Raw genomic sequence first — 144,179 nt, forward strand, 5'->3', positions numbered from 1 at the left:
AACAAACAGCCTGGCCCCATGAATACTGCAGTCACACACATTACACCAAAGCGTAATGACGCCACAAAACACAGCTTGAACCCGACAAATGCCACAGAATCCTTACACACCCACCCTGCCATCACCCCACTCTCAGCTGCACAAATGAAGTCTGCCCCTTTCACTCCGACTTGTATTCACCAGTCCAAAAACTCTATAAACTCCCGAAACTCAACCTCTCTCCTCAACCCCACTGTCACCTCCCACACAGCTGCTTGCCGCCACATTGTCTCCCCATCACTGTCAATGTCACTGTCACCGCCATGCGCGACATATGCCCACCCCACCGCCTAACCTTTCCTCTCACCAAGCCGGGCTCCTGGGGTTCAACTGTTGATTGTTCGGCTCTCCCGCAGCAGGATTCCCCCTTGACTCTGGCTCGCTCTAGCTTGATCGAGAGGCAGCCAACAGCAACCAAGAGTTCATTCCCCAAATCTCTGCCTTCAGGACCCCCGCCTCCTCCCTCCCTCCACCACCCACCCACCCCAATCCCTGGCCAGGAGCAGCCCAGAGAGACAGGCAGGTCTATGAATAGGCGCCGAGACTGAATGGGCATTTCTTCAGAGGAGGCTGATGGGTGGTCCCTGTACCTCGGGATTGGACTGCATGGAAGTAGCCCAGCCAAAAGAGCTCTCATGCAATGTCACTTCGAACAATAATCGGCAAAAACGTTCCAGAGTTTGGACTTCCTGGAAAGACATTTACTTTGCCCCGTTTCTTTTTGTCGAAGGGATTTTCAGAGGCAGCTCTCGCTGAGCAGGGAAGCTGTCGTGAACTCAACCCTCCCTTTTCTCTCTTTCTCACTCTCTTTTCTCTTCCTTTCTCTCTCTCTTTCTCTGTTTGCTCAAGAGGTGTCAAGGATAATGGTGTCTTCAACTCACAAAGCTTTTACCTGAGAATTCGAATGTCACTCGCATGCCACCTTTCCAGTTACTGCAGTTGAAGCCATGTAATTCGCACATTCACTGCTCTATTGGTTTGTTTGCAATGTTTCTTTCAAACGTCAGCATTTGCTCTGCCTCTCTGCACTTATTTAAGCTCTTATGGTGGTCTCAGTCCACTGGACAGAGTCCATGTGAGGTGCTGTGCGAGGCTGGGTGCAGGTGAGCACTCTTTCCCCGGCCTGTGTTGTGCAAACAGAGGCTGTGGAAACGCAACAGGGCCCCTGGAAGAACCACACCAGACAGATCTATGTCTGTCAACTCATTGTGGGACACACACACACACAAATACACACACAGCGCTGACACCGGCTGCATGTAAAGGTGCCTTTGATCAGAGTCTTTCTCAGATCTTCAACAGCTTCCCTGCCATTTAGAGCTGTTTACACAACTTCAAACTCTAACAAGCAGAGGGACAAAACCTGAAACACCCATCTGAGGGGCTGGGGAGGATGTGGAGTGGTGGGGGACTTTTGAAGGAGTTTGTTCAGTTTTTATGTATTCAGTTTCCGGTTCATTGTTATCACCACTCTTGTTCTCGCTGACTTCATGGTTGCTGTGATTTTCTTCTTCTCTTACATCTACTTCTCCTTTTTCTCTCTGCCTTCTTCTGCCTTCTTTTTAATATTGTTATTGTCCTATTTCCTTTTCCTCTTTCCCATATTCTTTAGTTAGTTAGTACTTCACTACTACAGTTTTAACTCTCATTCTTGTTCCCTAGGATGCTTAGGCTATCTGAATACATTAAGATGCAGCAAAGCTTTACAGCACAAGCCTGTTAATTCACATGGCATGCCATCATACAATCTCCACCTCTGTTTTGCCTCCTCTATGTCAATCTCTCTGATTTTGCAACAATTTTCATGTTACTGCCGCTGCACAAAAGAGGCAACATGATGAGAGCCGCAATCCATCACAGGCCATATCATCCTTAATAGAGATTCAACAAGGTTTTATGAGCTGCAATCATCAGGTGGATAGCGCTGTAGTACATATAGGGAAGTGGAGCCACGGTGGACGGAGAGGAGATCAGAACCGTGTGGGAGTTGTGACGACCGCTTGCTGGGCTCTTACGGCAGCTCGCAGCCCCCTGATGGGGGTTGGGCGCCAAATGAAGACCACCTGGACTGGGGCTAATCCCCCCAAACACCATCCTCCTCCTCGAGACTGCTTCATGGACTCATGCCACAGGATTTACACAGTTGAGGATTTGAAACAGGCCTGGGAGTTGTTTTGGTTGGGGTGGATGGAGGAGGGAGGCAGGGAGTCTCCAGTCTCTGATGTCATGAACCTGGCGTAGGTCACAGCTCATGAGTTCTACTATACAGAACAGTGTGTTCCATGGAGGCTGTTATTGTGAGTGATGAATTTATCATCATCTAATGTTTTCATATTCAATCTTTCAAATCCCAGGGTCTGCTTTGGATTTGTTCGTGTTGATGGCTTTGTGATTTTGAATTTTTGCTCAATAAAAGGGAAAATGGTTCTCATTATGAAATTGTGCATCTGCTTTCTGTCGCACATTTGCACTAGTTTTATTTTCATATCAATTTGGTTTGTGCCAAATCCTGTCTGCTGTCAAATCACGGGACTACTACGTGGTTGATAGCATTGCAACGCCAAACGCATGCTTGGAGACTTGAGGTCTTCGCCGTAATTGTATTTAATGAAGATAAGATTTGTGGATACAGGATCTTTTGAAGTTGTGTTTGTGAGATAGTGGCCTGGAACAATAATGATAATGTCAGATTTGACTTTGTTACACCACACGTAAATCACATACATCTGTATCGCACACAGACAGGACACACACACACACACACTCACGATAACGTGATTAAATAGGCCGTGGAGACTGGTTGTCTACACATGTCTCAAGATAGGGTAAAAAATGGGCAGCCGAGCCGTGTGGCACCCATTTCCTCCTGGCCACAGGCTGTCCAGGGACTGGAGAGAGGAAACAAAAAGCACAAAAGACCCCAACGTCCTGTGAGCGATCTTGATTCAAAAGCTGTAGAGAATCGATTGGCTTTGCTGTGGTGCAGGTAGTGGCAAAAGAGAAGCCTGGATTTTGTCCAATAATGTAGCACAGGTAAAGCCATCTATCAAACTTCTGTTGAAAACCCCCTGCTTCTACACACACACACACACACACACACACACGCACACATACTCATAGGCACAGACATATAGTGAATATGCGCACATATACACGTGCGCAGACTTATACACACAAATATGCAGGCATACTCTCTCTGTTTTTTTGTCTCTGTATTTCTGTTCTGTCTTTCTCTCTCTATCTCTCTCGCTCTCTCATGCACTCACAGAGTGGTGGGATTTGAACAAAGTGACTACCAGTGTGCAGTGTGAAATCTCAAGCAGTCTTATCGCAGAGCATTCTGACAACACTAATTTTAGACATGCTAGTATCTATGAAGCCAGGTTATCTGGCTGAAAGTTCCCCGGACCCTCTGGGAACTGCCAGGCTTCATGGGGGGAGACCCAGGTCTTCATCAAGGGACACCCTGGCACACTGAAACCCTCCTTTGACAGGGTCAGCTGAGGCAGAGATGGACCACAATGTGTGTGTGTGTGTGTGTGTGTGTGTGTGTGTGTGTGTGGATGCAACACCTCTGTGCTACAAGGCCCTAATCCTGCCATAAGGGAATGAAATGAGGCGAAAAGCTGAGGGCTCCTTTGTGAAAGCTTAGAATAGCAGTCTGCTCTGTGGGTGTGTAAAGGGATGAGCTCTGCTTTAGACAGACTGACACTGTTAAAGCCTATAACTGGTCTGCCATGCCTCATGTACAGCCACTGGTGGTCTCGAACGGTCCTGGGTCAAGCAAAAATCTATATCCATTTTGAGAAAAAAAAATGTATATTGTAGCCAAAAGTGTTGAAATAGCTAAAAAGATAAATATGGTTGCACACTTCATGCGAGCAATTATTTTGTCATAGTCGGTGCCACTTTTTCAAATGATGCATTTCTTGATTTGGAACAAAGTTCATTTAGATGTTTATTAAAACAGAATATATTGAAATTAGGACGGCAATGTTTCATTCAATCAGGGGTTATGATGAAGTAAGTCAGTAAAGGTTTATTTATATAGCACTTTTTAAAACACAGTTACAAAGTGCTGCACACATGGTGTGATTAGGTAAGAGAGGATAGAAGTGCCAATATTTGAGGTGTAAAGTGAAAAGTATTATAATCAGTAGTGTATTCCAAATTACTGCCCCCAGGGAGCAATAAGTAAAATAATATTAGTTTTGAAAATTATAATGAGTAATGTGTAATGAATAATGCATTAAATCTTTTGAGGAGCGAGCAACACTGCTGTTTTCTAGTGGATCTACCTTAAAGAAAGCTGTTGTGTTAATTTTATCCAGATACTTTCTGCACCCCACGGGATTCTTTTCTCTGGAGCTGAATGTTAATACCCACCTGGTGACTTGACTGTCTGCCCGATATCTGGTCAATGCCAAATTAACATAGAGGTATGCCTTTATGTGGTTTGCATTAGATGCTTGACTGTCTCCAACAACATGAGTCAGAGTGAGGCTGAGGTGCGGGGCGGTGTTGTAGAGTGCTGTGTGTCACTATAATCCAATATGGCAATGCATTTTCACTGAGAGCTTTGAGCCCAAATATCACATTCTCACCTGAGTCCATTTCGTCACGCCGAGGATTTTTGTTGACATGCTCACTTCAGCAACAAGCATCTTGTTTTATCTTACACTTTTCTCACTCATCATAATGTCATGTTCAGTATCAAGTACTGAAACAACTCATAAATGAACAAAAGTACATGATATCTTTAATCTTTTATTGTCCAGTTTGATGTACAGAAGAGTCCAAAATGCTGAACTGCCAACTGAAAATTGCCTTTTAATTGTATCTGAAAGAGCAATGCGAGTATAACACTTACTTTTAACATTTTAAAAAAAAAATGTGTGGAAAATAGTAATATATAAAACGTTTTTAAAAGAATAAAATCAGCATCTGGATTAATAACGGGTCTATAAAAGCTTAGTAGGCAAAACTGCACACTTTATATGCATACGCGAGAGTCTTGATGTTCTTTAAAGAAGCATCCCAAAATAAAACAGAAAAAATAAGTGACTAAAAACACCTTAAGAACTCACCACACGCACGAACGCCCACATACACACATCTAAAAATGTAACTGTCAGCAAAACAAAAAGCTACAAAGAGGAACCACATTATGACATGCATTCATCTGGGCTGTGGAGAAATAGCACTGTACTCTTGCTCAACATCTGCCTTGTCCAAAGAAACATAGGTGTTCTCTTCTTCACAAGGTTTCTTCTGTCTGCTTTTCCCCCTACAAATTTATGAAAGAAAAAATATTGGTGAAGAACATAGTGGGAACCTGATTTAAGCTTTAATATGTTATGAATTTTGAGATACAACACAATTTTGAGATATTGATATCCCTTTGCCTACTTCAGGTTACCAACTTATTTTACTAAAATTTTAAGTGTGATTTTGGTTGTTTATTTGTTTGTATTCAGAGTTTTGCTCTCTTACCTTTTGCAAATGATGATCAGGCTGGACAGGAGGGCCAAGTTAAGGCTTAAGGACAGGCCAGCTGTTATCCAGGGTAGGGCTGCTTCAAGCTTCTTTCTCCAATCTGACCAGTCTATAGAAATTCAGTAGAGTTTGGACTCCATAAAAAAACCCCTTTCAATCAGAATTCTAATCTGTGTTTACATGATCAGCAACTGGTCAACATCCTTTTACATCAAAATCCTCTGTCCACCATTCTTACTTTACAGTACAGTCTGTCCTGGTATACAGGATTATAATACAAAAGTCTGACTCTGTGTATCCACATATATATTTGAATAGAGCATCACAGGGAGTGTTGAGTGCAAAATGACTGAAAATTTTTATTTAAAAAGGAACAAAGGAACAAATCCAGTGTTATGATAGTAAAAACGTTTTGATTGATGTTCTACCTCATTTGACATTTTAGGTTGTTTTTATTTTGCATTCTATTGAAGCAGTAAGCCCCAAGAGGCCATGGTTTACAGTGATTTTAGAACAGCTAAGGGGCGTTGTTAGGCACGACGCGGAACAGAGTGCCTAAAACCTGCTGTTAACCTGTTAAAATGCTCCATTTTGGTGATTGATTTAAATTTAATAGCCAGATCTTTCTCGGCACACCAGGTCTGAAAATAGCGAACGGACCACATAGTCTGTTTAATGGTCCTGGCTTCGTTTCTTGACTTTTCCAGCTCTTCAATGTCTCTCTCATTAATTTCAGCAAGTCTCCTTTCTTTTTTATCTTCCTCCTCCATCCTGTCCATCTCTTTCAACCACTCATTCAGGCTTAGTCCACCCATACCATACCATACCAGTAAATCAAAATTAACAACAAAATCTGACATTTTGAAACAATTTGTTTGGCGCAGTAATACTGATGTGATGCGGTCACAGGTGTGTGTTTATAGAGTATTTTAAAACGGCTTCGAACGCGGCTCAGCCAATCATAATCAAGGACTGGAACTATCCGTTGTATAAATGGGATTTTGAGACCAAATTTAGAGTATAGAATTTTGCATTAAGAATTAGAATTGTGAAAATTGTCTCAAAGCAGTCGAAAAAACAAATATAATGCTGGACAACTTCCTGTATAAGAGATGATTTTGCACTATGCACTGCACAGTTATTATACTTATGTCAAACTACTTACACGCTGTGTTGTTTTGCAGAGGAAGGTCAATCTCCGCATGGCCCAACTCATTGCTGCTGATGCATTTGACACTGGTGTTGTGGTACTCAGTAGTCGACATGGTGATGGTGCTGCTCACTGTTCGGACGCCTCTAGAGCTGCTGACTGAGTAGTCTGTGAGGGAGGCCACCGGCCAGATGATCGGCGGCAAGGGAAACCCCTGACTGATGCACACACAGGTCAGGAGCTCTCCTTCAACTATACACTGGGAGCCGTGTAGGAATTTAGGTTGAGCTATAGGAAAGACAGAAAGTAAAGGAAAAAGAAAGAAAAAGGGAAATAAGTAAGAAATAACAGAAAAAAAAAAAGATCATCTAATGTTAAGGAAACAGCTTGCTAGCCCGTATAGTAGGGATGGGACGATGTATCGAAATTCAATATATTGCAATATAGAAATATGACAATAGGGCAGAAAAACTAATCTCAGTATTAGCTACATTTTATTCTGCTGTAGTAATCACAAATGAGATGGCTTGACCATCACGATTTCACAAGCCCTCCATCGAAATCATATTATTTGCACTTTGTAATGAGATTTTGAAATTGCTGTTTACATTCTCGTATCAAATCCGTACTGTATAGATATGGGTTGCTCAAACTGGGGCTATGCCATGCTGACATAATATTGTCGATACTCAGTGAAACTAATAGTATACTTACATTTTACTGTTAGAGTAAAAGTTGTCTCCACAACGCTGTAATTGTAAACCGCCACACATGTGACGATGGCACTGTGGTCATGTGCTTTGGGAATAAAGTGTAAAATATTTCCTGTAAGCCACTGAAAATCACCGGGAAGCGACTCAGAGCGCCCGTCAGCATTTGTCCATTTCCAGTGGATCCTTGCTGTACCAGTGCATAAAATACTGGTAGAGCAACTCAGTGTGGCATTTTTTCCTTCCGTCAGGGGAGGAACCACAACAACTGGCCTTTGGGTTAATGCTGAAAATAAACAAAACAAGATTATCACCTGCTGTGATCAAGAAACACTCAATTTGCTCATGCTTGTTGCAACACATGTGGTGACAAACCGGGCTTAACCAAACTTTAAGGCATATTCAACATTCATATAATGTTCTGGGTGTAAAATATTGCATGTTTTTTTCAGCATAAGATGTTATATTCTTATTTCCATGCAATAAAATGGATCCCCATCAAATAATTATCAAATGTTTACTCACCAGATACTGAGATCCGAACCCTCTCTGGAAAAATGTATGACTGATTACATCTCCATTCTAATTTGAAGCCATACTCATACTCTCCTTGTGGAAGGCCATGTAGTTTAAAAGTACCTTTCCTCTCAGATTCCAGATCCTGGACAACTTTTTTATTTACATGGTTGTGTGGATCTCCTTTAAACCAAATCTTTGTATAGGGGATGGGGATTTTCTTTGTTGGATAGGTAAATTCATATGGGATCATGATGCACTCACAAGACTCCACTGTAATGTGTTGGGTAACGTTGATTGAAAACTCCATGCTGTTAGTAATTTCTGCCCAAAAAAGCAAAATTTGTACAATTTCAGTGATCTATCCAATTTGGGCTATATTCATTCATATTATACTGCAGTGTAGAATATAGTACATCAAACCTGTGACACATTGACTCTTGAAGCTGCTGGCCCTCATAAAGAAGCAGAGAAACATTGAATAGATCAAAGTCAGCATCCTCTTGCTTTGGCCGAACTGGGGTAAAATAAGTAAAAGTAAATTAAATATTGACAACTGATCCAATCTTACCTTGTATTCATTGAAAGAAATAAAGAAATACTATATATCCATCTCTATTCTCTACTTGACATTCAAGTCAGACAATATTTCAAAGATGCAAATGATTCTATCACCAAAATCTGATTATTTTGTAAGCAAAGACTAAAAAAATTACTAATATCCTAATAATATCAGTCCACAGTGTGTTTTACTTTCATGCCAACAATCATTTGTAAAAGTAGGTGTCATTTTTTGCAGATCGTGGATATTTCATTTCAGAATCAAACTCTTGTAATATTTCCCAGTTCAGCTCTACTTTTTAACTGAACTTGTTTTAATGTAACAAAGTATTTATTAAAACATACTGTTATCATAACACATTTGTGACAGTAAATATTAATATTTGCAACTTGTGAACTCACCCTTCAATCCCCCGTTGCAGATGTTTTTTTTTGTTGAGGTCAATTCCTATTTACCTACTGGACATGCAATCGCATTAGATCTGCAATGATGATTTCTTCGGCGTTCTTCTGCTGTTGGTTGATGATTTCTTCTCTGCGTTCAAAGCAACAGGTGGGGGAAAAATACCACTTGTATTTTGTTGGATATTACAATGAATCTACAGTAAATTCACATAAAGAGCCACAAATACACAAAATATTAGACAAATTGCAAGTGCTTACAGATCTGCACATAGGTATCTTTGTGTCAGACTGTCTGTTCTGCGTGTCTATAACTACATGAGTTTAGAATAGTGATGGTGCTATTTTGGAATAGCGTATTAGGAAGTGGTCATTAACAGGAAACACTGCAGCTACCAAGAATCTAGTCATTTCGCTATGAACATGAAGAAATGACCTTGATAGGGTTTTGGCATTATGTCTTCAGAGAAGCACTTCATTTGGGAGCAGCTGACACAATGAAATCCTATCTGTGTTGTGAGGTGTAAAAGGTAAAAAAAAAAATAAAAAAAAAATGTGTGGTGACGTTTGCCTGTTTGTCTATCATGGAAAATGTTTCTACCACAGGCAGTTTTGCCAGCCACTGGCCACAAGTGTGAAGCCTCAAACCAGAATGAAATAACAAAGATTTGGGAAAGTACCTATATCTGCATATGTTTTATGCATGGATTTTTCAAAGCAGAATGAAACCATCACCCTCTTATTCTTATACAATGCCCCTTACTCTTTGATATCATATGGATATGCAGCAACATGAAAAAAAACACACAGCAAAAGTGAAAAACATGTCTGTGACTCAAGATTCAATACTTTATTGCATGTTAAAAGAGTTGATTGCAATTTACTGCTTGTTAAAAACAACAAGACAACCACATATAAACAAGACAATCAGATGTTTATTCAAATACAGATGCATACAAAAACATACTTCAAAGTGACATCGCTAAATGTTGCAAACCACCATCTAACAACTACAAATTATTCTATTTTGATCCATATTGTACTCCTTCAATAAAGTGCTACCTATGATTGCACCTATGATTGCACTGGCCTTGTAGTGCTAGAGTTCAGGTGCCACCGGTTATGTACTGTTCCTAAGGCAAGTAGTTGAAAAATGTATACTTTGAAATCTCCTTGGTTGGTGGGGTGAGAAGGGTCAGCGAGCACCGTATTGACTTTCTTTAAGATTTTCTGTCTCAGTATTCATAGCAATACTAAGAAATTATTCTCATTTTGACATACAAGCTCAATCACATGTCTAGAATGCAGCTTTGCGTTTTATGTCACCATAGATTAGATCCTTTGGTTCTCTGGTGTCTAGCTTTGGAAGAACCTTGTTCATACACATTCACACAGAACTGTTCCAAGGCTATAGCGATAGATCCCCTGGCCTGTATGTCTGGAAGCAAAAAAAAACCCATTATCTCATAACATTTTGTGAAATGAGCATTAAGTCTGAAATGCAGATTATGTGCTGTGGACACAAATGATGTGAAGATTAGGCCTCCACCACAAATTGGATTCTGTGACAATAACACAAATTGGACATGGGATTTTCACCGAAAGGTTGGTTAAGGTTAAGGTTAAAGGAATAGTTCACCCAAAAATGAAAATTCAGTCATTATCTAGTCACCCCCATGCCAGTAGAAAATCGGGTAAAGTTTCTTAATCCATTAAAACAGTCCCTGAGAACCCTGGAAGACCATGCTTCAGACTTCAGAAAATAACAGAAAATAACCATAAAATGGCTCCAGCTCTCCCAAGATAATCCAAGTCTCTTGAAGCCAGCAGATCTCAACATTTAAGCCGTTATTTATAGCTGAAATCGATCGCCACTCTAGCTGTTATTTCAAAATACGGCTAGCTAAGTAATGGTGTAAATGGTCTTTTCAAGTCAGTTTGGGATCTGCTGGCTTCTAGAGACTTGGATTATCTTGGGAGAGCTGCATGGAGCCATTTTATGGTTATTTTCTGTTATTGTTTTGAAGTTTGAAGCTTGAATGATGTCTGAAGACAGGTCTAGGCAACTGCAGTTGTTTTGGAGAAAGCTGCATTTGTAACGTTACTTCTTCCAGGGATCTCGGAGACTGTTTTATGGACTAAGATGTCCGTTTTTCTGGCATGGGGGTGAGTAGATAATCACTGAATTTGAATTTTTGGGTGACTTATTCCTTTAATGTTACAGGGTTAAGGTTAGGGTTAAGGTTAGACAACTAAAATAACTATTTAACGTTTGAGATAATGTTACAGTTAGGTTTAGGCAACTTAAACAACTTGGTTAAGGCTGGGGAAAGGCTTTGGTCATAGTTAACTGTTAAAACCCCACCGATTCCACTGGCGGGACCATCATTACAAATGCATGTTGCACACTCAAGCTTTGCTCAAACCCACAGAACTTTATTTTAATTCTAGCCAAGATCCCAAGGTTTCCAAAGTTACCAAACATGTCATGCTGAATTACAGGGAAACGTGTATAAAATGATGCACAAACATCTAGATTTTTTCCATTTCATGTAATGATGCAACCATAAAAAGTCTTGTATTTGAATATTTCACTCAATATATGCAGCTAGAGCTTCAACAAAGTGTTGGAATGAGCAGATACAGAATATGGATGTGACATTGCCTTACACTATGGAAAAAAAAGTATTTTCTAACTTTGAAGCCATTTAAGGGGAAAGTCAGGGTGCAAGGGGTTAAATAAGATACAACTTTTGTTAAAAATGAAAACTTCACTCAAGTTATAAATCTCCCAGCTAGGAATTGAACCCAGGTTGTCAGTTATACGCCCATCCACCACACCCAACCACCTCACTCTTACTTTCCACCACTCTTTACAGTGTCTTCTTCATCCAACCCTTTCATGGTGGGAGCATGTAACGTTATTTATCTTTCTTCTCGTGCAGGTAGACAGTCGTCCATGTCCATAAATTCCCATCCAAGCCATGCATTTTCAGATTGTCTGTGAGGCAAATCTAAACATTTATTTTGTATTTCCTAGCCTCTCATGATATCATCTGGCTTACATATTTGGCTGTCGCTGCTGTCAACAGAATGTAAAAGGGTGAGAATTAATATGTTTTGCAATGCTAACAGCCATACAGAGATACTTGCAGCAACACTAGCTGTTTAGACGTACCCGAATGGTGTGTGCATGTCGTGTGTATCTATTTAGCAGCGGAGCAGGGAGCTCAATTTACTTGGAGAGCACTCAAGGACATTCCCCCAGGCTAAGCTTGTCTTCTATGGGGATCCTTGATGGAAGTAGAGACCCCCTTATGCCAAACTGCCATTGGGCAGCAGTATTATCTATTTCCACCCCATGTGACCTCACTGTTATTTTTGTTTCGGTTCACAAATAGTGCAGCAGTTGTCCCGCCTGTGGCCTTTGGGGATTTATTACATGATCCAGTAATTCTTCTTATTATTATTCTTCTTCTCCAAAACATGGAAATCACTTGTAAAATATGAATGTATATCATGGGTCTGAGCACTTATGGGTAGATGCAAAGTTCACTTGTGTGCATGTTGTGTGTTCAAATGTGCGCGGGTATATGGTAACTTTGGTTTGGTTTGGTTCTGGTGTGAAAACTGACCCTTGCCCTAGTGGATGCCAATCCTCAAAGGACAGCTAATAGGCAGGGGAACAGGAAATGTAAGGATGCATGTGTGGGTGCGCATACAGGCTTGTTTTTGTGCATGAGCTTTTGTGTATGTAAAGAGAATGGATGTCATCTCTAGGCTCGAAGCCATCAAGTTGGAAGCGCATAGAGTAAACTAATTTCCCCCTGAGCTCTGGGATATCTAAACATCACCTGTTGACCCTGACCTACTGAGACTGATTGAATTGAGAAGTTGGCTAGCATGTCTGTGTATGTTTGTATATGTGTGTGTGTGCGTGTGTGTGTGTGTGTGTGTGTGTGTGTGTGTGTCTGAGAGAGAGAGAAAGAGAGAGGGAGAAAGAGGAGAGACCTCATAGTGAGGACGTGATTGAGTGTCCACATGAGAAATGATAGTTTGTGAGACGCGTATGAGAGTTGAGGAAGCTACAGCTGAGAGATAGTGAGGCATTTCAATGAAGTATACTGCAGAAGATAGAGACATGGAAAGCTTAATCTAATTAATTCCCCATCACCAGATGTAGGACCATGATAGACACATCTATATCTATCACATCTGTTAGCTGTTTCCATGTGAAAGTTCCAATTTTGGTGTTTATCTTTTTTCTTTTTTTTTTCACTTTTGAACTGAAACTTTACATGGTCTTTTATGCATTTATGTGCTTAATAGGTTCCATGACCACAGGATCCAAACCCTATTTTATAGTTTAAAAAATACATGGGCATCAATGGGATAATAGTTTTTATTAGTTCCTGGAAAGCTTACTTTTTGGAGATTTTCATCTGTCAGCAACAAAATTCACAAAGAGAACAGAGGAACAGAGCTCATACCGGGGTCATCTTTACCCATGACCTCACATACAAGTCTCCATTTCCAGGATGTTGTGCATACTATAAGTGGACCGAAAGAAAGATCCAAGGACCCCCTATTGGACTGTCATCAAATCTCATGAGTCACTGCAAGCTTAAAGTTCACAGCTGTTAATAACCCAAATACTAGGCAGCTGTCCCTGGCACAGCTTTTGCCACTTATCACTACCGGATTAGCCCAGTATGTGACGCGAGAAAATGCAAACCCTGCAAAGTGAAACGGTCAGCAGTTTGCCTTTTGGTCAGACTTTGAGTAAAACATGATGAGTGTTTGGTGACCTGGAGTGCGGTGCTCAATCATGGCATTGAGACGTATCAGATGACAGATTCATTTCTGTCATAAGTCACAGCATTTGATGTCAAATTGTCTCTTGTAAGCTGGCATCACATCAAGGCCCAAATAAAGTTATGCAAACTGAAACGCTGCCATGTAAACCTGCCTCCAGCCACTGTATCAAGTGGGATACCAAGTGTGTGTCCAAAAACGCAACATATTTTGGAGAAGACAAAGGCAGGGTTTGTAGAAAGGGATTTTAAGGCAAATATGCGTTCAATGCTTGGTGGTAAGAAATGTGAGAAAGTGGTCAGAAAAGACCCTATACCTGTTTTAACAGCACACACCCTCTCTCATCTTTATCATAGGAGAGATGGAAACATGATTGCCTGCAAATCAGACAGCTGCAGAAGGGAATACGTTTCTCAATGAAACCTGATCACTCAGAGACATTCACATGACTTATATGGCAGGCGTCACGTTGTGGGTAGAGTCATAGTGGGTACATCCTGGGCAATGAAGCACGCGCATAACTTCTGTTTAGATCATCGTCCGGTCTATGTAACGTTTACGAGTCATATTGCTTATTAAGGTTTATAACCCCCCTCTTAGTGTCAGATCTTTTTAAAGCAAATTTCATCATTAAACATGATCTCACTTCACTTGACTGTGCTGGGAGTCTAATTTGTCTCCCATCTCAGAGTAATAAATACATTCATGTAATGCATCAGACATGGTATTTTTGACAGAGCGCTCCACCGACAGCCAGGCCTTTCCTCCTCCAATCCCTCCCACCAGTCCAAACACACACACACCCCACATACCCAGTCTCACCTTTCCTCTCACCTCTGTCTCCCTATGGTCCCCATTAGCGGCGGAAATGTATACAGTTCCTGGTATGGAAAACAGAGCCAAGTAAGTGTTTGGCCCTAGAGGGGATCAGTGGAGAAATCGCAGCCTGGAGACGGGGGAGTTTGTAACAGTGCGTATTTACAGAAGACAGGCTTCATTTAATGAGGTTGTTGCTTTCCAGGTTAAACCTCTTATTGACTGATAGAGCTCACATATGGACCAAACCTGGCCTGGGATTAAGAAAAGACAGAGGAGAGGGGAAAAGAGGGCAGTGTAACACCTCCATGTCTTTAAGAGCCATTCTTTTCAAACGATAGATGTTGCTCCTTGGTGTTGCTGTAGCACACTATATCTAAAAAATAAAGATTTAGAATTCATTGACTGCCTTTGCATTCTGTGTTTATATTCCTTGCAGTTCACAAAAGGCTCCACATCAAATGCTTCACTGAAAAAATCTGAACTGATATGTACTGAAAGATGATCGCCTTTTGTACAAGATTACCTTGATGGGCTACTCACCTAGTTTTTGTTTGTGATGTAATGACTTCAGCAACACAATGATGATCAAGAGTCTTTCTTTGTCTTCTCTGTGGATCATTCAACACATACTCAAGTGTAAACACTGGCCGTGTCAGGCAAAGCGGATGTCAAAATACGAGATTTATAATTTGTGAAAGCAGCAAGGACACACCATTTATTTATGCGAGAACACAACTGTTTTCACTACAATCACGATAATGTACAATGAAAAGCCTTATTGTTTGGTTCCTTTAAGCGGATGGGAATCTTTTTGTTTTCTGTCAATCTTTTTGTTATTTTGCCATAATATGATGAGTCATCGACGGGACAATGCTTAAAGAGAGTGGTGAGAGAGCGTTGCTTTGACAGTGTTTTAAAGCTGTCTCCAGGGCTAAGACAGACAATGCCTCACTCAATGGGAGCAGGAAAGAGGTTGACAGACCACTGTGTTTAAAGGGCACTAGGAATTCAACGGCTTATGAAGCTTCGTTGCAGCAACGGGGGACGGAAGCTTCTTTAAGGGGAGGGGGGGGTTTAATCTGCAGTGCAAGCCAACACAGGTCTCAGGTGGCCGAGCTCCTTGATCACTGCACCATGAGAACCACCTGAACGGTCAGAGGAGGGGGGTGGGGGGGGCGAGAGGCGAGGTATAGGAGGGGAGGTGGGGCCACTATGTTGTGGTAACTCCCTCAGTGACACAGTAACCCTCCATCCACACCCCACTGCCCTTTTCATTTATCTTCAGATGATTCAAACTCATGGTACCATGCATATTAAACACTGGGCAGATTAATGAAGAATGAGGAATTCAATGTTCAAGTCTCCACCTTGATGTTGCAACACATTGCATGCTATATGCTCAGTGCAAAAACTGACAAACTTGTGAAGTTATTTTATCTTGTAACCAGACTTATGCTTATATGGTTTCAACAAATTTGACTTTTTTCAGGATAATGTAACTCGTTTCAGGACATTTACTTGGTACAAGTGAAATTGTCTTGGAGAATGTTTCTTGTTTCAAGATTTTCTTCATTGTTTTATGTTGATTTCTTGAAAGAAGTCATCTTGGCATGTAACAAGTGAAATTTATTGAAGCCAGCAAGATTATCTGCCAGTGCAGTGAGATAATATGACTAAAACTATCATGAAATAAGCTTGATAGGTCTGGAAACAAGATAAAATCACTGGACAGCTTGTCATTTTTTTGCAGTGGTACAAAGTATTTCACTGTGCTCTGTGGATTGTCACAATGAACTTAATGTCAAACACAACTGCAGTAATATGCTGTAATGTATCGCAGTTGTTGGTTACACGCTCTGTGAGGAAACATTCTCTGTGATCGAGTTACATTCTCTGTAAAGGAGACCTCTTACACGTGCAAACACGGGTCAAAGAAAGCAGAGGTTGCAACACTGCAAGGAGTGGCCGGTGAGGGTTAGGCCCTGATGTATATCAGGAGGTATAGATCACTGTTATGACTGGGGAGTTCAAACCCACTGAACCATGAGAGGGAGAGTAGCTCTGGAGCTGTTTGAGCTCTCAAGGCCGGGCTTTGCTCAAGCTTGGAGGAGGCTGGAGGGGGGAGTCGAACCCTTGGATGATAAATCACCTGACATGCCAGTGGAAGAGCTCCCACTGCTGCCTTTAGTTACAGAGTACAGTAGGAATGACTGAGTGGTGCTTTGTGCATCGGCTTTTGGAGCGCTCCAAATCATATCTGGCAAGAATATCTGGTATTGATTCTTGTTGTGTTGATTCGATGTTATATGATACCTTAACAACATGATTATTTTTTGTTTGAACTGTGTTCATGTGGGCCAAAGTGGAATAGCAAGAATCCCCTTTTGAATTGTAATACTAATCCCGCCTTTTTAATGCCCTGTCAAGTCAACACACAAGTTGTATTTTCTCCTTGAATCCATCTCTCTGAGTTATGATGCCAAAATCACATGATTTGAAGTGAAAATGAAATAAAAAAAAAATGAAAAAAGCATGGCACTGCTATCATGTCATAAATCAGGGTCAAAACACAATATTGAGTGGAGTAAATGATCAACCAAGGTGAGAAAGATCAAAAGAGAAAAGCTACAAGGGAAATGGAGAAAACAAAAGCTATACATTTGTTTAACTTACCAAAGGATGAGAGAAACTTCTCAACAAGTTAAAAAGGAAAAAAGCTGCAAAAGAAACCAACAAAACAAGGTACATGGTATGTTTTGAAATAGATATTATGCATGAGAGGATCGTGGTACGATTTAATTTTATATCTGAATTAAATTAAAAAGAAAAAAACATTTGTTAAATCTGTTGTGGTCAGCATCACAGTCCATCAAATCAGAAGCTCATGCTCATGATTTCTATTGATGTCTTGTGGTAAACCACAATGGACTGCTGCCTAAGGAGACAATCCCTATGCCACATCATTCACATATGGACACGGCTGGAAATCCTTTTTCATACTACTGCTATTAGCGTACAGCTCAATCTATAATCAATGTCTGCATGGAGACAAAATAAACTTACATTTACATTTTAGTCATGTAGCTTAGACTCTTATCCAGAGTGACTTACAACGATGTGCAGCATTAGAATACACTTCAGCTCCATAATTGACAACATTACAACCATAAGAGTCAAGAGTGCAACTGTCAAGCCACAATGCTCAGACAATGAAATGTGAGTCAGGGAGAAATAAATCCTATTTTCTCAACTTTTCCACTATTAATTACTTAGATTTAATACCGGCGAAGAGTAAGAGCCTGATCTTTTCCGGACAATATTACATCACATGGCTCAAAATTCACCCTCAGCCATCAGTCTTCATTCCACCCAATTCCCCTGTACCTCCCCTTTCCCCTGACCCCACAGGGTCAATCCTGGCAAAGGGCCGAGCAAAGAAGTCAAGAATATATCACTGCAGATGTGAGACAATGAGCTGGTTAACATGTGGAACCCATAGGCCCCTAAACGACACTTGGTTAATGTCATTGTCATTTGATCTGTGGAGCAATGACCTCAATATGTGGACAATTAGGGGCGACCGAGGGCATAACTTCCTGCTGCATTTTGTTTCAGACAGACAAGAAATAGACGGCATCGTTGGCTCTGTGGTGACAGATGAGTGTTTGTGCCCTTACAACCATTACTGTCAAGTCCAGATGAACAAATGTGTGTAGGCAAATTGAGACTTTTACAATCCGAGCACACTCCAAATTCTAGGATTCCACAAAATATGGAGGCCAAAGGGAAAACCGTTAGGCACATGAAGTTACTGAAGCATTATGTGCAGAGACCTGACTCTGCACATCTGGTAGGGAAACAAGTTAAATACTGAGGGATGTTTCATTCATTAACCATAGCATCTGTGGAGAATTAATGAGTTTGTGGGTAGCTACGCTAACCCCAAATAAGCTGTCCGGTGCATTCATTTGGCTCATTTTAAAGCATAATAATGTGCCGTAGGTGATAAAAGCTAGTTAGTGGATGGGTGGGTGAAGTTAAAGTGATAGCTGAAGGGGCATTGGCACCTGTTTGGCATGCACACGATCCCATCGCTAACTCCCCTGCAGTGGTTGTTACTTTCCGGCCCACCTGCAAGTCTAGAAATTGTCATTATTTTCACTTAAAAAAGCTAACTCTAACCTCATTGTTGACCTTATGCCTCACCCCTACCATAAATAGGATGGAAAAAACATATTTTTGAGATCAGTTTTTGAAGATATGGCTTTTTTTTTTTTTTTACTTTGTGGCCAGTATATGGGAACCCCTCCCAGAACAGGACTTCTTTAGAAGGATATGAACTCTGGAAAATATTGGCCTTTGTGTAGTAGGGCATAACATTGTGGAAATAACTGTGGACAATAGAAAAAAAAAATCCTTGGATTATACTCTCACAAATTGCACACACATTATACTGTAAGATGTAGTGGTAAAATCAAAAGTGAGTGAACTGTATGAACTGCCTTAAGGCCGCCAACCATGAACCATCTATGTAATATAATAAAACGACTCTATTTTCAGAATGGTATTAATTTATGATTTTGTTTTCTATTCTCTTGCATCCATGTCAGTAATATGCCTTTTTGTCATAAAGACTAAAAAGGGGGTAAACCTCATTTGTCAAGTAAAAAGATGACTAAACTGTTCAGGTGGGTTTACCCTCCACTACATCCCTGACTATACTTTTGAGTTGAGTTGTATAGTGAATTGACAATGAAGAACTGGCTTCAGATCACAGGTCGCAGTGAATATATTGGACCACAACTGGTTTCTTTTTGTCAAATTCAATTCTTTCTGCACATTCTCACTTGGGTCTTGATCATGAAAGAACGCTGACAGTGGTTTAGTGGAATAAATAGCTTCACAGGAGGCTTGGAGAATGAATGAATAACACATCGGGGAGGCACCAGAGGAGTTACAGTAAAGAGATTTCGCTCAACACAACAATAACTTCATCTCAGGAGCTCTCAGATTCAGACGCGGCTTAGGCAGCTTGACGTGGACACCGAGCCCACAGCTCATTTGAATTGACTCCATCAATTATTCTTCACATGTAGGAATACACTGAGAAAATGGATTGTAAATGAATCTTGTTTTAATAGCGAGTCCACTATGTCTCCAGGTGTGCTTCACACTGTTCACTTATGACTTATTGAATCATATTAAAGTAATACAGGGAGTGTTTTTTTTTCTACATTCAATATATGTAAATTTGACAATTCCCACGCCAAAAAATTGCAAGTAGGCTATTCATTGTTTCCCTGAGAATATTAATTCTTGGCAGGGTTGGAAAGCCTCAGCATCTAGATTATGGGACACAAAAACTCTCCATTGAAAGCCATACAGTAGGTAATGACATTCTTTAAGTTTGTTAGCAGCTCTTTAAGGCAACGGGATCTACCCCACCTAATTAATGGTAGAGGATATTCTGGGGTAGAATATATATTATTGAACAATTAAATGAATAAATAAAATGTGCAAAGGAAATAATTTCATTGCAGGTTTGTTATATGTAACTGTGGTCAGGAAAGAACCTCCTTCATATCATCAGTTGATGACATGACCGATATCTGGTATTCAATAAATGACCAATATCGCCCCGATGTATCAGTCTAACCCCAAAATTGTGGTTTTAGCTATATTGTATCCAACTCTTGTTATTTTCCCTTTGAATGTTCCCTTTAGTGTGTGAAAGCCACCAACTTCAGAGTGTGTTTTTAAAATGAATAATAGCCATGACTTGGAGAGTCTAGATGTTTTGTGTGAAGTCAAAGAAGAAGAGCTTACAGGATCCAAAAGCGTTTCCGGTGAGCCCACCGAATCTAATCACGCACAATACTGTGACATTAGTGGCCAAAGGAGATGAAAAACAAGAGTCCTTTCACACGTCCATCAAGTGTGTGTTAGACTTTACGTGCCCAAATGATTAACGAGAAGCTGACCACATCATGGCCAAGGAAGTCCACTTCCTCCATTAGGCCCCAGTGAATAATGGCTCACTACCACAGTCTATGCTCACTACTAACCTTTTTTTTTCTATCTGTGCTTTGATAATATTCTCCCACGAGCTATAATTAGGTCTACATACTATAGTTGCCAAATGTATAATGTAATATACTTAACCTTATGATAAAGAACTATAATGTTGTGTTTCTTCTCTTACACTAACAGCAATAAAATGATGAGTTGAACCACAAGATACAGTTTAGGTTCATTTACTGTTAAAGTGCAAATTCAACCACACAGGGGTCACTGCACTTACATATCAATTAGCCTATTAAAGATATAATACCCATTGTATCACTTAACAAAAAGTAGTGCCAAATGCCTATTATAATTACTGAAATAATGCATTCTTTTTCCAAATACATAACATAGTAATCATATAATAAAGTTTAGAAGGATACTGTACACACATCACAGCAAAACAAGTCTCCATAGGAGTATCACACAGTATTATAGGAATAGTATAGTGATAAGAGATACAAAATACAATTTTGATGAGGGAGCAATAAACTCACTATTGAGCACCACAGTCCTATAGGAATATTATAGGAATATTACAGTGATACCATAGGAGATACAAAATACCCTAAAGTACAATGTCTCTATAAACTCAGTATTGAGTGCCACAGAAACACTAGTCCCTATGGGAATATTAGCCTATAACAATATTTGACTGATGTTTCGTCAGGGGTTTAATTGCGTATAAACCTTACTCACATTTTCCCATTGGCCTAATTTAAGTTAATCACATATGATGGCAAACCTAAAACCCTGAAGTCATCTTTTATTTTTTATTATATATATATATATATATTTTTTTTTACAGATTAATTCAGATTGATACCACAGATTATTTCCATGGTATCAACCTAGCCTCCCACTGCAGCACACAACCCTGCCCCACCAAATGTGTGGTGGTCGAGGCGCACTCACTATTGGCTCCGGAGCCTGTAGGGGCGTTGCTTCTGCAGTTGGTGAGTGCTTAGGGTGCAAGGGCTGTTCTATGGATGGAAGGGAAAGCGTACTTGGCACAGATCCCTCCTTTCTGTATAGACTACAGTTTACATTAGACAGCAATTTTTCCTGGAGGGGAGGAATGTATCATAAATAGTGCGTGTTTATAGAGGGTAGTGGATGCATGTTTAGCAATGCGATGAGGCCAGTGCACTTTGCAAGATTTGCGCTGCAGAGAGCCTCAGCAGATCCCACGACCTGTTGCTGACAAGCCGGGAAAAGGAGAGGGGGAGCCGCTTGGGAGAGAGAGAGAGAGAGAGGGTACTGCCTTGGAGACGACAGCCTTGGTTTCTTCGCGGAGGAAATCATGCAGTTTGCAATCTGGCTGGTTGGACTAATGTGTCATCTGTCAGCACTTGTCCGGGACTCTTTGGAACACCGATTGCATCCGAAACAAGGTAGTATTTTGTTGTGATTTATGAGGATATCACACGGTTAAGTGATAATGTTGAAACTGCTTTAACGGTAACCTGTGGTGTTTGAGAATGATGCCTAGAGTGCTTTAGGCTTTAGGCTGCATTTGAAATTATTACAATGACAAATGGATAATGATACCGCTACCTTTTCCCTGAACGCCTGACTATAACAACTTTCTCTCCCTTTTTTTTTGTTTAGAAAGCTTCATCAAGCAGCTGTCATCATATGAAATCATCACCCCGCTCCGTGTAAATGATTTCGGAGAATCATTTCCCCACAAGTTGCACTATAGAAGGAGACGAAGAAGTTTAAATGATGACCTGTCGGGTTTACGGGCTCACTACAGAATTGATGCTTTTGGGGAACGCTTTCATCTCAATCTGACCGCAGACTCCGGCTTCATCGCCCCCTCGTACACGGTGACACACTTGGGAGCGGAGCACAGCAACGCCACGGACTCCCACTTCCAAGACCCCAGCGATATGCACCACTGCTTTTTCCGCGGACACGTCAACGCCAAGACCGAATACACCGCCGTCTTCAGTCTGTGCACTGGCCTTGTGAGTATGACTTTTCACCCCCTCTAAACTTAGATACTTTTATCAGGCGATGCTGACTGGCATCCAGGCTTCTTCCCATTTCAACGGATTCCATCCATGCATATCCCCCCATAACCCGCAGCACAAGTGAAGTGCATAGGAGTGTAACAAGAGCAAGTGTTGCTGGACAAATGTCATTGGCCAATAGGCCTACTGGGAGGGAGAGCAGCCTTGCATCCCAATGCTTGTGGGGTGATGCTGTTGCACAGTGTAGGACTACACCTTGGCATTCTGGGCAGCGGGTTGGTGTAGTGGTAAGAGAGCGGGGTTCAAACCCCTGTGACAGCAAGCATCCACCCTGCTGAAGTGTCTTTGAGCAAGACACTGAATCCCTACCAGCTCCAGTGTGCTGCTCTGAAGCTGAGCCTGCACTATATCAATCAATAAAGTATCAAATTATAATTCAGTATGATTGCAAGGGATAAATCGCTGTCCGGTGATTTTGTATCCAGTGATTTAATATGTACTTTATCAAGCCCGTTTTTCCTCACATCAGTTCTAATTGCCTCAAGATAAGTGCAAACCCCATTTTAGATAAGCTTTTGAGTCAATTAATCTTTAAACCTTCGTAAAGCAATAAAGTGCAATAATGCCACAGGTGATCTCATTAGTAACTTTGCTGTAGACATACTTAACAAGAGTATCATTAATACCAGATGTATGCTTTTTGATTGCCATTTATTTATCATTGGGATCTTACAGGGCTGTAATGGAATTATTGCATGATAATGACTTTACAGCCCCATTACAGCATAGGAAAATCCTGATGCCCAAGTAATTTTGTTTGCTGAGTCCTGTGTGAAAGAGTGTGATAAGTGTTGAAGGGGATGACTTCATGGGTCAGATAAGGTTACTGGTACAGGGGCAGGGGGTTGACCTTAGTCGCGCCAGCCGGATTCTGGTGTGGATTCTAGTGGGGGTGTTTGGCTGGCCACAACAGAGAGAGAAGGACCATAGCCTTGGAGTCTCCCTCTGTGCGTCGCACAACAACCCCTATCAGTGACATAATCCTTATTTTAGATGTGTGCGCTGTGTACAGTACCAGGATAGCATGTCACAGAATAGGTATCAGCTGCAGTTTTAGGCCGTATATCGTCACTGGTACATTCACAATGCATTAAGTGATTGTACTCTTGCTGAAAATTGGCACACCGCCCGAAAGACCATAGTGCAATGTAGTTCAATGGTGTTCGATTCCCAGTCTATACACTCAAGGAGCTTTTGATAAGAGTGTCCACTAATTGAAATATGTTATGTTTTTTTCATATTTGTATAGCCATTTAAGATGCGAGTTATGCTGGAATTATCAGGGTAATAAACCCTTAATTGCCCCTCTTCCCAACTTTGATGTATGACTCGCTTATCCAAACATGTTTGCATCCTTTTTCAAGCAATCTTTGTTGGTTATCCGCATCATCACTCATTGAGAATGACAGGACAATGGAGACAGCACCAGAGGCTATTGGGTCATAAATGTGTCCGTCTCTGATCACTGGGGCTTAATGGCCAGGCACATTTTGCTGGGATGAGGTCATTAAGGAATGATTAAGCCCTAAAACAAAAGGGTCATTCTAGAAAATGCAGGTTCCCCCTCATCCAGTGTTGCCCAAAGCCGTCCCCAGGGGGTAAACGGGGGGGTGGGGTTGAGGGGCTTTTGGCCTTTTCAAAGTGAGCTGTGACAGACAGAAAAGAGGAGAAAATGCTGTGAAGAGGACACAACTGCCAATGAAGGTTGTGAGGAACTTCTCGATTACTCACACCGTGGGAAATGTTGCTTCCCAAAGGAGCTCGCTCTCTCAGTCCACTCACATAATAGAAGTGCATGCAGAGTCAACCATGTCCTGAGAAGCAGGGCTATTTCTTCATTCCAGTGCCAAGTGATGTACATCTGTGTAAAGATCAGAGTCATGACACCTTTATGCCCTATTTAACTTAAGAGATTGACTGCTACTGTATGTCACATCGGATGACTCAGCAGCTACAGGACTTGAGACTGTCTTTGTGGGCTTTGATACAATAGATGTGTGCCAACAGTCCTTCCATCCATGTCATGAGTCTGACCTTAGAATCAGAGTCCCCCAATTGTAAGGTCCAGTTCAGCACCTACTGCTGAACAGCAACCATTGTGTCTGTCCAAACTTTTGCCAGATTTGCTGCTGGGCTAATGCTGGGAAACCCCGAAACTCTGGCCCCTCCATTGACTAGACAGAGCATTTGTCTGTTCAACCTTGTGTGAACACCACATGAGAACTCTCAACCATAAACATTAAAGTTGCTTCACCATAGATAGTGATTTACCAGATACAGGTGAACATTGACCAGTTGTGATATTGTTTCAATCAATCATTCTATTTAGAGCATTACCACAGTTATTACTCAGGGCAAATTCTCATATTTAATTAAAGGATTCTTCCGATGTTGGTGAAAGTTAGCCTTACTTGCCTGCCTTCCACCCAATGTATGATGGGATAGGCCCCAACTCCTCTTGACCCTGAATAGGAATAAGCGGGCAAAGAAATTGAATGAATGAATGAATTCCATTAAATGGACAGTTTTTACCTACCTTTGTTCTGCATTGCATAGTCACTTCCAATGAATGGCACTACTCGCAGACAAACCAGAGAGATTGTTTAGTGAGCACTAAAGTTTGTTTCAGTTTCTCCAAAGAAGGCATGTGTGACATTGCGCTCAGTCTCTGACCTGACAGTCCAGTACCTGAGTGTCATTAACGTGGTCATCTATGGCGGACAATCCCTGCACCTCATGCTCATCTGTCTGTCTGTCTGTCTGTGGGGTAGAAGATAATTGCTGATGGCCTTGTACAAACACTCCCAGCACATGCTGCCATGCCTCACAATGCCACATTGTAACTGGATTCTGTTAATACTTTGGTCCATGCCAGCACAGCAGCAGCAGCAGTTTCTTTCATCCCCACTGGCTTGCCAGTCCTGAAGAGATGGGAGCAGTGTGGGGCTGCATTCAAGGTAGCGGACATAGTGTGCAATGTTGAGGCTCTCAGGGCCCATTGCCAGCGGTGAGGTTGTTTCTACCCTGTCTCATGTTATTACAAGCTAGTCATTATACTGCAGCACTGAACACGTATAGCACTCAAAGCCTGTAGCGTTTTCAGAGATGTATGGGGCATGCCTACTAATCCTGCCCCGTTTGAAAGGCGGAGAGGAGATCTTTCCATATCCGATCTGTATGTTTTCCATTGTCAAACGTCCATCACTTGTGGAGATGGTTATGGAATAATGCCGCCCAAAAGATAACATTCCAGTGTCCAATATCCTGTTTAAGTGTGCGCATGAAATTACCATACAAACACCATTGTGCCTCATGGCTGAGTGAGCTAAGCAGCTTTGTGAGGGACTGAGCTGGCAAATCAATATTAGCATTCCTTTGACAGCAGCTCTGTCTATGTATGATGATGTCACTCCTCCCAGTAGATGTCTTTTTGTCGCTCCTTTAGGTCAGGTTGTGTGGGAAAATGGATATTCAGAGTCCTCAGAACAACCGCTACCTTTCAATTGACTGTGCATAAACATATGAAATGCTTTCCTAATCATTCATAAAAGGTACAGAATGTCTTATCCTTTTCCTATTTTGTCCTTTATCCCCATGGAGTTACGCTTCCAGTGATGATTGACAGCGTCATTTTATCGATATTTTCTGACCTTTCTGAGTCAGCGTGTTCTTTCCAAGTGCACCTGTCAAAAAGAGAACTTGTTCAGAAGCATGGAAATAATGTGTTCAGTAGTGCCCAAGGGCAACGCAGAATGATTGCAGTTAGACAACAACTACTTATATGAAACTATGCCATAATCTGTGCAATAAATCTACACACATATGCACACATGCAAGTACATGCTTCACACTAAAGCCCTCATAACACCTTTTCTCTGTTGCAGATTGGAACGTTTACAACACAACATGGCGAGTACTTCTTGGAGCCTCTGATGAATGCTGCGGGGGAGGAGTATGATGAAGAGCACAACAAACCTCATCTTGTCTACAGACATGACAGAAAGAGGAACAGCTCTGGCAGCAACACCAACACTGAGCCCTGTGCTGCCTCAGGTAACAGACTACAGACTGCCTAACTACACTGCCCGCAACCACTGTCTGTCTGACTTACACACTGTCTCCCCATACACACTTACCTCCTGATGACCTGCATTCACTCTCTGAGCCATGGCAGTAAAAACTGCCTTAAAAGTGCAAATTATACTCAGTCACGATCTTTGGCTTGCAGGTTACCGAGAAGATTTCAGCCTCGTTTAAGGGGTGTTATTGAAAAATCCTCGACTTAATTAAGCAAAACGCGTTCCAGCACCGCCTGGTGTTTTCACTCATGTTTTGCTGGAGCGTTCACACCCAGGGCCGTGGCAGGAGCACAGAGGGAAGAAATAATTACTTTTTAGTTTGCAGTCGAGGAAGAAAAGAACTGGAGAGGTTTTCTGCTTGGGAGGCTGCTTGAATGTTCCCCCAGTTTCATTTGAATTTTTATGGTTGAGGCCTTTGGGTGGTGGAGAGGCCCTCGAGAGAAATCAGGGTGACCGAGCAGAGTTCACCGCGACGCAAGGCCTTAGAGTGCCGCTTGCGGGGAGCTTTGTGGGCGGCCTTTGTTGCCTGATGTAATAAATCTTTTATGTGCGGGACGCTTGATTTGCTTGTTGTCTGAACTCGGCCATTGTCGCCTGGTGGCGGCCATTGTGTGAGGCAGAGGTTTAAAGTAGTTGGAGTGACCTGATGGGCCAGGCCAATACCTCCTTAATATGCTTCCCCCTTTCACTCCCTCAGTCTGTGTGTGGTAAACAGAGAGGGAGAAATCTGGAGGGTCTCTCAGCCCCCACTCTGGGCCGCTTTCAAATATGCTCTCCCTTAAGAACCGTGGGCGGGCGTTTGGTGAAAGACTTCTGATGAGGGTGTAGCCAGCCATCTTTTTTTTCCTTCTCACTAAGTCCCACCAACATCCAGTGTTATCATCCAGTCATCCTTTAATATCTACTTAACCCTAAATGAGATACATCTGTGAGTTTTCATCTCACAACCTCAAGTGCAAACCCCAAACTCCTTGGAATAAATCCATTCAGCGTGCACAGGGAGATAGTGGGGAGATAGATGTGTATACGGAGGAGACACCTGCAGGGCTTCATCAAAGGGCAGCAGGTAAACAATGAGCAGGAGGATTAAAAGAGCCTTTTGGGATGGGTTAGGACTATGAGGTGTCCCAGGCTGCGGTTCCTCAGCCTTATCAGATAGGCCCCTTTCCAGATGCGGTGATAAATGGGTTCTTTGAAGGCCACACTGGGCCAAGACTAACAGGCCTCCTGTCTTTTTATGGGAAGGAGTGCAGCACACACTGCTACTAGCAGGTTACATGTAAACACTGGCTTGGCGCGTGTCGTTCTGGTTTTGGTTTTAGCGATGCTACTCATGGTCTTAGATTCTGACTCATTTTGCCTGCTCTTGGGCTGGCTTCTGTTTGGTGATGATTCAAGACTGTTGCTTTCGGGGATTGAAATTTGATTAAATCTTAGTCAGAGATGATAGCTCTGTGTACTGTAGCCTTGTCTGTGTCTCTTACAATCTTTGCTGCTTCCCTGTTCTTACCCCTCTAACTCTCCTCTACACCATATGTCTGTCTCCTTAGTCTTCCTTTTGTTCCTCATCAGACTAAAATAATGTCTAAATATGGGGCTCCTAACCACAGTCTAATTGCTGAGAGCAAAAAGTGTCGAGAAACACAGGACCACCTAGGAGAATGCCGGTTAGTTGAGGAATTAAGACCTGGATATCTAAGCGGCAATGTATTCAGAGGTGGTGAGGTGCAATCTAATATATAATAATCTTAATCTTATATAATAGAAGAATGCTTTTGCATCACATCTAGACAGTTTGATTCAGTTCAGTTCAGTCTTAATTATAACACCAAAAGGCAATTGATTTGTAGCCAATTATAAAAAACAACGACACATCACCTTTGAGATTTGGATCTATCTTATCACATCGTGTAGAGTAGAGAACCTGTGGTATCAGTGGAGGGCAGATTCCCGTCTTCCCAAACTCCTATCCCCTCTTCTTGAGGAGGTATAAAAGCACTCTTTGTCAGGGTCAGTGATCTTATGGTCCTCTCTCTCTCTCTCTCTCTCTCTCTCTCTCTCTCTCTCTCTCTCTCTCTCTCTCTCTCTCTCTCTCTCTCTCTCTCTCTCTCTTTCTCTCTCTCTCTCCACTTTATCTTTCTGTGAAAGGGGAGTCTTGTCTTGAATCAAAGTTGGTAGCTGGAGTTTGATTGCTGAGGGGAGTTGGCTGGTTTGGGACTTTGGAGGGGTTTGGGGGTTTAGAGGGATAGTAAGTCTAAAACCTGCCAACTATCTCAGTTGGTCAGAACGCACATGGAAATGCCAGACAGTTGCTCCAATGGCTCCAGCCTGCTGGCCAGCCACCCTCTCCCCTCTGTTAAAAAAGACATTTGTTTTGCCAGGCTCCTTCACTTGCTGGAATTCTTGCTCCTCATCCCCCTTGTCTTTGCTGTGCTCTTCAAGGAAATGTATTTTTGAAAAAGACAACAATAAAACAGGCTGTGTTTTATCAAGCAGACTTCCAGGACACAAACACAATGTGTATCAGCAGAGAGATACCTCTGGAGAGATAAGGTTTACTATCAGACATCACGGCTCATGGTACTGCATTCAGTATGCTACATACAGCGTCAGTACAGTAACTGGGCCTACTGTATCCATTAAGGCAGTAAGAGTTTCCAAAGTTTGTATAGTCTCTCTCTGCACGCCTTTGTGAAATGTGTTGAAAGGAAAGGAAGGCTATGTTTCCACATAGATGAAGTTAACAAAGAGGACGTTTAAGGGTGCCTTGTTTCCACTATTGTGCTGTCATCTTTGTCACACACAAATACTTGACATTTTCGTACATATGCTGTCACTACCTGTGAAGTGTTAAAAAGACAAGTGTAATGATAAGAGCTTTTAAAGTGTTACCTTGATGGAAAATAATGTTTTGTTATTTCAGCAGTCGTGACATGGCTATGTACCTGTCTTCAGCTGCTTTTCTTTACCATGTGTGTTCATTTGTTGTTGATAAAGCAAGATGTCATCATTCTACGTATTGTTGAATGGATGTGACTTTAAACATGTTCTGCTGTTGGCAAAAAATGTTTCATGCAAAGTTTCCAATGAGCAACTGGGCCTGATATCACAACAGACCAACATTGCAAACTAGACGATCACAAGTATATCAAATTAATCTAAATTGCACCAAAATTGACCAGATTCATGTTTTGCTGGAGCATTCACACTCAGGGCCGTGTCAGGAGCACAGATTAACCAGTTTACCATGAACTGAGGTCTCCTTGACTTAACACTAGCAACTCTACCAGTCTTCTCTCTGTTCCAGCCAACCTGGGTGGCTTTGCCACTGTTTAGAATACCTGTAGAGTGGATAGCTGTTGAGTGGGTGATTAATGTTTTAAAGGCACAGCGTGTCTTGCTGTGCCAGGTTCGGGCTTTTAAAAGCCCCCGGGAACAAGCTTGTCGGGCTCAAATCACAACACAGCTACAATCCTTAATGAAACATTCTGAGGGATATCTGTCTGTGGGCTTGCATGTGAATCCCTGTGTCATCCTCCGATGGAGATAGCCACTAGGATGAGGGTGGCTACGGATAGGGGCAGATTCTTCTGTTTCTCTTCCCTTTGCTTTCTGAAGTCCATGTGAAGACAAACAAGAGACGAAGCGAAGGAGAGTTATAGAGTATCTCTCTCACAAACATTGGCTGAGAGTCTGAGGCTTTTGGGTGTCATATTTTGTTTCACTAAGGAACAGTGAAGTGAATATAGAAAGCTTGACAACACAGATTACTAGTGGAAAACCAAGATACTAAGTAAAGGAGGTTATGTTCAAATGTTGGTTCATGGACTTCTCACCCATATTTTCAAACTCAAGCAGGGCAGCTGGGACAATGAAGTGACTGGCACAGCTTTGATGTGACAATCCTTGGCACACATAGCATTTGTGCCCCCTAGCCCTGACCCCCAACACAATCACTATATAGGATTCCCCCCTCGGTGCCCACTGTGTATACATGCTAGTCCAAATGCTAGCATCAGGTCTTTGGTCAATGGGTTCATTTACATGGAAAAATGCCCTCCCCCGCCTGGGGTTTGAACTAGCCGACTTGAATCGCTGCCCGCTCCCCCTTTGCGCTTTCATGTATGTGAATGGAAGCACTTGTTGATTGTGACCTCACTTCCCTCTTTGTTTGGAGTCACTCACTGGACGGGGGCATGTGACCTTGAGCTTTTCCCCCTAGAGGTGCTCGTTTACTGGGCTCGCTGGCTTGTTTGCTGGGCCTCGGTTGGAACTATGTATGCATTAGGCCCTTTGTTTTGCTCTTACGCTGGCTCTCGAAAGGGGTCAGGAAAGGTGGCTAGCTAGGGTGTGATGGACAGGCGCTGATCACTCAGACAACCTCTCTCACCTTTAGGGTCTGGCTTGGGCTGGTGTGGGGGCTTCTGAATGTCAGTTGGCTCCACAAGGCTTAGGCCCTCTCTGCCCCCTCCTGCCCCCTGGACAGGCTGACCCTCCCCCATTCCAGGAAGCACCTATTGTTGCTAGGCAAAAAAGTTTGTTTTGGGGTTTTTGTGTGCATGCATGAATGTGGTTTGTTTGTGTGTATGTGTGTGTGTGTGTATGCGCACGTGTTTGTGATTGCACAATGCATCCATCACTGAGCATACACACAGTTCCATGTTATCTGTGTGTCTGAGTGCATGTCATCTCCCTGGCCCAGCAGTGGATGAAGTGTCCCACTGAGTGGTGGGAATCGCTGAGCGAGCAGTGGAGAGGAATTGGGAAAGGAGCTTCTTTCTTCATCTGTGTGAGCAGTCCTGGCCTGCGCTGCATGTGCCTGTCGGTCTCGCTCCACAGCTTGGCAGCGGCCCCAGCCTGTTCCCGAGCTCCCACTGCCCGCCTTTCTTCTTTTACACCTGCTTCTCTAAAGTAGCCTTCTCACCCACTGCATTGCCATTGGCCTACATACAACAGACTGTGAATTCCTGTCTTTTGATTCTCCTTATGAATGGCAACAACGTTTGCTTTAGACAGGAACGGCAGGTTGATAAAGTTATTCTATGTTGTAAAATGAGTTGAAAGTTTTGTTTTTGCATTTTGCCATCATGTAATGGTTGTGATTGCGAGTCTTCACCTAACAATTGTCTATTAGCTTTACTGTATGTGTGATTTTCTTTTTCGAGCATGAGGCTCTGTCCCCTCATTGCCTCAAACTTCATAACATTGCATGACAGAATTACACAAGCGGCTAATAATACAGCTCATTGCGCTCATTGTCATCTGATTCAATGATAACAGATAGCCTGGACAGGGCCGGGCAGGGCCGGGCAGCTATAGACAGTCTATAACTCTAATAGTTGCCATGTGTCTGCCTGCCTCCGAAGCCTCAGCCCTGTTGAACCCAAAGCGTTGTGTTGTCTCGGGAGTTCCCGTGACAAATTCCAGCTGGGGCTATTTTCTGCCACTGTCTACTGTCTGGGTATTCTAGACAGACGGGGGCTGATTGGAACGGTCAGAGCAGCTTGAGTGACAGTGACTATATGGTGGCATGGGTGACAGTCAGAGGTGAGAGGTGGTGACAGGTGAGGGACAGGTCCCCACCGAGGTGGCCTTGGCAGCGGCTGCACTGGGACCTGGCTGGTGAATCATCAGTGTCATCGCCTGTGGCTCTGGCTGTCCGTCATCTGAGAGGCCAGCCGTAATTCAAAACTGTAGGCTCGCTTTGTTTATGTCATTGGATTACTCTGTATAAATGTACTGAAGCTCTTCTTTCAGTCTCTTGTGCTCATTACTCACCATTCACCATTTTATCATCATCATAAGGAATGGGTGTATTGATCTATAGTGGATAGTTTCCCATTTTATCTGTGTTCACACACTTCAGTGGGATATGTACTGCAAATTATGCACTAAGTTCCCCTCCTCATATCTTCATTAGAAGCCAAAGACAGATGCTATGTTAATTGTTTCAGTACCTTGGTTTTATGACACTGTGGTTTTCAGCAGCCTCTCACCTTAACTGCACACTGTAGACCATAACTCACTCTCTCACAGTTGAGTGCATACGCAATAGAGATACAGAACTTGCCTGGAAAAAAAGCAGCACCTGAAGTTCATCAATATGTAAAATACAAAGCATCCAATCTGTAAAAATGTTATCATTGTGTCAGCCAAAGACTTACCTCATCTGCTATCCTGTAAAAATCATTAGTTTTAGTTTTATGTGCTATGTTTTGGAAGCGTTTCTTCCAAATAGTGAATATCTCATTAGAATGCAATTCTTAAAAACTGGCTGTCAAAAGACTCCCAACTTGAAAAAAACAACAAAAACAAAACTCTGGGCCCCTGTCCATCAATTAGGAATCCAGAGCCATAAGTACTGTTCTGTCTCCTCTGAAGAGGCTTGGTAGTCAAACACATTCTCCAACTGACCCACCATGCTGCCTTCAGCAAGTCTCTGGACTCAAAATAACAAGAGAGCTCTGAGAGTACTGTATGTGTACAAAGCCCACCTTCTTCCAATGGGGTCAAAAGTCATGCCACTTCACATTTAAAAGCCTTCTCCAGCAGCAACAATTAGCTGCCTTCACTGCTCCCTGTCTAGCCACAGAATTGCACTTAATTGTGCTTCTGTCTGGAGGAGTTTCAACATTTTTTTCCTGCTTAATGTTGTACTGTCTGCTAAACTGCGGTAAGCAGTCTCTGACCTTGTATAGGACCGAGGCATTACCTATACTTAATGTAAAGTACACTGTCTATTTAATTGGCACCCAGGGGATAGAGTGCTTCAACTCTCAGCGGGCGATTGTAAAAGAATGTTAATTAGCTCAACAATGAAATGTGTGTTCCCCATTGTTGGGCTCATGGCATTGATACTTTTGACAGAGAGCTGATGGAGGGTCAGAGAGCAAACTCTTTAATCTAGATGGAAATCTCAATGAGATCATTTGGGAGAGTCTCGTGTACATGCATGGACTCAAACAAAAAGCTTAAGAGGATGATAACCAAGCACAGAAATGTTTTCCATAGCTTTGTGTTTGTGATTGAGTGCAAACATATGAATGCATTCAACCCCAACTGAAATGTTTTCTGGGAATCTTCAAAGACCTTGTATGAAACTGTGTTTCTGGAGTGCTTGGTGTGCAGTAAAACACACTATTGAGTGGAGACATAAACATTATTTACAATGTTTTTTTATTTTAAATCATTTAATGGTGTTATGGTAAAATACTTTCACAAGTTTACAAGTCTGGTAGGCGTTGGACCAGAAAAGTGAGTGTGGTTAGGGTCTACGTGCAAACTGGTGCCAACCAAATTGCAACATTTATAGATGCTTAACCGCCATACAGGGATTACTTTATTGTACTCTGTTACACTGAACTGCTGACTTGGAGCAGAGTTTTACAGGCTCATGCTCATGAAATTTTTGCTAGTTTAAAGAATAATTAAATGGATTGCATTTTGATGTTTTGAGTATCTTGGCAAGAAATTCTAAAATGTAAAACCCAGAGATGTAGATGCTAGTGATGTTGACTTGGTGCCCAGTGCCCAGTGGGTGATGTCATGTCTCTGTGTGTCTGGCGGGTCAGGGCAGTCACCCCTGTCTTCTCATGGTGTAAGTAGCAGCTCACTACCCAGTGAGAGGGGGATTTGAACCTAAGGCGATTTGGGAAAGGTTGTGTGTGGCTAATCTGAGCTGATTTAAAGGCTATTATTACAGTGGCCATATTTCCACCTCCTCTCCTCTTTTTTCAACTCGCACCCTCTCTCTGAGACTTAACACTAAGTACTGTAGATGCACCAGAGTCTTTTCTATGCTTTGATAATCCCTTTGATGTCAGACTGTCTGCAGTGATGAGTCTGTTTCAGGGGTTTAGAGTAAAGTTTGGCCCCAAAGAGGTTTTTCCTGGAAAATACAAGGCTCAGTTCTGGCCCAGCTGCCCGGGCTGTGTGCATGGGCACAGACAGGCTTGGCGCTGACTTGGATGCTGGCGCTGGCACGGGGCTGGGCCTCACGGCGGCAGGAGCTGTGTGCCGTTGTGCCAGCGAGTCACGCTCCGCCTCGTGTGCCCGCTGGGGGCATCGCTTGAATAATCTCGAAGCGCTTTTCGAGTTTTCCTTTTTTGCTTTCCTGTTTTTCTCTGACCTAACAGTTACACACAATCTCTCTCTGTCCGACTCTGTGGAAAGACTGAGTGTTCAGAAGACAATGGGACACTTCACTACAATCGGGTTATCCAAAGGTGAAAAGAGGAGGTTGTTTAGGATGACGAACTCTAAAGTATGCTTGGCTCGTAACCACTGAAAATCATTTCATGTTTATTGAAAGCCCTTTTATGTTTGTTTTATATGGTTCATGCCTCTAAATCATTAGTTGTTTTGTCTGCACGGTTTTCCTTTCTAAAAGATGGGCGCACTTCAAAAATATTGCAGAAAGTTACCCTAATGACTGTTGAGTTACAAGATATTGTTTCACTCTGAAATTTATTGTCTAACGTTTTTATACAAGAACTGACAGTATGTGACAGCTATGCATGAGCTCTAAATGTATTTTCATATAGTAAAACTTTTTTGATTTTAGTGTTTGCAAACACTGGAGTAAAATACATTTGTGTTTTAGTTATGATGGAATAAGAAATGGTCAAAGAAATTGCTGATTGTTCCTTCGCCAGCTGCTTGTGTCTGTGTTTTTGCATGATTTACCTTTCTTTCCTTCTACACTGATTGGGTGCATTGTCTGGTGGCTGGTGAAATCCATCTTCCCCCAGCTGTGAGACAGCAGAAAATATTGCAAGCGCTCTTTCCAGCGTATCATCACATGTGGCTGTACATCAGCGCAGACCTGGAGAGCACGATGGCCTGCATGCTTATGCTTATGTTCTCAAATGGGCCTTTTCAACACAAAATAACTCTGGAAATCCATCCCATGCTAATATATTATTGATCTTGGCTGAAACATCTCAGTATTTCAGACTATGCGCTGGAAAGGTTTTTGATGACGTGTTTGTTATTGGCTTGAATGATAATGTTGATGAAGTTTTTTTTTCTTGACAGAGATTGATAGCATCCATTAGTTAGTTTAAAGTATGGGGGTGGTTTGCTGTGCAGGAATAGAAATACTCTGCAGCTGTAGTGTCTCCTAAATAATATGACCTTCTTATCGGGCGGCTTGTAGCTTGCCTGAGTGGAAAGTGGAAGGCTCCCTCCCCTCCCAGACCTGTGGCTCTTTACCAGGCTACAGTCTCAGGAAACATCCCCGCTCACAGACAGTATAAGCAGCACGTGTGATTAAGTCCTCCTCTCCCTTAACCTTTGCAGGTTCTCCTTGGGGCACTTTTCTTTTCTTCCTTTCCTCCAATGAAAAAAGCCCCTCTAGCTTTCCTTCGATCTCTCTCTCTCTCTCTCTCTCTCTCTCTCTCTCTCTCTTAACTTCACTCTGTCATGGTGAAGGAATCCATCACTCATAGCCCAGTCGGCTTTGCTCGACACGTGCGGTTCAGCTGAGGTCCATCTGAAAGAGAGAAAAAGGTTGAAATGGATGCCAGTTGACCATGCATAGTATATGGCTGTTTTTCCTTTTCTTTTTTTTTGTACCTCAGTCTGCTGTTAAAGGCATTCACCCTTGACCTATAAATAGAATCGTATCAGAATGGAGTTATGAATGTTTGATTTGTTGCATTTCCACATGATTTTCTCTTTAATTTCACATAATATAGTGGCAGGGGTTAACAGTGGCGGGATAGGTTGAGGAATTTTATATCCCCATGTGGAGTGCATACTGGGGCCAGTCCCTCTGTGGCTCGGGGGCACAGTCTGTAAAAAAGTCGTCATAGGATTTTCCCTGTTTGTGTGGGTTGCACTCGGCCATAGGTGAGTGCAGCTTGCCTGACCTGAAAACTCTTAGCCTCAAAGCTCGCCAGTGACCCCGTGTCAGTTGGTACAACTGTTTTCCCGAGCGTTGGAATGACACAATTATTTATGGCGGGTTTTCTCCAAAGTCCAGTGTGCTCCTGTTATGTCATTGGAATGCAGCTAAGCTAAAACCCTCGGCCTTAACTGTAGATATACCATGCTCTCTCAAGAAATGCCCTTATAACATAAAGTGGTGGGCACCATCTCATACACGATGGCTTAGGGAGATTATGTTTTACTTGAAGCTTGAAAAAATCTAATTTACATTGAAGAGTCTGGAGGCCTTTTCTAACCTACTATGACAACCCAACCCAAATAACAGACTGGGAGAGTTCATAACCTAATTCTTTCTTGGTTTGGGGCAGTACTGAAGTAGTTTAACTAAGAGTTATTTTATGAAGATAAAGATGAGTGTAACTGTTATGTATGTATTTGTGCTTGATGTCACTGTTTTGGTCATCTTGGGAGGATGCTGGGGGGTGGGTGATATGTTGGGGAGTGGGGGAGGGAGGGGGATTATACTGGAATTATTTCATATGTTGATTCTGTAATTTGTAAAATGCAAAATTCCAATAAACAGAATAAACTGATTTATAGTTCAATTCTGGCATGGCTCCATATGTGTGAATGCCTCACTCAACTTCTCTGTATCTCTCATTTGCTGTACACAAAGTTTATTAAAAGCCATATAGGCAAAGCGTCAGGTTTTTTGTTATGAATGAGTTGCAAACGTCTATTTCTCTCGACATACCTTTAACGCCCATCACTTTTCTTTCTCAAAACAGAGGAGACTAAGAAGCCGGTCGCTTTTGAGGACAGCAGGAGTGTGGGAGAGGAGCTGGACTCTCTTAGAGCCACGATAGAAGAACACCACATCGACCATGACACACACACCAACTCCACCAGCGCACACCCCGGGTCCCCAAGCAGACGCAAGCGTTTCCTCTCCTACCCCCGCTATGTAGAGCTGATGGTGACGGCGGATGTCAAAATGGTGCGTCACCACGGACGCAACCTCGAGCACTACATCCTAACAATCATGTCAGTAGTAAGTAAAATAATGTTTATAAAAATTATTACTTGGTCTTAATGTTGAAGCTATACTACCAGTCAAAAGTTTGGACACACCTGATCTTAAAGCCATTTTGATCTAAAGGCCTATGCTTAAATGCTTGAAATTAGTTTTTTATACGAATATAAATAGTGAAGTTGATGCCTATGTATGCATTTCTTTCCAAAGCCTTTGCCTTTCCGTCAAAGCAAAGGGCGGCTATTTTAAAGAATCTAAAATATAAGATAGTTTTGATTTGTTGAACACTTTTTTGGTCACTGCATAAATCCATTTGTGTTATTTCATAGTGTTGAGTCTTTACTATTATTCTATTATTCTACGTGAAAAATGGTAAAAAGAAATAAATATGCGTGTGTCCAAACTTTTGACTGGTAGTGTATATTTCTTTATTATTAGAGGTGGGGGTTAATGTATACATGTGTATGCATGCATGCCATTTGGTTGTGCTTGTGTGTCATTTTTATACATGCAGCATGTATGTACAGTTCATCAGTATTTATTTTGAGATGTGAATCCTTCATGTGTCCAGTCTTGGCTACAGCCCAAGTCTGTGTGTTTCTACCCGCTGATTTTACTGTGCTGTATTTTGGTTGTAAACCCTGATGTGACCCTAGCATGCTGCCACATCGACTAAAGTGGGCCAGTAAGTTGATAAACATCTGACTCGGCACCCTGACCTCTTTATGAGCCCCATATTGGACTGGGAGAGCCGGCTTGTAATCTAACCAATAACGTCCTGGGAAGCTAAACAACCACCAGTGTGTTTGACGGTCTGTGCGCACATTAGAGTAAGAGTGTTGGGTGAGTGTCTGTGTCAAAACATGATAGGTTATCAGCTGTACTGAACTGTACCTTCCACTGTCTCTCACTAGTATGGCAGACAGAATGTTCACAGCACTCATTAACTTATAAAGGAGTAATGATTGTCAGTGTGAGTGCTATCCTTAAGTAAGGTTGACAGGGTACAGTGAACGTTAAATAGCAATGTGCCACCCATTACCATCACCAACGTGGAAGTCACAACGTTAGTCCTGCCATGCTTATGTACAAACCCACACACACACACACACACACTCATTATTCCTGGCAGTCTCTCAACTCTCAATCACTCGGCTTTAGTCACAATTCAACCAAACCAACAGAAATCCGACGGAGCCATTTTAAGCAGAACAGACAAATCAACCGAGCCTGATCCATTGTTGCCATGGTGACAGCCAGTGAGGGTTTTCGGTCTTGGCCGGGCTAATGGATGGCCTTTTAGTTCTCTAATATGATGAAGTCATTTTGTTTACACTGACCACTGAAAAGGGGAGGGAGAGAGAGAGAGAGAGAGGAAGAGAGGGAGTCAGAAAGAGAGAGGGAGTGAAAGAAAGCAAAAGAGTGTGTGTGTGTGTGCGTGTGAGTGCGTGTGTGTGTGTTGCTGACATTCTTTTGGACTTTCAGAGCTTGTTAGTGGCTACCTCGCTGTGTGAGACTGTGACTGCTCAGTACAGGCTGCAGCCCACCTCACTTCTAGTTCTTTGAACCACCGATCATGCGATTCACCTGGGGCCAGAGTACCGCTGGGCGATATTGAAAAAATAAAATATCCCTATATTTTAGACCGAATACTTCGATATCGATAATGTGGCGATATTTTAGGTGAATGAGTATTCGTGCTTTCCTAAGATATTACAGACAAGAACATTTTGAAAATTAGTAATGATCATTAGTAATCAGTAATATGTAATCACTAATAAGTAATATGGATATGATGAGCAGGTAAAGCCAATCATTGTTCAGTTTACTCAGCCAGAAGAGGCTAATAAGTTCAGAAAATTGTATCGCTTTACTGTAACGCAGCCTTTAAGACCAGGAAGCTCAGTACATTTAAGTAACATTTAAGTTATTTCACAATATTATGATAACCAAAATCCCAGACGATATTTAGTCTCATATCACAATATCGATATTATACGATATTCCGCCCAGCCCTATGAAGAGAGCATGCAGAGAAAGATCCAGTGTCATGTTTGGACAAAGGGCACGCAAAGACAAGCTCCCTTTGCCCGCCTCGCTGTGTCTCCCTGCTGTCCCGCTGAGCCCGGGCCTGTCCAGATTGGGGCTCCACGTCTGCCCCTCCAGGCTAAGACAAGCTAAATGTTTATAGTGGGCTAATGAGTTCCTGTCAGAAGGCCGCACACGGCCCCAGGAGCCCGCTGACCGACTGTGACAGGGGTGAACGAGAAAAACGAGAGAGGAAAAAAATGCAGAGGGAATGTTTTGTTGTCCCCACAGAGGGGTACTGAGCTCCAGCTTTGCTGAAGTTTCACATTTGTTGCTGCATGGGTCCAGGTTTTATTTTTTATTTTTTTCCTTGCTAAGGTCTGTAGGGGAATTGTAATTGCTTTTAATACCCTGTTGATTAAACTTCCCCCGAAGGACTGGAGACATTTTTTTCTTTCTTTTGCCTTCAGTGAACTGTTGCTATTTTGATTAAAGCCCATGGAGCTTAATCAAAATAGTAATAGCAATTGGCGAGGCTTATTCTCCCATTCCAAGTATTGAGTTAAGAAGTAGTCTAGCTTTCATATCATCACTATCTGTGCTTTGGCTCAGGTTAGTGGAGGTTTGCATTTTTTGTCTGTGTGTTTTGTCTTGTTACAGGTAGCAGCGGTGTACAGGGACCCCAGCGTAGGCAACCTCATCAACATCATGATTGTCAAGCTAGTCATCGTCCACAATGAACAGGTGAGTGCAGGGTTTTGAACGCTCACCGCAGCCAGGTTTCCAATATGGCTGACGTCAGTGCAGGTGTCCCTGGCCTGGCCTTTTCTGCATGGGGCCTGTTTGAGAGGACACTGCCTGCCTTGTCAGTCTAAAGTCTCAAGAGAGGTCTCCTTGGAAAAAAATGATACCATAGTAGGCCAGCTAGCCACCTGCAAATGAGTTAGGGCTGAGGAGGGTCACTGTGCTTTGCTTTGTCAGGGTAACTAATGCTAAATCACTGGAAATTACCTTTAACATGAGACTGTTTTGACAGTCTGGAGAGGCTTTGAGACTCACATGTGTCAATTTCAAATTTCAGCACATATTATACTCAGTTGCCTGTTTCTGTCACCCAACACAGGAAGGGCCAACAGTGAACTTCAATGCTGCTACGACCCTCCACAACTTCTGCGTCTGGCAGCAGAGCCAAAACATCCAGGATGACAGCCATCCCTCTCACCATGACACTGCACTCCTCATCACCAGGTACACACTCACCTCCCACCCTCACTCTGAACGCAAAGTCAAGATGCTCTAACTCAAGCAAACTTTATATCTTGTTTTGAGACGGGTTACAATGTTGTGTTTTATTTATGTTTTTTTTTTCAGGGAAGACATCTGCCGAGCGAAAGACAAATGTGACACATTAGGTAAACCATTGCCTTTTTCTTTTCAAAAATAACTCCACCTCCAGTTCCTTTCAATTAACTTTCCACTCCGTTAACCACAGCTCATAAACTGTGCAGTAATCAGTTTATGGCAAGCTGTCAGCTAATAATATTATAGTGACAGAACAGAGTGGTAGAAAGGGGAGGAGGGAGGGAGGATGGAGGGAGTCGCTGGCAGCGCTAATCTCTCTTACGGAACAGAAGTTTGGATGGTTTAATCGCCTTTAACACTCGGGCAGCTGGGTTTTTCTTTCAAGTAGCCATGTTTGTGCGTGTGTGTGCGTGTGTGTGTGCATATGTGTGTGTGTGTGTGTGTGTGATCCTGTAGGGCTGGCGGAGCTGGGGACCATGTGCGACCCGTACCGGAGCTGCTCCATCAGTGAGGAAAATGGACTCAGCGCCTCCTTCACCATCGCTCATGAGCTGGGCCATGTGTAAGTAGCAGTACTGAACCTTGAGCCTATGACCCCCTCCTTCCCCATCCCCTGGAGACCCCCCCCCACCCTCCCCCCACATACACACACACATACACACACCAAGCCTTGACCAACAAAAGCCCTCTTATCAAGAGACGTAGGGTGCAGCAGACACAGGTGCAAAACATAATAAAGTGAAAAACGGGGGTTTTAATAACATGCCAGCCTTAATACCTTACTGTACGGCTCAGGGAGTTAACCCTCTGGGTGTCAGGGCTTTGTCCCGGGAGGAGGACGGGCTCAGCTGAAAGTCAGCACCGATGTGGTGGAAGAAACCCTCTAGAGTTCCATTGATTCAGAGGTTGTTGCTTAATACAGTAAATAGACCCACGGGATTCTTGGAGGTAGCGGGAACAGTTTATCAGACAGTACAAGGCTGAATATTCTGTTTAGTATTCAGGAGCTGACTTGTTCCCAGCCCTCTTCCAATTATCACCCCGAAAGACTGATAACACAACCTGAAGATGTCACAGTGTCGTCATACTTTACCGTGTTGTTAGCATATAATGGCTGTGTTATCATGACACGCCTCCCTGCCAGGAACTGTTTCCACAACAAGCAAATGTTGCAACATGTGTGAACTGGAAAAAGGATTTGTATGAATGACCTGCTTTGTGGCCAGATGACCAACTCTCAACATATGTGTGACTGAATCTCTCATATGAGGCTCTGTGTATTCTAAACAGTGAGGCCCATCCATCACAGGCAGAAGAGTTGGAATATGAATTATGAAAGATCACACATCTCCCTCTCCCTGTCTATATATTTATCTCTTTCAATTCAGTTAAGTTAATTTAATTCAGTTGAATTATTGGCATAAGATCAGGTTTAAGTGCATTACACACCAGTGCTTCTCCTTTCACACAAAACATCTCCCTTTCCTTCTCAACACACTCAATCCATCATGGCAGAATGGACATATTATGTGTTAAGATTGGCAAAACTTTCTCTCTGTCTGTTCTTTTCTTCCTGCCCACCTCCCTCGCAGGGTGTAAATGTGAAACTGAATGGCAGTTTTACTTTCCGGTCCGCTCTGCCCATTTGTGCTGGGTAGTAAATAGGCCCAGTGTCAGTGTGAGCCTGTGAGCCACTGGGCAAGAATGAAAGTTATTCTGCTTCCTCCACTGTCCCGCTCACACATTCTTCCAGTGGAGAGATATCGGACCAGAGCAGCCAGATGGACGGGTCCATGGGCCTAGGGAAGGGGAATGCACCCCCCCCCCCCCACCCCCACCCCCCCACCCCCAATCCCACCCCCCTTTCCCCTTGCATCCCGTGTGGATCTGTTTATGCTAAAGTTCAAGCAGCTGGAGGGCCAGTTGGCTCTGCCTCTTGGCGTGGTTAATCGCTGCGTTCACAAGCGTGAGCTCTCAAGAGTGTTTAGCACTCTGGGAAAGCCAGTGTCAGGTAGTGGGAGCCACTCGAGAGCGTTGCAGATTAAAGAAAGATTTAGACTAATGGATGGGAGGCCTTTCTCAGATGACTGCGAGGACGTGTGATTACTAATAGCCATCATGGGGATTTTCGGGCGAGGCGGAGTCACTTGATAGCTGTTCAAAGGTGACACATATACAGTAAAGCTTAATCAAGTTGGTCAATACATGTTGCCAAGTCTTCAAACGTCTTAGATCACAAATAATTCTGCCTGACATTTTGATATGTCATTAGGGCCCACGGCAGTAAACAGAATTTCTTTTTTAACATCTTAAGAAATATAGTTGAAAGACTACACCACAAAACTTCACTGGCATTTCAGTATCCTGAACACACATGGCCCAAGCAGGCTGGATGGGAGGATGAAATCACTGGGATTGTCAAAGATGGTTTCCATCGCGGGGCAATAAATTTGGAGGAGCTGAGATGGCTAATCCTCTGACAATGTAGCAATCCATCACGAGGCGCTAACTTCATTAGTCTTCAGTTTGTGTGGTGGCTCCTACTTTTTTTTTCCTAGCAGTGGGTGCTCTCTGATGTCTCTGAGCTCTCTCTCTCTCTCTAGAAGTGCTGACGAAGGCTGTTCCTGCAGACTTCACTGCTGGCTGTGACTTATTTATGTACGGCCCATCTGCAGGAATTCCCAATCAGGTCTTCATTGCTCCAGCAGTACGTCCTACTCTCACAGTTTGCAATTTATGGGCATTTCAGCGCAGAAATCATTTTAATGTGCATATGAGGGTGTGACGTGCTGAGAGCAAAGCAGTTTGTTTTGTTGAAAGCATCAGCTGAAAGAGAGGACACACACTCTTTAAATAATGCGAATGGTGGATGGTGAGAATGCAACTCTGCAGTTCTCGCTGTGCCCTCTCCCAATGAAATTGACTCTCCTATTGATCTGCACCAGTATATTCCCCGAGGCTGCCAAGTAGCGAGCCACAAAGCTGCCTGATTTACAGCCTAATCACACTAAAAGGATTTCAAGCCAGTATCCTCATGCATGCTTTTCAAATCTGGGTTAAATAAATAATTAGCGTTTGTTTTAGCCTGTTTGGAGTACAAATTGGAATTTGGGGGGGGTTGTCACATATCACAAGATAACAAGTACCAGAAAGTTTAGATAGTTACAGCAAAGTACTCAATAGTCAATTCAGTGTACTTTTCTGTGATTGCCAATTGACCTGCTACTATCTGAATCATTCTGATGCTGTAAACCCAATTTATCTGCTACGTTAAACCAAACAGTAAGAATTATTTGCAAATACTGCTTGACCCAGGTTTTATGCTTTTGTCAGTATCAACCAGCAGCTCGGTTTGTGTGTGAGGAGCTCATTACCGTGCCAGAGCCAGACCGTGGCTCAATTAGTCCCTGGGTGAATGTCCTCAGGCCCCTGGCTCCTGTGGGGTGGGCCCCATGCCAGCCATGCTGAGCCTTGTTTGTGTGGTGGTATGGTTTGACCCTCAGCCCCAGCCCAGAGCCCAGCACTGGCCCACATCCTGTTGTAAACACCATAAACATCATACAGCTGTGTGTGTGTATGCGCGTGCCCACATGAATGTATTTATGGGTATACGCCAGACCGCAGCACAAAACAGGACATCCGCATTGGACGGCACTATTCTGGACATGAAAAAGACAACTTGCTTTATGAGACTGCCAACTCAAGACAGCCTGGATGAATTCATTAATTTGCAGATGCCGTGCTGTGTATCTCACTTTATACAGCTGTTCGTCTGTCAACTCCTCAATTCATCATTTGTTAAGATTTCTATATAAGTCTGTCTTTTACGCCTATATTTTTTTGCATCGGAGCAGCATATGTGATAAGCATATGTGTGTGTTGATGTGCATGGTGTACTGCCCCAACCTTTCCGTCAGCATTAAGCTCTTTGAGAATGTGAGATGGTGACCCTTGACCTCTCAGAGGTGAGCTGGAGGTGGTTCTCACTAGCATGTGGGCTGCGGTGGTGGAGGGGATATGCTGGTCAGACAGACAGATAGAGAGTGACGTGTTATGTAAAATGTCCTACCACCTACCAGCCAGGTGGAGTTTCATTGAAGCCTATCGAGGCATTTTAAAACATTTGGGTGATAGCATGAAGATGGAGTGTGTGTGTGTCTGGGTGTGAGAGACGGACAGAAACAGAGAGAATGGTGCCGAGTGTGTGCCATTATTCACAGATGTGTGTGTGTGGCCGTGTGTGTGTAGATGCCTGCATCTGTGTGCGGCGGTCCACTGGGGTGGTGCGGGGTGATCCCTTGTTAAAAGTGGCTGAATATAAATCTTCTGACATTTATCCTCCTTGCTACGACTGATCCATTAAGCAGCTGATAATCGCTTTGTGTGTGTTCCCTATATCCCTCTCCTCCTCCTTTCTTTCATGCCTCTCTCCACCAGGTTCAACATGCCGCATGACGACAACCCTAAGTGCCGGGAGGCAGGCATGAAGCACCAGTATCATGTCATGGCGCCCACCCTCAACTATGACACCAGTCCCTGGTCCTGGTCCAAGTGCAGCCGCAAATACATCACCCAGTTTCTGGAGTAGGTACCTCCTTTTAGGGTCCCAACCCTGACTCCAACTCCAACTCTACTTTCCAATGTCTAACTGACCAATCATTCGGACATATTTAGTTCACTGTGTTAGATATGGGCTTTTCTCACAAACAGAATAAAAAGTAATGCTACTCCGATTCCATTCCAATCTTCAATATTCTCACATCCACTTTTTAACTGTGCATTTTGTCTTTAGTTACGTAACCAGCTAAACAAACCGCTGCTACCTCTCTCAGAGTGCTGAGTAGATAGGTCAGCACAATGTAAACTGTGTTGAGTTGTTATTGCCTGGTGTTGAGCCAGTATTTCCTGTTTGAATCCGGGGGTCTTCCTCGGCTGACCTGAGCGATTGATCCTCTTCGCCCCTCTGCTGTCTCGCCACTCAGCCAGAACCCTGCTCTCAAGATGCTGGGCAAACAATCATGTAGTCACTGGCGTGCTTTCCCCACCAAAACCCGTAACACAGGGCAACGGCTCATTCACCGGCTCCCAAGCTGCACGATGGCCACCGACCCTGGTGAAGGGCTTCCCTTTAAGTTGGGAAATGTCAGTTATAATTAGATCTTCCCTGGACATGACCCTTTGATCTCTGCCTCCCCTCCTCTGTTGATTGTGGATCCTCCACAAAGAGCTGCCTTGTTGACCAGATGCATCTCGGGAGAGCAGTGCTTGGCGACGCCTCATATAGGGCTTTAAGGTTATTCGCATAGTTTCCAGGCAGCGATGAGCTCAACTTTGAGTGGTTGGAACATTCAGCTAGGGACGAAGAGGATCTCCATGAATCTCTTTATTATTTGGGATGGCCCGTGTCAGCTGTGTTGGTCTGAAGTATTTGGCTGATTGTCTGTCCTGCTGAAAGTATGAGCGTGAGGTAAATGTCAGTGTCTGTGAGCTGAATGTTCTGTGTGTTCCAAGAAATGGCCATTAGTTAAACATATGAGATATTTATAAACAGTGCAGGTATGAATAGAGTAAAGCAGCAGCAGGTTCAGTGTGGGAGCCGCAGCGGTGGGAAAGGCTCTTGAGAGTGTAGCCCAACTGCTTTTGAAGTCAGTCTCCAGCCAACAATGAGGAGCATTGATTCAAACTAGCACTTCCAGCGCTCCTTCTCAGTGAGCTGACCTGGTCAAGTACGTCAGTGTTTTGACTGCCCATTCTCCCTGGAGAGCACTCCAACCTGCACCGCTCTCCTGTCACTTTAAAGATGGAGGGCCGCGCGGCCTCTCAAACACCGCTTCCCTTTTCAGAAGCCGAAGGATCCCCCTCCTCCTCCTCTCATCTCACTATCGCTGTAATAATGTGAACTGAACTCCCACACCTGAAAGCCGATGAAAAGTGTCCTAGTGTTGTGCAGTGTTATTATGTGTCAACCGCCACATAAAGCAACCATTCATTCCACCCCTGGCTCCCTGCCACTTGATTTAAGCCACAGAACCCTAATATAAAAATAAAATGCAAATCTTTGACTGTTGCCACCCACTAATTGTTGTGTACGCTGGGTGTTGAAACCACATAATCATTAGTAGTGGGCAAGCCCTATCATTTTCCATTGCGTTGCCTAGACCCACACTTCACGAATTAGCCTAACCACACAAACAGCAAAGTATATGCCCCCCTTAAACATTCCCATGTGAAATCTCTTCTCTTCTCTAAATGCGTTTTTTTTTATATCTGCCCTTTTTTCTTGATAAAATCAAGATGGACGTATGCACATGTTGGGTAGAATTCACCCGAAGCTATATGTCATTATGTTCTTTGATATCTGGATGTACAGTAATTGGTACATGCTGTCAGGGACAAAACTGTGACATGGCAGCATTGCTACAGTTTGCTTGGCACTGTTTGATCAAACATTATACAGTGGTGCAATCCTCTTGAGAGTTACAGTCATTCAATCCTCTGCACAAATCATAAATCTGATACATGAGTAGACTCCTGGCACTATCAGCTTAGGGGAAACCCAGTAAAGTCTTCATGGAATCTATTACTGTGTAGCTTCACATGACAAACATACAACAGTAACTATATATCATTTTCTAAATAAACTCACTTTCTCCCAATGGCTGCCAGGTGTGGAATCTCCTCCAGTACTAGAGGGGAGTTGGACTACTGTCTTGTCTCCACACAGCTGATCTTCTTAAAAAAGCAGATGTCTAATAAAAAAAATGACCACATTGACCCCTCCTCTCTCTGTCTGTCTGTCCTGGTTTTAATAATCATCCCATTAGGTTCCTGGACACTGATTAGACAGATGACCAACTGGTGAAAGACGCTCTAATATGGGACTGTCTTTATGATTCCCTGACAGGCTAGTTCATAGCTTTCATCGACAGTATCTTCCACTGCTGGTTTATTGTTCTTACACCGTCATTCCCCTACCACCAGGCACTCGTGAGCCGTTTTTGCTAAAACAAGGTCTCTTACATTATGAGTGGAAACGAAAGGAAAAAAAAAGACAAAGTGATGGTAACTCAGGATAATCCTGTGTAATTATTGGCCTTGTCACATCAGCTGGCGCTGTATGGAGCAGGTGTTTTAGCAACTCAGTCCAGGACGAAATTTGTAAGAGCGGTGCAGACCTGTTGTGTAATTACACATCTATACATGTCTCATCCACCCCTTTTTCGTGTTTCAAAAGTAAACAAAAAAAAGGAAGAAATCCTTTGAGGCTTAGATTACTCTGGCTGATGGTGTTTGACTAGGCTTTTGGGACCTTTTCACAACTGTGAAGTCTGGCGATTTAGGCTATTGGCATATACATTCAGTCCAGCTGTGCTTTTGTTGTCTCTGTTACTGTGTCGGGGTTCAGGGTGTGGCTGACATACAGTGTGTCATTATACTGCGATGTTGGCGCTGGCCCCGATTTATGTAACTTAATCAAGGTGCTTTATGATTCCAAATTCTCTTGTTTACTTTCAGCACAGAGAAATACACCTTGGATAAAAATGTGGTCAGCCTTCAGATCCTTTTCAGTCTGTATGAAAATGCGGCTTTATTCAGTCTATGGCGCCTGACTCTAGTTTCATAGTGACAGCGTTTACTAACAGGCCACTGAGGGGAAGTTGGTGTCAGTCTCACTGTTAGGTAACTTTACAGACCACCCACAGGGGAAAAACACATCTGAGGATGATCATCCATAGACAGTGACATAGAGATGTTTACCTTGCTCTTATGAAAGAGATGACATATGTTGACACTCAGTCCACACAGGTATTTTTATGATTAAGAAGGGCTAGAAAATACTAGGTTATCTTGAGAAATGAAGGTTTGCCCTGTGCACGTGTGTGAGCGTGCACACGTGTGTATGTGCATTGTGCATGTGTCTGTTTGTGCATTCACGTGCCCACCTGTATGGTTTTGTACTTTCCGTTTCATTTACTGTATACACACTCATCTGATCTTACCTTATTTAGCACCGGCTATGGAGAGTGCCTGCTGGACGAGCCTGTAGGCAGGACGTACGAGCTGCCCACACTCCTCCCTGGTCAAATCTACAATGCCAACAGACAGTGTGAACTGATGTTTGGACCCGGTTCCCAAGTTTGCCCTTACATGGTAAGTTGGCCTGCCATCAAAGCGAGCAAAACCACATTGCAAATAGTGAAGAATTAAGGCTCCAGGTGGAAGTAGAGTTGAGATGGTTCTCTTCTACCCAGAAGCCGCTTAGGTACAGTACAACATTTTTTATGAACCCTCAGGAATTTGAGCAGAGCAGTTAGCCAAACAGGCCTACTGAATACTGTACGCAAAGGTATGAAACTGTATTTACTTGGCCGTGGTGGTTTGAAGGCTCTTTGCAAGAATTGAATTTGCAAATTCCTGTGCAAGGTGTTTAAAAACATGCACACATTTTTAAAAATATTTTGAAGCATTTCTTGATTGGTAATTCAAAGTAATTTCAAAAATCTCAGTTTAACTTGAATCCTAACTAACCTTCATTCCAAAGAGTTTTGGCATAGCATGGTTCTACAGCTTTCTTTGTACCATCTGGACTAAATTTATGTGTGGCACTTTACACCTTTTAAAGCAACGTGTTTAGACATCTCATATGACTCACTGTAACCACATCTCAAATCCAGCCTTATAGCACATGGCGTCATGCATCTCTTAGGTGCTTTTACTCTATGATGAGGCTTTGCGTGGTGAAGTCATACACACAACAACGTCTGCTGTTTTTAATAAGCATCCTGGATGACCGACAGCTCGGGGGACATTTTACAAGCCAATTAGCTTTGTTCATCCTTAACAAACTGTCAAGGCGAAGACATTGTTGAACATCCTCAAAGGCAAAAGGCAGAGAAAACGACTCCCCCGCCACTCATGGTCTCTATTGAGTTCATTTTACTGTGGCTGCTAGCTATAGATTTTCAGAGTGAAGTGTGGATAATATCCCAGCACTAGTTCCAGCTGCCCAGGTGGATATAAAAGTTAGTGTCTGGTTTTCTGCTTTACTCCACTGTCCATAAAGTCAGTTACACACTCATTTCACCATAAAGTACAGTATCGTGTTAGCATGGGAGATCTATAAATGATTTTCTTTAAGGCGGGGGATAATGCGGTAAGTACAGTGGGTGATGTCACGTTATTTGATGCATTTCCACAGAAACAGTGCAAGAGGCTGTGGTGCACGAGTGCAGAGGGGGACCATAAAGGATGTCGCACACAGCACATGCCACTGGCTGATGGGACGGACTGTGGACATGGAATGGTAAGTCGTAAATCTAAGCAGTGGTCCTGTGTAGTCGAAGTAGTCAACTGTTGCATTGTGTTGCTCAATGGGTAGATTATAGGAGTTTGATTCCACGTGGGGCCACCCATGCTAAACTTGTATGCACTTTTGGTGCTGTAACACTGTGCCTACCAAATGGCCAAAAATGAATATTTTGTTGTTATCTACTCGCCCTCATGTCAGTTGAAACACTGGTGAAGTTTGTATGTCTACATAACACAGCGATTTTCAGATAGATGATAGATACTGCATAGATATCCTGATGCAGTAAAGCCATCTGGTACTCAAAGCAGCGTTAAGAAAAATGCTAAGAATTACTGCAGCTACTATTGAACCAGATCAGGTTACAAATATGGGTTAGATTTAAATAATTGTTTCAGTTCAACGTGCTTCTACACTGAATGTGTTTCCTTCCGCTCTCTAATCAGCATTATTGTTAAAGCCGGCCTCATTGGTATGTAGACAAAACACATTATTGACACAAGCCAAACCTCCCGTGCAGTCCTTTGAATCCTGATGCCTTTCCCTTCTAGTCCACTTCCTCTGCCAAGAGAAAGGAATAACTTAACATGCATTACTCTCTGCCCGCATTCTGGTCGCAGCAACCCATGTAAATGTGGTCAGGTGATGGCCCTAGTTAGAAACCTGAAGCTTTAGCCTCAGTCTTGTTGCGGGGCCCCAACCCCCATTAGCCTTCATGTTCTCCTCGCTCTGGGATGCTATGCTAATTAGACGGCTGAGACAGCGGGTCGGCCACTGAGGATACAGGGAGAGAAGGGCTGGAGGGGAGGGGGGCAGAGAGAGAGAGAGAGAGAGAGAGGGACAGAGAAAGACAGAGCGGGAGAGAGAAAGAGAGAGAGAGTCTTGAGAGGGAAAGGTGAAGATGTGGGCCCTTTGAAAGAGGATGCCGCCCGCCGTTCACAGTTGAGTCACCTTGTTGTGAACCCATGACCCTAAAACCTCTTTAAAAGGCGGGTGAGTGGGTCAGTGGTCAGGCCGTAACAGAGCCCAGGGCTGAGGCCAGCCAGCGCTCACACAAAAGACCTCACATCAGTGATTCTGCAGAGCAGGAGGAGGGAGGAGAGGGAGGAAAAGAGAGGGAGGAGAGCTAGGAGGAGGTACAGTGGGATGAGAGATATGGTGGGCTGGTGTTTAACATTCGGAACATGCATGAGAGAGAGAGAGAAGGAGAAGGGGGAGGTTCTCTCCCTCTCTTCTCTCCTTAACCTTCTGCCCTCAAGGAGTCTCTTGCAGTGTGGGCCCATGTAAGCCTTATATCCCTTATATCCCTTCATCTGGCTCCATCTCCTTCCTCACCATGTTAGGTCCCGGATCAACCCGCTCCAGTGAAGAGAGGTTAACAGGGAATAGCTAACATCTTAATCCAACTACAACAACCAGACTATAGGGTAATGGTCCTGGGATAGCAGCACCCATACCGCTCTCAGCCGGTGTGTGGGAGAAACGCTTGAGGAGAGATGGTGTTAGTTTGGTTATGGCAAGTGATTTGCTTTAATAAGCTACAAAACCTAAACCCAGTTTGACCCGACTTGACTAGAATAGAATAGAATAGCTAAGCTGTATAGGAAAGTATTCAGATTCTATCTATTAAAGAAATTTTTCATTTCTCCCATCACTCCCCTGGCCTCATTTAAGCAATCATATCTGATCTTTTCACGATTGATGTTTGCTTCATGAACTTGAATGCAATTAGGAGAATAGTTTTTCTTCCTTTTTCCCCTTTTCCCTCTGTGTGTGTGTGTAGTGGCACCACCTTTGTTTGTAGTGCTGAGGGCCCGATGTCATCTCCAGGCAGGGGGCTGTTTGAAGTAGAGCCAGTTGAAAGAGAGGGGGACCCTGCACCGACACTCACCTGCCCGTACAGAGCTCTTTTATGTGGCAACACAAGCAGAGAGCTTTCTGTGCTGTGTGTTTGTGTGTTCATCCTCATGCTCAAAAGTCTGAGTGTCGGCGGACTCATTGCCTTTCTCTCCTTCACTCTTTCTCTTCTGTCTCTTTATATTTCTCTCTCTCTGTTGAGATTTCTCTGCCTTTCTCTACTTCTCTCTTGTTTCCTCCCTCCCTCCCTCCCTCTGTCTATCTCCTCATAGACATTTTTTAATCTGCCTTACTCATCACACCCTCTCACCTCTTATCCTTCTGACCCCTTCCTAATACCTCTGGATCCCTCTCTCTTTCTTCCTGCCAGAAGTCATGAGGTTCGGGTCCAGGGGTTTACAGGGTCTGGGGTCGGGATCCTGGCTCTGAGGTGTCTGCAGGGCCCTGAGGGGGAGGCGTCAGATCTGGAGGATTAGGGCTATGGCCTCTATAGGGGGAAACTAGCAGCAAGTATTGTCTTAGTAACCAGAGCTTCCCCTTTAAGAGCCCTCTACCAGCCTATCATTAGGCCGAGGCCTGCCATGTCATTCCAAACCATTACACGGGAAACGTCATCTCTCGTAATTATGTCTTGAGAAATTTTGTAAATGGCTGTCACCTTCTCTGTCTGTCTTTTTGGCGGAAGTTCTTTGTTTAGAGCGAGTTACGAAACTAAGTTGTGATCTCATCGGGTAAATGAGGGCAGCACCCAAAACGTGGGAGAGAGAGGCGTCCCCAAAATGAAGAGTGAAAAAAAAGTTTGTTTGTATACAGCTTGGTTGAAATAGGGCAACGGGCACTGTGGGGTTCATGGGTAGTTTTTTCCCCTCCGTTCCTCTCTCTCCTGACTCTGTTTCTCCTCTCTGCCTCTCTCTCTCTCTTTCCCTCCCTCTCCCTCTCCCTCTCTCTCTGTTGCCTGACGGGCCCCTCACGGGGCGCTGGAGTGAGTAATGTGGTAACATGACCTCTTGGTGGCGCGTCTGTCATCTGGCCCAGTGGGCCGTGCACTAACGAGGGCATCCCATCACTTGTTGTCTATAAATACCGCCACCATCCTCCCTCCCCTCCTCCTCCTCCCCTTCTTCTCCTCTTCTTTCTCCCCTACCCCCTTTTTGCTCCCTCTCACTCTTCAAAAGGACCCTGCTTGTGCGCGCGCGTGTGTGTGTGTGTGTGTGTGTGTGTGTGTGTGAATGTGTGTATGTGTGTGTGTGTGTGTGTGTGTGTGTGAGGCGGGTGTCATTTGTGCGTGTATGTGTGTTCGAGTGGGTGGTTCTGTACGTGCATGTGTATATGCTCTTGTGTGTGTTTTATGCATATGCCTGATGAATTTTCTGCATTTTGTGTGAGGGCACAAACACAGAAGCAGGCGTGCGTGTGTGTGTGTGTGTGTGTGTGTGTAGATTAGGGGCCAGCCAGCGTGGTCAATCAGAGCCTGTCAAGCCAAAACCAGGGGCAGCTTGGCCCTGGATCCACAGGCCGTCCCTTTGAAGCTCCCTGCGCTGCTTCTCATCACGTCGTCGCTCTGTGGGTGGCGCGGGAAGAGTGGCGGCTGAACTTGAATAAACCGAGATATTTTGTTGTTGATGTTCTCATTGTTCTCAGTTGTGTCTGTCTGATTATCAGCTTGAGTGTGGTCTTGACAGAAGGCTCCCTTGAGGTGCTTTTTCTGCAATTAGGTGCAAAATGGAAAATTCAACATTCAAGTGTTTCCGATTTCGTTCAATGTTATGACCGCACACTGAGCTTTTTTTAATATGCGTAAAACTTTCCCAGACTTTCTTAATAGGGGCTTAATTGAATGGTTCATGTAAGTGAGGAAACGGGCCGTTTTTTGATTTCCAGAACATTCTTCGGAACAGAATGGCGACCTGCTCTGGTTTCAGCCAATTAGAGTGAGATAGTGAGGTCTTGAAAAGTGAAGCCAGGGCAGAATGGAGTTTGTTGGCTGAGGCGGCGAGTGTTGGCTGGGGCCTCCTGGCAGCCTGACAGACTTGTCGTACGATGCTGCGATGGTGTGTGTATGTCTCTGTGTGTGTGTGTGTGTGTGTGTGCCTGCACTGGAGCTGTGGATTGTGAGACTGGTATCAATGTCACTCTCAGCTAATCTCTGGATATTTGCAGGATGTTGCCACTTTGATTTGCCATCATCACAGACATATCTGTGGATTTGGGCTAACAAGAGGATTGTTGTTTTAGCATTCATGTAGTTTGCTGATGGAATTACTGTGTCCGGTAGCTAGTGAGTGGAGCTTTCATTGCTGGCACTGTAGATTGGTGGAGGGAGGAAGATTGGTCTGCATAGTATGATGTCAAAATTGTGACAAGCAACTAATCCATTGTTATTCAGTTGTCAAAATCAAATTATTATATGTGGTATATAGTACATCAGAAAATTCCCAAATGTGTTAAATAATCCCAAGAAGACAATGGTGAAAAGATTAGAAGAGGTATCTGTGTCTTGAAAGAGTGCAGTTGTGTGGAGATGATGATGATGAGTGAGGAAGACCAAAGGTAAAAGTGTCTCTGAAGTACAGGTGAATGGAACAGCTGATGGGGCCAAACCGCTCATTCACTCTAATGACAACCTTTACACTGTTTAGAGAGATGTGGGGGAAGGAAGGAGCGCAGAAAAGTGAGACAGAGAGCATGTGAGAGGATAGGAAACAAAGTAAGGATAGGAGATAGGGTAGGAGAGGGGGCTTGGGGTCACAGTTGAGGGTTGCATCATTTTGCCTCTCTCTCTTTTTTTCTCCCCTCCTTCCCGTCATTTCTCTTCCTCCTGTCTTCACACCCTTTTAACCCAAGGAAAAGAGGAAATATGGAACTGACAGGGAAAATATGCATGCCTTGGCTGAGTGAAAAAAATGAGTTGGTGTAAATTAGGTCTGTAATAACAACTGTCATTTGACTTGTTTCCAGTCCTCAGCCCGCCCATAGTGAGCACCTAACTGTAGCTTCATGGGGTCTCTCTCACCTCTCACCTCTGTTTGCCAATCGAAATGGAACATTCATCCCTTCACCTTCACTCTGTTCAAGTTATTAGACGTATGTGTAATGATGCCTTATTGAAAATCAACGACGGTGGTCCGATGTAGTGTCGCTGTGAGAAGTGACCCCAGATGTTTCGGATTTTTATAGGACAGGAGTCTGTTTTGATTGTGCAGTGGAGAGACGACAGGCGGCTCAAGGTCAGTCATCAGAGACAAAGACTCAGACCCCAGCAGGTTGCGGCCAAATTGAACTCCGAACCCAGAGCTGTGAGAAAGACACCGCGACATGAAAGGTGATGCCTTTTGGAAATGGCCATGTTAAAATGAAAGAGCGGAGGGCTTTTTAAATCAATCCCCTGCCCTCTCATTCCTGCGGTGATGTATGGCTTGGGTTCAGAAATGAGGTGCTCTCTGCAACAGCTTCCTGCCAATTACAGGGCGCTAACTTCCAAACCAGCCAGCCGAAGACCTCAGAGCAGATGCTGCTGTCCTTAGACACTTTTTCCCATTATGACTGCTGGGGAACTATTCTCTGTAGCTGGATCACTGAGTTGGTCAAACTTTGTTTAGCAGGGTGTGTTTCTTGGTGGTGTAATGGTGTGTGATGAGAGCATGAGGAGGTGAGGGTATTGTGCATGTATGTGTGTGTGCATGCGTACATGCTTGTGTGTGTATGTGTGCAAATGCATGCGTGTGATGTGTGTGTGTATTGCACACGTGCACATATGCATGTCTTGGTATGTGTTGGTTAGTCAGCGTGTGTGTCTTTGTGAAATTCCTAATTTGAAACACATGCGAGTGACAGCTGGACAGGTTTCTCTCACAAGGCCTTCAAATGTCTCACCACATTCTCAATTGAGGGCAAATTCTGACAATCTTTCTAGGAAAGGGTCTGCCGGAGTCCTTAATGCTTGTTTGAGCTTTGCAAAGATTGCCTTTCACGTCAGCGTTTTCCAAGGCTGTATTTGAGCACTTCGGATAGAGGGGCTAATTGGAATTGAGCGTGGCCCCCAGATGCCTCCAGACTGAGCAATCACCCCCTCTCTCACACATACACACACACACACACACACACACAACATCCCACACAGATGTTTTTTTCCTTCCTCTCCCCCTTCTTTCTTTCTTTTTTTCACCCACATCACCTTTTCAAGCCAAACAAAACGGTTGTAAACACGGGGTGCCAGCGGGGGGAGTGGAATGCCTTAAAGGCTTACAGGGGCTTTGGTCCTCTCTGACAGCCAGTCCGCCTTGTGTTTGACAGTTCCTCAGGTCCCGCCGCCTGGCTGCACTGCGGTGGTCCCTGCCTGGCCCTTGCAATCTCCCATAGGGGGATGGGGGGGGGATGGGTGGCAGTGGGGGGGAGGTATAGAAGGGACGCTCAGGTCTTGGCTGACAGTCCCTAAGCTGAGGTGGGGGAAGGGGATGCAAGAGCTGTCAGGGGAGGGAAACACTTATTTCTGTTGAAAACTAAACTGGATTTGGCATAAAAGTCATCCTGAGTAGCTCTGTTGTGCCTCAGGTCTCCGAAAAGTGCCTCAAAATGTGTCTCATGCCAATTCCCATGAAGTCTCCAATTTTTGAGCAGAACTCTTTTAGTCCTAAGGAGTTTTCTCAACCCAAAGGACCAGCGCCTGTATGCCTTATCACCGTATGGAAACCATTTCCAACCACTGTTTTTTTTGTTTTCTTTTATCACATTCCTTTTTGTGCCTTTTATTTGAATTGTTCTCCGAATTCATTGCTAACACTCCTAGAAAATGATCGGTGCCCTCGGTTTGCACTTACAGCGGAGTCAGAAAGGAAAAAGGCCCAGGTCATTACTCAAGCCAAGTCTGCATTATGGAAATGTTTGTGGCTTGTTTAGTCCATAGCCTGCAGCTGTTAACACCTGTCTGTCATTGGGCATGGACTTTACACTCCATCATTAGACCTGCAAGTGTGTTAAACACAAATGCTCTAGCATACTCTAGCCCAGGACAGCAGAGACAGCAGTGCCAAATTCTTTATATGTTTGCATGTGTTTGTGTGTATGTGGTTGCAGTTCTGCATTTCGCAGATGTTGTCCTAAGGTCATGGCTGCAATTGTTGTGCATTTATGCTCAGGCAGACACTGGCCAAATTGGCCATTGTCCAGTATGTGACTTTGATTGATATCGTCCTTGGCTTAATAGTCTAATTGTGAAAATCCACTGAAGGATCTCACACTGTTCTGTTCTCTGTTCAACAGGGGGTGTGGGTGTGCACAGTCTTCAGAACAGGCAGTCTCAGATTTTCCTCAGAAGTAAGGGATTGAATGTCTTGTAGTGGAATGGGCGTGTGGCCAGTTGAAATGATAGTAGTTGAATTTCTCATCTGAAAAGAGCTGGCAGTGGAGGTAAAAACTCGTTCGTCAACATCACAGACTTAACACTGAAACATAGTGATAATCCATTTTGAACACACCGTGTTGTCCGCAAAGAGCATCCTCTTTTCAGGTTATAGGTTTAAAGCTGTGTATCTGAACACGGGAGAAGAGAAGAGACTTCCTGATGTCAAGCCAGTAATGAACTTTGTTCCTCTTGTTATCACAACTCTAGAGTTTCCTTATCACGGTGCCACCGCTCCCCGTGCCTGTGTGCCCGGACGGCGGGCTACGTACCCAGACAGACGCCGTCTTGTCCTGCATTCTTTCAGTGAACAGGACCCTCCGCTATCTTAGCCACTGAGAAGGGGATTTGGTTTCACACAAAGGGAAATGGGCCTGCCATGCTTTGCTTATGAAAGCACTGTTAGCACTTCTTGGCAAAGGTTGGTTGGTGGGTACACCCTGTTTGATACCAGGCGCCTTATTCTCCATGTCATATTGGGCCTCCTTTATGAAAGATCCCTGTGCACAAAGTTTGTATTTATGATCGAATCCAAGCCAAGATGATTTAAGAAAAAACTGTCTGGATTTTTTCCAGTTGTCTATGGCATATCAAAGGATAACACTGTCTATCATTATCCAAGGTATGAATGCTATACTGTTGATCTAATTTTCATCTGTAGACTTATCATAGTTGAAATAATTGTGCGTTGAAATCTAGAATAATATCAGTGAACATGAGATCATGTCCCATCATGGTTATTATATGGGAAACAGAGCGGCCATGTGAAAAAAGGTATGAATCTGTAGAAAAAAGAAAGGCTTATAAGAGTAGCAATACGTTGTGAGTGTCGATTGCCAGGGTTAGCATTAAATCTCCTGTGTGGGCCAGTTTTGATTCCATGAAGTGTTGATGGGGGACTGTGACACCAGCAGAGGAGGAATTTAACTGCTAACTTGACTCGGCTGCTTTAGAAAAGAAAGCCCCCCAACTGCATTTGAAGATGTTATTTGCTGCCCCTTTGGTCAATCCATGATGTAATGAAGACTGACATCACACAAGCGTCGTAGCATATAGAGCGCTGCCTCTGGTTCTTCTCACTGCCACTGTCATCTATCTCCCTCTCACTTTCTCTCTCTGTTTCTGTCTCTCTGTCTGTCTTTCTCCTTCACTCTCCCATTTCTCTCTCATCCTCTCCACAGCTGGGGAGTTGGATGCATTCCTTGAGGGTAAACGATAGCAGGATTAGCGATTCTTTTAAAATATAGTTTTACATCTAAACAGGGGATTAAGAAGGCAAGGAGAAACAACAGTCCCAGCTGTGCGTGCACTAAATCTGCACTAGAGCTGCGCTCGACACAATCTGTGTTTGTCTTCTGGACTGTTGAGTTGCAATCATAGCTGAGTGGTGCCACACTCTTTTAACAGGATCCATGTATGTGTGTGCGTACGTGTGCGTGTATTTGTGTGTCTCTGTCTGTGTGTGTGCATGTGTGATCTTCCATTGCAGTACTGCAGACACGGGATGTGTGTGAACAAGGAGTTGGACCTGCGGCCGGTCCATGGGGAGTGGGGCCCCTGGGGGCCCTATAGCGTTTGCTCCAGGTCCTGTGGTGGAGGAACCCGGAGCAACAGCAGAGACTGCAACAAGCCTGAGTAAGAAAGAATCAGTCACAAAACAGACGTTACACACCAGTCATAGCTGTCAGTCAGTTACACACCATGAGTGAGACTGCAAACCAATAGCAGCAACAGTCAAAACAAGGCTGTGCCTGAATAAGAGTCATAAACAAGTCTGAGTGAGTAACAGGCCTGTAAGTCAAATTCAATGAGCCTCAATCTGACCTTACGTGGTAGTCCAGCAAAGTTTGTTTCCTTAATCTGGACGTAGTGCAAGTTTAAAGGGAAACAACCTTGGTTTGAACTCATAAAGCCGTCAACACCAGTCAAGTTTAAGCAAGCTAAGACTTTAAATTTAAAATGAATTCCACAATGACTACATCTACATGATTTTGTGTTCTGTAATGTTTTACACCAGGCCCAGAAATGGTGGTAAGTTCTGCGTGGGTCGCAGGATGAAGTTCCGCTCTTGCAACACTGAGCCATGTCCGCGAGGACGGAAAGATTTCCGCGAAGAGCAGTGCTCTCAGTTTGACGGCAAGCACTTCAACATCAACGGTCTACCTCCCACCGTCCGCTGGGTCCCCAAGTACAGTGGCAGTGAGTACACCACTGTAATCCTAAAACATATAATTAGAATGCATAGAATGTCTTGTGGTAATTTGGGCTGGTACATCAAAGATGGCTACTATTTACATCCAGCCATACAGTTTGCTTTGAAGTCAGTGATACATTTGGTGAATTTAACTTAAATTGTTTTGTTTAAAATGTTTCCCTTTGAGATTGTTTTTTGTCTGTGCCTTAATCATTCATTGTTTACACTCAAGTGTGCTTTTGTACACTTTCCATAAGATATTAAATCCACATTGAGGATTGTAGAGGAATACAGGGCAAAGCATGCAGAATTGCAACATGCTTTTATCTACTACACTTGCATCTAGAGCACTCAATATAAAGACATGAGGTGAACAGATATAAAATGCATGTTGGGGAATGGATGGATATGGATGTCAGAGCATGTAAAGTTATGACCTGCTTATCTACAGTCTATTTTCTTAATGTAAAGACATGAGATAAGATGATATAAAACATGAATCCCCTTCTACTTCTGACTTCTCCATCCCACATTCCGTCCAAAGACAATTTCTGCTTTCCGCTCTTGGCTCGGCAGATGCTGTTTCTGTCAGCGTGTCTTTCCTTTGTCATAGTTTGCATAGCCATGATAGGAAGGAGCATGGGTAAATCTTTGGATTACACTGAACAACAGCAACATTAAAGCAGCACACAGCCCTTCCATCCATATGAACTCCCTGGCTGCTTGCCCTCTTGTAGGAGTATCTCATTCCTTACTGGGATGGCTTGCTCAGCTACATGAGATTACCATCTGGCAAAGACCACCATGTCTAAGTTACTGCAAGCGATTCATTCATTTAATTGATGCTATACAAGCAAACAGGCCAAGCCCTGGAGCCAGTACGCTGTCAAATACAAAGTGATTTTTCCAAACAACTGATACAATTTTGGCTATTCTAGCGAGAAAAAAAAATGTAAATAGCTTTATGATCAAAAATGTGAAGTGTTTCGTTTTGTTAATTTAAGTGGCACGATCAGCTCTTCTCTAGGTATTTCATCTTGTTTTTGTTCTTGATTTTTATTTTCCTAAGTCTATATCTTATTAACTTAATGAGCCATGGCCCAGCGTTTTCCAAAGTTTATGTTCTTTCTCCATGCAGTACTAATGAAGGATCGGTGTAAGCTCTTCTGCCAGGTTGCTGGGACCATGGCATACTATCAGCTGAAGGACCGTGTCATCGATGGCACGCCATGCGGACCAGACACTTATGACATCTGTGTTCAAGGCCTCTGCCGGGTATATCTCTCTGTCTCTCTTTCTCTTACACACTTACTCATTCACACACACCAACACACACACACACACACACACACACACACACACACACACACACACTCATACACCCTTCAACATCAATGTCAGCTTTCAACCTTCGCTCACTCTCACTATTATGATCTGTAGTGTCACATATGTTTATCTGTGTCAAAACTACATTTTCTCTGATGAGAAATGATAATGATGCTGAAGCAAAAATACAAACTTGCACTCTCAGCCTTCTCTGGCCTTCACATCATTCGCATTTTGTAATAGAAAGAATGAAGCTTGAATTTTCAGTGAAATGTTTATAGATCACAATCAGAAACACCTTTATCTGCCAAGTACATGTCCGTGCAACTGCAGTGTGTCCAGGTGAAACAGTGCTGACAAATGCACATTTAAACAAACAAATTGTTGGAACAACAGTATGGCTAGAGAGTTTGTCATATTACTATTATAAATAAATCTCACCGTTCAATCTTCTCCTCATCTGTGCTCCTGCAGCAAGCGGGCTGTGACCATGTGCTTAACTCGAAGGCCAGGAATGACAAGTGCGGGGTGTGTGGCGGGGACAACTCGTCTTGTAAGACGCTGGCGGGGACCTTTAACGACGCTGAGTACGGTAAGTCCCGCTCCTCCTCAGATTACACCTATGGTGTACTAACAGCTGACTTCACACAAAGCAGGTGTTGCTATTGAACATACTGTATGTCAACAGCTTCAGCAGATGGGCTGTGATACATATGATATGCAGTAAACACAGAACAGCTAATAGAGATTTCAGCCGCACGTGGCCACAGCGCTGACATTTGGACGCTGTGTATGATGACAATAGGAACTGATGTCATGTCTGGATGTGTTTAAATGTATTAAACTTGATTTTCAGCAACAATACGTGCCTCAGCCAAATTAGGGGAATGCATAACACAAATCTTCTCTAAAGCCTTAGAAAGTAATAAACAGAGCCATCACACTCTGTCAGGTCGTACGACAGCATATTCAGACCTGACATCACCCCTTTTGAACTATCCTGTTAAGTACTGTGCCTCATCTAGGGCCAACTACTGATTGCATCCAATCCTTTTTTAAGTCTGGGCAGCAAAACAGCATTAGCATAAAGGCCGAGGGTGTGGTTCCCGTCATGTTTACTCCGCATTAGTTTGGCGCTGAGCTTTCGCGTCTCTATCTCTCGGCTTTCTTCCTCCAGTCTGTTGGCTAGTGGGGGTACAGCGCTGAGGACTGTATTGAATTGAACCAGGCACTGACCCCAGCCCTGAAAATCTGGCTTAGCCTAAAGAAAGGGAACTTGAGTGGGAGCGCAGCCCAGGCAGGATATCCCTCTCCTCCTGGGTCTGGGCCTGTCTTTCTGTCTTTCACCCTGTGACTGTCTGTCTTTCTGTTTTTCTGTCTCTTTCTTTGTCCATGTCCCTTCCTCTCTCTCTGTCTTTCGGTCTTTCTGCTTCTTTGTCTCAGTCTCTCTCTCTCTCTCTCTCTCTCTCTCTCTCTTTCTTCCCACTGTTCACCAGACCGGGCCATCTGAATCCCCAGATAAAACCAGCCAATTAACTGTCCGTAACACTTGCACAAGACCCAGTGAATCCTTAGTCGCTATACTTGAGTTTATAAGTGATAAGTGATCCTGATAGTGGCACTCTCATCTCACTCTGCATGGTTTTGTCCAAGTTTCCCTTGGTTTTTGTAGTGTTTTCTGCACATGAAACTGAAAAAAACATGAGCAAGATGAGACATATGAAAGAAAATTTGCTGTAGGAGACAATGAAACCCACAGGGTTTATTGTGTGACTCCTTCCCAGAAAGAAAAAACAAATAAATCACAGTAAAGTCAATCAGTATCCTGCTGTCTTAATTTCCCTGTGCAGTCCATTAGCACTACTACTTTTTTTTCTCCCCTAGTGCCAGAGAGGAGTGTTTTTGAGGTAAACCCCAGCAATCTTAGAATGCAACATGGTTGTGTTTTTTTTCTCGGGTGGTGTGTTTACTGTTCATTCCTGGTCACTCTGTGGTGGCAGAGGATTGTGTGTGTGGTCAACGGTTAAGCTGGGGGATCCTGGGAGCCTCTGAATGCCTGCCGATAACCATGTGGCTTCCTCAGAGGGGGATCCTGTTGGCGGTTTGCAGAGTTCATATGCCCCTGTGTACTTATGTGCTTATCCTGTCCTCTCTGGTTATGGAGGGAAATTGACATGATACTTGATGATAAAGTAACAGTACATCACACCACTGCATAGAGATTTTTGGTGCAGCAGTGAATGGGATAGAATCATGAAGAGCCAGTGCAAACTAGTTACGTTTCATAGTCATGTGTTTAAGAAATTAGAGTAGGCGTCAGGTACAGCTTAACAAGCAGAAAAGTTCAGTTGTGGTTGATGTGGCTTGTGATGAAGTCAGACTGTATGAAATGTGCATGTGTGTGAGAGTGTGTGTGAGAGTGTGTGTGTGTGTGTGTGTGTGTGCGTGTGTGTGTGTGTTGAGAGATCTGCTCAGCTGATGGGAGGAAGATATGTAAACTTTACAAGTGCTGCCCCCGAGTGGCTCATGCTGTCAGGCTAACTGTGTTTTCACACCAACCCACACCTTCCCTCTCTCATTCATCTCTCATTCATTTCTTCTCTCAACTTGGGGGTGACAGTAGTCTGAAAGTCAGAGCGGTGGGCTCCTGGTGGCAGGAGGCTGTTGGTTTGAATCCCCAACCCGAATCGACTGGGAAAATCACAGTGAAGGGAGTGAATGGGTTAAGGATAACGCTCTCTCATCCATCAGCAGCTGTCATTAAAATACCTTTGATCCTGCCTTTGAACCCCAAACTGTTTCAGTGGCCAACAGTGCAAAGCTGTGGTTGTACTGGACAGTTGCTCGGTGTGAATGTATGTAAACCTTCCTCCCTCTGCAACGATTTCCCTGGTCTGTTGCTGTAAACAAGAATGTATTCTCAGTCAACTGATTAAATAAGGGTTAAATGCTCTTTTTCTCTTGCAACTCTTCTCCTTTCTCCTTCTCCGAGTCAGGTTACAGTTATCACAGATGCACAGAATCTGTAGCACCAGTTCTCATTAGAGGATACAGATTCTTGATTTTTTCTGTGTCTCTCCCCCCTCCCCCCTAGTTTTCCTAGAGCCCTTTTTTATCACCTATCCGCAGTTCTATCTCTCCTCCCTCCCTACATTTTTCCTCTCACCTCTCGGCTTTCACCCGTATCCACGTTGACTCACTCTTGCTCTCTCTCGCTCACTCGTTTTCTATGTTAGTTTATCATGGGACAACAGGCCCAGTGAAGTAATTACAGGCCAAAGGCAGGTCCAGGGAATAATTACATATCATTTCACGGGTGGGCCTCTGAGACTAAAACAAGGCCTCCTGCAGGTTATTTGAGAGGACTAGACTTTTTTTTTTTTTTTTGCAAGTGTGACATTCAAATCCCCAGTGGTTGGAACCGGACTTCCCTGACTGAGGTTGCTGTAGCATAGTGAAGCTATTATGAAAGTCAAGGTGGGACCGCTCACTGCTGTTAGTGGCTACTTTGTTCATCTTTGTGTAATTGTGTAACTTTCCATGCTCTCTGTCTCATTCTCTTTTTCTACCTGTTTCTCTCTCTCTCTCTCTCTCTCTCTCCCTCTCTCTGTCTTTCTCTTCTCCTCGTCTGTCTCTTCTTCAGGTTACAACACAGTGGTGCGGATCCCAGCGGGAGCCACCAATATCGATATCAAACAGGTCAGCTACTCTGGAAAGCCAGAGGACGACAACTACCTCGGTGAGTGTACTGTATAAGTGTGTGTGTGTGTGTATGTGTGTGTGTGTGTGTGCCTGGGTGTGTATTCAAGCCGTGCAGCATCAAATTGCAGGTTTTAAGAGGGAAATCAATTCAGAATGGAAGCAGTCCAGCCGGATAACATGTATAATTTACACTCCTTCAGTTCTTCTCTCACAGGTCAATGCCATTATCGCCTCACGCTACTATAAAGAAACAATACTTGCTGACCCCAAGGTGTAAGGGCAGGCTGTTAAGTGAGGCTACATGGGCCAAACCGCTGCCAAACTGCTGGTCATTTGCAGCAGTCACAGTGTATACGGAGGAAGCGTGGAGGGGCGTCGGTCCATCTGGTCATGGCAGAGAGGGTTGGTTGGGAAAGCAAATGGAGTGTCAGGCCCGGAGCAAGATGAATGAGGCAGCAATAGGTGCTAATTAGAGGCATGTGGAGTCCAGGCCGCATGAAAGTGGATATAGGGGTATAGGGTGAGATGGACCCACCGGAGTGTGTGCGTGTATTTCTGTGTGTGTGTGTGTATGTGTGTGCGTGTATGCATGTGAGAGAGAGAGAGAGAAAGAGAGAGAGAGAGAGAGAGAGAGAAATTGAAAAAGAGAAGCCTGTGAGAGAATAGAATCTGAGTCTATTAGTATGTGTCTGTGTGTTTGTGTACAAGTTCAGCTGTGTGTGTGTGTGTGTGTGTGCGGGTGGGCGCATGTGACTGTGCAGGTGTGTGTGTATGTCTTTGTGTGTCTTTACATCACCAAACGCATATTTTTTTCCCACCGCTGCAAGGCATCAGTGATGACAACCAGAGTCTACATCATTGTCAAAACCACACAGGCAGCCAAGGGGTTAAAGATGATTATGCTGGGGTCCCACACTAGTCATGTGCAGACTTGAGTGTAAACAATGTTGCGTCTAGAGACTTAATCACATACATTGTTTCAGCATTGACTCTGAGATTGTAATTAACTGCATGTTTCTAGGAACCATACTTTTTTGAGGCAGAAAAAGAGGTCGTTGGTGTTCAATTTGTGTTTATGTGCTAGTCTGCCATGTGTGAGTGTGTAGCCGTGTGTGTGGATGTGTGTCTGCTTTTGTGCGTGTGTCCTTTCTGTCTGCATGTTTATGTACTTGTTTGTATTTGCAGCCCGTGGAGATCCTCTGTTTGCACTGTAATGTCAGTCACTGAGGAGAGTCACGCAGTCTAACTCCAAATGACTGCAATTTAGTGCCACCAGTGTTTCAACATACCTCCCCTGCAACAATGGCTTTGCAGAACAATAGCTTGCAGCTCAAAGGCTGTTTACTTAACATATAGCTTGGAATGATGAATGCCACATCTTGTAAACATTTCCAAAACCGCAGTTCCACAAGAGTCAAACTCATTTCAGAACAAAACGTTCTGTCTCTTGCTGTAAATTCTTTGACGTTTGGATTTCTGCGTTGTTCAGCGTTGCGTTGTCGAATCTGTAGATTCTTACCTGTGCGTTTCTTCCTCTTCTCGCATTTTGCAGCATTATCTGATAGCCAGTCCAACTTCCTCCTGAATGGGAACTTTGTGGTGGCCATGTTCAAAAGGGAAATCACCTTCAAGGGAACTGTCATCGAGTACAGCGGCTCGGACACCAAAGAGGAGCGCATCAACTGCACCGACCGCATCGAGGAGGAGCTCGTTCTACAGGCAAGGAGGAGGAAGCTTCTCTGTTTGTTAAATCCCACTTCTATTCTCTTCTCTCTTTCTCCTCCTCCCAGGCTGTTTTAGTCTTGATCTCTCTATCTCTTTCTTCAAAAATATGCTTTCTTTCTCTCCTACTGGCATATTGGGCTAGATCCTTTATATCCTAGGTTCTATCTAACAAGGCAATCCTATCTCTTTCAAAATAACCTACGCAGACTGAGACAAAATAAGAAAAGCACTGTTAAATCCTCTGACCTTGCCGTTCTCACCGTTGTTTCCCCAGGTCTTGTGTGTGGGAAACCTGTACAACCCAGATGTCCGTTACTCCTTCAACATTCCCATCGAGGAACACAGGGAACAGTTTGTTTGGGATCCCTCAGGCTCCTGGCTGGAGTGCAACCGCATGTGTCAGGGTAAGAGCATGGCTGGTCACCCAAATCTCTATTGTTCCTACACCTGGCAGTCTACAAAAAAGTATGGATAAAGAATATGATAATTTCTTGTTGGCTTCAGATCATCTTAAAAAGCTTTGCAATTGCACAAAATATCTGGGAAACTGTGTAAAAATGTTGACATTCAGTCCCGATACACATATAACAGGTGCAGGCCCACTTTTATTTCACAAATTATGATATTTGTTGTTGTGAAGAATAATTTTCAGCTATAGGATATATATACAGTATATATGGCCTAGCTGACAGCCGCTGTCCCCATAAAGCATAAACAACACCAACGATAAAAATGAAGGTCTGGAAAAAGTGTGGAATTTTGAAAGGGAAGATTTATAGCAACCCTAATGTTTCCTACAGCGTTGTTACAGTGAATGAGCTGCCTTGGTGGCAGCTGCATGGGTTTGAGTCTCTGCACATTATGCTCTTACAAGTCTCTTGCCTACAATACCTGCCCTTCTTACTACACTCAGATGTCCAATAAAGTTACTGACTGGCCTCACTACTGTTTGACTTTGTAGTTTCACATGATATGATCATGTGACCTAACCGGGGAAAGATTTACGATTTAAGCGTGTATGCAAATGGAGATTTTCCAACTTTTCACAATGTTGTGTCAGTGCTGTCAGCAACTCTTCCTGACTTGTGATCCACTGCCATTTGCATTAAATGTATTGTTTCTCTTGTCCTACCCGTTTCACACACACATCTCTGTATTTAAAACCTTGCTCACCCATCCCCTCCTCCTAAAGCCCCTCCTGGCAGCCCCAGTGTGACCCCGGCCAACCGCATCTCCTCCTACACCTTCTCCTGAGCCTGGCCCTTAACCCGACTAAGCCCCTCAAATCTCCCCTCTGGAAGCAGCCCAATGAGGCTTCCTGTGGGTCGGAGTGCACAGCGTCATCAGCGGGATCCAGTAGAACAGCTTTATTCCCGGGGTCGTAGAGCGCCGCGGACCCCTGAGGCTGTAGGATGGAGGACTAGATGTCAGAAAGCCGATCGGACTAGTTAAAGGGGAGGAAATGCGATCTTTTGGCAAGCGAACCGTTTGCCAGATGTCGTCTAATTCGAACCTTGCCTTTCTTCGTGTGCGTCTGTGTGCGTGTGTGTGTGTGTGTACATTTGCGTGTATGCAGGTGAGCGGAGACGCAAGGCGGTGTGTGTGCGTAAGAGCGATCACCTTGAGGTGTCGGACCAACGCTGTGAACATTTAACTCGTCCTGGTGCTGTCACTGAGCCCTGCAACACTGACTGTGAACTCAGGTGCACATACATGCACACACACACACACACACACATGCAAACACTTTGTCATGTATAAGCCCATATACAACAAACACAATAACACACACACACAAACTAATCTAAACAAGCCAACAAACAAAAATGAACATCTAAGGATCTCAGATGCTTTGATGAACATGACATTTCATATCTCAAACCTGACCCCCCTTTCCCTCTCACACAGGTGGCATGTAGCTGGAAAGAGTGAATGTTCAGCTAAATGTGGCCCAGGCTACCGCAGCCTGGATGTCCAGTGTATGAAGTACAGCCTGTTGAAGAGGCAGAGCGAGCGGGTGGAGGCCAGGGCCTGCGGGGAACTCTCCAAGCCCCAGACCAGAGAGTCCTGCCATGGGGACTGTCTGCTGAAGAGCTGGCAGTACAGCGCCTGGTCACAGGTACATGAAAGGATTATGGAAGTGCTGGCATGGTACAGGTTCAATATAATTTGAAAGAAAAGAAAACATGAGTCTCTGATTCATGTTATCATGCAAGTGATATGCTCACTTTTTAAGCAGTTTAGGTGTTACAAAACTAGTGCAGCAAAGACTGAATGTTTATAATCAATTCAAACATATAATTGTCCAGTCCGGTACTGGGCTCTAAGTCATGTTTTCCATTTTCATACTGCATTTTTGGACAGAGTGGATCTGTGGAAATTCTGAAAATAATTGCTTATTTGCTTCATTTCATTTTCCTCATTACTTAATTGTTTGCAGCTTTTCATTACAAAATCAGTGCCTTATTGCACTGTGAATCATTGCTCATTTTTTGATATAGAGATGAACATGTGGTTGAGGGGCTGAACAATTGTAAATATGTTGTATATGTTGTCAACAGTGCTCCAAGACGTGTGGTCGTGGGAGCCGTAGCAGAGAGTCTTATTGTATGAACAACCTGGGCAGGCGGCTGGTGGACAGGGAGTGCAGCGAATACCAGAGAGTGGTCACCGAAACCTGCAACGACCAGCCATGTCCCAAATGGTCTGCCAGCGAGTGGAGCGAGGTGAGGCTCTGACTCCTACACATACAGCACACACACATGCAGACATGTGCACATGCATACGGATCCACACTCACACATGCAGGCATGCAGGATTGAATGCTACTTTATTAATTATTATAAATTGATAACACAAAAACAGCCTTCACTGCAGTACAGCCCATCACAATACCCAAAGTGCAGTGAAGAGCACTAAGATAAGGAGAGAAAGGTGAAGGCAAGAAAGATAGTCTCAAGTTAGAAATTTGCCTCATTAAAATACCTAATCTCCTATTAAAATACCTAAGCAGCAGGCATAAGTGATCTTCTGAATCTTTCAGTTTTGCATCTTGGTAGAAAGAAACAACACAAAGTACTTCCATGCATGCATACATCACTATATACTGGATGTTAGCACAATATGTTAAGGGCCACGCTTTCCCACCACAAACTAAACTACTGCACTGTAATCCAACTACCAAAATCATACCTACTGCAGTCTTCATACCTTACAATTAAAGAGTTCTCAAAAACGTAAATCCAGTTTCAAAGAAAAATCATTGCCTAACATTCATCATTCCTTATCTTAACAATATAGGAGATCCAATTGGTATAAATATTAGTGTTTTGACAGCTAAAAGGCTCCAGTTACTTGCTATCTTAAAAAAGAGGTGGATAGCCCATTTCGGATGTGAACACACAGACACTCATACACTTTCAACCCCCACTCTACCCCATCCCACCCCCACCCTCTGCCCCCCCCCCAGTGCCTGGTGACGTGTGGGAAGGGGATGAGGCACAGGCAGGTGTCCTGCAGCATGGGAGTGGGGGAGGAAAAGCTGAGTGAGCACTTATGCAACCCGTCAAGCAAACCCCCCGCCGTGGGGAGCTGCGAGCTGCCCGAGTGTGCGTCCTGGCAGGTCGGCGTCTGGGGAGCGGTGAGTCCCACACACACACACACACACACACACACACACACAGAAAGACACAGACACACACACCGGGCTGGAAGTGACTCGATGCAGTATTTGAGTGAGGAAATGGGTTTCATGTGTGTGTCGCTGTCTAGGAGTTTGACTTGTATCAGTGTGTGTGTGTGTGTGTGTGTGTGTGTGATGACATAGAAAGGGAGTGTGTGCAGGAGTGGTAGTGTGTATTTCAAGTTAAGTGTGTGTGTGTGTGTGTGTGTGTGTGTGTGTATGTGTGTGTGTGTGTCTGTGTGTGTAACCTGATAGCCTGGTGAGTTATGGAGCAGTGTGCTCCGACTCCAGCTGCCATTTCCTCCATGGCGCTTTCACTTTCCCCTCATATCCTGTCAGAGTAAATCTGACCCACCACACACACACACACACACACACACACACCACCCTATACTTCCCAACCAGTTCTATGTCTGCTACTGGTTCTCTATACGTTTAGATTTAGCACAAGCTAAATGAAACGTGTATGAATGGGCGTCTTTGGCCATTCATAGTCTAGTTTATAGATCTAATGTCCTGCCAGACGTGTTTGTGGGTGGGAAAATCAGATAGCAGTATTTACAGAGCTGGAATATATCGGCCTGTTAATGCCTGTGTAATCATAATTTGCTGCTCAAATAAACCTATCCTGTGGCACTTCCTCTGCTCTCGCATTGTGCCCAAACGTGGTCGGATCGGCTCAGATGTGTGTCGAGAATTGGGTAAAGGGTCGATTTTAGACTGTGTGTGTGTGTGTGTGTGTGTGCGTGTGTGTGTGTGCATATTGGTGATCATGTTGGGGGCTTAACCAGGCTCTGCTGAGCTAGACCTTGACTGAGGCCCCGTCTAAGATATCGACCTTGACACACTTAGATAGAGTTTAAGATAGCTGGGGCTTGACTGTGCTTCTCTCTTCTTTGTTTCCATGTATGTGTGTGTGTGTGTTCATGCGTTTGTGTGTGTCTGTGGTTGTGTCTTTCAGTGTGCGGTGACCTGTGGCCATGGCTACCAGATGCGAGCTGTGAGGTGTGTGTCGGGGGCCTATGGTGACACGGTAGACGACAGAGAATGCAATGCTGCGACGAGGCCCAGAGACAGCCAGGTAAGAGAGAAAAAAACCCAGAAATCACTCCTCACACAATCTCCAAACTCTTTAAATAACCATTCAAGGTTCAAGGTTCAAGGTACAACCTTATTTTTCCCCAAAGTGGGCAGTTTGCTTTGCAGAAGGGGTTAAAAAAAAAAAAAAAAATCCAAGTCGGTACTTAAAATCTGGAGACGCCAGCAACATTAAATGCTGCACAGAGGATTGAATGCAGATCTCACATGCATCATCTGAGGTCAGGAAGCAACCAATTATAATTAACCTTAACCTATAAGGCAATTCCTCTGAATTAGCATAAGAATTAGAAACAATAACCAAGAAAAACTAGCCCATATCACCATTACATCATTACATCAACAATATAATCTTCACAACAGCCGCAATCAGCTTCATTTCACTTTCGTGTCACCCAATCCTGTGTGATAGGCCTCTTTGAATTACATTTTATCTCCTGTTTTGCTTTGGAAGTCCAAGTCAGTGTCAAGTTGGACACAGACCATAAGGCCACTGCACTAAGTACCTGAGCAGCTGGAGTTAAGTGTCTTGCTTATGGGTGCTTGAACATGGATGGACACTGTAGGTGCAGAGTATTGAACTGCTGACCTTTCAGTCTCCAGCCAGCTGATCCACCGCAGCAGTTGGAATTAGGTATCTTGCTCCAGGGCACCTCAATATGGATGGACATTGACTGTACAAACATGTGTGTCAGTTTGGGGAATAGAAACAAAGATTGTAGGTGGTTTTTTTTGTTTGTTTTTTTACAGCAAGAGACATATCGATCGGTGTATAAGCAACCACCTATATTAAGCATCCCTTGTGGAAAAAAGTCATTTTTGTTAGCCCTCTCACAACAAAACAATAGTCTCTCTGTTATTTATTCCTTTTAGATTGTTTCACAGTTATCATTACAGTGTATATCTTCACTGATCAAGACTGTCTCTACAATATATTTAGTAATATTCGTGCTATAGACTTTCATTGCATTTCAATCTAGTGACCTATGAGTCTCCAGTCAGCTGATCACCTGAGTAGCTGGAGTCAAGTGTCTTGCTAAAGGGCACTTGAACATTGATGGTAGGTGTGTGGAGTTGAACCATTGACCTCCTAAGTCTGCCCCAAGGCCATTTTTTTCCTTTACTACATTCAGCACACGCACACAAATGCACACTAACAATTAAGTTGATAGACATATGCTCATTCACGGTGTGTGTGCATGTTTGTATTTGTAGGACTGTGAGATGCCAGCGTGTCCGTGGGCCTCTCCCCCACACAGCACACCTCGCCCTGACAGCTCCGGTCAGCTGCTGACTCAGTGGAGATACGGCTCCTGGACTACGGTAAGGAAACATCAGCACACATTACAATCCAAAGAATACACAAAAAGAATATGTGCTGTGGCGGATAGTAAATTATTTCTAGTACTGTTTTGTACATGGCAATAGTGAGTGCCACTGTCATGTTGTGTTGTAAAAAAACTGACATTCATCATTGCTGGAGACATCCTCATCTTTCTGCATGAGCAGCTTGTTGAAAAATGATCTGCTTGGTTAGCACTCTGATGCAATCAAAACAATGGAATAAGACTTGCTGCGTGTCACAAATGAGGAAATATGGGATATTGATTTGACAGTCTCTGTATATATATGTGTGTGTGTGTGTGTGTGTGTGTGTGTGTGTGTAATACAATGCCACATATGTCTCCAGTAATGATGGGTGTCCTCAATATGTGTTTACAAATATGAGGATGATGTATTAACTTTCATTGCATACCCCAGTATTCCTTTGTTCAGATAGTACACACTGTACAGGCCCATACTGCCTATCTGGCATTGTCTCTCATACCCCCTGCTGTATACACATATACATATACGCGCACACACACACACACACACACACACACACACACACACTCAGGCATACATACACATGCACAAGCTCCACTGTCTGGGTTGGGAGGCCCCTCTGTCTCTCTGGTGCTTTGCATTGTTGCTGGTTGCAAATGAAAACCAGATTTCATCTAAACATGAGTCTACGGTTTCTAAGATTGAACCCCGTCTGTCAATCTGAAAGTCGGTGTGAGCTCACATGTCAAAGGGGCTAGCGCCAGTGTGGTCTTTCAGACACACACACACACACACACACACACACACACACACACACAGATTCAAACTCTCTCTCTCTCTCTCTCTCTCTCTCTCTCTATTTCTCTCTCTTTCTTTCTCTCTCACACACACACACACATGGGACTGCCATCTTCTTTGTGTGAAGTCATGGAATTTAGAGTGTCATTGATATGAGTGGGATATTAGCGTGCGTGTTTCAGCTGGAGCCTTTTGATTGCATTAGGTATTCATCCCCTCAGCCATGTTTACTATGATGTCCTGTTGAGTTGGCTGGGGTTCAGCTGTAGAGTATCAGCAGGTGAAAGTCGCCTAGGGGAGTCATTTCAGGGCACCAGAGAGGGTAGATCATATCCTGGATGCCTTTATTTGTGACGCAATGTTAAAGATCCACTGTGTAACACTCTCATGAAAAGATGTTTCATGAGAGTGTTGTTTAGCCCAAGAGTGTGCTTGGGCTAAACAAGGGAACATCCACCCATCAGTGATGCGTAAGACTCCGCACACGAAGTGATGAATCAAGAACTGGAAAATGCATGTTTTTTGAGCATCTTAAAAATAAAAGATAAAAGATATCAAATTACCTCAAAGGAAGACATTTCCATGTGTTTTGGAAAATGTTAGATCTTTTGCCTCTCGTTCCTTCGGTATCCTTTGGTATAAAGCAATCACAGCCCGGCTGGGTTGGTAAACTTGAGATTCCTATGCAAAATGTACTGATGTCATCTTACATACAGTATCGCTCTACTGCAGATACTGTAGAACTGTAGACACATGCATACATACAGTTACCTCTTACTTCCATTTGGGGCCACCAACTTGCAAAAATTGCATAGTGCAGCTTTAAGAAAACAGCTAGTAATCAAGTTGATTTTGCGTTGCACATCCATGTTAAAATTGAGACAGAAAGCGCAGAATGCTGTTGATGGTATCTTAGAGAAGTTTAAGACCTACAAGATACAACTGCACATGCAAACATTTTTGAAATTCCAGCCGAGAGGGATATTTATTTCAACTATGCGTGTATGTGCGTGTCCTCCAGTGCTCGGTGTCCTGTGGCAAGGGGAAGCGGGCGCGCTACGTCAGCTGCAGAGATGCCCAGGGAGGAGTTGCCGACGAATCGTACTGTGCCCACCTGCCCCGCCCCCCGGAGTCCTCCGCCTGCTTCAGCCCCTGTGGCCAGTGGCGCGCTGGAGAGTGGTCTCCTGTGAGTAATACATCCAACACTGTGTCCAATCAATACAGATGTTTTCCAGTACGAAGACTTACAGTAATCACTCAGTTCTGATTTTTCCAAGAACTTAAAGGGGAAAAGTCGCCCAGAAACAACATGGCCATTTGATTTTCTTATGCTCTTGCACAGTTCAGTCTTGATTTGTGAATGTTAGCAAGTCTTTCCCAAAGCAGGAAACAAGACAAGGCGCATTAGATGATGTCATTAAAAAACAAATATTGTGGTTGTTTCATAGGCACTGAATGGGAGACCAGCTTTGTGGACACAGTGACATTGCTTGGTGATTTACAATGATATTGACACCTTTTCTGATTCATCCCTGTTGATGTTAACGAATTGAAGTTCATTCAACTTCACTGAGAGGACGAAAGTCAAATCCTCAATTCATTGTATGTCAAGCCAAATCAAATCAAATCAAGTTTATTTGTATAGCCCTCAAACACAATTACAGGCTCAAAGGGCTTCACAGCGGCCACACCATGAAACAATACATGAAAACAATAAATGAGAGCGACACCCCCCAACCTCAGACGCTCAATGAGAACAAGGAAAAACTCTCACGAAATCCTCATTAGGGGAGAAATGGAAGAAACCTTGGAAAGGGCCTCACAGAGCGGGATCCCCCTACCAGGATGGTCAGGCGTGCAATGGGTGCAGAGACTTGGCAAAAAAAAAGATGAAATATTGATAAGAAAAAGTAACATAACCAAAATGCACAGAATGAAGACAATAAGTCAGGGGTTTTGTCCTTTAATGGCATCTCAGATTAGAGCAGGGTTCAGTGGTTTCTAGCTGTGGGAGAGAGTTGTTAATGTACACAAAAAAAATTTGAGCTGTCTAAGAGGGCTGTCAGGATTGTAGGAAAATGTGACGACCTTAAAATGTTAAGGTTTAATTGTGGCATATACACTCACTGAGCACTTTATTAGGAACACCTGCACTCCTGCTTATTCATGCAATTATCCATTCAGCCAATCATGTGGTAGCAGTGCAATGCATAAGATCATGCAGATACAGGTCAGCAGCTTCAGGTAATGTTCACATCAAACATCAGAATGGGGAAAAAAATGTGATCTCAGTGACTTTGCCCGTGGCATGGTTGTTGGTGCCAGACGGGCTGCTTTGAGTATTTCTGAAACTGCTGATCTCACGCTCAACAGTCTCTAGAGTTTACACAGAACGGTGTGAAAAACAAAAAACATACAGTGAGCGGCGGTTCTGCGGACGGAAACGCCTTGTTGATGAGAGCGGTCAGAGGAGAATGGACAGACAATGGTTGGAACTGACAGAAGGGCTTCAGTAACTCAGATAACCTCTTTACAACTGTGGTGAGCAGAAAAGCATCTCAGAATGCACAACACGTCGAACCCTGAGGCGGATGTCACTTTGGTAGCCGGTTGACACTGAGCTGAAAGCTGATATCTACCCAGTATTAGTAAGGTGTTCCTAATAAAGTGCTCGGTGAGTGTAGATTATTTGCTTTTCAAATTGATAGTCCCCCTCCACAATCTCGCCTTATAGTACATCACAGAACTTGATGGATAGAATGGCCATTCCCATTTTGTTGGGCTAGCTTCTGTATAACTGACTTAACGGCAAGTCGCTGAGGAGAGGAGAGCTAATATGCTAATGTTGACTAGAAGATCTAGTGAGAGAAGTACAATCTTTGCTAAAGCTACGTTAACCTTGTTGCTAACGTCAGCTTTCGTTTTGACAGTTGGCTAAACACTCTTGCAGCAGACACATCTGCACAGTTCTCAAGCAAGTGTGACAGACTTTACGGCCTTAAATGCTCAGACTTGTGTTGTCACCATAGCAATTAACCCTTAAAATTCCATAATCACTATTTTATGTTTTACTACCCAAATTACCATAGCAAACAGTGGAGGGACCATTCTATCCATTCAAGTTCTGTGAGCACTGTGTAAAACTATAATGCCGGGTTTTCAGACTGCCCTCTGTCTCTCCTCTGCCCAGTGTTCAGTGACATGTGGCGTGGGAAGAAGCACCAGACAGGTGGTGTGCAGTAACTACCACCAGCCAGTGGACCAGTCTTTCTGTGACCCGGACGAGAGGCCCAGCACGGAACAGGAGTGTACGGCTGCGCCCTGCCTCTCCGTCTACCAACGGCAGCGGGTCAACGACCAGCCCTACGGATACCCCCAGGACCCGGGGCACCACCCCGGGCACAGCAGCTGGAACGTGCCCTCAGCTGACAACCAGTGGAGGACGGGACCCTGGGGCGCAGTATGTCCAGCATGTCATCTTTGAGGAAATTGTGCCACGTAGAAGTATTTTGTCCTGTGCTAAAATGCTCTTAGGAATCAGAAATTGAATCACTTTAATTGCCATGTATAGGCATTTGTTAGTTTGCAAAACCTATTGAGAGATTACAGTGTTTCACATGGAGGCCGCTTGATGTTCTAAGAAACTGTCTATATTGGTATAAAAAACTGAACGTGTTTCGTCAGAAAACCTTCATGCCTTTACCGATAAAAAAATTTTTTAGGAACAGCCATTGGCCGAGTAGCTGAAGAGTAGCTGAATTTGTTCTTCCTTTCTTCCTTTTTCCCCGTTCATGCACCTTGGTTGTAAGGTGAAGTACTGTAAGTGTAAGTGTGTGTTTTTATAGGATAAAGGGATATACATGGTATAAGGGGAGTAGGACTTTACAAAGGGACAGTGCAAGACATAAAGTACCAACGACTGTTGACTATAAAGTATGTCACTCTACAGGCATTCAGTAACCAAGAAACATTCTAGGTTCCTTCAAGTGGGATGAATGATATGTTGGCTTGCAGATTAAAGTTTTTTTTTTCTTTTTCTGAAAGGCCATGGGGACAACATGGTTCTATTTGGAATGCCTTCCCACCAGAGTGTTTCATCTCAATATGCTGCTTAGTCTCATAAAATGAGCTTGTCTGAGAGCGCTGCTGTTCAGGCTCACTTTGTCCTGTCCTCCCTCACATATCTAGAGGTCTGACTGTACTCACTCCCATAGACAGTGGGGATGTGTCATTTTAATTGCATGCAGAGTGTACCTGCTGCTCCGTTCAAGGCTGAGTTGTTCAGTGTTTCAGATCGGCCTTCAGTGGTTTATGTTTTCCATCTTTGGAAGAGTCATTTTGCATAGTACAGCTGGTTTTGGTCTTGGTTAAACTCAGGTGACTGTAGCATGAAGGAGTGTGTGTGTGTGTGTGTGTGTGTGTGTGTGTGTGTGTGTGTGTGTGTGTGTGTGCCTGCATTGTTTCTGGATTGGAAGCATTGAAAAGACGTAGAAGATAATAATTTTGGAAAATCCTGGATTGACGCTATAATATTGAGGTGTGTTTTTATCAGACGTGGGTCAAACAGTAAAAAAACAAGCAAATACTTGTTTTAATACTCTTAGGCGACAGAAGGGTGAGGTTTAAGACACAAATTAAAACAAATGAGTGGCACATTATTTGAAAGTAAATTTCATATACTTTTCTATGGAGCCTGGGAGTAGCTGTCCTGTAGGGGGAAAAAAAATCATGGTAATGAAGTATAAACCTGTGTGTGCACAACCTGCTATTGTGAGCCCACATATAAAATGTGTGCTCCAGTTGCATAAAAAGGTGGCGTATAAATAAGTTAATATGTTTAATTAGTACAACAATGCCAACCCCCTTTCTGAGAGCTTGATGACTCTGTTACATCCCTCCAGTCTGCGCACTGATGATGATGATTGAAGAGCCCCTTAACTGTAAATATGTCAGTCGTCAGTTGTTTTTACTACTAATAATAGGTAATGCCTTGGTGACTCATCCTGAGTTTTTAGCCTGAAGTAGAATTTCATGAATAAATCCATACATTATACCTACTAGTCCATACCCGGGGATGCGCGCGCCACAACTCCGCGTAGACTTGCGCATAAACAGCGTAAATTTGGGAAAATGGAAAAATCAGCTTTGTCAGACCCTGCCTATGCCAATGCTCAATGCCCATGTGCAGTTTCAGATTGATTGGCCAACCCATTGAGGAGCAAAATGGATGTAGACAGACAGACAGAAGGACAGAGTTTTCCTCATTTTATATTCAACTAATTATGGCGAGTGAGTGATTTGACTTGCTGCGGTAGCTAATCGAGCACACACTTTAAATGCGCACATAATAATGAAAATGAGGGCACAAATTAACTAAAATGAAGGAATAATATGTAATTGTTCACTCAAATTAATTAAAACGAGGGCACAAGATCTATTTTGTGTGCACGCATTACCATCCCATGCTCCCAATATAGTTAATTGTGGTCTTGAATTTTAATTTTTTTCTCCACTCCCAAATTGCTCTGATGCCTGCTAAACCTCACCCATGTGGTACTCCAGACAGTTTAAAAGAAACGCTAAGATTTACAGTATTTGCCCAGGTTGGACCCAGGTCATGTAAGTCCTCATGCTGTCACAGTCCTCATGTAACGCACTGTTTGTGCTCTCCAGTGTTCCAGTACATGTGCAGGAGGCTTCCAGAGGAGAGTGGTGGTTTGTCAGGATGCGGACGGCCACAGCAACAGCTACTGTGATGAGAGGGTCAAACCTGCCGAGTCCAAGAGCTGCGACTCGGGGCCTTGTCCTCTGTGGAACTACGGTGTCTGGGGAGAGGTGAGGACGTGTTTAGGCTCAGGGACACAGTTTTCTGTCTACTTTCCCCTTTACTCTGAACCCTCTTCCCAGATCCATTTTTTTCAACCCTCTGCCTCCCTACATTTTCCCTCTCACCTCCTGTCTTTCACCTCTTCTCACCTGTTATGCCTTCTCTGTTTGTCTGTCTCTCTTTCTCTCTCTCACACTCACGCACACATACACACAGGCACCTGTGGGTCGAAGGACAGTGTTCTTGTAAACTCAGTGCTAATTCAGTCCAGAGTGAGACACAATAAAAGAATCCTAAACTTTATTTTTTTTATTTCTCTCCTCAGTGCACCCAGACCTGTGGAGGAGGGAGGAGGACCCGCCTGGTGGTGTGTCAGCGGCCCAACGGCCAGAGGCTCAACGACCACAACTGCGACATCCTGGACAAGCCGCCGGACATGGAGCAGTGCAACCTGCAGCCCTGCCCAGGCTCTGCCTCCTGGCACCGCCGACCATGGAAGCCGGTACGATAGTACTTCCTTATTCCCCTCCGACACTTATGTTCCTCGCTGGGGGCGCGTCACTGTGAGTAGACGTGGTGTGTGCTAAAATGACAGGGAGAGTACTTCGGACCTGTGTGCCGAGTGTTTTTTTAGCCTTAAACTGTAGGAGATTCAACTGAGCGCTAGGTATCTAGCGTCACTGTTGGCCTGCAAGCCTCGGCCCACCCAGACGGGCCTGCAGTGGCATGGTGCTGATTAGAATCGAGAAAAAAAAAGGAAAAAAAAAAACAGAATGCTGCTCCACTTAGGGAATCATTAAAAACACATGGATCCCATTTCGAGCCTCGGCTCCAAATTAAAACCTATAAATTAGAGGGACAATGCTGTCCAATAATGCCATATATTTGTAGCGGCAATAATGAATAACTCAAGAAGATATTTATTTCATATGTGAAGCGTGAAGTAAACGTTCTTTGTTGATATTGCTGTCTTCATCCTGTATCCGAAGTACACAAGTGTATATTTGTGTATAAGAGTTAATATTATGACCTTTATTGAACAGCAACAAATGACTGTTACTGTATTTTGTATATGTATCTTTGTACAGTATGATTTTTTTTAGTAGTTAGTTTTCATAACTGAATATTATATTTAATATTTTTACTGGTGCTCTTGATCAGACCTCTCGTCTTTCTTCATGAGTAAATACATTTGTACAGAGGAAAATATTTTCAAAACAACATGTTTCATTAGTATTTTTGATATTGTGGAAGTTTTTTTTTTACTCATAGGTGAAAGCTGAAATACAATTCAAAATTGATTCATCTCTTTTAGGTCAAATATTTGAAACAGTCTACATTGACATATGTGATATCCCAGTAGCAAAGAAAAGTTTCCAACAGTCAGTTAAAAATAAATGGCTTGACGAGCACAAAGATAGAAAAGTAACCAATATAGGAAAATATTAATTAATTGTTAAAATATATTTTATTTCATTTTGCAGAGTATATAGTCTAGTATATACACATACTGTACATGAAATGGGAAAACAGGCTGAAATGCCTTAGAAAGCTACACTGTAATTATAATTTGTCATCATTCAAACTCATCATTCAAACATTTTATCATACCTGGTCACTTGTATAAAACCCCAGATCGTTTTCGTCATTTGTCAGTCTCTCACTAAGTCGATCAACAAAGTGTTGACCTAAACAAATATTTTATATGGTGGGCACTTTGGACTAAATATTACTTTACATCTGTGAACGGAGGTCAATGTGAGATTTACGCAAGATAAGATTTAACCCATTATCTCCGGTAAAAGCAATGCAGAAAACAGAAAAGTCAACATTAAAATGCAATTTATAGTGTTTGCCATTTTGATCTTTTTCCTGTGATTATGACATGGTGCTATAGAAACAATTTCAGTATACCGCGGTGGGCAGTTTGTATTGTGAAAAGAGTTTTATTTTAGCACGTTTCCAGGTCTTACAATGGATTTATTTATTCTGGTAATGCAGAGTCAAAATCAATGCAGTTTATTAAACATAAAACTATCAATGCAGTCAGTAAAGGTTACGGTTCAGCTGTTCTATTTTAGCTTTCATCTGAAAGTCTTTCGGTATATTGTTCAACTTCATCGTCCATAAAAACAGCCTGAAGCACACAGATACCTCTTCCTTATGATATTGTAGTCATTTGTTGCTGTTTCACTTTTTTTTCCTTTGGCCAGTTTTTATATTTCTGAAGGATTTTTTTTTTTTTTTTTTTCAAATGAAACTTATTTATTTGTTTACAATAGATTATTCATTGATGCAGCTTTAATGTTTTGTTCCAGTTTAGACTGATGTAACACTTTACTTGAATTATTTGTCATTATTCACACATGTCATCTGAACACTGAGTACTGGTCTGGGCCTTTTATGTGTAAAGAATATGGGTTCTTACCATAGACTGGTTTGCCACGTCAGTCTCTACAGTCATGTGACCTGACCAGTGATCCAGATCACTACTGCTACTCGTAAGGTAGTGATATACAGGGCAACTCTTTAGGCAACGCTTATGGGCAATATCCCTGAGGGAGTTGCCTCAACGTTGTTGCATTGATTACACAGAAACCTCTTCTTGAATCATTTATATTCATTTTCAGACTCTGGGCCCCATTTTGTTTCCTATTGCTGATAAATATTGTCAAGCTCTTTGCCTAAAAAATTGCCCAGTGTATCTCAGCCTTTAAAAGCACTATGCAAATGGGACTGTTATCAGGTAGTAACTCTTTTAATTCTCAGTAATTTACAGCATCACATACAGCTGCATTTTATGGCTAGTTAACCTGTCAACGCAGTATATAGCCAGATCCATTTTAGCCGAGCAACATGTTAAAAAGGATCTGCTCTCAAAACTTTAATCTGTTATAGTCTTAAGGTCAATTCACAGTTTTAGTGTTCTGTGACAGCCTTGTAACATATCCAAGTGAATTTACAGTTCTCACAACAGTAGCTCAGTGCAAGAGCCACTGTACTTTTGCCATATATGTGTATGTCCTGGACTCTGCTTTGAGACTCTGCTGTGAGACAGGCACTCACACATACTTTCCAATGGTTGTGCAGCTTTGCAGATTCAGGCTCTTCCAAACAATTTGTGACCAGTTTGAGAATATGACTCTGCACCGTATAAGCACTCTGAATTACCTTTTAGTTATGGCAACATGAAGATATTGTGACACATAGTTCAGGTGAAGTGTTGCACTTGGTTCTGTATTTATGCCGGTACCCTCCCCGGTGAGGATGTCTGCAGCCTCTTTCTTTTGTTCCTTGGTTTCTCTCGCCGTTTGTGTCGTTCCCTCCCAAGACTCCAACCAAGACTCCTCAGCCATGGCAGTTTCCCTTGCAGCTCTTCATTTTTAACCCCATGGTGCACAGTTGCCAGACTACAGGGAGCAACTCTGCTTTATTTTGCATTTTTGGTTTCGTTGTTGTTCTTTTTGCTATTTATTTCATTCACGTGCAAAAATACATAAACATGTTGAATTTAGCTTTTCCCACTGTAAAGATTATTAAAGAAACATAAATGTGAAATTTGTGTTGTTTCTCAATGCAATATTCTACTGGCAAACTTAGCAAGGATTGTTTCTTTGGCAAACGTTCATCCCTTTAACAATATTAATAGTTGCTTTGTACTGTATGCTCAAAGTAAAACACAATTTATGTTCAAGGTTATGAAGACATCATATAAATCCCACAAAGCGTTTCACTTAGAAATAGCATTACAAGACAAAATAAGACACAGTACATTACAAAATGGTAGCAGTCTACTACTTTATTGCTTTAACATGGAAACAGTTATTTTGTTTAGTTTACATTTATATTCAGTAGTTATTGTAGATACTGTAGTTTTCCTCTCACCAATAGGCTAGAAGTTGCACAGCTCACTAGCACACTGACATGTACTGGTGAGCCATGTGTATGCAATTCAGCAGTGTGTCTTTATTAACTGTACAGTATGTAATGCCTTGAGGTCAAATACTGTAATGTAAAGAGCTTATAGAAAAGACTTGACTTGTAGGTCATTTTGTGGTATTTGGTATTTGACCCACAATTGGCTTCATTCCCTGGAGCATAATCATTGTATAATGCTAACTTTGGTGGCATACTTGAAATCTTTTTCTATATTACCTCTGTGACTTCCCATACAGCTGCATAGTGTAGTGTAGAACAGACTGCAGGCCTTCTCCATTTATATTATGGGTTTTAGCATTTTATTTTGTAATCTCCCGAGAGAAAACATACACAGTCCAAATCAAACTTTGGCACTGGGTGGCACATCTGTTTACAATTGAATTAACAGAGCTCTCCGTAAGGCCTTTGGCAGGAAACCAACAGTGTATTACTTTTACTACAACAATAATTGGTATTAATCAGTGTTGGCAAAGACTGTGTAGTAGATGAGTAGTGTTTATGGAATATTGCTGATTTGTGCATCTGTCATATTGTCATGTCTTCTAAGGAAGAGATCATTCTATCAGCACAAATATTAAAAAGCACCTGGGTGAAAAGTAACATCAGACAATTTAACTGAAAACATCTGTATGCCATACCAGAGGCCTCAGTTAACAAGGAAACTCAGAAAATAACAAATTACTAAATTTGACAGTTGTTAATTTACCCAAGTGCAGTGTAGTATTCAACTAATATAGCTCTATACAAAACAATACTGTACATGTTGTATTGGAGAGTTTTGAGCTGATTAAATTTAAACCTGAGGCCATCTGTGATAAAAAAAAAAAAATAAATAAATATGGCCTGGATCTACGTGACATTTATCATAAATCTGAATTCAAAAGCACTAGAAGCTTTGATACGATTCTTTGAATTGTTGTGATGAAAGATAAATGGTATCAGTTCATGTCCTGGTGAAATGCCATGTTTATTAGCAGCTTATCCTCCGTCTGGGGAGAGAGGGAAATAGCATGGCCTTGGATCCTTTTGTTACATAACATGGCCACAATATTTCTTATGGCTGTGGAGCATGTCTTACCTTGTGTAGTGGCCTCTTCTGTTGACAGCAGTCCCAAGTCATTTTTCTTTGCCACAGAGAAATACTAGCATTTGTGTACCAGTGATTAGCAATATCAATCAAATACGTTTGCAGCAATAACTCATAAGCTTGAATTATAAGGTTCTATCTGGGTGGAGTGCAGTTTTGAGATCTTGAGCGTTAAAGATTTGACACCCCAGCTGACAAAACTGTTATGTGCTTTATACATTTTTAAATATTTAACTCCAAATGGAACACAACAGAATCATAAAGTAACATTCAAAGATCATGAATATGTGGATAACTCAATTTTGAAAAAAAAAAAAAGAAAAAGTCCAATAGAACCTTATAATTGAATGAAATCCTGGTATTTTTGCCACAAAGTTATTTTTAAATTCTTTATATGCAATCAATTCTTTAATCAAATATATCTCACACATGCTTTGTATTCTCTGTTGTATGTTATAGATCTGCCCCCTCTTATGGAATTAAAAACAAATTAGTTATCACAGTGACCACAGACATTTTAGGCTGTTTAGGCTTTTTTTGTCAAGTCATTCGTTTAATGTTTTTTTTTATTTTTTTCTTGTACTTTCCTGGCAAAAAATGTAAGAACACTTTAACAGGGGAATTACTTTATTTATGGTATACTACCATCTCAACAATATTCACAACTGTGCATTGCTTCTTGGTAAACATTTGATCAAACTTAGTCATTTTTGTGATGACAATACATGACAATAATGTGCAAAAAAGCAATTTTACAGATCAATCAACAATCCAGTTTGTTGACAAAATATATATATATTTTTTTGAAAGCCTTGGAAACTCTTTCTAGATGAATGATAGCCAAAGCAATGTTTTTTACGTAATGCAATTCCTCCGAACACATTTCTCAGTTTGAACAGTTTTTGAGATATAAAAAAATATTCAGACACAACACAAATATTTCTCATTTATTGCACAACCTTTCGGTATGGAGCAGCATACTTTCACATAAATTAGCAAGAATGTAAATAACTAATGGTGATTACCTTAAAAGCAATGTTGATGTCAGATGTGTGCAAAGAGCAACAATACGGCTGTGTGTGATGAATTGGCAACCGCGCCACCATTTTAGTAATTTATGCCTGTTTGTTGCTAACAAAAACATACCATTTCCTGCCGAGAGCGGGTTTCCCATGGAGGGGGATCGTAGTTGAAGTGACTCTGAACTAAACATGCTGGTTCAAATGAAATCCACATGCACAACATTGACATACTTGACTTTGGCCTGAGGCCACTGGGCAGGAACATTCTCCAAACCTGTCACCCTGGGGTCAGTTGGTCGTGACATCACTGGGCTTGTGTTTCCTGATCCTGCCCATATGCCAGGCTAGTGAGCAATTGGAGCGGTGGCTGGAAGGTTCCCCTGGTCTTCACCAACATTGCTCTTGTCATGGCTGTAATTGAAACCTGAGTTGGGAGCTAACGTTACATTTGGGCCTTTATGTTAGTTTTTTGTAGCTGAAACCAGCAAAATGATGCAACTGATGGTTTGTTTCGTTAAAAATGAAGCACTATGGCTCGCAGAATTTGGCAGACCAGAAGACTGAAGCCTTGGGAGGCACAAAACCAGATGCGGTGAGATGTTATCTGAAGATTCAAAATATTTGGACTAAAGCATAGCTTTCACAGCAGGAATGGAAGTCTATCTCAGGTCAAGTAGTTGGATGACATGGAGAAAAGTTGCAACAATATATTGCAATAAAATATTTATATTATTTTTCCCTTCACTCAGGTTCAGTTCTGTTTCAAATCATTTTGTTTTGGCCCTGGATTTCATTCCAGAACGCTGTAATATTAGCATGATTTTCTTTGCCAGCACTTGTGTAAGCAATCTCACCATTTATTGTAATTCAGAGAGCAATTAAAAGATGATACCAAACCTCATTACCAAAAATAACAAATGACATGTATCGCATGTTGCGATTGATCTGTGTTTCATTCTCATGCATGCACTGACAGACAAGATATTTATTTTGTACATATGGCAGATAAAAATTGAGCATCAGGAGCTGTAATGACCCTCCTGTTTTTATGGACATCTGCTATTGAGCATGGTTGACATCAAACGTTGGAGTATGAAATATAGTCTGTTGTATTGCGGCTTGGTGCAGTGCACATTTGAGTCTCATTTAGATGTAACTATTAATGCTGCCGCTGTAAGGCCAATGGCAAAAACGACCCATCTGAGGGAACATGAGTTGACTCGAAACCACATCGAGTCTTTGCAGGGCATTGGTAGAAACGAACAGAGGGCAGATAGTGTTTGCGGGCGATCCAGCTGGGGAGAGATGCAATGAGACGAAATGAGAGGAGACAGGGTGTGAAAATCTGGAAGCATTTAAGTCGGGCTATCCCCGGCTCATCGAATGATAGGGAACATGGCCTCAGTTTGACATGGCGTCTGCTTTTCCTCAACTGAACGGTGAAGTATTTTAGAGTATTCTTAAGTCTCTGGGAGTCACTTCTCAGACGGCACTTAAATGTATATTCTTGTCACATGCAAACGCGATGGGGCCTGGTCATGTTTGGGCCTGTCGATGCTATCAAGTTGATGGAGTGGACTGGAGTTTGTGGAATTGACAAAGAGCTTTTTTTTTCCTCTTACGGTACTCGGGGAAAGACAGTGATAGATTGGGTGTCTGAGAAAATTGTTCTAACCCACTCTAACAGGGAGTGGAGGTCTTGTTTCATTTCACCTTTGTCTTATATACTAGACTACCGTTGCTGATGTGTGGTGAGTTAGCAACACTATAGACGCCGATTTACTTTCTACCAGAGACAAAGCTGTACTCATACTATTTGAGTGTGTGTGCTGTACGATCCACACAAGTTAGCTACCTGCCGGGTCTGTTTCTACTTGCTCACCGTTCTGCGTTAGCAGAGCCACTGGTCCACAGATGGTGAGGAAATTCCAGTATGTCAGTCAATGTCTGGTGCACTATTCATCAAAGTTACATTTTCAGCCTCTTCTACGCTTGTTATTAAAAGACACCGCTATTTAAAGGAAAAATCCACCCTTGAATACACTGTTGCATATCATTGATTTGTGATGTTCAAAGCATCCCAGGAGTTATGTTGTGGTGAAGTGTTTCCCACTTTCCCTAAACCTGTCTCGTTTATTTCTACTTAAGATAGTGAGTTCCTACATTTCCCAGAATGACTTTCAACAGCCCCCAGAGAATGGGGTTTTCTGTGCTTTATATCTGTAGGCGGAGAAAGAACAATGCCATGGTGTGCTGTGCTAATAAATTACAAAATTACAAATTACAAAAAAGGCGTTGTATTTCACATCCAACCGACAACAGATCGGAAAACATGTCAATCTGTGGCTGCATTGTCCTTTCAAGTGTCGTCATTTCAGGGCTTTCGGGTCAATTTTTTTTCCATTTTCCATTTTTTCCTCTCGTTCTGTTCTTAAAATGGGTGAAATAATTGAATACTGAATTTTTAAAACATATTTTGCTAACCGTGATGCGGAAGTTGCATTATTCTCACACCAGAAAGCCACAAAATGCTGGAATGCTAAGCTAAGTAATGGCTAGCGATTTTTTTTGTTTTTTCATTGCACCTTCAAAACCCATCAGAATCTACTTCAACAAATAAACAAATGCATAATAGAGGAACCCTCGATAGCAAAACTAGTCAGTATTAGCATTGGGCGTAGTTAAAGGCAAGACCCCGGTGGGATCCAGAATCCCTTATATGGGCCCAACAATTATGTCTCGCTTGAGAGGACAATTGCATTATGGTCTATTGAGGCTACTGTCAGAGGAAGAAATTGGTGTCGCTGCCTCCTCTGATTGTTGAACATCTGTGCGAAATGGTGGGTCTTGAAAAAAGCCTTTGCTGTTGATGTTTTAGATAGTTGAAAAAAATTCTGCAATCAAACTAAAAAAAAAAAACTGCTATCATTGTAACTATGCTGGAAACTATCTCGACCTGATGTCCTGTCATCTATGTTTGGCCAGTTATTTGCGAGAAAAAGAAAAATACACCACTAAACAACAAAATGGGCCAATAAATGCGTGTTTCGCCAATAGCAGTGTTTTAACAGTGTTCTAGTGTGGATTTTTCCTTTAAATCATGGAACACACCTCTTTGGAAGGCATATTGCCTTTGTCAAGACTTAGTACCACCCATGGACTTGGCTGAGACCAGGTACATTAACAGGTTTTCAAAGTGTGGGGGTGGGGGGGTGTTAAAAAAGGGGATAGTAGTTTTGGTAAACAGAGCGATTTGCACTCAAACACAAAAAAACACAATCACCCTCATAATACTTCCATAAAATGAAGCGGTGTAAACATGGTTCTGCTTGGGGATATGTGGTAATGAGACACACACAGAGCAGGTGTGGAGCTCCAATAAAAAAATAACAAAATAACTGTTATAACTATGGGATCTTCCCTCCCTTGCATCATTTGTTTAGTAAGTTTTTTGTAAACCTGTAAAAGTCAAGCTCTTCTACATTTTGGAGCTTTGCCATACCTCCTTGTATGCAAGCTGTGGCAAGCTGTTTGCTATGATAGATTAAGAAAGGCAGCTGGGTAACATTTAACAGGAAGAGGGAGTTAGACTTGGACATCCTATGTCAAAGGGCACTACTTTATAACTTTATGCCTGATCTGCTGTTTTTATTCAAGTTCTGTCATCAAGAATTATTTATATATATATATATTTTTTTTCTTCGCTTTTTTGCCATCTGTAGTAAACTGCAGCAGAGTATTCAGCTGGGCAGTACTGGATGTTTCAGTATAACATGGTAATGGAAAAAGCTCCCAGTGGAATGTTTAGACAGACGGAAAAACTAGGCTGTTTTGTCATTCCATGTTGACTTATGGTCGCTCGGTGTATCTTTTCTGAGTGGTGTTGACTTAAAAGGAAACTGTGTTAGAGAAACTCTATATGCCCACTCAACCGGTTGTTTATTTGACTCTTTAGAGATGGCAAAGTTGTGGAGTGCAGACTGTGCCGTTGAGTTTAGTCGGCTATTCATCTTGAGTCGCAGGCACACTGCAGCTCCTGTAGCCGACAGTCTATCAGAAACTGCAGAATCTGTATTGGCACAGACAGGGAATAATTTCCACATTATCCTTTTCAATCAGCACCACCCTGGAGTTAATGCAATGGCAAAATCAACATGTCCCAAATGTATTTTTACACTGGGTGTTCTATATTTACTGTATTACCATTTCATTTTTGTTGAATATATGATATGATTTCTAGAGTTTACAATGTCTTCTTACCAGATTGGATTGGGTATGGACTAGGTTAGACAGTGAGATGAGTTGCACATACATCATTAGTTAAGCCTGCTCCTGTGCATGGTTTCAAACAAGTCTGGGTGGCTATTTTGGCCTGATGGATAAAAGATCTATGACTCTTGACATTCCTCTGCCCCATGACGCCGCTCTTACCAGCTGTTCCCGCGTTGACAACATGTGTTGTTTTGACTTCTGTCTTTGAAACGTTCCTGCAAAACAGCACTTGAACAGAAAAGCATGCTCTGACCATATGTCTCATTCCCCCTTCTCTCCCTCCTTCTCTCTCTCTGTCTCTCTCTAATGTTCAGTATATCCATGCACTGAAGAATACAATGATACTCATAAAGTTGTAACAAAACACCCATATCACTGTGTTGAAGTGCATCGAGTTCCCTACTATCATTTGGCCTTGCTTGATATGGTGTCTTTGCATAACATATTGTCTCATAAATTAAGATTTTGCATGGCCATGAAGAGCAGATAACTGTGTTTGAGATATCTCACAATCTTGACAACTTGTAGTTCAGGGTATAAAATTCCAGACTATCTTCACGCAGCCTTTACTTGCAAGTTTGTTCTTGCTCCAGGTCAGCACTGAGCCCCTTTGAAGAGTCAGTGTAACTACGGTTACCATATGCTTGGTATTACCATCATCTTGCATTGCGATCGTGCTGCAATGTGATCGGAATTCGACCTTGGCACTCACACGTTCTAAGATATGGTATTACTTAGAGCCAGTAAATATAGGATAGATGCAACTAAAAAAAAACTATCCTTTGTGGTCTAAAATTGCTTTTGAACAGGCTTTTCCTTTATGCCTAACAATGCATCTTTGTTCTGACATGAAAAGTTGATCAACAAAAATCCATTTAAAAGCTGAAATCTAAAGAGGTTTTAATAACTATACTGTAGTCCTGTGAAAGGCTTTAGTTTCACAAAACAATTTATTTAATTATACTGTAGTACATCAATGTAGTGATATAGAAGCAAGCCGAAACTGAGAGATAAACCAGCATATCTGTTAAGTATACTGTGAGGGAAGATCTGGTACTTGGCAGAACTCACATTAAAGCTATTCTTGTATTGCAGATTCAGCATAAGACCAATGTTTCACAAATGTCAACTTGTACCACTATCACCAAACAAAAACACATCTACGCCTACAGTTCTCACAGTAAAAAAAAAATGTTTGCACACACAGTTTGCACCCATAGTAAACAGTGATAAAATGAATGCCTATTTAAACACAAAGCAGTTATGATCTAATCCAAAGTTTATAGTTGTGTTTGTGGAATTCCCCATCTCTCTCTGAGGTTCAGTATTAGCTGGTTTGATTGTCATATTGGCTTAGTGACAGATATTTCAACACTAGTGTTGTTTCTCATCTGTATCCAACTGTTTCCTTGTGTCTTATTGGCTTACCTGTTCACAGTAAAGGAGTGGGTGGGGTCTTCTTGAGGGTGCTGCCTGCCAGTCCTACACAAAGACATCGGTGCCCATAAAAAAAAAAAAAAAAAAAAAAATCAATAGTTGTTAATGTTTGGATGTGTTTTGGTCTCATTAAAATTTACCTGTAAGAAATTATTTTTGGTAATTTCATTGAAGTCAGACATCGGCGCTGCAGAAATCCAAGCTGTTTTATAGTCAGGTTTAATACCATGCAGAATAAACGTGAATTAGCCAGATTTGGTTTGGCACTCAATTATGTGAATTGTTCCAGAACCATGAAACACTAGCAAATCAGGAATGCTTGAAGGCATTAAGCAGAACAAGTAAGAGCTGCCTGGCTGTTAGGTATGGCTTTAAATATCACATATCTCTTTCTCTGCAATACTTCTGTTCTGCTTGGAGAACCTTGTTAAACAAAAGCCGTTTTAATTGGGTGGTTTTCAACATTGTGCCAAATTCAAGGCGATTGTGTCATTCCATTTTATAGTAATCCATATTATGCCTAGATGAACCTCATCGGATTATAGTAGATTTAACCCACCTAATCATGTGAAATTAATTGCTGTTACAACTTGGGAGGCCAAATCTGTCTCAAGAGAGTTTCATTTCCCATGTGACTCATTGTTTTACATGCTACTTTTCTCATGGAGATTTGTCTTCATGTTGTAGAGAGCTGGAGACTTTTTCCCCATATATTCAAAACATTATAACACCTGTGTCATTTGAATTAGTACACAAACTTAACTTGTTAATATCTAATACAACATATATAAAAATGTAGACAAAGTACATATAATGTTACTAGTAACACAAGGCATCAGATCCTATCATGCCTCTGCATGTGCCTTGCAATACTCAGGCACATAATAATCAATCCTGCACCAAGCTCCGAAGGATATGCACACATCCATTTTACATCTGACATTTTCCAAATGCAGGCACCACTATTTTTCTTAAGTACAAGTTAGAATAGCAGCTTGACAGCGCACTTGTAGCAGCTGAAGTTTGGTAAGTGGAATAGTCTTACCTGAGTGGGTGCTGGTGAGTGAAGCAGCCCAGCGGCAGAGCGGTGAAGCAGAGGTCCCTGAGTCCTTGCCCTCCTCTTGCTCTCAGAGGTGAAGCTGTCCTCTGGTCCCACGCGCTGTGCCAGTTTTCTGTGCTCTGTGTTACCAACCCTGATTAACTAATGGCTGACAGATGAGGTTGGCAGGGTAGAGGGAGGAGCACACCGCCATATAACGTCTTTTCTCCCACCGTTAAACAGCAGATACAGTTCAGCCGGGGAGCACAGCCCGTATGGCTGCGATTTCCTTTCTTCCTCCCTTTTTTTTTCTTTCTCTCGTTTTTTTTTCTCCTTCTTTTACAGCAGTAAGGAGGGGCTAGCCCCCTCCTTATCCCCCCAACATGTTTGCCTGTCTCTGCTCTTGTCTGAGGTAGAGGTAGTTCTGTTATCATTTTTGAGTGAGTGTGCAGCGGGTATGTGAATCTGCCGTGCTCAGGATCAGTCGCTCAGCTCTGGCCCGGCTTTGATGTTCCCCGTCAGCTGAGCCAGCCCTGTGTTTAAAATGCCTCGGTAATTACAATGCGTATGATGCATGTGTGTGCAGTGTCAACCGCTGCCCGCACCACACTAAAGAAGAAAAGGCAGGAGGTGACTCTATTGAAGGGTTCAAATGGGTACTCCAGACGAGTGCACTCACCTAAGTGCTACTCAAACCTCGAGCAGCAGAATGTTTTCTTCAGTTAGCAGGGGAAAAAAAACTCTCTTAGCTCTTAGAACTTGGAGACTAAGAGATAGGAAAGGGGGGAAAAAAATGCTTCAAGAAATTTCTCCAAAAGAAGCTCTTTCATTCCATTGTCCAGTACTCTGTAGTATGATGAGCACAAGTGTACCATGAGCACACTGTAAAATGCATGCGTTTGGTGTTATGCAACATTCTGAGATCATAATTAGAGGACAATGCAATATTATGTTTATTATCTGGACTGGAAAATATGCTAAGACAAAACGTAACTCTCCTCGTCTTGTGTATTCGATTCCAGCACCCCATTTTGGAGTGGCTTTGTGCAGGGGCGCTCATTCGTCGAGCAGAAATAGCTGGCATCCTAATTGCTGTCTGGCCTCATGAGGACGGAAGAGTCTAGAATATTTTCATCTACTGTCTCAGGCAAAGGCCTTTTTCAATGCTTTCATCAGTGTCTCTGGTTTTTATTCATTATGGGTTTTTTTCTTCTTCTTCTTTCTAGCTTTCCTGAAGCATTTCTAGGTTCCTTATTGGAACCAGATGATTGTCTAGCCATGCACATGCATCCAGGTTTCTCTCTGAGTCTTCTCTTCCTCTTGCCCATGTCTCTACCATCCTCAGGGGCTTTAAAAGTAATTCCTCTGTTTACAGGTTAAATAGTTGGCTGCATTCCACCAGTGTGAGTGTTTGACAAAGGTTTTAGCAAAATCCATTTGATTTGTTTAGCTAAAATGTGTTTACAGTGTGTTCACTTGGCCATGAGATGCAACAAGTAAGCTGTTGGTGCACCCAGTGCTCTTGTCTTGAGATCTAAATATGTACATTATGTTGAGTAGAACATTTTATTGTACGACCATGTTTATGTCCATGGCTTTGTTGACTCTGTCTCTCAAGGTCTATTTTCTCTTTCTTAAAAGTTTATTTAGCCTTCAATTCACCCTTATGTACTTAAGGAATCCCCCTGCAGCCGCCAATAAACTACACTGTAGATTAAACAAAGGAGTAGATATGGAAATATTGACTGCAGCTTAAAATTCAATATAGCATAACACAACTTCACAGCATCTGATTTTCCACCCTTGTTATATTACCCCACAAATTTTGTAACTGCACTGGATTACCTGAATAGCATCAGAAAACGTTACGTCATCATGAGTGTTAGTACAGATATAAACTTCAATGGGACTGTGCTAACACCACTCTCTTGTCTCTTCTCCTGCCCCCAACACCCCCCCTCCCTCTCTCCCTCTCTGTCTCTCTTTCTCTCTCTTCAGTGTTCAGTGAGCTGTGGTCGGGGGACCAAGCAGCGGGAGATAGCCTGTGTTTATCAGAATCAAACCCAAATAGAGGAAGAGCACTGCAGTCATCTGTCACGGCCGCGGACGCAGAAGGCCTGTCGGGCGAGGGGATGCCCCAGTTGGAAGGCCAACAAGTGGAGGGAGGTATGTGTGCTTCTCGCTGTCCCAACTGGCTCGCAAAATACCCTGGGCCCCTCAGGGACCATGCTAACAGTAACTGTTAGCAGCTGAGACACCAGCACAAACTCAGCCAAAAGCTTCTCAGAGATCGCAGATGTAGGACATGTACACACACAGCACCTGTCCAATCACCAATCAGTTTACACATGTTCAAGAGCAATGTGCCATTTCCTCCAATGTGAGCTAAACACCACAGGCTGGATTTACAAAACTGTTTATGCAACTTGACCTGTCTACTTGAGGATTAACATGTTCAGAAATAAAAAGTTCAAAATGTTTTTGCAAGTTTTATCTTGCTCGGTTTACAATCAGATGAGTTCTTCTTTTGAAGCTCTTTTATAGCCCAGCGTGTTTCAAGAGCATTTTTTTTTCACACCAATGCAGCATGACACACAAAAGCTTGCTCATGCAGTTCACATTCAATTGAATGAATCATATAACAATTTTATTTTGTAGCCCAAAAGCATAGTAAATTAACTTACTGAACTTACAGATAAAACACAGAGATCCAAAGCTGCAGCTTATGCGGCCAAGCTAGCCCTCCCATACAGATGAAAGCATGGTGTTGACAAGAATGACAGAAGTCCCGGGGCACAGCAGGTTTCTGTAGCATTGTAGACTGGCGCAACCAGACACTGGCAGGGCAAAGGCCACGCACAGGAGAGTCATCAGGGGAGTGAGGTCACAGTCGCGGTGGAGCCGACCACACAGCCTCGGTGTCTGCTGCTGAGTGGCTACTCGTGCTGCTATGACACACTTTTGGCCCGAAGTCAGTGGGCCAGGGCACGGTCCAGGAGGCAGCACAGGGAGAGAGATGTTAAAACCCAAATTTATCACAAGGACACAGAGCAGACTGAGTGGAGAGATGCTTTGTCATGCTCTGACAAGTTACCCAGCGGAGCAAGTATCTGTTCAGAAACGTACAACGCACACAGAGGGCTTGCATTCTTTGTGCCTCAGGGCGGGTGTGATGTGTGAATAAACTTGCGCCACTTCTTTTCTCGCACTCCATGGCTGAAAACTGTTTCATGATCTCCAAGTGCTGAAGGCTTTGTCAGAGATTTCAGGAGATTCTCAAAAAATCTTTCCATGTCCTCTATGAAATCTAATGTCTCCTTGCCCCCTGCTGGGTAGCTGTGAAATCCCAAAGGGTCCACAAGGACCCACCTCTGTCTCCCTCCATGAGACTCCTGCCATTCCCCAGCCTTAGAGAGCCTCCTTCGCCCTCTCACTCTCCCTCGCTGGTGTCTGGAAGCAATCATCTTCCTCCACATACCACTAGTAACCATGAAATCCTCAACTAGAGCATAAAGACATGTTTTATATCTTAACATCCATGCCTGTGACAACTTTGGAAACCTCAGCACCAACCGTTTGGGCTATTGCACAGCTACTCAGCCCTCTCACTCACCTCTGACTGGGGGTGTAATGGGCGTCTGGGGGTGAAGGCTGCCCATTGAGCCTTATATGTGGGGTATCCTGTATTGAATACTTCAAGGACACAAGAAGAATTCTTTACTTTTTACTGGCTGCTTTAACTTATTCTAATTCTGCAGTTATTGTAAGTCACTCTAGATAAAAGCATCAGCTAAATAGGGAAATGTAAATGTATATGTATTGTGAAGTGATATAGACCTTTATAGATATAGACTAATAAACCTTTGATGTCTGCATGTGTCCACCCGCCCCTCCACTGTCATACCTCTTTAAAATCTCTACTGTGTCTTCTCCCCTCTCAAAAAAAAAAAAAAAAAAAAACACTCATATTGTAGATCGCCAGGCAGCTTAAGTCTGGAGCTACTCAACACTAATATGAAATACTCTCCTCATTTTTCATCTACACTTATAAGCCATTTCTAACAAGGAGAACTATAAGTCTTTTGCAGGAGAGATTAGAATCAAGTTTCTTAAGCCATAACAGTTAACAGCAGCCATGGCCGTCCTAATAGCAGGTTCTGTTTTAATGCTTTGTAGGATATTGAGAAATTAGGCCTTTTTTTGACTTAAACCTTGCCCAGGGTCAGATTTCCTAGGGTGCCTTTTGTTCTCTTTCCAAACTTGAGGACGTAAACCTTCACATTCAACCACATGCTCCACAATGATAACATGCAATTCTAATGAGAAATGAACAACACAAATACATCTGGAAATTTCTGGAAATTTGATACTCACTGTATAAAGCACAGCTTTTCTGGCTGTGTCGAATCACTGAGGCCATGCAGTGTTGTTTGAGGTCTGTAGGAACATTACAATGAAATCAGCCTGATCAGCTCAAGTGCTGAAGAGCGCTTCCTCAGCATGCAGGTATGCTTCTCAAAGGACATCAAAGCGATGGATGAGATAGACCTGTGTGTGACCCCAGCTATATGGCTCACAAAGATGCGACAAACTGGCTTTGGATTTATTAAGTACATTGTTAAGGAGCATCACAAATTCTGACACAGCAGACCAAACAAAGCACATTTTAAAATATTGGGGAAAATTTTCCATGGGGAAAATGGACATGTCTGTGGGAATGTTTATTTATTTATGAAAGGTTTTAACAAAACAAAGCTTGCTTAAATTAGAAACCAATGTGACTGTGTGAGTGTGTTTTTTCTGATTTTGTGTTTTTTGTACATACGTGCCCTGGCAGCACCGGGGCCGGATCAGTGGGTAAATGACACTCAAAGAGCTCAAACATCCCATAAGATAGGTGGAGAATTGATGTTGCAAGGCCATGAAAATAAGTAATTTAATACATCCTTGCAGCTGTATACTTTTGGGAGAAATATGAGAAACACAAAGAGAAACATGCAGTATATAAAGTTTCCTTTTGTTGCCTTGCTGTCATTCTGATGTGCGTTCTGTGTTTCTTTGTGTTTTGTTCTAGTGTTCTGCCACCTGTGGAGTCGGAGTCCAGAACCGAGATGTGTACTGCAGGCTAAAGGGCACCGGACGGGTGAGAGAGGAGCTGTGCGATGCTCGCACACGTCCTGACACTGTCCGGCCATGCCAAACTGCAGAATGCACCCATTTCACTTGGGTTGCTGGCGAATGGGAAGAAGTAAGCGGAGACTCTCTCTCTCTCTCTTTCTCTCTATCTCTGTCTCTCTCTCTCTCTCTCTCTCACACTCTCTCTCGCTTTCTCTCTGACTACCCCTCCCTCCCTCTCTGTCTTCCAGTGTTAGATACAGATGTTAAATCATCTTATTGAGGTTTTTATTGGCAGAGATCTCACCAAACTCTCTCTCCACCAGCCGTGTGCTGAAGGTCGCCCTGCACTCTTGCGTCAAACATGAGGGCTTTGCTGATAACCATCACTTGCCGATAAATCATATCAAGACCTCAAAGCACTGATGGCCATCAACCCTTTTGTCTTGTTGAGTATCACTGCGTTCTGCGTCATGCATGCAGACTCTTTCATGTCCCCTGCTTTGTCCTCAAAAGTGAAGCATGAAAGCGGAGCGCCATGTAAGGACTTAGCGCTGTATCCTCCGGAGGAATGTTTGCAGCGTTCAGACTCCTGTCTGTGTCGCTGCGAGAACTTACAGCCTTCTTGCTTTCACAGTTTGGCCCTGAAATCTTTTTTTGTTCTCATGAGATTCAAAGTGATTGTCATGAACTCCACACACACACACACACACACACACACACACACACACATCCTGGTCCCTGTGATCACTTTTTGATTGCTCCTATAAACCATGGCTGCACTGCTCGAGTCAAACCAGTTTAACATTCAGTCTATGATTTGCTATTCAGTTTATGTTCGCAATATCACTGGAGCAGATGTTTGGGAGTATGGTGTTTGAGAGCTAGTGTAGCCTTCGTCATACAACACTCAATTTTATATTAACTCTACCTGTTTAAATCTCTACAAAATAGGGGATTTGCAATTCTCAGACAGAATAGTTTCCTTTTGGCCATCTGGAGAACTAAAGAACCAGCTAGCAGGAATCTGAAACCTCCCTGTGTGTCACTGCACAAAGTACAACACTGCCCCCTCTGCCTAAAATCAGGCATTGAACAGATTTCCAATCTTACTGACTTGTCATGTTTGATCTTCCCTGTAGTGTAATGCCACCTGTGGGGAGGGCGTGAGAAGCAGGGAGGTGGGGTGTGTGGGTCCAGGGATGACCCCCGTCCAGGACGACTACTGTGAGCCCTCGTCTCAGCCTGCCGCGCTCCAGTCCTGCAGCGCAACTCCCTGCCACTACATGTGGATGACGGGGGAATGGTCACAGGTAGGAAGAAAAGGGGACAAGCTTCAGTTTATAGTCTATATTTAAACAGAAGTAGTTTTGTGCTTAGCCTTAATAATATCCGAGTCGACACGTAAGAGGAAAAAGTATCAACCAGATAACAGATTTTCACAAATAATACCTAAAAACCTAAAGATTACATTTCCATTTTAATAAACGTGCGACCAACCCAGTGTACCATCAGTGTGTCATACCCAGTGTACTATCAATTACACTGGGTTTGACTGGGTATGATATTATATATTTGCAACTACAAAGGCGCCCAGTACTTAAATAACTGTCCTTAGTATTATTACTGATCTGAGGGAGATGCTATTGATTATTTATGTGTGTGTGTGTGTGTGTGTGTGTGTGTGTCTCAGTGCTCTGCCAGCTGCGGTGTGGGCTACCAGCAGCGCATGGTCTCCTGCTCCATGACGCCCTCCTCCCAGGCTCTGCACCCATACGCTGCCCAGTCCTCTGCCAGCACCCACTGTCCCGAGCCCCACCCTCCTGGCACCCGGCAGTGCCTCCTCAGGGACTGCCCTCACACAGCCTACTGGAAAGTTGGCCCATGGAGCAAGGTGTGTGTGTGAACCAGAAACGCTTGTTAGGCCGTGAGAAATCCTCTCAGCCTAATCACAGGTTTCACAAAACATTATGATGACTTGTGTATTAATCTCATTTGTGGATTTGGATCTGTTTTGTTAACGGCTCTGTATCCATTGGAATGTTATTGATGGTGTGTGTGGCATGCTTTTGTGTTTATGTGTGTGTGTGTGTACCAGTGCTCCCAGACATGTGGGGCAGGCGTGATGCAGCGCAGGGTGGAGTGTCTGACCTCCAAAGGCCACCCGTCCAAACACTGCCGTCCAGCAGACAGACCAGAGTCTCAAGCTGCATGTCGAGAAAGAGAATGTGAGTCAAACTCCTTCTCTTCTCTTCTCTTCTCTTCTCTTCTCTTCTCTTCTCTTCTCTTCTCTTCTCTTCTCTTCTCTTCTCTTCTCTTCTCTTCTCTTTCTTCTCTCTATTCTCTGTGATATTAAATGCCCTGAGGACTTGTTTAGCTCTTGAGTTAAGTATATAACTCAAAATCTATCATCCTTGCCAACTCTTCTGATCCATGTAGTGCTTACTGCCGAACAGGAATGTGTAGAGTAATGGTATTAAATTGACTGTGCTGTATATGGCAGCCAAGTCTGTATCTGATTGTGTTTATAGAAAGCCAACTTGTTGCTTTATTTTAACACATTGAGCAGAACTGAGACCTCCACTTAAAACCTCTCGGAGTGATTGCTCTATGGAACAATAAATAGACAGTCAGCATTTTTCTACAAATTGTGACATGGACAGTCTGTCAAAACGCCTCTGGGGTGTGTGCCGGGGCTGAAGCTGCCTTCATTGTCGACTTGCAAGTAGAAGCCGGCAGCGGGCCAAAGTTTGCAGGTTCACTCCCCACATTTCAGATGTTTAGACACGGCCCCGAGGTTTGCGCTGGAGCGTTGGGCCATTGGTCGGCTTCTGCCAAGTCAGGCACTGGTGGAATTAAAATGATATGCTCGGGTGACGGCCAGTTCGCCGGTCAAATATTAATGCTAACCAGCTAATCAGAGCGATCTGGCCTCCACGGCACCCTGGGACAACAGAGGAGGCAACAAAAATAAAGAGACATTTCCCTTGTTTTTCTTCAGCTCCCACTCAGAACAATCTTTTTTGATTTGTGGTTTTTCTTTTATTTGCTTTTGCAGTCTTGCACAGTTCTCTATCACTTTCATGATGTCCGTGTATTTTTTTTAGGTTTTCACCAACTTACACAAGTAGAGTGACTAAATTATGACCAATTTCAAAAGTTCTGGCAGATCTTACTGGGAAAGATTTGTGTCTCTATGCAAAAATGTTTCCTATTGCTTGCTGTTGCACATTTCTCTTCCATCTCACAGCAGTGCTAAAACCTCTCTCTCGTTCCGTCATATTTCTTCTCCCAGGCCAGTTGTTCGCGTCCTGCCGAGAGGTCCAGATGAGACAGGGTGTGAGAATGGATGGGGAATACTATCTCAAAGTCAAGTCCCGGATCCTACAGGTGTGTCAGTCCTGTCAGTATTACTCTCACACACATCATGACTCACCCTCAAGCTTCCCCACAGGGTCTCATCTGTTGTCTCGATGTGTCTGGCCCCAGATTTACTGTGCTGAGATGCAGACTGATTTCCCCAAGGAGTACGTGACCTTGCGCAGCGGTCAGACAGACAACTACTCCGAGGTGTATGGATACAGGTGTGTGTGATCCAGAGTGACGACTGATATCCACGTGAGCCGTGACTTGATTACACAGCGTGGCTGACCATAGGGATTTAGAACGTGTCATGTTGTGTTATCTCTTATTTGAAAGTAAAAATAAGGTAGAATATTGTTTTTTTAGTATTGTTTAGAATGTATTTTCTCATGTATGTGTTAAATTAATGTTAATAAACATTGTTTTTAACACACAGGTTGCTGAACCCTTTCGAATGCCCGTATAATGGCAGCCGAAGACAGGACTGTGACTGCAGGAACGACTACTCAGCAGCGGGATACACTCTCTTCCACAAAGTTCGTCTGGACCTGGGCTCCCTGAGGATAATGAGTGAGTAATTACTGTGTGATTGCCTGACGCGGTCTACTGTAATGAGACCACACATCAGTGTTGTTTTAACCCCCACACACTTCGCCCCGTAGTACTTAATAATGGCTCGTGCAAAAGCCGGCGCTGTCCAAATGTAATATTTGTTGCCTTTCGCCACACTCTCTCCGCTCTGAAATCAAAATAACGGTCTTCCAACGGGCCGTGTTCACATGACGAGGGAAGGGAATTGAAACTGGGCCTCTCGACAAACACGTGAGCGCAGGAATAAAGGAATGCATGTGTGCTCATACACACATGCGTGCCTGCTCTCAAGCTCAGAGAGTCATAATGGGATGTTGCTGCCCCACACACACTTTCCTTTGGCCTGCATACACATGAAGACATGAAGACACACGCTCACACACACACTCACACACTTCTTCAGGCCATATTCCTTTTCTCATTACAATAGTCGGCCCCACCTTCCCTGTTGTGTCCATGTATGCCTTTGATTAGAGCTCACATGTGGATTAGTTGTAATGGTGTTTGGTGTGTGTGTTTGTGTGCGTGTTTGTATTTGTGCATGTGTGAGTGTGTTTATGTGTGCTTGCATGCTAGCAGGGTGTGTGAGTATGAATGCGTGTGATACCGATGTGAATGCATATATGGGTGTGTGTGCTTGCATGCGAGCGAGTGAGCAAGCGCACGTGTGTATGGCTGTGTGTGTGTGTGTGTGTCTTGAGGGGAAGTTGGCCTAGCACTCGCTAGAACCCACACAGTCATCCTCCCATCGTCTTTGTCTGGTCTGAGTCCTGACAGCACATGTTCCCACCCTCCCTCTGCATGGTACTCATTTGGCTTTCAGGCGGCTTGACGAGAGCGAGGGGGAGAAAAAAGAGAGAGGAAATAATGAGTTCAAGATGAAGGGAAGATTATGAAGAGGCGCTGCTTCGCTGTGTGTCTTGTGGTTCTCGTGAACTTCATCATCGTGTCACATAGGCAGCGTGAAGGGAGGGCAGGAAAAAGCCCTGGTCATGGTTATTATGTGTGACAATGCAGTGTAAATGGGAAACAACTAAAAAAGCCTTTCACTCTTGTTAAGACCTGAGCAGAAGACTGTATGGAACAAAGCTGGGGTCGATTCACTCAATTCAAAATGTAAAATGAAACTGTGGTTAACGTAATAATGATTGCACATTCGTTTTCAATCATTTCCTCATAAACTGGATATACTATAAGAACTTTTCTTTATTGCAAAAGGCTTCTAGGAACAAAATTTCCTAAATGGATACAATAAATCAACCCTGCACTGAAATTTAATCGCATAAACAGTACTTGCTGCTGTTATGTGTCTGTTTTGTTATTTACCTTCCATGTTTATATCCATTACTGCACATTGTGATTGTATTTGTGTCTTTATGTTTACCAGCCACAGACCTCCAGTTTTCCCAGACCCTTCTCGGTCGACCTGTGCCCTTCGCTACAGCAGGAGACTGTTATAGTGCAGCCAAGTGTCCACAGGTAGGTAAAATACTGTACCATGTGGCCTCACAGCAATGTGTCATGTGTCAGGTGTTGTGTGCCACATGTTGTGAGCGAGCAGCAGCAGCCTGAAGGTCAGAGAAGTGCGCTTGTTACTGAAAGGTTGCTGCTTCAATTCCCTGGACCTGCTGGGAAAATGTGTAAAGGAGAATAACAAGTCATGCCTTTGAAATCAGAATTACCGATGTGCCATTGAGCAAGGCACTGACTCCGAACTACTGCACTGGAGATGCTCAGTGGCACACAGTACAAAAGCGTGAAGTACAGGGCAGCTTGCATGTGTGAGAATGGGAATGTTTTTTTTTTTTTTTTTTTTTTTTTTTCCCTTTTTCTCTTTTGCTTTCCCACTTAATTTCTCTTTTCTTCTTTTATCCTATAGCATAGAAATGAATATGAATAAGAATTGTGAAACTTAACAGTATAACTGACTTTTGAATAACACAATAAAGTAAAAAAAAAACAGAGAATGGGAATGTGTGTAAGCCTCCCTCTCTCTGCAGCTCATTGCAGAGATCATTACCGTAATTGAGAAATGTGCTCTTAGTCAACTTGCCTGGTTAAATAACTGAATCTGGTGTGTGTTCGCAGGGCCAGTTCAGCATTAATCTGATTGGGACTGGTCTGAAAGTGGCTGAGGCCACCAAATGGACGTCTCAGGGCAACTATGTTTCCGTCAAAGTCCACAGATCGGAGGTAAGACGCTAACAGGAGATTCTTATTATGTCTGTCTTTGACATATTGCTTTTGTGTGGCTTACACTGTACGGACTGTGTAATGTAAATTTACATTGGCTGTCAAGTTACTGAGCTGTAACTGTGCTTCTTGTTGGGTCTTGATCAGTGTTGGAGTGAGATAGTTGAGATTGTTGGCACTGAAAAGCCATCTGAATTGCCATGTTGTATTTCTGTCTGATTCACTGAGGAGGAATCCCCAGTGACATTTATAAAGCTCTTATTCTCCATATAAAAAGCTGCTCTTTGCCCACTCCTTTCTTCTCTTTTGTCTCTGTCCGTAGGATGGAACAAGAATCTACGGTCGCTGTGGTGGTTTCTGTGGGAAGTGCATTCCCCAGGCTCACAACGGCCTCCTCGTTCAAGTCCAGTGAGGGCCAGGCAGGGACCAAACCCTAAATCCAACCTGATCACAGTAGTGACCCAGGAACATGCAATAATGGTGATTCGTGGGACCCTTTGTACTTCATCTGTGAATGTGGACTAGGAACATCTAACAGTGCTCATCCTACAGTAACATCACCCGTTCCCAAATGGCAGCTAGAACATACGGACAGCAGGACATTACGTACTGTGCGTCCATGTAGGGTCCTTCATCCAATCTGATAACTGAAGACGAGCCAGCTTGTTTTTATCCACAGTGTTGTGATACGTCTGTGCATTGGAATCTAAAAATCAGAGTGTTTGCTCTGATACTGGTTAAGGATTTTCAGCTTCATACAAAGGGACACAGTACTTCAATCAATTGTGCAACACTGGGAAAGCAACTACACATACAGACCTAACAGACTATCATCTCTCATCATCAAGAGAGAGATTATCATCTTATAAAAGCAACATTTGCTTGTGGTACTCTGTGAAATGGAAGAGGAAATGTGTATTCTATTAGTATACAGAATTGCCAGAATTTGTCATACAGTACATGGAAGTAATCTAGTTGTATGCTTCCACAGTACATGAATATTTAGATTTACAGTTACATTTTGGGCATTTAGTTCTTGCTCATATCCAGACCAACATACAACGAATTAAACAAAAATAAGTGAATATTTGTATGCAATCATCATTGCAAACGAACAAGACATTTGGATAGTATTTAAGGGATGGTTGTCTAAAATGTTCTGTGTTATTGCCTTATGTGCCATGTGAGACACTAGGCTGATACAGTTCAAAACGATTAATACTAAAAGACATATTTGTTGAGATTGCGACTACTGAATGAGCCACACTGCAGATCATACGTCCTGACATGAGTTTTAGGCTCAAGACTTTAGGGAAAGAGTGAGCTAGCAGCTAGTTGTTCTGTTGTGTTCTGTCCTGTGGATGTTTCTACTGATATCCTCCCAGACCTGCCTTATCTCAGAGGTCAAAGTTGAGGGGTTGTGAGCCGTTAGAACCACTACAAATGACTGTAGTTCTCATTGATGTGTATTACTAGAGTCTGCCTCCTGTCAAATATTGTCGGGTATTTTATACTACTACTGAAAACTGCATAGACAGAGTCCAATGACTGACAACTGGGACGCTTGAATGACACACAACTATGTCACACAGAGACAGAAATCCCCGGTGCTGAGGAAATACCAGAAATATTTGTCAGTGGTAAAGTTTGAAAGGTTTTTTTTGTATCTTTTAAGCCGTTAGTATTGTTTTTTAAGTCATAAGGTTAAAGGACAAGTTCTCATCTGTTACACAGTGACACAGTATCGGGTGTGATGTCTCTCTTCACATCCTCCATTGTCTCTTCTTGGGCCTAGGTACCTGCAACCCCTACCTCTCACAAGCATCCATACTCTACTGAGATGTATTGTACTATATTTATGTTTGACCATATTTATTCTGTAATGATTTGTAGATATGTTCTATGTTTTAAGGTACAATGACTACTACCAATGGAGAAGCCGTTGTCTGATTTTTTTTTTTTTTTTGTCCTTTGTCTGCATTGCTGAAAAGGTATTAGCCTACCGTTTGTAGTATATAACCACTAACATTAAAAGAGGATCTTTTGAATGGTGCTTTTTAACTACTGGAATTACCTCTAATCTTGAGAAGGAAAACACTGGCTTTGGAACTGATACTAGCTGCGGTCTGACAGGGTTTGGCTCTAACTTTCTGTAGCTGCACTGCAGAATGATGCCCAAATTACCCCGTCTGTCAGGCATGTCGCGGTCCTCTTTATAATGTAGCTGAAAAGCTAGCTGCAAGGTTGCCAGATATTACAATTATTATCACTGCATAAGGAAATCCGTCCTTGAGTAGTCCTGTCATCATGAATGACTTTCACTATGACCACTACTACAACTTGGCAGATCGAGCAACCTAACATGCTGGTACTCTGATGTTAAGCTTTAACCAAAGTTACTAGATAGATGCCATTAGAATTTATTTTCTCAGACAATGCAGCTTCTTTTGATTTAAGGAATGGCTGAAAAGTAAAAAACGAAACAAAAAAAAAACACTTACAAGAGTCAATGAGCAGCTAGAAAACCTTTGGCTATCATTCATTTTTATGATGGTCAATTGTGCTATGAGGTCTGTATCAGAAATTTAAAGAATACTTGATGCACTATGTGCCATAAATTTTGTAGAAAAGTAATCCTGTTTGGTTTTTGTAATAACAGTTAAGATTTGTAACTTATGATATATGTGTATTTTTTAATATTCATACTTGAAGTGTAAATGGTGTGCTGAATATCAAATGGGCATTTGGTACTGAATAAAGACAATGTGCTTGTTTGCCATGCTTTATCCAAAGATGTTTTTAAGAATCATATGTACCTACAGTATGTATGTAGCCTGTATAAAAAAGATGAATGGTTGATTCTGGTGCTATGGTTACTAATCCTACCAATACTGTATGTGTCGCTACTATACTAACACTGTAAAAAGTAAGCAGTAATAAAATATTTTAATGCTTTTCAGCTGACTCACACATTGATTTATTTGTGCGTGCATTTGTGCAATGCAGCGGAGAAAAACGCTGCATTCAGAATCTACTTCACAATAGCAAATTGCAGCAAGACAATTAAGTAAAAGTAAGTTTAGTGAGTAAAAGCTCTCCATTTACCTTCATGTGTTTATCATCATATCAATGTTGCACTCTACCACAGAGAGCTGGCTGGGTGCTTGTGCCTGCCAGGTTGTGGGGTCCATGTGGCTCCACAACTTCTGCGCAGGTTGCATTTCCACAACATGACTTTCTTTCAATTCCACTAAGAGACGCATAAACACAGCAAATGCTTTTAGCCCATTTCTCACTAAAAGCGCAAATATTCTTGAGTTCTGGAAACAGCTGGAGCTGTCAACTGTCCAATGACTCACCAAATTGTTATGTCAAATCAAAGAATGAGGTAAGTTTTCAATAGGCTTTGAAAACTTCAACGAGAGCCAGAGAGTGCCATTTTTGAGGAATTATGTCACTGAAAATGACTTGGTAATGAAGGTGCAGGTACTTTAGCAGAGGCAAGCTGTTTATGTACAAGCCACTTTTGCAGGGCTCATTGCACAGAGATAGCTTTGTACATTAAATGAAAACAGATACTGTGGTCCCTGAAAAACTACTTTGATTCCATGCCAGGAGCCTGCCTTGGTTTCTAAAATCTAATCTAAGGATTTGGAAGAGTCTTGAAGCACGACAACAGCTCCGCTCAAAAGCGGTTTTCCAGTGAAACCAAGCTGTGCTGAGGTCCTTCCAGACTCTCCAGGCTATAGAGAAGTTAGAAAAAAAACAGAAAGCTTCCCTGGCCCCTGCTTGCTGTGAGCAGAAACCAGACATCTTTAATGACTGAGCTGAAAAACACAAACCTGTGCTGAGAATCCTCATAAAAGACACTAATGATTGATGTTTACCATGAAGCACAGTCTGCTTTGAGCAAACAGCATCGGCATTCCAACCTGTTATAAAGAGTGTGTCCTGATTCACTCCACTGTTCAACAGATGAATGAGACATATCCTACATTTTAACTGTTACATTTTAAATCTTTTATGCAAGTGATTTTAAGGTTAGGTTTTAGAAAATTCTTAATACTGAAATTTCACCCATAGCTGTCCTTTAATTACAATTAGGTTATGCTATATCATTAAAATCTACAGAACCAATATTTGTTATTCTATGAAATAGGCTAATTATCTGCCAGTTGAAATGCAGTTATTGAAGAGCATCTCATAACCACCTATCATAAACACCATTACATTACAGCAATAGTAATAGTAGACTATACTAATAGATAAACATCCAATTTTGCTTATTTTGCCTTTTTCTTTCTTCTTTCTTTTTACTGTTCCTATAGTAGTAACCCAGACAGGCATGTATTTTCTTGAACTAAGCAAACAGTGACCCCTAGTGCATCAAACAAGATACTACATCTTGTATCTTCCATTGTCCCTTTTGAGGGGAGGGCAACTCTTTCAATAGGGGGTGCTATACTGCAATTATGGACTTGGGTTTTAATGTGGGTAAGGTGGCCCACCAAGGATGAAAATACACCCATCAATAACACAAAAGTGGTTACCCAAGAGTTTGAAGAGAATGTGAAATTATATTAGCTATTTGCCAAAGCTTTCTCAACAACAAGATATGATGACAATTAACCATTTATAACAGACTGAGAAATGGCACAATTTTCTATCACTATTGTTTAGATAGAAGGTGTAGATTATATTAGAAACCTTAATTATCTCTGTGGGGAAACTGGGCTGTTGCAGCAGCAAGTAGTAAGAGCATACGTCAAAGGGTAATAGGGTATAAATAAGATTAGAGCAAATGGGGGTTACATAAAATACTCAACTGACAATTCCAACACTTTTAAGTAGAAATGTATGATTGAAAATGTGTAAATAAAAAAATACTGAATTGAATTATTAAGACGATGTGCAAAATAGTAGCAGTAGTATCTGTAACATCCGAAATTACTGAGACATAAGATGATGGGAAATTTGTGCATTATAAAAAGATTAAGAATTATAAAAATATAAAATTAAAATTACACCAATATGAGAGTATGAAACAAGACATGTAGGATTACAGCATGCATACAGGGTGTGCAAAAATGTGCTCCTATTCACATTAACAGGTCTACAGGGGGCCATACTTGTAGACATGCGTTGGGAGAACTATACATCTTCACTTCACTTTACAGATGTAGATGTACAGATTTTAACACTTATAATCATAACTTGCTATATAGGCCTACATATGTACTGAGGACATATGAACAGTGCAAGCTGTATAGATTAGTCCACAGCATAGGTAATACAGTATAGTCCAAAATCTAAATTATTATTGAATTATTGTTGTTGTTGTTGTTGTTGTTGTTGTTGTTGTTGTTGTTGTTGTGCAGTAAAATCTTTTGTACACCTTTTTTTTTGCACTATATTTTTGCTCTCTCCTTGCACATTCATTGTATCTGCCACCATTCATCATTTTTAAGTGTATTTGGATCTGTCTCTTTTGTATTGGTATTGTATCTATGTTGTCATTGTGTTTTTATTGTGCCTTGCTGCAAGCTGAATTTCCCTTGAGGACCGTAAAAGTGAACTGAACTGAACTGTAGTAGGGTGAATACTGTATGTCTTGGCTTTTTCTAAAATATTATAATGCATCTTTCATTGCTGACCAGTAGATGGTGGTAAAGCATCATAAAACCATTGGCTTACGTCCATGGAGTTGATTCTGAAAACTCAGGAAAGGTTGTCTGTGAGCAAGAACACAGATTGTCAAATGATCACCGTTTTTTCACCAGAGTTATTCATAAAAATGTATTTTTCTATTGTCATTTCTGTCATGCTTGCACTGTCATTTTGTGCTGTATGTGGGTCCTGTTGTTTGTCAGCATGCACTGCAAATTGTTAATATGTCTCAGCATCGACTTACAAAGACACTGACAATTCTCAAATTTGTTGTGCTTGGAGATTAAAGTAATTGAATGACTGAAGTGATTTAGTTGGTAATATGAGGTAAATTTCATCTCCTCTCTCCAGTTCAGTTGAGTTTATATACTGCAGCTTTTCTGTTTTTTCTCTTTGTACCTTGGCAGTGTAAACCGCAGTGAGCAGAACAATCTAACCGTCTAGGTCAAATTATTTTCAGGATCCAATGTAGCGCACACAACTCCAATAAAAGTATAACATTTCAAGCTGGGTGCAGGGTCAAGTAGATATCCAAAAATTGAAGCAGCATGGGATGAATGCATTAATGCTGAAAAGCGTGCTTCAAGAATAAATAAGCCTGATCTACTGCGAGTGCTGGTACTCCTCTTCAATTTTTAGTGAGAGAAGGTTGGCAAAAGTAGTGTTCGAATACCTGATTCTGCCCATGCACACATATACACTCACCCACCCACACACACATACACACACACAGACACACACACACACACACACACACACACACACACACACACACACACACACACTAATCCTACAGTAGAACAGTTGGCCTTGAACAGTATCAGTTTCATCTTTTGATCCACCATGTCTGCTTCACAACCCATGAGAACCACACACGATTACATGATTAAACTCACTGCCAACTGGGTTATCAGTATTTTGGGGATATAAGCAATTGGCGCCTCTCTATAAGGGCATTATAGACTGTACTGTCAACGATGTTGCCAATGTTTTTGAAGGGAATAGTGTCAACTTTGACTGTAACTGGGTGAGACTGAATGAGGTCATTTTTAGGTATTGTGTTACATGTCTAGAGTGTCCATTTTGTAACAGCTGCATGCGATGTGTGGGGGATCGCAGCCCCTGGTCCAATGTCGACCACCTATTCACTGCATATGGCTCGGCGGTGTCAGAGATGGGCATGGTCCAACTGCAGGACATATGAGGGGGGGGGGGGGGAGTGGTGGACCCTTGGGGTTCAGAAGTATGTGCCAATAGCCTATATGCACATGTGGTGTGAAAATGGACTTGCATTGTTTGATCCCTGAATGTGAGACTGTGGTGTGAATCGCACATTAAGGCTAGCAGAAGACAGAACACAGTTACTGAAGTATGTAGGGATTTTCACATTTGCTCAGCAATCTTTTTTTATGACTCCATGCAATACTTGGCAGGCAAAACTCAGATAACTTTTGGACATATTTTGTAGGCCTAGGCATTACTGGGGTTCATTCTTTGCACAAACAAAGCTGATATTTTCACATTGAACAAAGCAGAATAGTCATACGAAGCACGCTGACAGTCATTTAGAACATGCACAGAATTATGACCAGTGGCAGTGTTTTAGTTGTGGAAAATACTTTCCCATTGTAAAACTTTAGGCTGTTAAGCAGCCTGGAAAATGTTGCCCCACGTCCACATAGTTAGAACGAATGAGGGAAAGGCCAGACATGACTATAGACGGGAGCTGTGACCGGCCTTTTGTGCGTGAGGCAAGACACTTGACAATAACAGCAGAGGAAAAAAGCTCATTATTTTTAACAGCTTAACACTCCAATCAAGTGAGCTATCTGGGGATTTTTACACACTGTTGTAGCCCACGTCACCAGGGTATTAAAACTCTTAACAGAATGTTGTCTTTGTTCTGCTGCAGTGAGACTAACAGGCCTGTGAGGTATATGCAACCCAGTTACTCACACACACCCAATGAGATGACACAGACAACGGGCCATACAGGCTACTAAGAACCTCAAAAAAATCCCACATTTGTTTCTTGTGGCTTCAACATTTTGGGTTTTGGTATTCTGTGTGAGAAAGAAGCTACAGTATTTGATATACATACAGTATGTGTTCAGTGGAAAAGTTTGCAGAGCTTACAAAAAGAAGTTAGCGGTCATGGGGGAATTCCTGTCAAGGTAGCTCAGAAGATACTGTGTGCATTTTTCCATACCCGATTGTTTTCCTGTTGCAGAAGACAGATCCATTCAAACTACAGGGGATGCATCAAACTACAAAACTTCAAAACCAAAGCCAAAGAGCCCTTGCTTCTTTACTCCACTTACTGTAAAGACTCACATCTTGACAACTCAAACTATCACAGCATTGTATGGCTCCTCTGATGTTAAAGAATGACAATGTTACTGGATGGAGAATTGCATTAAACCTGTCACATAAGAGTGCCGTTGCTTTTCAAGATGCATTACAAACTGACAGTCAAGCTAATGATAACCTGTGAGATTTGTGGTATAAGATACTTTTGTTGTGACATTGATCTCAACTCAATATATTTTCCAAAAATGGACACAACACCCTTGCTTTATATGAGCTAAGGAGGGCACTGTTGTCCTCATCAAGTGTGCATTACAGGATTTTCTGCATCTTCTTACCTATAGTATAAACACCTTTCGATCCCTAACATGGTAGACTGAATGAAGAGAGAGAGCTATTCTGGACATGCAAAGCAGCAGCAGAGAGGGGGAAGAGTGTATCAGTCCGATCTCAGAGTGGTAGGTAAGAGCATTTGGAAATGATTTACGTCCCCTTTTGCACTGATCCATAACCCCGGCTTTGACAGGGTTAACTCACATCAATCACTTCTCTGACGGGTCCTCTGCTCTACGAAGCCACTCTTTCTCTGTGCTTTTACTAAATAATAGGTTCTGTTTTACCCGAGAGACATTGGGACCAGCCCTCCTCTGTCAATGGTAGATACAATCTCTGGACAAGAGAAAAATGGGAAATTCTTTAAGTCTCAAAAGTTGGGTTGCAGACTCTGTACCACTGCGACTCACTGAAAAAAAACCTCTCTATTCAGATTATCTTTCGATTTTTCAGTCTTTCCTTTTCTGTATAAGGGAGTGATTGTATTTTACCCACAAGAAAGCTCCCCTATCTTCCAGCTATTCCTCCTTCAAAAGACCCTCAAACCCCAACAACATCCTTCCCCCCAAAACATCTCCACCCCTCTGTCTACCTGCTCTAATTAAGAGCCAGTCTAAGTGGCCCTGTCTTCCTGTCTGGGCTGGAGAGAGTGTGTGTGTGTGTGTGTGTGTGTGTTTGTGTGTCTGGGTATCTCTGTCCGTTATTGTATTTCTTTGAATGTGTGTGTATATGTCCACACACACACACACACACACACACACACACACACACTCGAATATGCCCATAGTCTTATGTCTGTCTCATTGTAGTGCCACTCCAGTGCAGACAAAGCCACTTCAATAGGCCACAGAACAATGACAATGACAGGCTCTTATCACACTGTAGTCTCCCACCAAGCTCTCCAGACTCCATTTGCTGTCTGAGGATCTGGATATTGTATAATAGAGTAGGCTTATATGTATTTCCAGTGCACTTGTATCAATTTGAAGCATATCTGTAGATATCCACTCGGTGCATATGAAGAGTTTCGTGCCAAAATGAGATGACCACCATTTAAAAAAAAAAATGACACCCACGCTTCCATATTGACTGCTGGCATGAAAGTGAAGCACATCATGCATTAGTATTGAAGTTAGGAATCATCTTAAGACATTTGCTTACAGAATCATTATATTTTTCAAATATTGCTTGATGAATTTCAAGTAACAATGTTTTTTTTCCAAAATGGATCTATAGCATTTTGGATTTAAAAACCCTTGATATACTGTACATTAACTAGGTAATTGTAAATGCAGATAGTTTTGGTGGAAGAAAAGATATATGCATGGTTAGCATGTGAGGACTGCATTTTTCGAAGATGTGTACTGTTACTCTGCTCTTACTCTGTTACACTGCTACTCACTCAGTCGGGATGGATCTGGAAATCTTTTCTCCAGAATGGAAGGAGTATTTTGGGGCCAGAGGCTGTCTGCTGTGAGAAATGAAGTGTTCTGTGAGCACCGAGTAAATCAAATACTGGTGACTGTTCAGAAATGTCTGAAATAACCAACATGCAATCCTAACTTTCATTTTAGAATACTGCAAATCAATCTTTCTGCCGGCACTCTAAAAATGAACCATGTAGCCACCTTCCATGTACTGAAGAGTCACTGTATTGTTTTCAAAGCAACCTCAAATTCAAGCCTTATGCCTATAACCCAGACCATTGTTCCCTTTTCATATATGATCTATCTAGACAGCGTTGACTGAAATGTACTGTGCACTGGAAGATAGATTCATGAGGTTCTCACATGCCATAATGGCAGTAGGATTTTTGATTTTGCTTTAGCACTCCATATGGTGCCACAATTCAACGAGGTTCACTTCCCAGCTGCTTGTGACACATTTATTGGCACAAAGCGCAGTATCAATGGCCACTTTGACCAGACTGTCTGTCAGTTGCCATAAGGACAAGATTCAACTAAAATTAATTGGCCCATATTACTTGCTAGACGCATGATGAGATGTATTCCAATTAGACAATAATCCGTGGTACAATATTAACCCTTCCATGCTGAATTTAAAGCTGTGAGTGAAATATGTTCCTCGTTTGTTTGCTATACTCACTGATTATAACATTTTCTATTGCTTTGTCTCTGTATATTGCACAGATTGTGTCCTATCTGACCGCTGCTGAGTGCACAGACAGCTAAAAATACACTTTAAAGACTGTTTGTTGTAAGTGACTCATGCTTTGTTCCTGCTTTTAGCTGACAGTGAGATTCTGGCTCACTGCAGAATTACCTCAGTGTGGATGCGCTTCTACATCCTCACTTATCAAAAGGTAAGAACTGAGTAGAAAAGATGAAAGTAATAACAAAGTCATCAGACATACTGGCATATGTCCCATACAATAACAACAGGTATCCTTTCATACTCATTTTTGTTTGTGTGTTTACTTTTACTTTTGTTTTGAGAGCCATGCATGCTACCAACCTGTCTCCATGACAGCAATAAATAGCGCGCAAACACACACTTTTTTTTCCAAAAATCCTTATCTATTTTGGTGATAAAGTGCTTTCTAAGGCTATTTTCCAGTATGAGGCCATTACAGAAAGCAGAGTACCATTGAAAGAAGCGTAAGGAAACTGAGCCCACACAGAGAGGCCATTTGAGCGCTGTGTTGATGCTTTGCCAGATAAGCATGGCATAGCCAAAGCAAAACGCTCTGTTATTATCCCTCTGTCCCACCTTTACACCTCTCTCATCTTGAACTATTGTTGCATGGCCCTTCACTGACATGCTGTTATCCCTGCATGAATCCCCACACACAATGAGGCTTTGGGGATCCTTTTCTCTGAGAGGAGATGGACCCATAGACCAAGACAAAGGCTTCAAACTATCCAAATTATCTCTACTGGGTGTTCCTCAAAAGGTATTATAGCTATCTGGGGAAATCATCTTAAATGCGTTTTGCCCCAAATGTCAAAGCAAAAAACTCTTATTGTGCAAAAAGGCATCGCATCATAGCAGAAATGTAGGTTGGGTATTTTTTTTTTTTTTTTTTTTTTTTTGTGCCAGGTTGTAATTTCAAGTTGGCACGCACGCAAAATATCTCCAAGAATGCTACAGAAATGTTTGATCTCGGTATGAATGCGGAGTCTGAGCGCGGAAGATGCTTATTACAGTGGAAGGTGGAATTTTTCTCCCATCTGATTTATATCAGGTGCAAGACCATGGATGGGTAATTTGGCTGATAGAAGCATTTTTATTACAGAGCTCTGGTGTTAGTGGAAATGATAGGCCTGCTTTACAGTATTTGTGGACTGGAGTTTACCCCCTTTCTTTTGTCTCCAGCTGATTCTCCTGGAATGTTTGTTTAGACTCATCCCCCCTGGTACGGGAGCTTCGCCTGGAATTCGCTGCAGCGCCCGAGATGGAGACAAGCTCCGAGATACACCTGGAGAGGGATAACAAACAGACAAGACAGGATTAACCATCCTGTTCAGTGCTCTAACCCTTCCCTTCAACCACTGCAAAGACATTGTCCACACAATCAAAACAAAATGTCACTGATATTAAGTCAAGCATTGGTAGACACATAGCATTGGACTGGGAAAAATGGTAAATGAATTCACCATTGTTAATTGATTAGTTTTCTACGCAAATGTATCACTTATGTATTCAATAAGGGGGTGTGTGTGCATAGTAGGTGATGTGTTTATGCAAATGAGACTGACAACAAGCAACTGGTAGTAAAATAAAAGATAATAATGCTCAGTTCAAATGCTGATTCATTCAATCTGAAATGTGTTTATCCAACCAGCACTATAGTAACTGTATCAGTCTGTATCTGGCATAATGCATAACCCTGTAGAGACATGAGGTTTATGTCTGCAAATTTAATGATAAACCAAAATACAGGCTGGATAAATACATTCCAGATTGTCCAAAAAAAACCTTTTTGCATTGAGCAGGAACAAACAGCTAGAATAGATATTCTTTCCAGTCATTCATACCTCTAACCAAAAGTTAGGTGTGTTTGCATTTTCCAAAAAACTGAATGAAAAATTACTATAATTATAAAAGTCTCAGGCTGATTTATTCTTTAACAAGATGGTAGTCGTTAGTTCTCGCTGACGTCGATTACGGCGGTATGCGTGAACTCAGGAATGAGTGGGAAAGTAGCAGAACCGGGCTTTAGATGGGCTTAAGACGCTGAAACAATACAGCCGAATTAAATTGAACGGCTTGGTTGTATGCACAAATAGCTCCGGGGATATCTTGACATTTTTCCTGGCAGTGTGTGCCCGAGATTTTTAACTGGGCAGTAAGCATTTTCTGCCCTTCTTGCCACCAAAAATATTGTAGTGACAGTGCACTCTTCATCTGGAGAGGATCGCCAAGGTGATATGTAAACAAGAAGGATTGGGGGAAGGAAGGATGGAAGTTATCCAAGAGATCATCCAGGTGGATCCTCTAATTTAGTTTTAGAGGAGTAATATTTTGGTAGCTCAAGGGATTGGATATCCCAAGCACTGAATTATGCTTGTGGTATGGCAACAGAACAGATACAAATTCAAAATTATGACTAATATGCTGGCTCAAACAAAACAAAGCTATGATTTTACTGGAATAATAAATTGTCTTAAGTGTCCAACTCAATATTCCTGAGAGATCCATACAGTATCTTTAAATATAACTCAAAAGCAACGTTTTCGATTTCAATGAATATGCTGTAGGCAACGATGTGAGTGGCTCTCTTTGCCGCCCTGAAATATGACTAAAATATCCGCTGAGAGCAGGGATGTTCTGTATCATATCTGTAGACCTTGGCGCTGTCACATTCCTTCACCGGCTACAAATGGCAGCGGTGCTCCTGTCTAGGTCTGTGTCTGACAAAGGGCCGTTGTTTTCCCAGCCTTTTCTCTTTTCACACGCCAGCCCTTTGGCTCAGAGCAGCTGCCGGGGCATTAGAATGAAATTATGGGAATATTTGTTCTGCGCTCCGTCGATATGGTTTGAGCATTGATTCTGTCCATCCCTTCTTCCTGCTTGACCTATGATTCTCATTTCCTGGACACATGATATGGTATCAAAGTGATTCATACATGCATTCCTAACCGCAGCGAATGCCAAATTTGGGACCCCACCGATAGTTTCTGAATAGGCTTTTGGAGAGTTGGGTTTAAGGTGATATGGATGGGTTTGCTCCTCCAAAAGGTGAAGCCCCCCAACAAAAAGCCATACCCAAATTTCAGCTTTTGGATTTCTCCTCCATGACCTTAAAGGACCCATAAACTCAGTTTTCATTTTTTTGGAACTGCACATGTACATTATAAAAGCACTTCAGCTATGAAACCATGACGTTTCAAGGACTCTAGCGCAAAACAAGATGTGCATCCAAAAAACTATCAAACGTTTCAAAGCAAACAGTTTTTTTTTTTAATTCCCTCTGTTAAAAAGTATGTGCTTTTGCAACCTTGAGTCATCCATGACGAAAATTATAAAACTGTTAGCCTGCAGATCACAGGCGAAGTGGAAGCCCATTTGTCACGGGTTCTCATGGAATCGAAGCCGCTGCAGGAGTCTCCTCCACCGTGTCAAAGCAGACAAGGATGGAGAACTTGGCAAGGCTGCAAGAGACAGACTGAGAAACTGCTGTGCTAGGGAAATCCGGGAAAGAGAATCCTTTTATAAACAGGGATTCAACAAGCCAACCTTGTGTAACCATGACAAAGAAACACACACAAAAGTCAAACTTTCCTAGGACAGGATGTGTTGTCATACAAGCTTTTGGTATGCACTTGACTCCATAGATGCTGGGTGATGACCTCCTTTCCTGGAGCCTGTGTAGATTATATGTGAGTGACACATATTGATTTTCAGGGACTTTCGGGACTCATATCAAAAGTCTAGTAGTCGGAAGGTCCCTGCTTTGATCTCCCATGATCCCAAGCGAAGATTCCATCCCTTCTACTCTCTCCTCTCAGCTCCTATTTCTTTTCCTAGCACTTTCTCAAAACATCATTCTGGGGTAAATTAATATTGTCAGTGCACTACAGCTCTGACCCTTGCACTCTGAATAGCTTTTAATAAGAACTTCAACAACTTAATGCCTAAAATGTAAAATGTAAACGAATCCCTGCAATCTCCAGTGCCGCTGACCCTGTGGTCAGGCGAAAAGACAAATTTGCCTTCAGGGATCAATATCACACAATCTTTTAATCAGTCAGTGTACATGTTAGAAAACTACTGTATTCCCAGCATGGCTTTGGCCCCAGCCCTCCAGTGTCTGTGAGGTGCTAATTCTTGCTGAGGTCTGGAAAGTATTCTGCCTCCATTAAAAATCAGTGCAGCCTGATTCCTCAGCAAATTTACGAAATTGATTTGGTGTGTTGCAGACGACCGCAGACTGTGCAGAGCCAGTCCACAAATTACACATGGGCTGTGTGAAAACGTGTGTGAAGAAAGTGTGAGGTGTACAGAAGGGAGAGAAAAGAAATAGGCCTGGTTTGTTGACAGATATTGTGGGTTTGATTCTAAATGCTTGGACATTTGAAAAGGGATTAAACACCTTAAACACCTTTTTCAGTGCAACACAATGATATATTCCATAAGCCCACATGTCTCAGCTTACTACACAACGTCTTCAAGACCATCAAATTGTGGTTCCTAGCTAATACTGTCAAAATCACTGCATACTCATTTTCCACACTGGGTTTTAAAGGCTATTACTTTCAACAACATGGTAATCATGATCATAAAATCACTCTTTGAGTTACAAGAGCAAAGGGCCTCATTGCTTTTTTAATAAATTGTGACCTGATTGGACAATTAGGGCTTCAACTAAATAAAGGTCATGACTACTATGTACGCTTTAGGTTTCAGAGAAAAGACCCGAGGTCAAAGAGTGCGCTAAAGTGGGCTAAAGTATGCTAATAGGTCATAATCATTTCTCTGTGTTTTCAGAAGTTGAGCAAATCAGATGAAAAAAGGTCACTGCACTGGCTGGCCTCTGATTTTCTGATTTGGTTCATACTTATCTTAGACTTGGCAGTCTGTGGCAGCAAGAGAATTGTAATAGGAATGATCCGACGTGAGTATAAATAGTTTCCATGGGTAATTGACCCTTTTCCTGGACACACACACTCCAAGATCAAAAGGGTGTATCCTCTAGACTACAAGAGCCACTGATTAAACACATTTCACAACTATTTCCCTTCCATTTCCAGGGTAGATCTGGCAGAGGCATATGAGATGTGTTACATTAAGCCATTTCAGGGATAAGTATATACAGTAGTGTGTGTGTGTGTGTGTGTGTGGGTGTGTGTGTGTGTTTCTGTGTGTGTCTGTATTTGTAGGTCTATGTATGTACAGTGTGTGTGCATGTTTATCTATCTGCTTGTCTATGTATATCTGCGTGCATTTCTACTGCTTGGCGAGGGGAAGTGACGTGGCGTGTTGCCAGCCAACTCTCAGTCTTGCAAGAAAGACAAGTGGCATTGTTCCAGCAGCAGATACCAGCTTTACTCCTAAATCCCCGCCGGCTGGACTGAAATTTCAGCCATGTAAAGAGAGCAGGAGTGGAGCAGGGCCTGACAAAAGATGACATTGGCTTGTAAGTTTTAGGCGATGACGCTCAGGGGGATTCCATTATGTGGCTGTCACACAGCGTTAGGCGAGACAGCAAACACTTTCATGTGTGGATTACCATTTACCCATTGGAGATAATAGATATTTGCCTTCGCTAATCCATTCCTCTATTGATTTTTTCCCCCCTTTAATAACTTCTTGCAAGCAAGCAAATTTTAATAAGTGCAAGAATGCTGACATGTAAGAAGCTGGAACAAAGGATTGTGTTTGACACAGATAAGCTGCTTAATGTATTTTTCCACACAAATATGAGATAGTATAATATAATTTTTGACAAGTTGATTATTTATTTCAAACATCTTTATAAACATATCATGTGATTATATTACAGACAACCCAAGAGTTATTTTTGAGTGCTTTGCTCTCTTTACAGTATATCAAAAGCATTTAGTCATTAAGCATTTTAAAAGCATTTAATGCAGTTCTCTGTGCTATGTCTCTTATGCTGTAGCTCCAACAGTAAAAAAAAAAAAAAAACATTGCCATGTATGCTGAAAAAAAAAACCCTTCCTTTTCCTTTTGCTACATCTCAGGGTTCCCTTTATTGAATTGTAGGGTGACGTTGACAATGTGTGACACTGCGTCACCTCACCTTTTTACATGTTTCAATATAATATCAGTGGAGCTGCTAAGGATAGGCATACATGCAAGAAGTAACCCAGACTGTGAATAGTTGCCTCTCAGCCGGAGGAGATATAGTCATAATAATCATAATAAGTATTTCATATATGGCTGTTTTCAGTCTATTACCTCATTGAAATTATAGTTTTCGTGCCAGCTAATATAAAAAAGAAAATATATCTGCAACAACTCACCTGTCGTACTCATTATTTTACACACACATTTCCTTTATAACCATTCATTATTAGAAGCAACAAACCAACATTTAACAAGATATTTTTTCCAGCTATATAAACAATGAAGCATGTGTCCATCAGATTGGAACTCATACTGGGATGGAGAGAGAGGGAGGGCTCGTTCAGTTGACTGGTGCCTGGTGGGTCTTCATCCTGGGCTTAGGCACTGGTGAAGGCTGTTCCCCTTCAGCGGCTCTGGATCCCTGTGGAGGTTTCTCTTGAGCCTGGGCTCCAGCCTGAGAAACAGCCTGGTCATAGGCTCTTGATGGCAGTTTGGGGCTCGGGGTGAGAAAGGCCTCAGTGGGGTGCATGGTCTCATATTCGGGGCTGATGGGGTCAGGTTGGTGCTGCTGTTTCATTGGGATCATTCGGACTTGCCCTTTGTCTTCCAGGCTCAGAAGGGTTTTGTTCTGTCTGCGACGGCAACACAATATAACGATGATGATGAGCAGGAGCAGAATCAGACATGCTCCTCCTGCTAGTGCTGCCATCACTACTTTGCGTTTAAAACAAAGCAAGGCTGGCTCTGAACCTTTACATGTTAGACGGATGGCGTTACTTTTCTCCTTGCTGACTGCGTTTGCTGCACTGCAGGTAAAGTTGGTCTCCCCTTTCAACTGAGCCAGCGATATGCTCAGTGTTTGCTTTGTTTCACTGCTTAAGGTCTTCTCATCTAGGGTCCATGTGAACACCAAGCCTTGAGGTTTGGCTACATGGCAGGTAAGGGTTACAATGCTAGCCTTAGAGTCACAGACAAACTTCACTTCTGGTTTTAATATTGTCTCCATCACACAGAGGCGACCAGTCAACCCTTTAACAAATGTCCCATTTTTATTGAGCACAGTTGCTTTGTAAATCCCTGCACTTGAGGCCTTTAGGTTCTTCAGCAGTAGAGATCCAGCTGGAGAGATGTCCGCTGGCTTTCCAACAGACACTCTGCCTGTCTGTCCGTAGAAAATGATTGAGTCATTGTGTGTCCATCTCAACACATCTGTCTTGTCCAATGACTTATAGTCCAGAGACAGAGTCAGAGTCTGCTGCCCAATTGCAGCATAGAAGTCACAGGTGTCCTTGTTAGCTGCTGAGAGGTTGATGAATCCAGACAGAATGATGACACCAAGTGTGGCAACAAAACACGCCATAATACGTCCTCCAGGTAGTCCACTGTATCCTTGCTGAATTTTGTTTTTCCAAATCACTTCAAGTTTGACTGTTGAAGGTATTTTTCTTCTGTTATAGCGTCTGATTCATTTATCCTAGTCCATGACTCTTAAACCCCGGCCGAGAAAAAGCCCTGTTAAGACGGGTGGATACCTCCAAACTCAATGTTGACTCCCTGGAACCAGTTTACAACTAAGATCATAATTGGAAATGCCACACATTGAGCTCCTTAAGTTCAGACCCAAAAGAGGGAAGTGTATCGTCAGAGGGAAGGAAACTGTTTTACGCAAGAGTCTATTTTCAGTTCTCTGTTGAAGACAAAATGTCAGCGTGACATAGCTGACTAGATATTTGCCAACATATGTGACTTAATTGATCACCCGCTATATACGTAATTCAGCAATTTCACCATCATGTGCCTGATGAAAACCAATTGTGGTCAAGACATTGCTGAATAAACCACTAAGGACACATCAAACAGTGTACAAGTATCTCTTTAAATATCATTGCACTCTTACGCTATCCCAGTAACCAATGGCATTGTTCCCATCCTCGTGTCATGTCAGATTAACAATCACTGATCATTTTCCTCCATCAATATTGGCTTTTCATTCTGAAAACACTGTCCAAATTTAAAGGTCCTGTGATCATGTGTTGTAGGAGGAAAATCTGGCCCTTTACAAAAATCAATAATCAGCACTTGAATAAAATCTCTTTACAGTTTCCTGGAGCAGATGTTTGAGGTGGGCAATTGACCGACTTTGCTCACTCGTACCAATAGTGGCCGAAAACTCTGTTGGTCATCTTGAAAGCAGTGGTTTTCAACTCTGGCCCTCAGGAGCCCAGAGTACTGCTGGCTTTCTATTTTGTCAAGTAGTTTTTATTCTAGCTGGGACTATTTAGACCTGCAATGACAGGTGAATGCAATTAACTACTTGGTAGAACAGAAAACCTGGAGTTGAGAGCAACTGACCTACAGGGCTACACTGACTTTTTGGGAGTCAGTCACCTCACTTAATATCTGATGTGGGGATTGGCACCAAAATCTGTCTATGGTAGATAGCTCATTCAGTATGTTAAGTAATTGTTGGCAACTAGCAAGTATGAAGATAGACCTTTTAGTAATCCAGAGTTGGTTTTGTTTTTTATTCCATGTCCTGTATTCAAAACATCTGAAAATCTCAGCCTTCATCATTAGTCCATTACAAATCAACAGTGCAAAAAACCTTAGCTGTCTGGCTAAACTTCCTGTGTTAACAAAAAAAGTTACAATTGAAGTCTTGTGAGAAGAGACATCTGGCATCGAAAGTTGTTCCAAAGAGTGCATTCTTTTTGTCTATTTACCCTAACCAAGCCTTAACACGTCATTAAAGTTAACTAACCATCCAGCCTTAGATCTGTTAAAAGTTCTCATTTTCTCACTTTGCCTATGATTACTTAACTTACTGTATGCTAAAGTGTTAACATGCACACTGGACAAAGCTACCAGACTCACAGTTGGGTAAGTAGAATAGTAATAGAGAAACTACTGTAAATATCAGCTAATATGAGCGGTTGATAAAGGAACTATATCTATCTCTATACGAAACAATGCCCAAATAAAGTTGAATTCAAGGACAGCCAATAAAAACCATGGCGTACTTTAAGCTCTGCTGACTGTAGGGGTGAATTTTAATTCAGGCCTTTCACACATTTTGAATTATAGATTTGGAAGAAACCAACTGAGTAATTGAGTTAGGTTATAACTGGCTTTGTGCTCTGCAATTAGAGCACAGCAAGCAATACACAATATATTAGGTTGTTGGAATAATATAAAAGGAGTTCAAAGATTTATCATCATTTAAATATTTCCCTGCTGGCATTTGCATTATTCATCCTGGTTATTGGCTTTTGCCAACCACAGAATACAAATGACTTTTACTTGTCCACACTCAATTGGTTTAGTCATGGCTGCCTTTTCTGATAAAGCAATTGAATAATGAGTGGACGCGGCCTAATGTAAATATCCATTGCAAATGCTGTTATTTTGGAGCCTTGAGCCGTGCGGCTCAACTATAGAGAATGTGTATTTTGTAATTAGAGATGGTGGCCATGCTGTCAAATAAGGGCTGAAGTGAAAATGAAATGAAATCATTTCAATAAATCTTCTCTTGAGCAGTGAAAGAGCCCTTGTACAGAAAGCCACACAGGCACTACAACAGTCTTTCACATTTAACAAGCAATAACAGGAGCTCTAGCCAAGCCCAGTAATATCCTCAACACATTTGGCTCAGTGGTTTCCATCCAAAAAATCTCCATGTGACACACTTTAGCTAATATAAGTTTGCTAAGGTTTTTTAATTTGGTGGATCTGAAAAATACATCATGAAGCTGTGCTATCTCTGTTTCTGTTCAAGCCTATGTTGCAGCAAAAGTCCCTTAAAAAGGTTTCAATGTTCAGTATATGAAATTGGTATTTTTTCATGTTATAAATCATATTTATTAACAACAATTTGCCATAGAAATGTATTCTCAATCATCTTTATCATCAAAGCAAGTGAACTTTCTGTAAACCCCCTAAAGCGTTTCCAGTATACGAGAGTCATTGTTCAGTTAACATTTAGAAATACCCTTGTCATTCCATAATTCATGGCATCAACAACTCCCCAAAGTGCTATTATTGCTGTACTGGCTTGAGCTACACTAGAATGAGTTCATTTTGCACCCCACATCTATAATTTCATGCAATTAGCAGTGATTCACAATCTTTCCATAACTCTCAGCACCTTCAAAGACACCCAAAGCAAGAGGAACACCTGTTTCTCTTAGTTTCACCATCATTACACTTTTTTTCTACCCTGAGGGAATAGATTGATGTAAAATGTTAGCTATTCAGAGGGGGTGTATTTGACAGCTGTATGCAATGAATTCCTAGTTACAAATGTTGTAAAGATTATATCTTCAAGAATTTTCCCCTGCTAGCTCAGAAATAGGAACATGTGTGTAAGTGTGTGCTTGCATGCGTGTGTGTGTGTGTGTGTGTCCGTGTGTGCGTGTGCATGTGTGTGTGTATGCATGCACGTGCTACACATGTGTCTACAGTCTTTCGGAGCTGAGACCAGCAGGTTCACAGATACAGGAATAAAGCAGAGCACACATATGGCATGCTTGTGTTTTATATCATAGCTGTCATGTGCCAGAGGAGGTGCCTATTCCCAACTCTGCACCTTTTTGATCAATGTCTGCAGTACTGTACTTGGCAACAAAAACTTAAATAGCAAAGCAATGAAAGTTGTCAGCTGAAAGACTTTCATGACCCAGCTTTTTACATTCCCTGTTGCAGCACCCACTGCAGTTGCGTCAGCACCTCCCACCAGCAACAGAACCTTGCATCAAGAACAATGAAAAACTTTACTCAATGGCTTCATAGTAAATGCCATTATATAATGGTCCATCTGGATCCCATTAATTCATGCCTTTGTGGATCTCTTGCCTCTCGCAAAACAAACGCTTTTCACTGACGAATTACAGCCCATTAACAGGAAAATTGTTCTGCAGGAGAGAAACAAGTCCATGCATGCACATTTTGGATTCTTGATTGTGGCTTGGTGTAAATAGGAGAGTGTAGTAGATTAGAGTGTATAGAGGGTGATACATAGTACAGAAGACTGAATCATCCTAGGTATCACCCAAACAATATGCTTGTACATATGAAGATAAATCCTTGGCACATTAATCGGGGCCAATCATAGCACCACTGCATTCTAGACCTGTGCAACCTTTACTCTAATTACAACTGATGAGAGCTAAATCAACTGTAGCGTCTAATGTCAAGGCCATGTTGCCAGAGTTTTTCAAAGTTCAGTGTTTTCAACTGCTGAAGGGAGGAATCATTGAGAGCTCTGTAATGCTCACCTTCCCGCAAGCAAATATTGTTGTTAGCTTTTCGATGCTCTCATTCTTGGAAGCTTACAGAAAACAAAAGCTCAAGGAGACGCAATTAAAATCTGTGATTATCCAGGGCATTCTTTGTGAGTTTACCTAGACTGCGCTCATAATGACTGCAATCATCGTCAAGGACAGCGCGCTCCCCTGCAGTCGCTATGATTTCATCCTAACGGTACCCCGTCTGCCTGATGTCAAATCAAACCCTCCCATTTTAACCATCCCTTTTGATCCCCTTCTGTAATATGCCCTCTTAATTGGCTACAAAGTAAGGTCTGAATAGAACAGGCACGGGTTAATTGGCCTCAATTCCTGGTCCCCTCAAGCTTTCAGGCAGGGAGCCCTTCTGCCTAGCTGATGTTTAATTCAGGGGCCCAGATGGAGGCATAACAGCCCGGCTGTGGGAGGATCTAATCCTTGACTCACACTGTCACCAGACCTGGCTGTGGCTCTGGATGGCCCTAGGGGATCAGGGGGTCCGGGTGCCCCCTCCTGCTCCCCCAAGTCAATGCGATTTCGGGACAGTGATGTCACTCTTAGCCAAGTGCTGGTACCTTGAACTGTACGGACGGAAGCCTGCTAAGCCCCCCGCTAGCAGCAGAGTCAACACCTCCCCACATCCCCTACGCTGTCTGGCCCTCCGAATGGCGGATCCGGCCGGCAAACTGGTTCTTTTGTCTGCCTCATTGTCACTGCGGAAAACCCCAGTTGCTCCCTGTCTGGGTGATGGAGCTGAGGATGTTTTCAAATGGAAAGGAAGAATCTCCCTCTCTCAGCCGACTCTCTTTACAACATTGAATGAGCAGCCAAATGTGGTTGTCCCTGACTTTCTGAATGCACATGCATCTGCTTAAACATCGCATGTCAGTCATCTGACCTGAGTGAGAAGAGCTAATTGGAAGAGAAGAGAGAGGTCTGTTTGAGATTCAATAATAGAGAGGCCACAGGTCCAGACACAGGTCACAAAGTTAACTGAGCCAGACATGTGCATTAACACAAACATAAGAGCATTAGACGTATCCACCATTCAACACCAAAAGTAATCTCACCAGCCTACAGTGTGCACACAGAATAATCACATTAGCCCCTTCATTTACATAATGCTGCATAATCCCTCACACTGCTCTATCCCATTAACCTTGTAATTTTGTTTGGATTATATGAGAAGCCTAGTGATATTAGACAGAAAGTTTATTTCCTCAAATCCTCATGCTTGTTAGAAAGAAAGTCCTAGGTGTAGAAACTAAAGGTAGACTTATGTAGGGAAACAAGGAAATTTAGATTATGTTTCTCCCTGTTGAAACAGCCATGTGAAGTCAGATCTGTGCCACAAAGACTTTGAAATAGATTTTTTTGTTCCTGGTAAATGCAGCATCTGAAGTGGAGACTGGATCCTCGCTTAGCCTGTGTCATTCAGGCCTGGAGCACTGTCAGCTAAATCCAACGGGAAATTGTGCATCCCACTAAATCGTTTACCTCCACCTTGGGTACCATCCAGGAAAATTTCCTCTTTTTTAATATTTTCTGTCCATATGTTCGGTCTGCAGTCACGGCAGACTATACTTTATAAAGCATGAGTCATATGAGAGGCATCTTAATTCAACTATTGTGTCTGTCAACATGTTCAGTGTCGTGTTTGATATTCATTGATGTCATATGCTGTCCCATTCTGAGATAATGCTAGAGAGATGGGAATGTTTGATTTTTGATGTATTTTTTTAATACGCAGGATCCAATATTTGTATGTGTGTGTGTCTGTGTGTGTGTTTCATCAATAGGCATCTTGAGACATCTTTAGACTGTATTTCAACACTCAGTGTCTTCGCAGCATAAGGGGAAGTGTATAATTGTGTTGGAGAATATTTCATTATGGCTGATCTAAATCAGGTCTCCATATCTTCCACAGGCAACAGATGAAGGAGGAAACAATTTGTCACACTTTCAACTCACTGAGGAGTCTTTTCACATGTATGTCTTTTTTTTAATGTACATTCACATCCTCCTCAAGTCTATTACACTTCCCCCATTCTCACTTGCTGACACTGAGGCATGTTTGAATGTTTCACAGTGACTCCGTACAAGTCAAAGTCACTCCCACTACTTCCCCAAAATGGTTAGAGAGACAAAAGCCAGACCGTTTTTTTTGACAGGGTTCAAGAGATCACGGTTTATATTTCCTCTTGCATTACATGCATCTCTAAATAGTCTGGTTTCGGTGGTGGTGGTGGTGGGGATGCTGCGCTTCAAACACAGTTTGGGCTGGGGCTTATCATAGTTGACTGCTCTGGTGCCGCCACCGAGGAGGAAGCTGCTTATATCATCTTTGTTTTGCTCTGGCCCAGCTGTTTTTGCTCACCGGGTTAACCAGCTATCTGCTGATGCTGAGGGTCTTTGATGTGTGCAGGGAGGCGCTGCATCGAGGGGAATCACTCTGGCACCGGTGACCCCAGAACTTATCTCCCATCAGCCTGCTGGAGTTCAAGTTTAAACAAATGGGAAGGGTTGTTTTGTTCCATTCTTTTAATATGGCTGTCTGTTGCAGGGCATCTGTTCTCTGTTCTCTTCCCTTTGCGTCCATCGAGACTAGCTAATGAAAACTGAGGAAGATATTTAAAAAAGATGTTTTTTAGCTGACCAAGAGCACTGGACAACGCCTCTCCATTGGGTTAAAACACTTTAGGTCCAAGTGTAAAAACGATGTCCCCTAAGTTTACGCTAAAACAATCCTCCAACAATTATTTGCCAGTTTTTATCAAAACAAGATCTCTAGGTCCATCGAAGCCAACTGTAGAAGTTCTGTCATAGCAGAGTTTGTTTGACTGCTGGAGAGAATGAGAAAACACTTGTTTTCTGAGGCTTCACCACGGATTATGTCATTTGTGCTCGCCTGAAGGTCATCCTGTGGTCTCCACTTTGCTTTTATGACTAATGAACACATAATCCTCCACAGATGAACTTGTTCCAGGGCCTTTTTCTTTTCTTTACGCTAACAATGCTGCCAAACCTGAACGTTACAATAAAGACCATTCTTCTGTTCAGTGACTGGGGCTTTTGTTTCTTTCATTTACTCTTCATCCCTGCACTGCTCCTTTTTTGGGAGGGTGCAAAAGTCTAGAGCTCCTCTCTTGAATTCATTGACTTTCAGATGTGTCTTTCATTGTCATCTTGATTTGTTTTTTTGCTGTTTTACTTGTATATTTGTTTGTTTTCTTTGTTTTGTTTAAGCTCCTTGGGGGTTTTTATCTCATCTGCTCAAATTGGGGATTTGTCTCTTTTCTCTGTTCTCTGTTTTCTATGATTACATTTTATAGCTTTGTTTATTTATCAGTTTGCGTTTTATCACTGTGCACATAATGCTGACCCAAACTGGTACTTGGCAGGTGGGATCATAATGAACTCATAAAGTTTCATCCAAACTTTTGATTTCCACCATTGTGAACCTGCAGTCTCTACTTTATTGTTGTAGAGCTGTGGAATGAAGGTTCCTCTTTTCTTATGAACAACAGATGGAAAGAACGTGGTGTGGATGAGGAAACAAGAGCTCTATCAGCGATGTAAATAGTCAAAGGTGGAATTTTTGGGGCGAGGGTTTGGGGGTAAGTCTGGAAGCCTGTGATTAAATGCTTGTTTGGCTGCTTAAGTGACTCTGTTCAACAAGCTAAAATACAGTGTGTGACAGACTGGCCAAAACAGACACACTGCCAGGCCATAAATCACTGCACAGCTGGAGGTGAGAAATAGCCGCCTGACTAACAGTGCAATGACAAATGGACAATTTTATCGTGTTGACAACCCACAAGAACACAGTGTCAATATTATTTATTATTCAGGCCTATTGTAGTGAGAGTCTGGGACTACTGCTTTCCGAGAGTGGCTCTAACATTTGGCTGTGGAATCCCAACATGATTCAGCTGTGGTACTGTATACAATTTATAACATCATGTGCAAGTTTGGTAACATGATATCATTTGTTGACATTTCTATAAACAGCAGAGGACCAGGTCTCGGTGCTCTTTTTAATGGAAAGGTAATTACAAGTCAAAGTGATTTAGGCAGGCACAACTTTACAGTACCACAGCAGGCTGAGACCCTTTCTTTCATCCAGGTTGTCGTTGCTAATATAAATCTTCCCATTTGGTTCATGGCTGTGAGGGTGTTATATCCCTCGGACTTTCCCTTCTCCTTTTCACTTACAGTTCTGACAACTATAAGTGCTAAACAATGCTAAACAAATGGTTAACTGTTTCATTATGAAGAATCAACTGCAGCAAAGTTGTACTGTTGTGAATTGTCAGTGCTGTGTGACAATGAGACCAGCTGTCCCAAAACCAGCACCATGATCAGCTTTGTCTATGTGACTTGCAATGGGACAAGAATGAACCTATTAACTCAATCTTATGCTATCAGTCATAATGACCACTGGTTTCAACAATAGCTCCAAGAAGTGTTTCCCCATTGATAAAACTATGACTCTTTGTAGATAATTTCGAACTATATTCTCAAATTTGTTCATCTGCAGCTGTGCAGGAGATGCTGTAACCCGCTGGCTGTTGGCAACTAGCGACCTTGCCAGACACTGAAGAGGCTGCGTCTACATGTGCAGTCCATCCATCACTCTTCATTCCTCTCTTCCTCTTCCGCCTGGCTTGGATTAACTCACAGGAGGACAGGATGCCATATTCTCCACCTTCTTTGCATAGCTCAAAGCCTTTGATGTGGGTTCAAACGTGAGAAAAGATCAAGAGATCAAAATCTTAGTCACATTCGACAGATAAAACTCGTGGCCATGTCTGTCAGTTGACTAACTCTGACAGAGTAATAGACAGGCTACGTTGCTTGTTTGGAGATAAGGTGCAGTTGCACGGGTATCAGCAAGTGAGACTAGACAATCTTGGCTTGAATGATGCTTGGGTGTGGTCCAAACTGATCAAATCCATGCAAACAGCTATTTACATACAAGACATTCCTCAGCAAAGGTGATAAGCCAAAAGGAAACCAGTAATTCTGAAGGTGATTGTTCTCCTCCCAGTTCTTTGAAGTGTTTGGCCAATGTCTGCTCATGACCTCAATGCAAGGACAACTGGGGTGGCGCGCTTCCAGTGATTAGCCTGTATCAGATCCAACGTCATCCAACCCTCACAACCTGACTGCTGAAACATGCCCAGGCTCTCTTGGTTTTGTTTGGGCAAATTGATGGCAGCATCTTAAGAAAAGCACAAGATTTAATATTTTGGATTTTCTGTGTAGTCCAGTTCAATTAATCACAACAAAGTAGAACAGCTGTTGAAAGACATGGTTGCCATGTATACTGGTTACATTAAGTTGTTATGTTAAATCCAGGATATTTTTCTCCTGCATATACACCTATAGAAAGTTCACAGTAAATGTGAAGAAATTCTTTTTAATTTTGGTAACAGAGCACATAAGTATTTGGCTTCCACAGTAAGAGCTATTTCAAAAGCTCCAGAAAATCAAAGGGACTTTGCACAGCGGATTGCATGAAAATTGGAAAGTATTCCTAGAATCGAGGTTCCAAACAGATTTCAGGATAATAAAGTGCTGGGATTGGGTCTGTCTAATATTAGGAGCAATAATAAAATCCTTTTCCCCTCATGTACCCTTGCCAGAAACTACACGCAAACTTAACAAATATGTATCTTTGTCTCACATGTTGTAACCTGGCTCTAAAACAGCAGTCATATTCCCTTCATTCTTTTATCATCATACCCACAAGAATGACACTACAGGACTCCAAAAGGCCTCCTGTAGAGTATGTCTTATCGGGCCTAACCAGAGATTCATCTAATACAGAGCTTAGCTTCAAATGATTTCTGAGGAGGATATGGTGACCAGTAAGTAGGGGTCATCCTCTTTCTATTCAGCCTTGCCACTTTCAGCTGGGTTAAACAGCTTACAGCACTCGGGTATGGTGCCCTGCCCCTGGCAGCTGGGACTTGGCTCTCTTCGGAGACAAAAAGAGTGAGGAAGGGGGGCTTAATGCAGGATGAAGGCCATTCTCTCTGTTCGTTGTAATCCTCTTGCTCCTTGCTCATGGGTTGTAATCGGGCCTGCAGCATCCACCTCGCCCAACATTCCTTGAATACCGGACCTTCTCTGCTTAGGTCGAGGGAAAAGTTAGAAGACAGAGGAAGAGCCATGCTGGCTGCATAAATGGCTGAAAAGATGGCGGTTTGGAGGTACTTGGCCCAACAGAAAAACACAGAAGAGGATTGAGATACTGTTTAACCCAGAATACTTGTGACAGCTTGTTTTACAGCACTCATGGAAGAATTTGCATTTTTAACATCTTTCAAAACCAGAGGCAGTGAATGAAACCACCAGACTCCCCATCAAAGGCATGGCACGGTTAGATTCTACAGATATTTATATTAAATACTTTCTAACCCTAATTATAACCCTTGTGACAATGTCTTAGGATGCAAATTATCTATTTCTATCTCTTAACCTTGCATCGGTTTGTGTAGAAGGAACAAAAACAAGCTTTCCTCTTTGCAACTGAACCCAACAGAGGATTTCCACTGTTTAATGTTGTGAATGCATGTATTAAATATATAATTTTAATAACTGTAGCCTCTCTGCGGTGTTGAGGTTCACACAAATGGCTCACAGACTTCAATGTAATAATAATGCCATGAATGTTCCACTGTAGAAATAGCAGAAACTCAGCTGTGATGTCATGCAGTGCTTTGGAGAAACTCGGTTTCCCCAATAATTGAATTCATGAGCCTTTCTTGATGCATCACACTTGCTTTCCATAGCGAGTGAGGAGCCTACAGTACATCATCCGTCACTCTGGAGTAAAGTTACTTCCCGTGAAAGCAATTAAACTCCAAAACTCCTTAGTCATTTGAGTTTGATAGAAACAAGAAGGATAGCGCCAGTTCTGAAGAAGACATAACTAGTCGGAAAAGAACAGCGACATTTATGAGAAAATATGGGAACAGAGAGCAAAGGCCGAAACCGATTGGTATCTCCTTGCTCGGAAAAGAAACCTTTAGTACGCCAAGGCTTCTTGTAAAAAACTCCCCCTGCAAATGAGTCTCAATGATGACGTCTCAAAAAGGGCAAAAACTGAAAAAAACTCTGAGAGGCCAACTCCTTTGACCCCAATAATCTAAATGAGCCAGAGAGATGCAGAATAATTCCTAATAACAATATGATAGTAATCATAATAAATTTCCACTGATAGGGGCGTACAACAGTGAACACCAAACATATTCCCCATCATATTTCAACTATACTCTATAGTGCCAGAGGGAGCAGAGGGAAATAGGAGAATTTCAAAGTGGGCTGTACCTACAAATCACAGAGATAATGGGCACATTAGTAAATCTTGTGGAAGGAGAGAGAGAGTTGAAAAATGTGTCTCCATCTGCCCTGGTGTGGAATGTGGTGTCGTCTCCGATAAGAGCGAGGTCTCTCTGCAAAGCCTGAACATGCCATGGGGGCAGAGGCCTTGGAACCATTGCTGATCTAATGATACGCTACACTCTTACTTTGCACGTCTGCCAAAAGAGAGAGAGATAGGGAGATAGAGCGGGAGGGAAAGAAAACACATGAGGAAGAGAAATCCCCTATTTAGAACGGCATCCTTCTGAAACATCACTGCAGGGACACAGAAGGAATTGTTTAGCCTAGCAAAAAAAAAAAAAAATCCAATAGTAGTAGAATTACTTTGCTGTATTTGCAGACTCTTTCAAGATCCTCCATGATTTTTTTCTTAGTAGAGTTTTGGAATTAATTCACATGCTATGAATATCAAATGGGAGTCTAGATGGCTACTTTGCCTGCCATTTATGGTCAAAACTAATAAATTAGCGGAAAAATGTTAAATCCATTTCTAATCTGGCATAATAATGAAGTATGGGCCAGCAATGTGTGTTATATGGCCTTTACCGGTGTCGGCCATGGCCGCCCATACAGCTTACCAACCACAGGTAAGATAGAGTTCAGGGATAATCTGGGGATAGCAGAGGCCTTACGCACTCCCGGACTGCTGTGTTTGTGATAACATTCCCAAAATCCTTGGTAAAATATTGCCAATGGTTCCAAAACCACCCTAGAGCGAATGAGAGTAAATTGGTGGGGGTTTTTTTTTCTTCTTTTGAGAGTGCAAAAGACAGAGAGACTAAGAGTGGAAAAGAGAGTTTACAAATTGTGTTATTTGACCCCACTTATCCAAATTAAGTGGCTTTTCTGTCATTTATAGAAAGGACAGCTGAAGTATACAAGTGTGTGTGTCGTAAGCGTGTGTGTGCGCGCACTCATCCGTGTGTGTCTGAGCGTACGATAGCTTGTTTCTATACGAGACGACTTTAAAGTCAAGAGGAATCTATGAGCATTGTAATAACCTTGTGTTGAGACACTCCAACTGAAGACTTCTTGAATAGCTTCTTTCTCTCTTTCTCGTTGTTTCTGCGTGAATAAAGTCCCGTCACTGCAATTCTATGCCTGCACAGGAACTTTGCTTGAACTTCTTTGCAAAGCCACTACAATAACATGAACTCAATCAAATGTCACAGCACGTTTTGTCACCGTGTAAAAATGATATTAACGTTAATTATCTTAGCCCATTACAAATCTGAAATTGGTTTTCCTGACCTCATTGCCATCTCTGAGCAGTGTAAACATCATAACCGTTTTGAGAAATGTGAGTCTTGTCCTAAGGCGGTGTTCGTGGGGGGTTATATATGACTCAGAGCTTCTTCTTCCAGGTCATTTGTTTGCCATATTGAGTCTGGACGCTGAAAACAGCTGAACATGATGACTCTCTGTTCCTTCTCAGTTGAAGATAGTGAATGTGATGTGATGCTGTAAAACAAATGTTGATCAACATGACTACATTCACCAGAATTTTATCACTATTTTTCGCCTTCGGAGGAAAAGTTACTTCACTCTGCTGAAAATCATCACTTAAACAGAATCCCCCTTAGCTGGGATGCAGCTTCAAGGGTTGCGCTCTCTTGAAGTCTCTAATATTCCTGTAAACTCAATAGAGTGAAGATGTCACTCCCAATCCTCTGCACAAGAGCAAATTTATCGCACCTCAGCTATCCCCCATCTAGCCCTGCATGACAACTCTCGCAAGTTGTTTACTCATGCAATCGCTGATGAACCGCTGTCACAAGGCACTTTATTTATTTACCTTCAATTTTGTCAAACTGTCAGCTTTTGTGGCTTCTGTGGGAGAGTGGGGTAAAAATAGAGCTATTATTTACATATTTCCTGTCAGTCATCTCACAGTCTTTGTGAGTTTAACCAAAACACTGTGGGTCCGCTTGCTGCGGATTTGTTTCCTGTTGATACACAAAATGTAAGCGTTTAGGATAGGGATCAATGGTGCTTGGCCAGCTGAAAGCAATAATTCCAGAGCGAGAGGAAAACATAGTAAGGACTGAATAATTATGTGGCATATTTAGCTGCAAAGGGAGTGTTGTTGATTATGTCAAGGGTGCTTATTTGCTCACAAACAATGCTGAGTTGGAATTTTGTCAGCCGACCCAAAGATTTATGAGACAGAGAAGTTACATATCTTACTCAAGCATTTTTAACGTGAGAGGCATTAAGCCGGTTGATTAGCTCGCAAAATTGGGAGATCGTCATGAATTCAGAACAGCTGGTTGAAGTTTGAGATCCAGTCCACTCTAACTTCTATAAAACCTTGTACAAGCTAATCTTGAAGGATTGGAAAAACAGATGGGAGAATTTCTCCTGCTTTTGCACTGTCCTGACCGAGTGAGTTAAGACTGAGAGCCAATGTAACAGTGACCTCACCTGACCCTCACCATGCTAATAAAAGCCAAATGTTATCTGGCTATCAACAGAAGCTTTGCCCTGCAATCCTCTCCACTTCCCTGTTTACAGGTACACTGACCCTCCTCTGACCCCTTAGACATTTGGTGAGTAACCCTAGCTTACCTCAGGACTGGGGTTAAGAGGGGACAAAGGAACGGTCTGGTCGAAGGTCAACCTGTTGATTTCATGCTCTAATTTAGACTGTCACACAGATTACAACTGCAGACAGTCAGAGAGTAAACTTAAAGCATAGTTGGCTTGGCTTCATTTTCCCTAACAAGGCTTGTACAAATCAAAGAATTGCCTGTGACCCTTGCGTGTAACTCTAGCTTGCAACTGAGCAAAACAATTAAGTCATCGAAGGTGCTGTGTCCAGGTACCAAAGCAGAGAAGCTAATTCAACTTCAAGACATAAAACATTGCTACAGAGTTCACACATTTATATACAGCACCGTGTTTGCTCTCCTTCTACGCCCATATTTGTTTGAAAGGATTTTAATGGATGTTCTCCAGCATGGACATTAATGAGAATGCGTGAGGGTGTGGAAGCCGAAGAAGTGAGTCTGGAAGCGAGACAATCTTTGCACACTTCTAAGACTCTGAATTTACTGCCCATCTAATAGTGTTTAAGATGAAATACATGTGGGCAAATCATGCAGGAATGAAGGGAGGGGAAAATAGTGGGTATATTTATTCTGCACACAGGCTATACATTTCAGAGAGATTCAAGGTCTGGAACATTCCGTGAGATCAAGCTTCAACAGACGGCACAACGCAGAGCTCTTCAGTAATCTTCACATTCCTCACAATTCAAGTAAAACAATTAATTTAAATTATGTTCATAGAAAAAAGCTATGCTATGTAGCTATGTTCTTTTTCAACATTTGGGCAAATGTAAGGATTACAAGGATTACTTTATGATAATCATGCACATTTCCTCTTGAAAAGTTAGAGTTCATATCCTCATTGAGATCAAGACTTACTGTACACTCTCATTTTTGTAATTAAATTGATTTACACAGCAATTACAGGGGATGAAATATTTCCTCTTTACATGAACAAGGATATGAATTCAATGAATCAGTGTGATTAGAGTGCAAAGTATAGAAGTTTTGGGGCGACGTTCAACAATATCATACTTAACAGAGTAATAAAACTATATTAAAACCGCAACTCAACCTGCATCCATTTTAGGTTAATGGAATGTGCCTTGCATGGGTAAAACAACAATAAAAGCAGAAAATCACCCTGAGAGAAAAGAACAGAAGAAGAGAGCAGAGCAAAAGTACAGCAGTAGACAGATAGCATCGCATTCATAGCAGATCTGAGCAGCTCTCCGTGGGCTGAGCCACCCAGGGGGTCGCAGCCTCCCACTTTGGCCCACCCTGGACACTTCCTGTTGGGCCACTCCTCCCGTCTCAGCTGTGGGGAACGCTGGAGCACAGTGGAGCCTGGCTGCACTGAGAATTGGGCAGCCGCTTGGCTTGGTGTGATTGTGGCAGAGCTCTGAGGAGTGGAGGTGGGTTCGATGTTATCAAAGGTCCTAAGGCTGGCGGGGGTGGGGGGTGGGGGTCTGTGTGTCTGGAACGTGGGCAGCACCCCTCGGTCTAATGACCCTCTGTCGACTGGTAATTGTTGCCTTGGCTTATGCTCAAGCCTTTGTGCGTTCCAGGAGCCAGCAGTCATGATCAAAGTTGTTCTTAACCTAGCAATACCTTAATCCCCTCAGTAATAAACAAGGCTCGGTGACAGAGGCCGCTCTGGTTTCACTGTGGATTAAAGCGGCCCTCCAAAGCTCCTGCTCCTTTATTGATATCCCGCGCTGTGCCTTTAGCCAGACAGAACATTGGCATTGAGGATTAACTTGCTCGGGCCGGACTAGCAATCAAGTCGTACCTGGATCTGAGCCATGTCGGCGCGGCCAGTTTGCCACTCATGTCCTAATGACCAATGATGGATACTCTGGTCAACAGAAGGATTTCTCAGTTTTACACAGAATCCTTCTCATTGACAAGATGAATGAAGCTATTCTTTATATCACCTGAGATATGGTAGGACACATCTTATCTGAGTGGGATTACAGATAGATCAAGGCTATCTCATAAGAACTTCTACAAGCCACTTAGCCATTCCATAGATTCCTCTGATACCAGGAGGGATATGGCATGGTGATACAGAAAGAAAGGAATATAGAAAGAGAGGTATTCCCAGTGAAAAGCAGCCTATAGGCTTTGTTCCATATTGCCAGGATTCTTCTCTGTGATCATTGCACGGCAGGCATTTTATGATGTTTTCCTTGTTTATTTGGGGTAAAATATTGAGGTTTAATGGAAATTATCAGTCAAAGGACAAAGTTGGTGATCTTCTCATTTGATAAATCTAAAATGCACTGTAAAATTAATTCACCTATTAATAGGCCTATTGAGTTGCCTATATGCTGTGGAGAGGCAAGATGTTTCCATTTTACCCATACAATAGATAACACCCTTGTCTTCTAGTCCATTATACCGATTGATTATATAGTTTGATTCTCTGATACACCTATAGTGCCAATGGACATTCCAAAAATCAACCCCAAAAACACGCAAAAAATGTATTTTTCAACACACCGGTAAAACACCGGTAAAATGATGTAAATGAAAATGATCTGAAGTCACACCTTACTTGTACAGTTTTGATGCTACCTAGCCATTGCTTTAACACTGCCTTGTTCACTCTTTGCCTTCTGTTTATGTGCTTCCCACCACTAGTATGAAGGACACGCCTCCGGATCAGTTGGGTGAAACGGCAACAGAGAACAAACATTAGCAAACAGTAGCTAAGAAGACATTTGGTTACCTTACCTGTCCAACAGAAAGCAGTCTCTCTTCATCCCCTTCAGTTCTTGTTTGTAATTATCTTTTAAATTCAAGTCGACTCTGGTTTTTGAACGAGCCCTGTCTACAGCTCTTTTTGCTTCACTGAATTTTATTTTTTGAAAAGTAAGCTGCAAAGAGTGCACATTACACTGTTTTGAAGAAATATGGTGGCTACACCTACGTGAGCAGAGTGCCCACACAGATTGACAGAAAAAGGTTAATGCCCAGAACACAACAAATGCAGGCAGAGGAGGCAGAAGGAGGGAGACTCGACACTCATAGCTATTTTTATAGATTGCCAGTCCAGTCAAGTGTGAGTGTAGAGTGTGATCATTTTAAAATATTTTGAAAATTGAAATCCTAGTAGTATGCCTTTAAGACAGGCACATAACCCCCAGTTGCTCCAGCAGAGCAGCAAAGTGGACAATAGTGGAAGACTGGCTGTACTGGGCAGCTCCCTGGTGTGAATGTGTGTAACTGTATGAATGGGGAACAGGGCAGTGCTGATAAACAACATGCATGTTCAACCAAAGTCTTCCCTTGATAAATAAAGGTTAAAAAAAGGTTTCCTTCCTGCATCTGATTATTTGAGGCAATGAAAATACTTCAGACCCATAAATCCTTCAATATCCTTCAGGATATGGGCATGTATTCTGTAAAAGTCCAATAGATTTTCCTGTCACCAGTGTAAACATGTTATTGCGGCAGACAGCGTTACAGCAAACACACACTCACACTCGCTGGCTATCTGGCATGATTGACAGTGGTGGTGTGAGCAGAGGCGCCAATTTACAACCCCAGAGAAATACTGAATGTCACACAAATATGCCCCTTCAGTCTGCGTGTCACCACAGTGTTCCTCTGTGGTGTATGTGGTCTCGCTTTATCACTCCGTACCAAAAACCAAATTTGGCTATTGTAAACACAATTTTCGATATCCCCCGTGATCCCCTCTCTTGGTAGAACGGCAGATCGTTAAACATTTTCAAATATTTTCATTGTTAAATAGAGAACATATGAGTTGCAGTGCAAGCAGAAAAAAAACTCTTGCAAACACATCTGTATAGATACAGACATACTGCAGTCAGTGTATGTCTCCATACCGGCTACAGCACTGGACACCTGTTTCCACTTACACAACATACCAGTATCCACTTACTTAAGCCAATAAACACTCCAAGTCAGATGAAATATTGTACTGTAAAAAGTAAAAGTAGGAGCAATCAGCTTGCAATTTTCCTTCCTTAGTTTGAGAATGTTAATAATTTTCCACTCCTCTGGTGAGAGCTGTTACAGTCAAAAGTGGAAATGTAAAGTCTTTCACAAAAACTGACTTCCGTAGAGATGTAACACATCTTACTATACTTATATTGACAATGCAGCATTGGAGCGTAGGCCAGTGAATCATGAAGATCAATACCACGCTACTTATGATGTAGTAACTGTGTAGAAATATTGGATATTTGCATTCAGTAAAGGTGGGATCATGCCCTGCCAAAAAGCTGTCAGCTCTTTCTAATTTTACTTTAAGTCAAATCAGAAACTGTATCGGGGCATGAAAAAATAATTAAGAAAACTGGAAAAACTGATGAATTCAAGGATTAACCAAATGGCAAACACATGGAGTTGCTTCACATCAGCGAACATGACTGGTTTTTACTCACAATACAAAACTACAGTAAATGCGTTGCTGTACCATGAGCGGTGCTCTTCTTTCATCTTGTTCGCCTCAGAGCGTGGCCTGTCCGTACAGAGCCTGAGGTTCTGGTGGGTTTAGTCCCATCTCACGAGCCTGCTGTCACAACAGTCATCACTCCAGAACAAAAGGCGTAAACAGCAAGCTCCCTGGTATATTTCTGTGTTCGAGTTCTTATGATTTATTATCCAGCTGCCCCCAAATATGCTCCAACTTGGCAGGGACTATCGCTGAGGATTAGCAGCAGCCGTGGCTAACAGGCAATTAAATATTTATATACTGCTGAGCAGTGGCAAACAAACCCCCTTTTAAGGGTCAGCAGTGTGAGCTGTGAAATTGCTCTATTTACGCACTTGTTTACATATCTCTTACAATATTTGCATAATGAATGAATACAAATCCTATCTCAATCATGGCATGGCTTGAGGGTTAAGTGGTGACAAAATGCATAATCATAAAATGCCCAGGGACTAGTCAAACAATGTGTTCTTTCTGCACAAAGGGCTTTGATCTAGGGGTGGTCACCCATTGGCCAAGATGGCCTCTTCAACAGGGTCCAGCCAATGAGGGCAGGGAGGGCCGCATGGTGTTTGCAAACACCAGACAGGCTGTGCATGGCAGCAGAACAGGGATCCTGCTCTGGTCCCTAACCCGAAGGTGTGCATATTAACCTATCCCGGCTAATCCTAATGCCATAGAGAATAGAGGAGGGATTAAGACTTTAACCCCTCCAGAGAGAGTCCCACTCTGGACTGGAGCAGAAAGGGCCCTTGGCTGGTCCCTCTCTGCTGGGGTTCCTCTCGGACTCATTGTCCCGTCACGAAGGCCAGCTGTCAGTGTCCTTGGGATGACGAGATGAATGAGGAGCCATTGAGCGGTGCGTCTGCTCCCTCTGTTTACTGAGGGGCCTCTCTCACATGACTCCAGGGCAAAACGTGGCTTTACGTTGCATAAAACCATCAAATTACTTTCTCATCTATGAATGATTCTAAAATTCACAAATTCTTTGTATCTATGAGTTGCTCCCTCCAGTATAAGCTAAAAAATGACCACTTTAACCACAGACTGTTTCTTTGTAAATGTTTTGCAATAATTGTAAAAGATGGATATATTATTATTTGCCCTTGCCTGCAGTCCTATTTGTTGCAAATTACTTATAACTTACAACTGTTATTGATGGTGGAAAGTTAACCAGATGGTATCATCACCTCTTATTTGTCAATCATTAATAATTTTCATTCCAACATTGACTTACCCTCTGACATTGATTTAGGCCTACTGCAATAAAAGTACCAACTGTAATATCAGTGAAATAAGTATTATCAAGTGAACTGCTGTCAGAAAACTAATTGATAGCAATAACCCATCATTCTAATATCATGCCCTCTAACTTTTTGGTCAAACAGACAGGCCCCCGTTTTGACTGCAGGAATATATTCTGTATGTATCTGGAGATCATTTTAGGCCCTCATTAATCATTCATATTCTGGCAACTAGCCAGGCACTGAGAGTAAAATAGAGAGATAGAAAGAGAGAGAGAGGAGGGGGAGGTGGGACATACACACATGCAGCTTGCTGGCTGGCAGCCACTGCTATCTGGTGGTACACCTGCAGTGTTTTATGAGGGACTGCGAGGGGAGTGTTCAACAGCGCGTCCTCACATCTTGCTCCTGCAGCTCGGACCGTAGGTGGTCTGGTCCCCACACCTGCCTCTGGATCCCGGGCCTGCCAGCCCGGGCAGCTGCACCACATAACAGGCACAACCTTGTCACTCACTTAACACCATGTCTTAACAGCATCGCTGCATCACAAGTATTCATCCCATCTGCTCCCCCTTGGGCTTACATCACCTGGAACCTGGAGGGGCTCCACTGAGTGATCAGTGATCAAAACACACACTCGCTGATAAGGGTGCTGGGACACCAAGCTGAAGCGGTCTATTGGGTTGTTTGGACGTAGGGTCGATCGGTGAACCTATTGAAATAATGTGAAATGTTTTGCTTCATTGCTGTGCAATTGGAGTGGTCTTCCCTTCCCTTGCCTCCTGCTCCTCTTGCTTCACTTTTCTCGCTGATCTCCATCCATTGTGCCACCTGAGGTCCCGCATGAGCCTGCATGATCAGACTACTCATTGTCACTCTCTCAGGTTCAGTGTATGGCCATGCAAATACCACCAACATAGAAACTTGAGGATTTCTCACAAACAGATGTCCTGAGAAATCCCTTACTTAGGCTTTCACAGTCACGCTACAGTCATCCATACTGTCAAAGGTCCCATTGATGGTGTAAGCTTGAGATAACAGTAAACTGTCTGGGATAATGGTTGTTAGTAATGGGAGTGTCGATTTCATGTAGTTGACTCAGCTCTTGTTAAGTGGGATGAGCCGGGGAGTAAGGGAGGATGGGTGGAAGACCATCTGTTTTCCCGGTGGTTAACGCAGAGGTCTGGGTCCTGTGGATGATCCTCGCCCATCCTGACCTGGAAGTCAGTTCTGCTGTCAACAGCTCTTGGGAACGGACATGTTCCTCCCTTTCATCTTGGAGTGACGAGTCTCGGTAAGTTTGGCAGCGCATTCCCACCCATCACCTCCGACAGCTTTTAGGGAATGAGCAACTGTTGCCTATGGGGCATGTTAAGCTGATCTTGCATGTTATGGAGTCATCTAATTGTGGCTTTGTTTAAGAGTTTAGAGGAAGTAGAGGTATTCATTTCAGGTATATCTTACTGAACTTTCTTGTGACATAAACAGTGAAGTAATTGACAATTCCAATGATGATTCCACACAATAAAAATGGCCAACATTTTCACTCCGAAGAACCGTTTTCGGTTCCAGTTCGCACCTTTATTTTTCTGTGTGGTATAGGCTGCCTGGAATAAGCTTTCAGAGATTTCAATAAGAAGCTGATATCTTAGGGTGGTTAACCAGATATGTCCCCCTACCCCCAGACTGCCTGCCCACTGTTTTCAGTGCAAGTGCTCTCCATTTGTCTCTGTGGATCAAATGTCCCAGGGACTGCTCTGTTGATCAGCTAGCCTCCTTATAAGGTCTGAGCAGGGAGAGCAAAGCCCTGACAGAGCCCTACTAACCCTTTCCCTTTATTTACATAGACTCTGGGTGCACACAACCATGGAAAATCCACCTCTATCAGACTTGCTTCATGGGCCCCTGGAATATCTTTATTGTTTGAAAATCCTACTGTGTCACAGCCTATCGCAGCAGTTTTGGCTTTATCATATTATTTGTGTGTCCTCTCTCAATTTCTGCCCAGAAGCTGGATACGATTTACACAGTGTTATGTTAAACCTCTAAACGAGCTGCATGAAGAAAATACTGTTTTCATTGCCATTCCCTTGAAATGGGTTGTAAATATATATGTGTGTGGCTCAGTATTTAAACCATAATATATGAAATGGTAATTGACTGACGCGATGCCAAACGCCATGGAAAGTCAGGTCCATTTCTTCCATCTATGAAACCTGAATGACTGATTTCATGTCATATCCTTTAAATTTATAGATTGCATTTGCAGAGGTCATTACACCACAGAGCAAAATTCATAATGTGGCTGATGCAGAAACGGCGGTGTCCTTCATAGCATGTGAAACAAGAATTTCCTGCGCTAGAGGGCTGTTAACCTGAATCTTAGGGTTAATCTGTCTGGAAAAAGGTAATATGACTTTTTTTTTCTGCTCAGATTTGGACATGTGACTGGTTGAGTAAACACGTATTCAGAGAGGGCCTTGTGTGAACAGTACCTGCATTCAGCCCGGCAGTCTCCCCTAGTCCCTTTAAACCACTTGCTACAACTCAAGAGAACATGGCCTTGTACTGTTAAATTCATTTTAAAGAATTTTGAAGCTTATTTTTTAAGTTTTGTATAAACTTTCATCTAACATATTCATAAACAAGGCCATTTACATGAAAAACACACATGGAATTCAATTTGAGTTGGTGTTTTTCTCCATAGTCGCTAGTGAATTTTTATGTGAATGTGAGTGCTGATTTATGTGAGCGCAGAATTTATCAACCAGACATTTTTGCCAGGTCAGATAGTTAATATGCTTAAAGGCTTGAACATGCTTAGTTTATTAGTGAAACACTAATGGAACTTAAGGTAACAGGATTGTCGGGCTTTGCCTCGGTAGCAGCTCATTTGCCAGGCTTTTAGATTTTAATTATCACAAGTTCCAGTGTAGCCCCAGTCAATTAAAAATGATGTATGGTTTTATGTTAAGACGAGTGCTGGCTCTCAGGAAACGCACATCCATCAAGCTAACAACACGTCCATTTACCTCTTAACGCTAAACGCTGAAGATCGGACCAGCCTGACTGGCTGATTCGGCTGCTGTGCTGGGGACAACTTCAAACTGAAGGAAAACTGTGTGTGAGGGGGATGTTGTTATTGTTTCAAGTTCCAGTCAATTGAAAGGTTGTTTTTCGCAGCCGCATTCTCTAATCACTTCAAGTTTTCATTTAGACTCTGCATGAACATGTCCAACAAACTAAATTCACAGATTCCACTGGGTTTTGTTTGCAGATTTTTTGTTGCATTGTTCAATTAATTGCCATCAAATTAATTCACCAAAATTAGATTCCCAAATTATGCAAATTAATAATGAAATTTGGCTGTTCTTACACTGCTCTTCTTTTCATAATACTGCACTACTCAGTGAAGTTTA

General features: G+C 42.6%; 2 protein-coding genes and 1 long non-coding RNA gene across 4 annotated transcripts; 1 reads left to right on the top strand and 2 right to left on the bottom strand.

The window, feature by feature from the left end:
• Positions 1 to 6,708: 6,708 nt before the first annotated feature.
• On the bottom strand, positions 6,709 to 8,031 carry LOC139655567 (uncharacterized). Its single transcript, XR_011696075.1, has 3 exons — positions 7,921 to 8,031; positions 7,400 to 7,681; positions 6,709 to 6,973 (listed from the first exon to the last, which is right to left on the bottom strand). It is a non-coding gene; the product is annotated as an uncharacterized lncRNA (long non-coding RNA).
• Positions 8,032 to 21,837: 13,806 nt separating this feature from the next.
• On the top strand, positions 21,838 to 103,656 carry LOC139655575 (A disintegrin and metalloproteinase with thrombospondin motifs 20). 2 transcript variants are annotated; one of them, XM_071533020.1, is made up of 40 exons: positions 21,838 to 21,965; positions 22,183 to 22,544; positions 26,495 to 26,663; positions 29,152 to 29,171; positions 37,398 to 37,631; positions 40,302 to 40,385; positions 40,765 to 40,889; positions 41,013 to 41,053; positions 41,400 to 41,505; positions 45,381 to 45,527; positions 48,953 to 49,094; positions 50,143 to 50,247; positions 58,995 to 59,140; positions 59,523 to 59,704; positions 60,838 to 60,974; positions 61,500 to 61,617; positions 64,669 to 64,764; positions 66,280 to 66,446; positions 66,727 to 66,856; positions 68,029 to 68,155; positions 68,361 to 68,571; positions 69,014 to 69,178; positions 69,922 to 70,092; positions 71,096 to 71,215; positions 72,448 to 72,555; positions 74,381 to 74,545; positions 76,550 to 76,819; positions 79,033 to 79,194; positions 79,512 to 79,688; positions 93,981 to 94,148; positions 97,057 to 97,230; positions 98,240 to 98,410; positions 98,791 to 98,991; positions 99,196 to 99,325; positions 100,393 to 100,487; positions 100,587 to 100,681; positions 100,897 to 101,030; positions 102,439 to 102,530; positions 103,140 to 103,244; positions 103,567 to 103,656. In XM_071533020.1, exons 1-40 carry the CDS (start codon positions 21,875 to 21,877, stop codon positions 103,654 to 103,656), a joined length of 5,733 nt encoding a protein of 1,910 aa, XP_071389121.1. In that variant the 5' UTR covers positions 21,838 to 21,874. The 2 variants fall into 2 exon arrangements, with proteins under 2 accessions (XP_071389121.1, XP_071389113.1); XM_071533012.1 differs by lacking the exon at positions 29,152 to 29,171 and adding an exon at positions 32,254 to 32,264 and having other exon boundaries at positions 37,374 to 37,631.
• Positions 103,657 to 119,520: 15,864 nt separating this feature from the next.
• Positions 119,521 to 121,375, bottom strand: LOC139655647 (T-lymphocyte surface antigen Ly-9-like). The gene has a single exon (XM_071533101.1). The coding sequence runs from the start codon at positions 121,183 to 121,185 to the stop codon at positions 120,166 to 120,168; it is 1,020 nt and encodes a 339-aa protein (XP_071389202.1). The 5' UTR covers positions 121,186 to 121,375; the 3' UTR covers positions 119,521 to 120,165.
• Between the last annotated feature and the right edge of the window lie 22,804 nt (positions 121,376 to 144,179).

The sequence above is a fragment of the Centroberyx affinis genome, unplaced genomic scaffold (genome assembly GCF_046629955.1).
Source record: "Centroberyx affinis isolate AG114_WGS23_722 - 3 ecotype Tasmania unplaced genomic scaffold, CSIRO-AGI_Caff_v1 ptg000158l_1, whole genome shotgun sequence".
Taxonomy (NCBI): Eukaryota; Metazoa; Chordata; class Actinopteri; order Beryciformes; family Berycidae; genus Centroberyx; species Centroberyx affinis.

Bases quoted from the DNA above. Each gene is read 5' to 3' on its own strand.
- LOC139655647 (XM_071533101.1), bottom strand. From the start codon at position 121,185: ATGGCGTGTTTTGTTGCCACACTTGGTGTCATCATTCTGTCTGGATTC.
- LOC139655575 (XM_071533012.1), top strand. From the start codon at position 21,875: ATGCAGTTTGCAATCTGGCTGGTTGGACTAATGTGTCATCTGTCAGCA. The intron at 37,632-40,301 runs GTAAGTAAAATA...GTCTTGTTACAG, and splicing joins TCCTAACAATCATGTCAGTA to GTAGCAGCGGTGTACAGGGA. The intron at 98,411-98,790 runs GTAGGAAGAAAA...TGTGTGTCTCAG, and splicing joins TGACGGGGGAATGGTCACAG to TGCTCTGCCAGCTGCGGTGT.